The sequence below is a fragment of the Triturus cristatus genome, chromosome 5_2 (assembly GCF_964204655.1).
Source record: "Triturus cristatus chromosome 5_2, aTriCri1.1, whole genome shotgun sequence".
NCBI classification, from domain to species: domain Eukaryota; kingdom Metazoa; phylum Chordata; class Amphibia; order Caudata; family Salamandridae; genus Triturus; species Triturus cristatus.
Genome location: NC_140588.1, coordinates 782,382,753 through 782,526,931, shown reverse-complemented (window position 1 = coordinate 782,526,931; position 144,179 = coordinate 782,382,753).

The window sequence follows — 144,179 nt, the reverse complement described above, 5'->3', positions numbered from 1 at the left end:
AGAAGCCTGGCCGCCTCCACTCGCCGAGAGCCCCGCTCTACCTGAGTCGCTCTGGACCCATCGAGTCTGGCCGTCCCGCTTCCCTGTCACCTGCCTGCTACTGGAGCGCGCTTGGTGCCCTTTTGCCCTCCCGCCGGATTTCTAGTGGGGAAGTGAAATCCAGCCTCGGACGGCCGCCCGTACGTCGTAACGTATCCGGCCGCCCCGCTTCACCTCCCAGCCTGAGACTGACCGTGCCGCCCTCCGCAGTGACCTCCCGCACAGTCCGTGTCGGAGGCCCTGGGCCGCACCTGTCTACCGAGAGCCGCCCGCTGAATTCTTGATCCGGAAGACCCACGAGGTGCAGAACCTGCATCTCTCCTGAAGACTCGTCCAAGCACATCGCACGTTCCCAGGTACAGTGAACTCTCTATCGGACTCGGGGTCCGCAACGTTCTGATTTCCCCGTATCACTGTACCCTGGGTGCACTGCGCATCATCGTGACTGGACCGACTCAACCGAGCCCTGTGAAGCGCTCGTGATCGAATAAGTTACCAAAGACAAGAACAGTGCCTAATTATCATCTTGTGGCTTCCATTTCGCAACCGTTATTGATGGTCTTGTACATGCCTGCGTAACAAAGAATCTTTTATATAAAGCATCCGTATTTTTGATACAACTTACGCCTGGTGTCCGTTTGTGGGGGATCATTGTGGTTTACTGTGTGTGATCATAAATGCTTAACTGACTAGCGCCCTGAAGTTTAGCCCTGACTGCTCGCGCCACACTACCTATAGGGTGAGCAGGGGTTGTTCTGAAGGGGTAACTCTCTCGCCCTGAATAGAAGAAGGGACCACTGCTTGTCACAAGTACCTACCTGTGCCAACCAGGGGTTCCCCATTCTAACAGGGGCTAAGTGGGATTTTGCTGTACCGGTGAGCACAGCATTCCCATAGTCTAGTCTAGATAGCACCAGTGATTGGGTGGCTTTCTTGGGGTCCTTGGGTGGAATGAAGGGTTTTATTTTGTTGAGTAGCTTTAGATTGAGAAAGGCACTCTTTGTGGAGTTCTTAATGTGTTTGGCCATGGTAAATTTTGGGTCGAGGGTGATTCCAAGTGATTTTACAGAGTTAGCCATGGTGAGATTACCATTGAGAGACTCGATTGCTTTTAGCCATTCTACGATTTGAGGATTTTCTTCTTTGTTGGAGATGAGGAGGATATCAGTTTTGTCTTGGTCGAGTTTGAGGTGGTTTGAAAGCTTGGCTCAATGATTAGAGCGGCAGACCCTGATGCAGAGGTCTAGCCCGGGACCAGGGTTCAATTCCCCACCTCGGCGGGTCTTGGGCTCAAAAATTCCACGGACATGGTAATTCTCGCCTTGGTGCCTATTCCAATCATGGAGTCCCACTATGCAACTCTGGGCAATAGCTTGCTTAATCTCCACAACGGCCCCCACAACGCTAAGGATGCCTGGCCTCCACCTTGGGGGTGCCCAGGAGTGGACGCCTCACAGGGAAAGCCAGGATGGGTTCCACAGCGGTATTCGTACAAGCGCCTTGAGACCCTTGCGGATGAGTAGTGCGCTATACAAGTATCAATTTACATTTTGTTGATAGCCAGTGTTGGACTTCTCTGAGAGTGTTGTTGAATCTCTGAATGTCGTCAATGGGGGACGTTTCCAGGTAGATCAGGGTGTCATCTGCATATAGGTGGAAGAGGATGTTGGCTTTTTTGAGTAGGGTGGTGAGGGGTTCCATGTATATGTTGAACAGTTGAGGGGAGAGCACTGAGCCTTGGGGGACACCTCTGCTGATGGGGTGTAGGTCCGACATAAAGGTTTTGATTTTTATCCTTTGGTAGCGGTTGTGTAGGAAGGAGGAGAACCAGTGTAGGACCACCTCATCAGCACCTACTCTATCTTGAGAGCCTTGATGAGTAGCTTGTGATCGAGCGTGTCAAAGGCTGCCGAAAGGTCCAGTAGGATGAGTAGGCAGCATTGGTCAGTGTCTAGAGAGTTGTGGATGTCGTCCACGATGTTAAGGATCGTGGTCTCGGTGCTACAGCCTTTTCTAAAGCCCGATTGGTGGGGGTCTAGCAGGTTGATGTTGTCCACGTGCTGAGTCAGTTGTAGGAGAACGCATTTTTCGAGGATTTTGGATAGTAGTGGGAGATTAGAAACGGGTCTGAATTTGTTCAGATCGTTGGTGTAAAAACCCAAATCATAAATAAAAGGCATTGTCATTTACAATGCCAATAGTGCAAACTCGTGTGAATGCATGACCTATTGCATTGCAAATGCTTTTATAAATGTATTTCCTGTCTCCTGCTCTTCGTACACTCTACGTTCAACATGGAGCTTTCTCATACTATAGCTTCATAACCCAGATGAGTTACCCTACTTTCGGTTGAATTGTAGCACGCTATTTGAAACATTTCGGCCCACAAAACGGTGTCTCCCAGAGCTGAAAAGCGGAATAACCTGGTCACAATGTGGACTGCTCCCCCCCCACTCCCAACCAGCGCCTACAGTGTTTATTTTCCTATAGCTGCAGGTCTGCTTTCACATGAGGAATGTTCAGCCACCCCCAATCGGTGACGCCAACAGTGTTTATCATATAGCTGCACTTCCACTTTCACATGAGGAACGGGACGTAAATCGTTGTTTTCAAAACCATACTACAGCATGTAGCTTTTAATGGATACATTAAACAATATTACATCCAAGTAATGGGGCAGCTTCAGACAATGCAATAAATGTTTCTGCGAATGCTATTGCATTGTGCAAGGTCCACCTATATCAATAACACGTTGAGAGACTTTTATGACCTGCTACAGGATTTGTCAAATACATTGTACTGGTAATCCTTTGCAGGACCGACTGGCTTCGATCAGCTGCAAATACATTGTACTGGTAATCTTTTGCTGCATGACCCACAGACTCCGATCAGCTGGAGACAGTTCATTCATATTCATTAGCTATTGGCGTAAAAGCAAAACAACACAGGAACCATCATTTTACGCTCACTGAGAGGCACATTTCCAATTCTCCTGCTGGCAAAGTAACTAGGAGTAAATAATCAGTTTAAATAACCCCATAACTGAAGGATAGTGTGAAACCTGTTTCAAGCAACTTTTGGAAACAAAGGATTGAAATTGCTTTTTTAGGTCAAGATTCAGCGTAATGAGGGAATATCGGCACTTCTCTGAAGCAAACAGGTTCTCTGGGACATAGAGTACCTGCACTTTTCTATTTCAAGCACTGGAAAAAAAACAAATGGGGACACACTCCCATTCACCTACACACCCCTCCTTCCTCTCTACTGGGCATGCGCAGCTAGTCCCTTACAACAATGTTGCCTTCACCTAATCCCACAATCAGACTAGCCTCAGGCATGCCTGGACTGAGTTAGAATGGTGAATTAATCCAACCATTCAAAATGTGGGAAAAGAGTTTGCTTTTACTAGTAAATGAAAACAGAACGCAATACTTGTGGGGAGAGATGCAGGTATGGAAGACTTGTGGCTAGTATATGTATTCAATGCATATTTTTGCAGTCTATCTTTTCACTTGGGATCCAACATAGGGTCCTCGGAGCATGCAGTATATATGGGGGTCTTTTTCTGAGGGCCTCTGCCAATTGGGTGCGGGCATCCTTTGGGCAGTGCATGGCAACTGCGTGGGTGGAGCTCTTCTTGTGGCATGGGCACAGCCAAAGACTTGGACACCCTGCTTTGTTTTTTATGTTTCAAGAACAAGTTTATTGAAGAAAGCAAAGTGGACAGAAATACTTTGTACAGTTAAAACATCAACTATATGAAGATATGAATATTACATATGTTATATGAAAACTATATATAAAATATATTTAAGAAATATAGGGGCATATGCATCAACATTGGCATTTGCTATTCCTTATTAGCGAAAAATAAGGATTCGCTAATAAGGAATAGCAAAAGGCTATGCATATAGGAATCCCTATTCAAATAGCGATTCCTTAACTTTCCTTAATTGCTACTAGCAAATTGCGAGTAGCAATTAAGGAATGCCGTCCCAATCATTCCTATGGGCCTCCAGGCCCATAGGAATGAATTGGAGATTGCATGAGCAAATTGCGAGTACCAGTAGGGTCTCGCAAATTGCTCATGCAATTTCAAGGGTGCAAGGGTGTCAAAATGACACCCTATTGCACCCCTGAAATTGATATGTGCACATATGTTGCACACACACATGCTCTAAGGGCATGTGTGTGCGCAACATGAAACTTTGAAAAATGCACTAAAGTGCATTTTTCAAACTTTTAGCAAATTACCATGCAGTTCATCTTCATGGTAATTTGCTCCCCCTATTAGCGAATTCGCTAATTTTTTAACTTTCATGCATTGCATTTAAGGAATCCCAAATTGAGATTCCTTAAATTAAGGAATCTCAATTTGGGATTCCTTAAATGCTATCGCTATTTAAGGAATCGCTATTTAAGGATTCCTTAAATAGCGATTTTTGCTTTTGGGTTGATGCATTGGGATTGGGTATTTTTAACTCAATACCGGGAGCTATTAGCGATTCGGTATTTTACCGACTGGATTTTGGCTTGATGCATGAGGCTGATAAAGATTTGGTTTTTGGAATACTTAAATATAATAGGGAGTGAGAGGAAAACTAAATATATTAAGAATATACAATCACATACAAAATTATAAAGATAATATGCTAAACAGAATCATTGATAACATAAGGGAAGTCAGGGAGGCTGAGCTACTTCTTGTTGTAAGGGAATGTGAGCAAATGATTTTTTTGCACAAACATCAAAAAATTGTGTGACTGGAGACCATAGTTGTAGAAGTTTTTTAGCCAGAGATTGAGGATAAACAAAGGTTGTGTCTAATCTATGATTATGACAGACATCATACCACCAAGTTAAATACAATAATTTAGTTGTATCCTTCCAATTCGTTGTTATCTGTTGGAAGGCAACAGCTAGCAATAGGTCTATGATTTGCATTTGCGATTGTTTCATATTCCAATCATAGGATAAGCCCCCATGTTGATGGGGGAAAAGGGAGCCATGGTATGAAATATAATGTTAATTTGAGTCCACACCTGTTTCCAAAATGTAAGTGCATATGGACATGTAAATAGCAGATGTTTTAAATCAGCATGTTCATGAGAGCATGTCCAGCAGGTGGTAGAGATTTCAAAATGTATTTTTTGTAAGTGTGTGGGTGTGAAGAGAAGTCTATTATAAATGAAAAAGAGAGTGTGTGTGGTGTTGGCGGCCCTAGAAGATTTTCTGATTTGGTCCATAAATTATTCGATAAGGAAATGGACCAAACTATGTTGAAGTCAGTTACCAAAGAAAGTTCTGTTTCGGTTTTATCCCTGTTGATGGGAGGTTGTGTTAAGCGGGAATAAATACGGGAGGCTTTGGGATTTAAACAGAGAAAATTATACCAAGTAGAGTCAGTCAGGGAAGATGAAGGAGTTATAGATTGAAAATGAGTATAGGCTTCCACTACTGTGGATCATAAAACTGAAAATGTATGTTGAAATGTGATAGGTACTTGAAAAAGAGAGCATATCTTTGAAAATGGGATAAGTTTGCCCTGATCAAATAGCTGATACACACAAATTAAACCTTTATTTCTCCACATTTTCCAGTAAAGGGGCTTACTGTTGACAAGTATAAATTTGTTGTGCCAGATTGTAGAGGCGAAGAAGGTGTCAAGATCATGCGGCGCAGAAGGGAGGAGAGTGTCCTAAGTCTTACGGGAGAATTTAATTACCATTGTGGAAGCATTTTGTGGTTTGCGTGTGAAAAAGAGGTATTCATGAAATGAGAAGGATGATATGAATGAAGCCTCAAGATCAACCCATAATGGGGAATCTGCGGATGGATCAGACACCCATTTCAACAGCTGCTTCAGTTGGAAAGCTTTATGATATTTAGAAAAATCAGGAAAGTTTACTCTACCTTCCGGTTTTTGCAATGACATTCTTGATTCCATAAAAACAAAAGGAGGATTGATTTAATTTTATGAAAAAACTTAACTGGTATGGATGTTGGTATATTAGATATTACATAAAGTATGATAGGGGTAAGCATCATTTTAATGGGGTCTAGGCGGCCCCACCAGGATGCCTAAAGGGGATGCCATCTTGTAGTAAGTGTTTTTAATTTATCTAGGCACTTATCAAAATTTAGGGAAATGGAAGTCTTAATAGAAGGAGAAAACCATAACCCAAGTATTGATGTGTTGAGTATTCCATATGAACTTAGAAGACGCAAAATCATCTTTAAATGTATATTTAGTTAAAGGGAGGATTTCACATTTTTTGTTATTTAACTTATAACCAGATACCAACTTATAGGATTTAACCTCTTCCACAAAAGCTGGAAGTGAGGACTGTGGATGAGAGAGCACAGTAGTATATCATCTGCATATGCTGCTAATTTAATTTGTTGACTTTTAGAGACGAACCCTGTTATGGAGTTATTTTGTTGAATTTTACATAAAAAAGGTTCTAGTACTAAATTAAAAAGAAAAGGAGATAAAGAGAAGCCCTGACAAACTCCTCTATATAGGGTAAAATAGGGGGAAATCAGACCATTAGCAGAAATGGCAGCTTTGGGTTCAGACTAAAGTAAAGCAATTAGAGAGACAATTATTGGGCCATATCCAAACCATATAAGAGTGTGAAAAAGAAAAGGCCAGTATACGCTATCAAAAGCTTTCTCTACATCTAAGGCAATCACTGCTAGAGGATCTGAATAATGTGAAGTTTTTGATAAAATATCAAAAAACAAGCGTGTGTTATCGGTAATATTACGTCCCTTGACAAAACTTGACTGCTCTTTACCGAGTATCAACGGAAGGTGTGATTCTAGTCGAAGGGCTAATGCTTTTGAGATAATGTTATAATCCACATTGACTAGGGATATGGGCCTGTAGTTTTTACAATAGCGTAGATCTTTACCTTCTTTTGGGATGAGACATACTAAGGCCTCTAAGAAGGAACCTGAGGATTTACTTGATGTGATGAAAGAAGAAATAAGAGTGTGTATGTGTGAAAGTAGAATTTGGGCAAAATGTAAATAAAATTCAACCGTAAAACCGTTGAAGTGTTGCTGAATCGTAGAGAGATAATGGGTGGTATCTGAATCTGAGAGTATGTTCTCTGGTGTGTATAAAGACTTATAAAACTGTACAAATTTGTGTAAAATTTCAGAATCTTTAGGTTTTGGTACTTGGTTTTCATCTACAATGGATTCAATTTGAAGCCTATTTTGCTTAATCTTGAGGTAGTTTGCTGACAATTTCCCAGATTTGTTCTGGCCTCCGTAAAACTTCGCACTTGTTTTTAGTAAATATAAGGAAGAGTTTTCGGTGGAGACTTTATGAAATTTATTTGAGCTTTTCTAAAATCTAATAAACAGTCCTGTGACTTGAGTGTAAAAGGAGTCTTCTAGCCTTTTAATTTTAGTGAGAAGTTCATTATTCAGAAATCGAGAAATTTTACGTTTGCTGGACACATATCTGATAATAAAGTCACGTGCAGTGGCTTTGAAAGTATCCAAAATTGTATTAAAATAAAGGTTATCTGTTTGATTTCTTCGAAAATATTCTTTGAAAAAGGAGACAAAAGAGACAGTGAAATTTGAATCTAAAAGTAAGGAATTATTAAAATGACATCGTTTAGGTAATACAGGTCGATGCAAGATATCCATTTGGACCGAAACCAGAGCGTGGTCAGAGATAGGTATGGGGCCTATGTCAGCTGAGCGAAGGGATTGAGAAATATTGTGTGAAATGAAGAAATGATCAATTCTGGATTGAGTTTGGTGTGGCGGGGAGAAAAAGGTATATTCCCGTGATAAGGGGTTACAAAGTAGGCCTGGGCCGTAAATTCCGTTCCGCTCGCGGAATTTGGGTAATTTCACGTTCCGCGGGGAATGGGGCATTGCCAAAAATGTGGCGCTTTGCGGAATTTTTTGCTTGTTTGCGCTTTGAAAATGCGTGTTCGCGAGATATTTCCCCCGAGCACGCAAACAGCTTTCGCGAACAGGAAAAAAGCATTGCGAGCGGGTGGAACAAGCAATTCCGCGTGTTCACGGAACTCTGTGTGCTCGTGGAGATTTTTTATGATTTCGCAGAGCTTTGGGTAGCGCGACTACGAAAATTCCGCCCACCCCTATTACAAACAAAATACACAAGATGAAGGACGGAATGTTGCACATTGGCAAAACATTCACCCCCAGTCACAGATCTGGGTTTAATCCATCGTTATTTTGCTCAACATGCCACGTCACCCCAGTTCAGACATGGCCATATGCAAATCAGTCTTGACCCTGTGCCTCATGGCAACAGTCCAGCCCGAACTGCCAAGCTATGTCTTCCCTGGACCGGAATCAAGCATCCTAGGACCGGTTTCGGGGTTTCACTCCTCTTCAGCCAGGATAGCTTGACTCCAGTGGCGTAGTGAGCACGGGACCCACATCTGGGCATACCCTTCCCACATAGGGCGAACAGCAAAACACACAAGATAATGGACGGAACGTTGCACATTGGCAAAACATTCACCCCCAGTCACAGATCTGGGTTTATTCCATCGATATTTTGCTCACCACGCCACCCTAGTTCAGACATGGCCATATGCAAATCAGTCTTGACCCTGTGCCTCATGGGAACAGTCCAGCCCGAACTGCCAAGCCATGTCTTCCCTGGACCGGAATCAAGCATCCTAGGACCGGTTTCGGGGTTTCACCAATCTTTAGCTAGGATAGCTTGACTCCAGTGGCGTAGTGAGCACGGGACCCACGTCTGGGCATACTCTTCCCACATAGGGCGAACAGCAAAACACACAAGATGATGGATGGAATGTTGCACATTGGCAAAACTTTCACCACCAGTCACAGATCTGGGTTTAATCCATCGTTATTTTGATCACCACGCCAACCCAGTTCAGACATGGCCATATGCAAATCAGTCTTGACCCTGTGCGTCATGGGAACAGTCCAGTCCGAACTGCTAAGCCATGTCTTCTCTTGACCGGAGTCAAGCATCCTAGGACCGGTTTCGGGGTTTCACCCCTCTTCCGCCAGGATAGCTTGACTCCAGTAGCGTAGTGAGCACCGGACCCACGTCTGGGCATACCCTTCCCACATAGGGCGAACAGCAAAACACACAAAATAATGGACGGAACGTTGCACATTGGCAAAACATTCACCCCCAGTCACAGATCTGGGTTTAATCCATCATTATTTTGCTTACCACACCACCCCAGTTCAGACATGGCCATATGCAAATCAGTCTTGACCCTGTGCCTCATGTGAACAGTCCAGCCCGAACTGCCAAGCCATGTCTTCCCTGGACCGGAATCAAGCATCCTGGGACCGGTTTCGGGCTTCAGCCAAGATAGCTTGACTCCAGTGGCGTAGTGAGCACGGGACCCACGTCTGGCCATACCCTTCCCACATAGGGTCAACCGCAAAACACACAAGATGATGGACGGCATGTTGCACATTGGAAAACATTCACCCCCAGTCACAGATCTGGGTTTAATCCATCGTTATTTTGCTCACCACGCCACCCCAGTTCAGACATGGCCATATGCAAATCAGTCTTGACCCTGTGGCTCATGGGAACAGTCCAGCCCAAACTGCCAACCCATGTCTTCCCTGGACCGGAATCAAGCATCCTAGGACCGGTTTCGGGGTTTCACTCCTCTTCAGCCAGGATAGCTTGACTCCAGTGGCGTAATGAGCCCGGGACCCACGTCTGGGCATATCCTTCCCACATAGGGCGAACAGCAAAACACACAAGATGATGGATGGAATGTTGCACATTGGCAAAACATTCACCCCCAGTCACAGATCTGGGTTTAATCCATCGTTATTTTGCCCACCACGCCACCCCAGTTCAGACATGGCCATATGCAAATCAGTCGTGACCCTGTGCCTCATGGGAACAGTCCAGCCCGAACTACCAAGCCACGTCTTCCCTGGACCGGATTCAAGCATTCTAGGACCGGTTTCAGGGTTTCACCCCTCTTCAGCCAGGATAGCTTGACTCCAGTGGCGTAGTGAGCACAGGACCCACGTCTGGGCATACCCTTCCCACATAGGGCGAACAGCAAAACACACAAGATGATGGACGGAATGTTGCACATTGGCAAAACATTCATCCCCAGTCACAGATCTGGGTTTAATCCATCGTTATTTTGCTCACCACGCCACCCCAGTTCAGACATGGCCATATGCAAATCAGTTTTGACCCTGTGCCTCATGGGAACAGTCCACCCCGAACTGCCAAGCCATGTCTTCCCTGGACCGGAATCAAGCATCCTAGGATCGGTTTTGGGGTTTCACCCCTCATCAGCCAGGATAGCTTGACTCCAGTGGCGTAGTGAGCATGGGACCCACGTCTGGGCATACCCTTTCCACAAAGGGCGAACAGCAAAACACACAAAACATTCACCCCCAGTCGGGCTGGACTGTACCCATGAGGCACAGGGTCAAGACTGATTTGCATATGGCTGGGTTCAAACTGGAACGAAATGGTGAGCCAAAAAACGATGGATTTAGGCCCAGATCTCTGTACTGGGGTGAATGTATGACATTGTTCTGCATTCTATCCATCAACTGTTGTTTTGCATTTGTCACCCTGAGTGGGAAGGGTATGCCCAGATGTGGGTCCCGTGCTCTCCATGCCACTGGATTCTAGCTATCCTGGCTGAAGAGGGTTGAAACCCTGAAACCGGTCCTAAGATGCTTGTTCCCAGTCCAGGGAGGTCCTGGCTTGGCAGTTTGGGCTGGACTGTACCCATGAGGCACAGGGTCAAGACTGATTTGCATATTGCTGGGTTCAAACTGGAACGGCATGGTGAGCAAAACAACGATGGATATAGGAGATTTGGGACCAAAAAGGAGCATCGCCGTTAGTAGGGGCTTATATTAAATATATAGATTAGAGTCTTTCCTATCATTAAATTAGTAAAAAGCAATCTACCTTCACGGTCTGATTCCTGAGAAATAAGTTTAACATTCAAAGCTTTATGACATAATGTTATGACCCCATTCCTTTTACCATCCCCAGGTGAGAAGAAAATATCACCCACCCAATTCTTCTTGAGTTTCAAAGATTCGTTCTCCACAAGGTGTGACTCCTGTAATAAGGCTATGTTAACATCTAATTTAGATAGATATGACAAAACTCTCTGTCTCTTAATGGGAGAATTTAAGCCTCTGACATTCCATGTAACAATTATTAAAAACATAAGCTAATTATACACAATGAGAAGTTGACTAAACCAGTAGTAACATGTATAATATCAAATATAAAACTTGCAATAAGTACGAAAGTAATACTAATGAAAACCAATGATCAAGAAGGAAAGAAGAAAAAAGAACAAGAAGAGGAAAGTTGATATAAAGAAATATTCTGTGTAAAAGGTTTAAGGACAGACAACAAGATAGTCATAGAAAAAAGAAAGTTTAATATTAGAGATAATGGAAGAAAAAAGACTGCACCTACATAAAGTCCAAAACATATAAGAGGTGAGGGGGATGAGGCCACATGGAACGATGACACATCCAGACTCCTTGAGGTGAGGCAGGGAAGACTTCAAGACAGATGACATGCAAGACGCAAAACAAAATCAGACAATACGAAGATGGAACCTGAAAAGAGAAAAATTGGTTAAAACTATCTAAGTATTTTCCTAAACTAGAACATCTTCAAAAATCTCAAATCCAAATTAACATAGATATTAGAGAACTTGAAATCTCAGAAAAAATAATGCATATTATTTAGAGCGAGCTATAGATGTGTCCATAGTTTTTATACTGCACGAATTGAGGAAACATTTTAGCCTGGATGGGTCCTCATAAGTGGCAGTGTTGTTATTGAAAGTTACTTTGAATAGGCAGGGATGGAATAGGCCAAACCTTGCCCCAATAGATCGGAGAGCTGGTCTCATGGCGAGGAATTCTTTGCGTCTGTCTGCTGTGGATTTTGCAAAATTTTGTGAAAAGAAGAGATGATTACCAGATGATGTAATTCGTTTTGTGAATCTGACTGCTGATAATACCTTGAGTAAATCGGTGTATTCAAGAAAATACAATATAACTCCTCTCGGTTTCCTCATGCTGGAAGATGCTGCATGTGGAGGTCCCAATCTATGAGCCCGCTGGATGTTCAGAGTAGTGCCTTCTGGTACATTCAAAATTGTTGGTAAAAACGATTTGAAGAAATTGAGAGAATCAGACTCCTCCGGTAAACCATATATTCGAAGATTATTTCTCCTACTCCTGTTTTCAAGGTTTTCAAGCTGCATCTGCAGAGATGTGACTTGGACCTAAAGAGCCTCTACTTTAAAACAGAACGAGTTTAGAGATTCCATGTTATGTTCAACTTTGGTGATTCTCTCCTCCATCTTTGTCCATCCATCTGTAAGGACACGTTGTTTGGAGTTTGTCTCTTCTACGAAGGGGCGGAGAGCACACATTTTTTTCTAAGAGAAGGTCCATAGAGATGGTCGAGGTCTGCTTTGGTGGAGAAGGAGCATCTTTGTTCAATCGTTTGGTTGACACTTTATTAGCTGTAGAAGAAGTGTCGATGCTGGATGAAGAAGCACCTTTGAGTGATGAATTTAAAGAGTCCTCCATGGAAGCCAGAAAAGCACGGGAGTTGGAATGAACTAAAAATCTGCGAGTTGTATTTGTCAGCAGAGAGCTTGTCTTCTTCAATCTGCCCATATGATGAGGCAGTCAGACCCAGGATATAGAACCTTTAAGGTGAGTAGCAAGAGAACAATCCCTAAGGCTGGTTAATGCACAGCTGTGTAGTTTCAGATAAAGATGTACAGAAGAAATGGTATTCAATTTAAGATGAGTAAAAAGCACAAGTAAAGCTTGCCTAAAATTGTTGTGTAAATAGAACAACTATTTCCTCAATGGCATAGTCCTTAGTAATGACACTTAATGGAAAGCACTGAAGAAAGTATATTATATTAAGTCATTCAAAACTCCAGAGTGGCAAAGTAATCATGCCAGACCGCCCGTGCAGGCATTACGAGCTGTGAGGGAAAATCATGGGACATCCGCTCATTTCAATGACACATAATGAAAAGCACTGAAGAAAGTATATTATGGCTCAAAGACATTGAAGACTCCAAAGTGGCAAAGTAATCATGCCAAACTGCCCACGCATGTATTACGAGCTGTGGGGGAAACTCGCAGGAAAACCGCTCATTTTAATGTGCTTTTAAGATGGCGGTCTTCGTATCGGTGGTGCCACTCGTGAGGGTAATGAGGGAGCGTTTGGCTTTCAGAGCTACGAGCAGCAAATAACTTACGCTCCCATCTTCTGAAGAGGTTCCGATGCTTACAGGTCTGTTTTTATCTACCTGTTGGCATGGAGAACACCGTAGTGTCCCTCAGTCCCCGCCTCACTCCGAAGAGAGTCACAGAGACGCCGCCATTTTCCCTGGGCTCTAGCCATGCCCCCTGGACACCGCGCTTTAATAAGCATATTTCTCTACTTTCCTCTGCTTGGAAGTCGCCCTTGGTTGCCTTATATGAGTGTTGGTTAGCCAGGAAGCGTAATATTACAATATACCTTCTGCGGCAGTCTCTGATGAATTCCATTTTCCTTGATTTTAAATACAATAACGATTTCTATGTGTGTTCAAACCAAGACATCAGCAGGGAATGCAGCTAAGGGGATGCAAGGACTGAGATATGCTGGTCTGTGAGGAAGGTGGTGCAAGCAACAGAGATATGTGAGGAAAGAAGAACTGAAGAGAGGAAAGACGAGTATCAATTAAAGTTATTTACCTAGCACTCTTCCTAAACTTGCGGATGCTTGGCACTTTAAACGACAGACATTCTTTTTACCTGCCGCCATCAACAGTTCTTCCTGTGGCCTTTGAAAATTGAAAGGCAAGTCAACCGGGCTTTGGTCCGATCCGACTATGCAAGCTGCAAGTAGTGCTTTAGCTCACTGAGCTATTAAGGGCACAGGGTTTCGACTGAAGACAACAGTGAAGGAGAGAGCGAAAGGAGCAAGCAACAGAGTAACTGGAACAGACTGCGGCTCCTGCAATCAATAAGTAGTCTTGGAGAGAGGACTTCTTGTCAGGCACTCTGACTCCACTTCCGGCCATTCCCTCCGCCCACACCCCACTGCCTGTGTGTAATTCCAAATTCTAAGTCCTCGATTAAGTGCTGCTAGCTGCTTCTCTGGTCCCATCAGTAATTCCACATTCTAAGTCCTCTAGGCAGTGCTGCTTGCTGCTTCTCTGGTCCCAGTGGTAATTCCTCATTCGTAGCCCTTTACACTGTGCTGCAGGTGCTTGTCTTGTCCCAGTTGTAATTTCTCATTCTTAGTCCTCTAGCCAGTGCTGCTTGCTGCTTCTCTGGTCCGAGTGTTAATTCCTCATTCTTAGTCCTCTCAACAGTGCTGCAGGTGCTTCTCTTGTCCAATTGGTAATCCCTCATTCGAAGTCCTCTAGGCAATGCTGCAGCTGTTTCTCTAGTCCGAGTGGTAATTCCTCATTCTTAGTCCTCTAGACAGTACTGCAGCTCCATCTCTGTTGATTCATGCACTACATTCTAAACCAAAACACATAAATAAAATGCATTGTCAATGCCAATACCTCTAACTCTGACAAATGCGAAACTTATTGCATTGCAAATGCTAATATTATTTTGCACCAACCTATAATACTTATTGGTAACTTACTCCAAAATTATATATTTTTTAATCAGAGATGTTAACAGCAGTTTGTAATTTAATTTAAATATCCCCTCAATCCTAGCACTTCATTTGACACCCAGATAAGTAACTGTGCTCACTACACCAGGAATTGGAATGTATGAGTCAAAGTTCAGCAATACTTGAGTTTTCGCTATATTCAGTTCGTAACCAGATACTACCCCAAACTTAACATTCTCCTTTCCCATAGGCCTGGATAGAAAAAAATCTTTGCATCAGCATTAAAAAGTGAAATTGGCCTAAATGACCCCATCTCATTTGGCGGCTTATATTTTATTTTAAAAAATTGTTGTCATAGTTATTCTCCAAGTATCCAGAACTTTACCAGCTTTGTCTATTTCCTGGATTATATTGACCAGTGTCTGAGGTATAACATCTTTAAATACTTTATAAAATTCCAGAGGGATTGCATCATCGCCTGCTGCCTTTCCTGGAGGCAGGGAAGTAATAGCCAACTCTAACTCTCCAGCCGTTATACTTCTATTTAGCAACTCTGCCTGTGATTCTTCTATTACAAGCAGCTTGCCCCCAGTTACATATGCCATTACTTCTGCAATGCCTCAAGGATTGACTATATAATTTATTATAGAAAATTTAAAATGTCTTGATAATTGCCTGCGGAAGAGTATGAACTATACCATCATTACCTTTAATGCTCCGTATCTGGCTTCTAGCCTCCCTATCAGAAATCTGATGGGCCAATACTTGGCTGACCTGGTCACCGTGTTCATACTGAAGGGCCTTTTTTTGGCATAAGTAGCTGCAATTTTATCCTTAATATGTTGTCCAAGTTTGGATCACTTATTAATATGTTGCATATGCAAAGCATGCTCACCAATGTGCCCTGTTTTAATTGCTGCAACATGCAATATTTCTAGCTGTAGTATCTCCTGGGTCAGCGTTTGAGTGCTCATTTGAGTCTCCCAAATCTGTGCATGAATAAATTGTGCAGTAATCCCCCTAATATAAGCCGTAAGTGTGTCTCAAACTACGAAGGCTATGCAGTCCCTAGATGTATCTCCAGAAAACCGCTTAAGGAGTCCTTCACCATCTTTCAATACTCTAGGTTGCAAAGGAGATGTCTTGGAAATGAGAACTGGTGCTGGGGTCACCTACCCCTGTTAGATTAATAACAAAAATAATAGGATTATGGTCTGATGACACTTCTAAACAGATCTCCATCTCTACATCCCCCCACCCCCAAAAACCCATCTAACATATATCATATCATTTCAGGAATAGTGGTTGTGGGGGGGTGAATTACACGGATAGCCTGGTACTTTCGGAAACAGAGCCCGCCAGGCATCTGTGAGCCCATGCAAACGGGCTAATTCAATAATAGAGGCTTGGTCTTTCCCATTCATGAAGGAGCCATGTGATTAGATGTATCTATTGCATAATTCATCAATTGCCTGTCTCTCCCTGGTATCAGGCACTGCTTTTAGTTCTCTATATTCCAAACTCCTATTTACTAAGACAGCTACCTCTTGGATGGAGGCTATCTGTGTCGTACTTATTAATATATTATACCCTAATTGTTTGCATAGGTGTCTGTCTTTCTAAGCCAGATGCCTCTCTTTAAGTGCCAAAATATGTGGTTTATATAGCTTGAGCCCTTCTCTTAGTAATTTTCACTTTGAAGGGGAATTAAGGCGGGACACGTTCCAACATTTGAATCTATTCCTAGTCATTATGTTTTAATCCTCTACTCCCAATCGACCCAACCTGTCGTTACGTATGCATACTCTGTGTCTTCCATTACTTATGTTAATGTTTTCTGATTTGACTGAATGTCTTCCCCCATGCCCCCTAACTCTCACAAAACACCAAAGCTAATTTTTTTGCAGCACTCTTTGCTTATGCATCCCTCCCATCCCAACCCCTCCCTGCCGCAAGGCCCAACCCCATTTCTGGCTAGGAGACCCTACCCCATCATGGGCTGTGGGTGGATGTCACATAATTCTCACCAACTACTGGCCCATCACTCATCTGCCATTCATTGGCAAGATCATTAAAAAAGCAGTCTATGTTCAACTCCAGGAACCCATCAGTGATAACCATTTCCTGCAAAACTATCACTCTGGCTTTAAACCACGCTATAGCACAGAGACCACTATCTTACTCATTATAGATGATGCCCTCCTGATCATTATGAAGATGACCCATGACTCTTGATATTGCAGGACCTCTCTGCTGCATTTGGACAATTTGACCATCCCACCCTCATATGCACCCTGGGGTCTCGAAAGGGATTCATAGGCAATATTCCTCACTGGTTCTCCTCTTATTATTCCAAAATCCACCAGTTAGCACAACTCATCCAGGGCCCAAAGCAATATGATCACATATCCCCATCCTAAAAGAACTCCATTTGCTAGCCTTTGAACACTGCACAATCTTCAAAACCAACTACATTATTTACAAAGCCATCACAACCAGCACCCCTGCCTATCTTGCCGACAACCTCACCATATCTTGTGGTTTTCGACACACCCTCAGTCAGGACACCATCTGACTACAGACCAACTATACATTCAGGATCTAGAAGAACATCCCTGTATCCATCATGACTGTGGGACCCGTGCTCACTACGCCACTGGAGTCAAGCTATCCTGGCTGATGACGGCTGATAGCCAGAAACCGGTCCTAGGATGCTTGATTCCGGTCCAGGGAAGACATGGCTTGGCAGTTCGGGTTGGACTGTTCCCATGAGGCACAGGGTCAAGACTGATTTGCATATGGCCATGTCTAAACTGGGGTGGTGTAGTGGGCAAAAGAACGATGGATTTAACCCAGATCTCTTGACTGGGGGAGAATGTTTGCATTGTCAGCATTCCGTCCATCATTTGTTTGTTGTAACGCTTTTCGCCCTAAGTGGGATGGGTATTCCCAGATGTGGGACCCGTGCTCACTACGCCACTGGAGTCAAGCTATCCTGGCTGATGACGGCTGATAGCCAGAAACCGGTCCTAGGATGCTTGATTCCGGTCCAGGGAAGACATGGCTTGGCAGTTCGGGCTGGACTGTTCCCATGAGGCACAGGGTCAAGACTGATTTGCATATGGCCATGTCTTAACTGGGGTGGTGTAGTGGGCAAAAGAACGATGGATTTAACCCAGATCTCTTGACTGGGGGAGAATGTTTGCATTGTCAGCATTCCGTCCATCATTTGTTTGTTGTAACGCTTTTCACCCTAAGTGGGATGGGTATTCCCAGACATGGGACCCGTGCTCACTACGCCACTGGAGTCAAGCTATCCTGGCTGATGACGGCTGATAGCCAGAAACCGGTCCTAGGATGCTTGATTCCGGTCCAGGGAAGACATGGCTTGGCAGTTCGGGCTGGACTGTTCCCATGAGGCACAGGGTCAAGACTGATTTGCATATGGCCATGTCTAAACTGGGGTGGTGTAGTGGGCAAAAGAACGATGGATTTAACCCAGATCTCCTGACTGGGGGAGAATGTTTGCATTGTCAGAATTCCGTCCATCATTTGTTTGTTGTAACGCTTTTCGCCCTAAGTGGGATGGGTATTCCCAGACGTGGGACCCGTGCTCACTACGCCACTGGAGTCAAGCTATCCTGGCTGATGACGGCTGATAGCCAGAAACCGGTCCTAGGATGCTTGATTCCGGTCCAGGGAAGCCATGGCTTGGCAGTTCGGGCTGGACTGTTCCCATGAGGCACAGGGTCAAGACTGATTTGCATATGGCCATGTCTAAACTGGGGTGGTGTAGTGGGCAAAAGAACGATGGATTTAACCCAGATCTCTTGACTGGGGGAGAATGTTTGCATTGTCAGCATTCCGTCCATCATTTGTTTGTTGTAACGCTTTTTGCCCTAAGTGGGATGGGTATTCCCAGACGTGGAACCCGTGCTCACTGCGCCACTGGAGTCAAGCTATCCTGGCTGATGACGGCTGATAGCCAGAAACCGGTCCTAGGATGCTTGATTCCGGTCCAGGGAAGACATGGCTTGGCAGTTTGGGCTGGACTGTTCTCATGAGGCACAGGGTCAAGACTAATTTGCATATGGCCATGTATAAACTGGGGTGGTGTAGTGGGCAAAAGAACGATGGATTTAACCCAGATCTCTTGACTGGGGGAGAATGTTTGCATTGTCAGCATTCCGTCCATCATTTGTTTGTTGTAACGTGTGTCCTTAAGTAAGCAGAAAATAAACTGTAATTACTGCAATAGCCTCCTCTTTCCCACTTTGTCTGTCTTTGCACCGAAGTGGCAAGGAGAGCCTTAGCCCCGCAATAGTCTTGCTAATGCTTTCTGTCCCTCCCTGAGCCACCGCCTTAGGTTTTTATCTTCAGCTTCCACTTATCCTCTGTTTGCCAACTAGATCCTACTAGAAGTGAGAGCTGCCAGAGGATGCAGTAAAGCGATGGCTTTATGTATAAGGCGGCTGGGTGGAGTTAGATCCTGTAAGTACTTTTTGCATGAAGGCGACTTTAGATGCGGCTTGTGGTCTCCAGTGGAGGACACTCATCAGGGAATATCCTTATGATTATATGATTTGCTAAAAAGTCCTGTTAAAAAAAGAGGAAAAAAACTGCTGATGTTTGTAGGAGTGGGTGTGAGGTCTGTGTCAATCTTAGAACAAAGTAATATATCTGGTGATCCACCAAAGGGAAATAGCTTATTACATTTTAGCTAGTAAGTTAGTGCAATTAACAATTACGATTTCACAGAGCATTTGATACACCAACAAGTTTAACACTGGGGATATCAATCCTTTTCGAGAATATGACACGTTGCACAGCTAACCTAAAATAGGTAGCCCTCTTAAACAGTTTTATTTCAGATGGTTTCTGTATCCAAGAAACTTGGTCTGTTAGAGATTGTCATCTGATAATTATTATGTAATTAGCTGCCCTCAAAGAATCCAGGCAGGGAGAGCTTGTGGGGGAATAGCAATTTTACTAATTACGAATCATTCATAGTCTTATGGCTTCTTCGCCCACTCTTCTAACTTAGTGTAATGTCTGAAAATTACTAGAAATGGAGCCAAGCTAGAAAGTTGTTTATTGCTTTTGGTCAATATATACATCCCCCAGGTTCTAAGAATTTTTCATTGACAAAATCATTATTCATCTCTCAAATTGCTGAGTTGGAAAAAGGGCAATTTATAATTATGTTAGGTGATTTTAATGCCAAAGTGTAGAAATATGCAACTCAGATCTATGCAAATACAGTAAGGGAGGAAGAATTAAATCTTCCTTTAGCCTTATTTCCTGTTAATAATAAAGCGAATAAATGTGGTAATAAGGGTTCATTGTTAATCAATTATGCTATTGCATCATATTCAACCCGTGGTTCATTATATGGCATGAATATAATTGACGATTCCCTCAGTGATCATAAAATATTTTGTTTTAGAATAGATTTTTCAGTAGAAGGAGTATTGTCTTGGAACGTGAAGGGAGTTCTGATACATTTCAATAAAACCAATGGAAGAATGCTTTGGAAAACAAAAAAGATAGCACATTTCTGAGAAGGGCTAAAAACTGCATTTGGTGGTATGTATGAATGTCAACAAACCATTCTGAAAAGTATACATTTTATATGAAGTACTTTTTGATGTGAAGGCCTTTAGTGTGCAAAACCCCCAAATTAAGTCTATCGTGAAGAATTGCGCAAAACTGTGTAATCTAGCTAGGGAAATAAATAGTTTAGTCAGTCGATTTTTTTTTATTTCTCTCCAATGAGAGGGAAATAAATTAGTCTCCTAAGGAGGTGAAAAGCTGGCAAAAAAAACTGCTTCTAAAGTGTGATGCAGATCGAAAATGTATTGAACTCCAAGAGGCTCCAACTTTTGAAAATACAAGAAGGTTCTCAAAGATTCTTGCAGATTCTAGTAAATAAGGACTTATATTAACAAGATTTGGATTGTGGAGTGGGCTATAACCTATCAAAGCAGTAAGACCCTAATTCCACTGATGCAACCTTTACCTTATTATCTGAACATCCTGTCACTGAAATTGAATGTAAATGTCAGTGTTGGACCTGGCCCTTTTTGCAGGTGTATCCCCAAACCTTTTGCATTTTGCCTCCTATTCTTCTGACCCTCTTTTTGCTAGCTTTAGACCTCTGAGCACTTTACCACTGCTAATCAGTGCTAAAGTGCATATGCTCTCTGTCTAAATTGTATTGCTGATTGGTTAACCATGATTGGGATATTTGATTTACTGGTAAGTCCCTAATAAGGTGCACTAGACGTGCCCAGGGTCTGTAAATCAAATGCTACTGGTGGGCCTGCAGCACTGATTGTGCCACCTACATGAGTAGACCTGTAAAGTTGTCTCAGGCCTGCCATTATAGTGCCTGTGAGTGCAGTTTTAAACTGCCATGTCGACCTGGCAAGTACACCAACTTACCAGGCCCTAACCTTCCCTTTTACTACCTGTAAGGCACCCCTAAGGTAGGCACAATGCACGCCAATGGGCAGGGTGCAGTGTATGTGAAAGGTAGGACATGTACTGGTGTTTTTTCACATGTCCGATTTGTGAAATACTGCCAATTTCAGTTTTCACTGTTGCAAGGACTAGCTCTCCCGTAGGCTATCATTGGAAGTGCCTTGTAACATTTTACAAGTGTAACTTTCAATTGGGAACAGCTAGAGATTTGGAGTTTGGACTCTGAGCTCAGAATTTGAAAACACATCTTTTAGTAAAGATGTTTTTTAAATTGTGTGTTCGGAAATGTCCGTTTGAGAAAGCGGGCATTTTTTCATCCAATCATCCTATTCCTCTGCTTTCCTGTGGAATCAACATCTGATTTAGACTGACAGTTGGCTGTTTGTGCATTGTGCATTTACTCTAGACAATCACACAAAGGGATTTGAGGTATGCCCTGCATATCCTGATGGCCCATCACCAGGCTGATGGGCCTTCCTGAGCTAGAGGAATGGAAAGAGCTGTCACCTGCCCCTGAATAGGGCTGTACCTTGCCTCTCACAATGTTGTCTCTGTACACCCCCCCCCCCCCCCCGAAGTATGTCTGGAGTCAAGACCAGGCAGGACAAGAATGTGTGCACAACAAAGATAATCCTTTGAAGAATACCTACTTCAAAGGCCAAAAGATGTATCAGTATTGGACCTAAAACCCCAGACTTTTAGAACACTGCTGGACTAAGAAGACCTTGCCAAGAAGAAGAACTGAAGAGTTGCCAGTAAAAGTACTGCCCCTTTGCTCTGTGTTGCCTTGCTGAGTTGGCATGCAGTTGCTGATTCTGTCTGTGGGCAGTGGAAAGGACTGGGCTTTTACTTTGCCTTGATATCTTGTTCAAGAAGATTCTCTAAGGGCTTGATGTAGAGCTTGCCTCCTGTCAAGAAGTCTCAGGGTCGCAAATACTCCACTTACAGCTACCATGACATCCACAGCTTGGAGTTCTGACCTGCTATTGGTGTCACTGCCAGTTCTGGACCCTTGGAGGTTGTTTTGCTGCTGAAAACCATCAAAAATGTTTCATCGCTCTTCCAGTACCTGTTATTATTGCAACGCAGCACCGCCGTGCAGGAGAAATTTCCATGCACCAACACCACATGGCCAAAGAAATCAATGCAGCGCCTACCCGTGGCCCAAAGAGCTGCCACACACTGAGTACAGGACATTGTGCCTCCAAAGTCTGAGACCCCCCTTACTCTGATGCAGGCCCTGCTGTGTGGAATCGATGCATTGTGAGACCGCAGTTGAAGAAATCAACGCTGCGCCTGTTTGCTGCCACCTCATCGACCTCCAGCGCATCCGTATTCCCATGAATCGCTCCTGTGTGACAAGTTTCTGATGCACCACCAGCAGACCAGAACCGTCTGGGATTTTGACACATTGCTTTCACCTACAGTCCAGATTCGACACAACACTTCTCCTGCATGCAGCAGAACTGATGCATTGCCTCCCCGTGGACTCAGAAACCAACACATCAATGTGTTTTTCAATGCTTCCCTTCTTCTGCGGGTGTTTTGCTTTGTGGATTTTATCGCATTTGAGTTACTTTGTGTAAAAATGACGTATCCATAGAGTTCTGTGGACAAAATAGCTTGAAACCTTTTAAAAGTCATATTTTGAGTTGCGTGAAACTGGTGTGGTGTGGTGTGGTGTCCAAGAGTGATGCGCAAATTTGGTTTCATCCCCGTGTCATATGCCGATGACACGCAGCTCCTCTTCCCCTTTAAAACCCTCACCACGGAATTAAGGAGTTCCTTTTCCGCAGGCATGAAGGCTGTAGGACAATGGATGTCTACCAACTACCTACAGTGCAATGTCATCAAAACTGAGATTATGCTGTTCGGAGAAGCTAAAATATTGTGGACTCCTGATTGGTGGCCACTTGATCTTGGCACAGTCCCAGAGCCCAAACAGGTTGTTAAAAACCTGGGGATCCGCCTTGACCAGGATCTGTCGCTAAAACAACATACAAACTTCGTTGCAGGCGTATGTTTTCATACTATCAGCCTGCTACGCAAGGTCTTCCCCTTGCTGCCGGACTCTTTCAGAAAAACCTTAGTGCAGGCCCTTGTTCTGAGTCGGATCGACTATTGCAATGGCCTGCTTCTCTCTGCCAATGAGGGAGTGTTGGCTAGACTCCAGGTAATACAAAACACGGCGGCTCGCCTGGTCCTTAATGCCCCTCCAAGAACAGCATCTAAGCCACTCTTAGAGAAACTACACTGGCTCTCAATCCGTCAAAGGACAACATTTAAAATATGCTGTCTGATCCACAAGAGCATAAATGGACAAAGTCCCTCCTACCTGGAAAAGAAATTCATCCCTTATATTCCTTCCAGGTCGCTCAGATCCAGTAATGGACATCTGCTGGTAGTGCCACGCGCCAAGAAGGCTAGACACGAAGGCAAAGCTCTATCAGTGGTGGGACCCAGATTGTGGAATAGTCTCCCTCTAATTCTTCGACTATGTCCTGAACACCTGAAATTCAGAAAACAACTTAAGACCCTGCTGTTTAAAAATGAGATCTAGTTTCAGCCCTCTCTATTGCTGCAATAAATGATGGATAATCCGACCCAAAAGCGCAGAGATACTCCAGTTGGAGTCGATTCAAGCGCTATATAAACCCACAAATAAATAAATAAATACATTTGTAGTGTTCTTACTGTGTTACTGTGGGCTGTGTACAAATACTTAACACATTGCCTCTGAGATAAGGCTGACTTCTTGTGCCAGGGTACCACGGGGGTGAGCAGGGGTTATCTGGGTGTGTAATTCCCTTATCCTGACTAGAAGGAAGGGTCCCTACTCGGACTGGGTGCAAGTCACTGCCAATTTAGAGACTCCCACTTCTAACAGTCGTCCTTATTCTGATCAGATTAAGGGTTTTATCATTAGAGCTAGATCTTCAGATGTGAGGCACCGTATGAAATCCCTATCACCACAAGAAAAAAGGAATCAAAACTTCAGTCGTATTTTTATCACTTTTATTTAAATACTTCTGGTTACATGGAGAAATACCAAATTCTTGGAGTATTTTTGTTACTTTGCATAAAAAAAGGATTCTTTTGTTTGCCAAATAGTTGTTTTGGTCTTTGCATGCAAAGTATGAGCAAATAGTATCCTTGAGCATATCTGAAGTGGGGTGACTGATAATTCAATAATCCCAATTGAACAGGCGGGTTTTAAGCCAAATACCTCAAATCTAGATATTATTCCCAAGCTCCAAATAATTATTGGAAGGTATGTTTCCACACAAAGTATGTTTGTCTATGTAGCATTTCTAGATTTTCCTAGCTCCTTTGACCTTGTAGACAGACCCACCCTGCAGGAAAAGTATAAAAGTATGGGTGTTCCTTGAACTTTATTGAGGTTAATTATTGCTTTGCATACATCCACTTGGTGTCGGGTTTTAATCGATAGTAACGAAGGCTTTCGTCTAGAAGTCCAATAAAATATGTATTGCAGGGATGCATATTAGCACCATTCTTGTTTTGCTCTGTATATGTATATATATATATATGATTAACTATTGGTATTACTATTCCCGAGGGTGGTGCACCAAGTGTAGGAAAAGAGAATATTGTGTGTTTATAGAATGCAGACCATACTGTAATATTGGATCTCACTCCAAGGGGCCTTCAAAAACATTTGGATCGCTTCCACCAGTGTGCTGAAAGTCATTACTCAAAGGTAGAAACAGTGAATAGTAAAATACTTATCTTTAAGGGTAATAGATCCCAGAGGAAAATTAAATATAAATGGATGCTTAGTTATGAACTATTGGAAATTGTAAAAATGTATCCTTATTTTGGGAAATGTTTCTCTTCCATAAAAATGATAAAGAGCGCATTCAACATTTATATCACTTCCTAATGGCGTCAGATCATTCTGTAATGGACACAGGCATTAGCACTGTATTTTGGCCCACCAGGCATTTCACTTTATGCGTCATAATATTTTTAAACCACTCTTTATTAGATTTGGTGTATTTTCCATTGAAAAAGCTTGCTGATTCTTACTGTTTCCTGAACAAGAAATGTAATGAAGGATTTATAAAGTGCTACACAGACCCGAGGGTATCTAGGCGCTGGATAGACACGCAGGCACTGAGGTCGATTAGTAAGGTAAGTTAGTAAAGCCAGGTATTTAAGCGCTTCCTGAACTGTAACAGGTTAGTTTAATTTTTGAGAGGTAGGCAGGGAGTTCCAGAGTTTGGCGGTGGTATATGCAAAGTTTTTGCCTCCCCACTTTACTTTACGCATCTTGGGGACAATCAGGTTGCCACTGTCTGAGGATCTCAGTGATCTGGCCGGGATGTAGGGCTTGAGGAGTTGCGACAATTGCCTGGGGCCTTTGCCGTGTGTAGCCTTGGACGCAATACATAGAGCATTGAACTGAATGCGTTTGGTGATAGGTAGCCAAGGAAGCTAAAAATGGAATGTTTTAAAATGTTTACATATTTTAAAAGCTTCTTACATATAAAGTATGAAGTAAATATGTCTGTATGTGGATCTCTTTGTAGATCCAAAGCTTAAACAATAACAACTGATTTGTACACCCCCCAGATTATTGCTTACAGCTGTGAATGTGTACATTATTAATGTGTTGGCAATAAATATTCCCAAACTGCTGTTGAAATAATGAATGTGCTGAAACCAAGATTACAAAACACAAGGAAGCATTTTTCGTCGACGCAATTTTCTCATACAAAAATGCAATTTGAAGAGCCAGAACAATTGTTCTGATGTCCTGTCCCATGTGCATCTTGGTGGCAAACACCCTCACCAAAAGTAACCCTAGCTGTTTCTCAAGCTCCACCACTATCAAAATAATGTTCCCAGCTCCTCTCATAATATCTCAACCATCCTTGTGTAACGTAACTGGTGCTCATATAAAGCGCTTCAGGTCGAGTTCACGCTATATAAATCTGCAAACAAAAAAATCGTGTCCCTAGCTCTTTCCTCTGCTGCGGCCATGTTTCTCCAGCTCTGCTCATCAGCAGCTTGTTACTGTCAGCGCCACTCAACATGGCTGTTCCCTACTGTCTTTAGGCTGCTGCACCTACCCGGGTTACTTATATTCCTTCACCAAAACACTTTCGCAGTGTCTGCCAGCCTGTCAGCAGCTTCATGCCGCCGCTGCTCATTTCTTCATAAGTCGCATAAAGCAAGTTTCTCGTGATTAAACACACATGAATGATGCTGCTGGAAAGTATCACATGCATTTAAGGGCATCGTACACTTGGAGATTTAATTCGATGTCTATCCCCACATATACATTTTTTATTTAGAAAAATATCTTATCGGTGTTCCACTGCACTGCAGTAAACAATGGGTTTATACAAACAGAAAACGAACTTTCATTTCTGATTAAGCCTTCCAGGGAGAACAGAGTTCGAGTTAGCTCTGATTAATACATATAAATAAAAGAGCGAATGTACAAAAACAATTTAATTTAATTCTGGATTAATCCTTCTAGGGAGCACAGGGTGTGAGCCAGCATTGATGAATACATCAGCTAAATGTATTACAGGTACTCATGTACAGTGGCACTATGAATGGAACTTAACATATTGACAGATTTCTCGGACGTTGGTGAGAGTAGAGTACAGATTGTTCCATATGGCCTGCCGCCAAAGGGCCGGTATCATGATCAATACCTGCAGCTGAATAATTGAGAGGGAGGGGGGGCAAGCCAAACCGAGACCAAATTTGTGAGTGTTAAAGGCCGCTTTATTGAAACAGGTGCTTATCACATTAAAAACACTGGCAACTGCCTTACAAAACTAACACCTCACTATACATCAGATAACTGACCCCCTGATACCTCCCCACCCCTACAATCCCCTCGGCAGTTCCCCCACCCCACCATTAACATAACAACAACCTTACACAGTATTGCAGATAAAAATTCCTGCCCTCCAATGAAACCCAAATCTCCTACCTGCCCTTCTGCAACAGTAACTAACCAACGTATACTCTAAAACGTAGCCTACCTGCCTACCCTTTCCCTGCCCCTGATCCTAAACTTCCAACACTTAACCAAAAACTTCTGCCGACCCTGGCCAACTTTGACAACCCCGCCAGCACCTGTTCCAAGCGACAAATTCACAAAATTGCTTCCCCTATGCACCTGAGTTCAACAAACCTCGCCTGAGCTATAAAATATAAATCCCAAAGGAAAAACCCCCAACCAAAATCTCCATAAAGAGGGATGGGAGGGTGGGCAAAAACTGCATTACGCCCTTCCCAGCCACCAGGTCACCAAACCTAAAATGATGGCTGGGAGTGGCGTAAGGACGACTTTATACTTTGGGCTACATCGGGCTATTTTACAAAGGAGCCCAAAAATCACACAACATGGCTGCTAATTGGCCAGCCCCAGCCCCTCCCAATCTGCCCAGGTGGCAGACCTCACGGGCTTCGGCTGCCCCCCAAACATCTCTTGGGAGGGAAGGGGGCAAACCGAGACCAAATTTGTGTGTGTAAAAGGCCGCTTTACAGGTGCAATTCACATTAAAAACACTGGCAACTGCCTTACAAAACTAAAACCTCACTATACATCAAATAACTGACCCCCTGGTCCCCCCTACCCCTACGATCCCCTCGGCAGTTCCTGCACCCCGCCATTAACATAATAACAACCTTACACAGTATTGCAGCAAAAAATTCCTGCCCTCCAATGAAACCCACATCTCCTACCTGCCTTTCTGCAACTGTAACTAACCAACGTATACTCTAAAACTGAGCCTACCTGCCTACCCTTTCCCTGCCCCTGCTCCCAAACATCCAACACTTAACCAAAAACTTTTGCCAACCCTGGCCAACTGTTAACGGAGAGGGGGGAGCGCAGGATACTCCGCCTCCCTTTACTTTTTTCTGCCCCCCCTACCTCCTAGGAACCACTGTCCCAGTGTTTCTGAACATTCAAAGTCCTCGCTAGAGCTTCTCTGATTTCTAAGAGGTACAGGTACATCCCTAGCCAAGAAAGGTGCACACCATCCACTCTATAAAACTCAGCCATGTCGAAATGTATCCCCTTATGTGTAATCCTGACAAAGTCCAACTCCCTACAAAAACGCACCATTTCTGTGTTCAACTTCCTACTGGCTCTGTCGACAGCTCCTGGTTTGACTGCACCTCGCCACACCCTGCGGGGAACGAACCCCATTCATATAACTAAACAACCAGATCACTGTTCCTTGATAAGGGCCAGATCCTTTTGCATACTCCTTATTAACACTATCCCTTTTTCTTTGACCAAATCGTTTTTGCCTAAATGAAAAACCAAAATATCCGGACACCTACCTGCCCTCAACAAACCATTCAAGCTGTGAAGAAGCTCCTTCCAAAGCATGCCCACTTTCCCCTTCAACACACATTAAAATGTTTTTTATTAAAACCTACATTTTCTCCAAAATAACTCCTGGGGTCTTGGATCTGGGCCCACTTGACAAAAGAATGCCCCACAATCCAAATAGTCATCTCCCTGGAAAAGGGGCCAGCTACTGAACCTGTAAAGAGAAACTGTGAGAGCTTAAGTAGTCATACTAACCACTTTAGCCACCCTTTTGCGGTGCTCAAATACCTCCTATAACAGTCTGATGACCAGCGCCTGAGCTGCATAATGTCCCCTCACCCCCACCCCCTGTTACTTGCTTCAGATGCCGCTCCAATCCTAAAAGAATGTGTCCCGAACCTGGCCCCATCCATTCCTAAAACTTTCAATGCTTTCTGAAACCTCCCTCCATTTCGCCTCCTACATGCAGGGGCAAGTGCACTGAGGAGAAAAAGACTGCAGCTACACCCATTTGCCCACACCCCTCTGGTCCGTTGTTGACTCCCGCAGCCAAATACAAATCTTGTCCCTCCTGGGTACCACATCCTCACCATAACTGTGGAAAATAGACATGACTCAAATTCATCCGTGCACACCTGCGGCAGTACCTGTAAGAACCTACCCAACAGATGCCAAGACACTGGTTTCCTGGCCCAACCTTCCTGCATCCGTGTGCCTAGCTCCCCCGCTGATGGTGCATATCCCCATAAAAGCTAGCCCACAAAAGCTATACCTGCCAACTTCCCTGTGATCGTAACTCGAGAGAGACCTCTGCCGATCATGTCTAATATGAATTGCATAACATCTTCTCTTCTTTGCTCTAACATGGAACGCTGCTGGGCTCCCGATAGCAAGAAGTCTTCCCATGCTAAACTGTACGCAACCCTCGTAGATGTTCCCAATGATCCTAACACCATTTGTAGCATCATATGTTGCCTACTACCACAACTGCTGGGGCATAGGTGTTGAGGTCCTGTCGGAGTCCTTGGCTAGCCATTGGAATCTCCACCACTGTGAAGGAGACAAAGCATCTGCTACTTCATTGTCCACTCCTGGCACATGCAAAGCTCTGAATGTTATGTCATGGCGCAAACAACCCAATACAAACACTCTCAATAGCTTCAAAACCTGGTCGTCTCTGATTGACTGGCAGTTCACAATCTCCACCACTGCCATGTTGTCAATTCTAAAAGTCACTCTCCTATGTGCCAGCTGGTCTCCCCATAATGTCACCGCATCTGAAAAGATTTGTATTTCCCATACTAGGTCCTCCTCCCTTGCCAATGGAATGCCATTAAAATCCTGTAAGAATACTCCCCACATTCTCAGGGCCTCCCTCACAACCGCTGAAAGTCTCACATGGTGGTGTGGTGGTCTCTGTCCGGTCAGTGTCCTACCAAGCCTTCTACAAAAAGTCCTCCCTACTCTCACCACTCTGCAGGCAAAATTCAGATGCCCCAGCAGCACTTGGATATCTTTGACCGTGACCTTGTCTCGAGCTAGCATTATTTCAAGCAGCTCCAACATCCTTAATCTTTTCTTTTCTGGTAAGCGCATTGTCCTGGAATCAATTTCTATTCACAAAAAGGAAAGAGCCGCGCTGGGCCCCATTGTCTTCTCGGGTGCCAAAGGAACCCCTAACTCCCTCATCAGCTCTTTGAAGCTTTCCAGAGCCACCCGGCACTCCGTAGAGCTTGAGGTGCCCACAAAAAAGAAATCATCCAGATAATGTGTCACCAATTTGTGACCCGTGCGCTTTGGAAACAGCCACTGGAGAAGTGTGCTAAAGCACTTAAATAATGCGCAAGACATAGAACAGCCCATCGGTAATGCTTCGTCCACATACCATCTTCCATTAAAATGGATACCCAGAAGATCCCAGTCATCTGGATGGACTGGAAGCAAACGAAAGCCGATTTTATGTCGCATTTTGCCATTTCTGCAGTAGCGCCCGCCGTCACCCCTAGTGACATGGCCACGTCAACTGACGAATATGAAAGAGTAGCCTCCTTCTCGTTGATAAAATCACTTACTGAGCTCCCTTCTGGCCATGACAAATTTTGAATCAGATGGAACTGTCTGTGTTACTTCTTTGGAACCACTCCAATCGGAGAAACAATCAAATTTTTCAAAGTCCAATCCATGAAGGGGTCTGCCATCCTTCCCTCGCGCACTTCCTTGTCTAATATCTCCTGCACTATCTTAGGAAGTTCTTTTGCTGATTGCAAATCCTCCACCCATTTTCTGCATCTTGGTCCCCCATACTCTAATCCAAACCCCCATTTGAAACCCTCTCTCAGCATAACTGCAGCCTTCTGGTTGTCATACACCTGTAAGGCTGCCTCTACTTTGTCCACTTTAACCGGTGTAAGAGCCCTTTGGCCCAGCCCCCTTTTCCCCTTGTGCTGCTGTGAAGTGCTGTGACTGCTGTCCCCCTGTGCTACCTCTCCCTTGTTGCCACTGGTGGCCACCCTGTTGGTATCCCGAGCCCCCCCCCCCAGCAGTTGACCAAAGCATGCCTACCCCTGCATTTTGAGCACTCGTGTTTAAATTGACAAAATTCACAAGTGCAGAATCCCTTGTTAAAATCCCAGCAGGACCCCCCCAGGCTTGTCTGTCCTCTACCCGTTCCTCCCACCCCACCCCAGGTGGGCTTTCCCTGAAAGGGCCGGTAAACTAACGTGAGACCACTGGCCGTGAAAATGGTTTTACCCACCCTAGAAGCCCCCATCCTGTGTTGCCACTGGTCCGTGTCCAACTCCCCCCACTTTGCTTCAGAATCCCAGGCCATACGGGCCCTAAATTGCTTGTCGTACTGCACCCACGCGTATCCTCCCCCCCTGTTATCTGGACCTTCCGGATTACATCCAGGTATTTGAAAAGGGCCACACAGCGTTCCAGGTACTTCTCGCAGTAAACACTCACAAAAAATTAAGAATGCCCCTGTCCAATTTTCTATCGTGAGTGGCATAAGTGGCCTCTTGGCCAACTCATATTCCTCCTCCTTTGAACCCTCTTTCGTGTGCACCTCCCTATGCAACAGCTTCAGCACTTCAACATACTCGCCCTTCCAAATGCGTTCTTTCGTTATCACCATCAAATGTGCACCCAGCGGCTTAATTACCCGCATGTACGGTAATTTCTTAAGTTTTAGCTCCTTACTTTCAAATTTATCTTTGCACTCTGGTAGGGTTTCTGTTAGAAATGGGGGTCTCTAGTTGGCTGAGGTAGGTACCTTAGTCCAAATAGGGACCTCTGCTTCTAAGTCAGGGAAAGGAAGGGCACCTTCTCAGATAGCCCCTGCTCACCCCCTCGGTAGCTTGGCACGAGCAGTCAGGCTTATCTCCAAGGCAAATGTGTAAAGTATTTGCATCCACACTCTCAGTAATCAGTAATTCTGATCCTGCTGCAATTCGGTCAGCTCAGGTAGATCCCCCAGTTCAGCTATTTGCTTCCCCTTAGTCTCCAGGGCATCCCCCTTAAGGTTTGCCTCTTCCTAGACCGTGGGAACTTTGGGGGCCAGTTTCCTGCGCCCCCTGCCTCTTCTCTTTAGGCAGGTACTTGGGCTACTGTTTCAGGCTCGAGGTCCTCTTGAACACCTTTACTGACTGCCATAGACCGAGTGGTCACACAAGCCCCCTCAGGCAGTCCCAACATCTCCAAATGTGGCTGGCGCTCCACCTCCTTCCAGGGGGAACTCTCCAGGTCATTCCCCAGCAGATAGTCTACAGGCATGGACGGACTTACAACGACCTTCAAGGAACCTGAGACCCCCCACTCAAAGGGAACTAGCGCCACCTTGCAGAGGCGCACTGAGTTGTCTGCTGCAACTACAGGGTGAAGTACATTGGGAATTACCTGCTCCTCAGACACCCACTGACACCTGACAGATGTCAAACTGGCTTCTGTGTCTCTCAGAGCCTCCACCCTCCTTCCATTGATGGTCACCCACTGCCTGTACTTCTTAGTATTCTCAGGCAGAGAGGCTTCCTGGACCATCTCTCGGTCTCCTAAGGAGACCAGGGTCATAACTGCTTTCTCCTCCCCATTCCAAGGACTCAATTCCTCCCCCAGCGCTACACTCACTTAACCCCGTATTGGCGCACCAGTGGGTGCAGGTGGTTTCTAGGGGCATTTAGGGGCAATGTGACCCACTTCTTCACAGAAGTAACAAGTAGGAGGACCTCTGTGGTCCCGCTTGACCTTAGGGGACCAGGTCCTCTTAGCCTTGGGGGACTGAGACCCTTTCACCTGGGAACTACTTTGGGGCCCTTTAGAGAACTCCTTGTGGTTACCATTGTCCTCCCCCACCTTCTGCGGAGGACCCTGTACACCTTTGGTAGTATTACCTCCAATCCCCTTGTGGACCCTGGGGTTGGTCCAGCGGTCTGCCTCTTCAGCAAGCTTACCCGGATCAGTCAGCTTACTGTCCAAATGATGCTGGCGCAGCTCTGGAACACACAGACTACTCAAGTGCTCCCAACTAATTAAATCGCATAAGCCCTTAAAATCAGTTACCTTGCTGCCCTTCATCCAACCATGCAGTGCACGCGTGTACGCATTCACACACTCCACCCAAGTAATGGATTCCAGTTTCTTGAAGTTCCTGAATTTCTGCCGGTACTGTTCAGGAGTGAGCCCACACCTGCGGCATAAAGCCTCCTTCATATTGGAGTAGGTCAGGGTTCCCGCCCTCTCTAAAGGGGGTGAAACATCCCTCCCAGAAGCCTCAAAGTGTTTCTATAGGCTCGCCCCCCAATGCTTCTCAGGCACCTCATTCATTCTCAGTGCGATCTCATATGCCGTGAACCACGCATAAATATCATCACCCCTTTGGTGATCTCGCACTAAGTCTTGGGGAATGTACACCTTACCCGCTGGCACTGGTTGTGTGCTGCCACCAATCGAACTAAACTCTGCCTGTTTAGCCTTAATATCCAGTTCCCTCATGCTTAACTCATAAGCTAAGAGAATCTTCTTCTCCTCCAAGGCGAGAGCTTTCCTTCTCTCCTCTGCTCGCTTTTCACTTTCTATGAGCAGCTTCTTCTCTTCTGCTTGAGCTTTGAGTGAATTTGCAAATACACGTTCAAATCCCCAACCTCTGACCACCAATGTTAGAACTGGGGGTCTCTAGTTGGCTGAGGTAGGTACCTTAGTCCAAATAGGGACCCTTGTTTTTAAGTCAGGGAAAGGAAGGACACCTTCTCAGATAGCCCCTGCTAACCACCTCGGTAGCTTGGCACGAGCAGCCAGGCTTATCTCCAAGGCAAATGTGTAAAGTATTTGCATCCACACTCTCAGTAACCCAGTGATAACACCACAAATGGACTCCACACGAGTTTCATAAAGAAAGCAATTATATGTTTATAAAAAAGATATACGATGAGACCACACGATAAATACCCAACATATGCGTATTTGTAATATTTCACCTTGCTGGTTATTAGGCCAGCAAGCCCTTGTAGGTTCTTGCAGTATTAAAATTTTGGACCGACGATTGGTGGCCTCCAATTTTAGGCCCGTGCCCCCCTCCCAAGACGTCAGCCCGACATCTAGGGATAGTGTTTGACAACAAACTCTCTATGTCAGACCATATCAATAGCATTGTGCGCTCCAGCTTCGGGCTTATGCGCAACCTCAAGAAAATGTTCAAATGGATGCCTCTTCCCTCCCGTCTGCCTTTGATCCAGGGACTAATTATTAGCCGCCTGGACTATGGTAATGCACTTTTTGCATCCATTAATGAAAATCTTTTGAACAAGCTCCAGGTCCTGCAAAATACTGCTGCTAGGATGGTCCTCGATCTCCCCTCTCGTACTTCCTCGGCCCCCAGTTTGAGGTCGTTACATTGGCTTCCTATAAAAAAGTGCATCGAATTTAAACATTGCTGCTTGGATCACAAAACTTTAAACGGAAAAGGCCCTCTATATCTTGCCAACAAGCTCATAGCCTATCATTCGGCTAGAACGCTCAGATCATCCTGCAAGCACCTACTCTCCGTCCCCAAAGTACGAACTGTTAGAAACGGTGACAGATCCTTTTCTAAAATAGCCCCGTTGATCTGGAACACTCTCCCTCTTCCTATGAGGCTTGGACCAAACCATTTGAAATTCCGCAAACTTCTGAAAACCTGGCTATTCTAACACTATCTGACTACCTGTTCATCATTGGAGTTTCTGCAGGCGCTTTGAAACCTACGGGTGATTTATGCGCCTTATGAATGCCAATACAAATACAAAATACAAATAATGAGCAATTCTCGATGATCCAATTCAGTCCTCAAGCAATGCTATGCAGTTCGTAATGCAAGAATCAGGCACTTCTTTATGTAAAAATATTGCAGTTTGTAATGCAACAATCAGGCAGTTCGTAATGCAAAAATAATGCAATTCGAAATGCAACAATCAGGCAGTTCGTAATGCAAAAATAATGTACTCTGGCACCGATCGAGGTGCTCTGGACAGTCTCTATGCCACTCTTACTGACTCGCGGTCAGCTACTGCCAAAATATGCCCCCAACACTGTTATGATGGAAAACAAAGTGCAGCTCCACACTCCGGCCCCGGTACTGCCACTCCTCGGCAAGTACGTGCCGCGATACGGACTTGAGCCGAGGCTCGCGCTGCAATGATGGGAAAGGCCGAGAGCGTTTTTCTCGTAGCCCGCACCCCACCGCAGGTGGCAACCCTTACACGCTCGCTGAGCATACCTGGGGGGTACGATCTCACTCTCCTCTCCTCACGGCTTGGGCCTCTGATGCGACTACGTTGATCTTGGGCACTGGAACTCGGACCCCGACGGTGATGGTTCGAGGTCTCTCCTTGGCAAAGGCAGGCTCGGGCCGGAGGCGGTGAATTCTCACAACTCCTCTGGGGATGCCGGTCCGGGCCGATGGCAATGACAATCGCAGCGCTTCTGGTCACGCTATCGATCGAAGCAGAGAACAAGACTGCTCCGGGACACACAGTCACGGGGCAATTTCTCACGAAGGTCTCAGTCTGCAACAGGGCACATGCACACAGCGTCGCTGAGACTCACTTTAGCTCCGGGTGCACACGATCACAGGGCAATCCTCATGAAGGTCTCAGGCTGCACGAAGCACACGCACACAGCGTCGCTGAGACTCAATTGGACTCCGGGTGCACACGAACACTGGGCAATCCTCATGAAGGTCTCAGGCTGCACGAAGCACACGCACACAGCGTCGCTGAGACTCACTTGGACTCCGGGTGAACCCGATCACATGGCAATCCTCACAAAGGTCTCAGGCTGCACGAAGCACACGCACACAGCGTAGATGAGACTCACTTGGACTCTGGGTGCACACGATCACGGGGCAGTTCTTACGAAGGTCTCAGGCTGCAAAAAGCACAAGCACACAGCGTCGCTGAGACACACTTGGAAACTTTTATGTTCCTCAGTTTCCACAACAGGGCGCCATCTCTTATCAGGCCCTTGGAGACACGTTACTTCGGGACACAGCACACAGCAAAGTCCTTTCAAGCAGGGGGACACAGCACACAGCAAAGTCCCTTAGCTTCTCCTTAGTTAAATCAGAAAACTGAACTCACAGCAAGGGTCAGTCCTTCTCTTCAGTCTCTTCAGCTGTGCTACCTTGGCAGAGGTTCCTCTTAACCACAAAGTAGTTTCTTTTCTTTTCAGTCTTGATCAGTCTAAAATCCAGCGGTTTCAGCTCTCATAGTTATACCCCTAAATGTCTTTGAAGTCTTTGTGTTCAGGGGGCACTGACGTCTGTCCAAACCAGTTCTGGGTGTCTCCCTGCCAGTGACACCTTCTTTTTTTGATAGTGGGGATCTGGATCCTCAATCACTCGGCAGAAGATGGAGCCATTGTTTTATGGCAGCAGCCCAGGCCTCTTCACCACCAGGGGCTAATCCTCCCCCCTACACTCCAGATGCAGGTCAACCGTGGCTGTCTCACCTACTCCTCCCCTGGGTTAAGACATTTCCCAGATCCTATCACATTGAAATCCAGACAGTCAATCCACAACTAGGCAGAGACACACAGAATTGTTAGAACAAAAAAAACCAGCTACTTCTAAAAGTGTGGTTTCTAAACACACAATTCGAAAACCACCTTCACAAAAAGATGTGTTATTAAATTGTGAGTTCAGGCACACTAAACTTCACCTCTCCATCTAAAACCTATGGGAAGATAGACTGGAAACATATTACACAGTCTCCCCCATTCTGTCCTATGGGCAAGATGGCCTTGCAACAGTGAAAAATGAATTTGGCGGTTTTTCACTGTCAGGACATGGTAGACACCTTAGTACATGTCCTACCTTTCACATACATTGCACCCTGCCCAGGGGGCACTTTGGGCCTACCATAGGGGTGTCTGATGTGCATAAAAAGGGAACGGTAAGGCCTGGCAAGTGGGTGCACTTTTCATGCCAACAAGGCAGTTAGCAAAGTGTGTGCAGGCACAGCAGGGGCAGACTTGAGTTCTCTCTTTAGGGCTACTTGTGTGGGTGGCACAATTAGTGCTGCAGGCCCACTAGTAGCATTTGCATTACCAGCCCTGGCACACATAGTGCACTTTACTAGGCACTTTACTAGTAAGGCAAACATACCAATCATGAACAACCAATTACCATTACACTTTACACAGGGAGCACTTGCACTTTGACACTGGACAGCAGTGGCAAAGTGGCCAAAGCATCTAAGCCAGTAAAACAAAATCTATCACAGCATCAGAAATAGAGGTGGTAGAGGAAAAAAGTCAGGGGTAATCATGCCAAGAAATGCCAGGTCTAACAGTTTCCTCCCCTTTTTCTGACATACCCGGGTTTTTCTTATCCTCCGTTTGTGGTGTGTCTGTCTTATCCATATCCCCAGTACCCACACCTCTATCCAATAAATATTTGCCCTTCCTTAGTGTACCCGCCTACCCCTCTCTGTCCTCCCCAACCCCTACCGAGATAATTTTTGGTTTTCCCCCAATACCTCGTGCTTTACCTGGCTCTAAGGAAGGTGCCCGTAATGCTGCAGTCTGCCTTGCCCTGTGGGTCATATTCCATGCCACCTTGGTTCTCTTTTCCACAGGTCCCACCGCCTGATGTGTAACCTGATACTACCACAGACATTACTCTGCCCCCCGTGTCCCCGTCACCTTCTCTTAATTCGCCCTCTTCTAAGCTTTCTTCATCATAGTCTAATTCCTCCTGCTCACTAACCTCCTTTTCTTGACCCCAATTCCTTCCTTGCGGAGGAGCCGACCGCACCCACCGGTATTCCCTAGCACCCTTCGATGGCATACTCCTGTGTCCTTGTCGCTCAGTTGACCTTGGAGGCCTATCGGGTGTTGGGGCCATCGAGACTGCTCAGGGCCTACTTCTGCCAGCCATGACACGATCCCCTGTTAGTACTGGGCAGCCGCACGAGGCCCCGCCCTCCCTTCTCCTCGGCGCCTCTAAGCCACTTCCAGCTCTGCCAAGTCTGATCCCTGATGTTGCTCCCTTACCTAAAATAAAAAGGGTTGTACTGATGTGCTGGGTCTGATAGACCCTGCCCCAACATCCCTTACCCTCCTCTTACTAACCCCCAACATACTCTCTGTCCAGCTATGCCCCACTTTAAGCAAATCCTCAACTTCCTGATCGCTACTTCCCCCATCCTCTCCGTCGCTCCATCCAGGCCTGCCGTTACACTGGCCTGGGGGCCCCTTGGCCCTGCCCCCAAACCAGCAGGGGCACTATCTCCCTAACTGTGCCCTTCGATATACCCCTTTGGACCCCCCTTCCCTTGTCCACCCCCAAGCCTCCAACCCCACCGACCCACCTTGTGCCATATAGGCGTCTATTTGCTCCCTCCTGCTCAATCCTCTCACCTCCTCCTTCCAGGAGGAAAAGATATCAAGGCCCTGCCATGCTGGACCCCCCCAGCCGGCTCCAACATCCCAGGTGCCCCCTCATCCCCCCTCCTACTCCAAAACTGCTAGCATCCCATCCCCTCCCAACTCAGCCTCACCGTCTTCATCCATAAAGAATGCCTCCACCCTCCTCCAGATGGCTGCTCTGCCCCTGCAGGCTCCATCTGGGCTCCAGCTCTTTCCCAGACCCCCCCCCATCGACAGCCCAAATCCTGCCTGCTCCTCTTGCTCCCCCAGCCCAACCCCACTTCCGTGCTCAAAGTGAAACAGGCGCCCCTCCTCCATGGACCGGGGGCCTGACAGCCCCGGCAGTCGGCTCTACGGGGTCTCCCTACTTTCAGATGGCAACCCTCTCTTCCCCTCCCTCGCCGCATCCTCCCTCCACCCGCACTCCAACATACTAACTGCTATGGGCTCATTCTGGCCCATCCCTTGAGCCGGCAGGACTCTGGCGTGGCCGGGGAGCACGCAACATGCTCTTCTGGCGGGCCCCGCCCCCGCATCTTCCCTAGAGCCTCTGCGAGAATGCGAGGCTCCAGCTCGGCAACTAAGGGCAAGGCCACAGTCCCCGCCGAAGACCCGGCAGAAGACCCAGACTTCCGCTTGGCCACTTTCAATGGGGCCGCTCTCCTGGTATATGAGCGGCCCCGCCCACTCACCTCAGTGATGCGAGCCCGCTTCGGGGATGTGCATGACACGACAGCGGCTGCCACCCCAGCGAAAGCGCGCCATGGGGGCGTGATCCTCCCACACCCTCCGGGTACTATTCTAGTATATAAACAGTCACCTAAGAAACCCTCGCCTATCTCCTACTGCTGATAACTATCCTCAAACTAATTACCTAAATCACCACAAACACGCACAACGTTACGTGCTTCCCAGCCACCAGGTCACTAAACCTGAAATTATGGCTGGGAGTGGCGTAGGGACCCCTTTATACTTTGGGCTACATTGGGCTATTTTACAACGGAGCCCAAAAAGCACACATCATGCCCGCTAATTATCCGGCGCCACCCCCGTCCCAATATGCCCGGAGGGCAGACCTCACAGGCTTTGGCTGCCCCCCAAGCCCGCCTTTTGTTTCAATGGGTACCTCTGTGTCCAGGGAACAGGAGATTGAAGTGTATATGTGTGTTAATGCTGCTGCAAAGTGTTGTATTGTACTGATAACTGGGAACGTGACACTACCCTGAGTTGAGGCAAATTTAAGAAGTGCTTCAACTCTGGCGCTTGTCATGTTTTGAACTTGGTGCTTCGTTTTGAAGATTCTGCATTTCTATGATTATGGGATGAACTACAAGCAGGATTTCTTTACTAAGACTGAATTTGGTGTGATAATTCTTCTAGTTAGAAGTTAAGTTAGGTTCTCTCAGGACTAAGAACCTTATGGAGCGGCGTATCAGTGCTTGATATTTTTTCTTAGAACCTTATCCTTGCTTGCTTATGGAATTTAATGAGCTGAAGTGAGCCCATTTGCTTCTATATAGTTTTCCAAAAGGAATTCATTCAATGAAATTGCAAACTAACAATTTGATGAAGAGGACATGATATTAAAGGCCTCAACCTTTGTTGAAAATCAGACTCTAACTCAGGTTTGATTCCTCAAATCCAAATATTTTTGTCTTTGGAAATTTAGAGTTATTTTTTCTCAGTGTTATACATTTGTACTGTATGATCAGTATTTGATAATATTGAGTGCATTTTCCTGAAACGTTAGTGTAAAGTTAATTGCTTTAGGCTTGTCAAAGAGAATGGCTAATTGGGTTTATTTTTGACCTATCCCTAAAGGTATTGTACTCAGTACCTGAGCATTTGAGCAGCCGCGGACCGTGCAGGTAGCAGCGGTGGGGCCGGGAAAGGGGGGATTTTGAGGGACAATGCAGCGGGAAAATTAAATAAATAATTAATTTTCCCTTTGCATCGTCCCTTGAAATCCCCCTTACCAGTCCCCACTGCTGTTACCTGCACGGACCGCGCTGCATTTGAGAGGACCAGCCACCTATAAGCTTGAATCTCGCAAATATTTTCCATTTTATTCTAAGAGGTATGTAATGATTTCAGCTTATGGATGAATAGTCTTGTATCAGAAAATGGCCAGGATCTCGTAGAGGTGGCGCAGTGGTAAGGAACACTAATATGCCGGGGGTGCCACTGCGACACACCCGAGCATATTAGGAGAAGCCCTTTCACCGCCCTTTCAAGACGGTGAGCCCGAGATGAAAAGGGTGGCAGAGAGGGAACTAAGCGGGCCCTAACAGAGCCCCCTTCTGCTTCTGGGCCTGGTGGTGAATGCAGGGGGGGGCACATATTGTGCCCCCCTGGATTTGCACCCCAAATCCACTCCATCCTAACTAATAATTCATTATCTAACAATGCCTATGAAACATTTAAATTTATTCAAACTGTAATTGTTTGAGTGCTTGCTACGTGAATGTGGACCCTTGTTCCAGTTGAGGTAATCCATTGCAACTGCTAAATTTCATCCTAAAATCTCTGTCTGATCACACTACGCCAGCATCGACATTGACTAATAAGGCTCCAAAATGTTATCAATTGCATTGCCGTTATATGATGAATATATTTATATTCCACGGTATATTTCAATTTTTCACAGATGTCTGTATTTCATAATTCCACTCCAGATTTTGTTTTCCATGCTGAAATCACATCGTGCTCAAAGGGCTCTTCAACAGGCAATGAAAATTAAAGGGTTTCTGAAAAATGAAGGGAAATTCCAAACATTACTCAGAGATTCTAAACTGTGAAACAAGTGAAGAAATATTTTTGTCTTTGTTAAATGGCACATATGACTTGATCCAAGCAGGTTCTGAGCTTTCTTTTCATTTCTAAAGCAGCACACTGAACAAACAAATTAGTGAAGATACTTAACAACCAAAGACTGTGATAAGGTGAGAATGTTGTGTTAAAAGTGATGGCTGTTGAGTGCACATTTATGTTTTGTGATTATGTTGAAAGACATGAGTTCATGTTTGAAACTTCACCATTACCGACTGATGATTACGTAGCAATAAGAGCAGTATCAAACAAAAGGGCTTTAAGATTGAGTCTGAAGACAGGTTCTGAAGGGCTGCAGCGCTGACTGAGCGGCTATGTGTTCCACAATTTGGAGGCCAGGTACGTGAAAGAGCACCTGCCTCGTCTGGCTTTATGTCTGCGTGGAACATACAGTAACTTGAGGTTGTTCGACCTCAGAACTCTAGACTGGAAGTAAGTCCTAAGTCTTCTCCTAAGATATAAAGGGCCTTTGTGAGTGTAGGTTCTAAAGACCAGCGTAGGTGTCTTAAATTGGATTCTCTTAATGGTGATCCTCCCTCAATTCCTGTACATCATTCAAAATACCCCCTTCCACTATCCCCAGAGTTGGTTTAAAGAAATCGATGCCATGAGTACTCGGTTCCTGTGAGGAGGTGGGAGGCCACGTATAGCTCTCGCTCGATGCCGCATCCCATCCTTCGATGGAGGCATGGGCAATACGGACCTTTACTATCTAGCCACCCGGTTGCTTGTCCTTCACAACTGGTTCACCGGAGAATGGGCTGACCCAGCCTACAGAGCCGAACTTCGAGACATGGACTTCCCTCGAATCCAGGCCATCATGTATGGATGCCCTATCCCTAGAACACTCCCAACAGTGGCCCGGGTGGTCTTCCTGGCCTGGCGCTCAGCCCTGCATCATACACAATGGGACTCCAAATGCCACTGTGACAGGGTGTGGGGCTGGCTGAAGTGGCAGTATTGCAGGGCTTTAAGTATTGGGACTACATTGGCATCTCACAACTGGGTGACGTGTGGGTGGGAGACCACATAAAGATCTTTCCGGACCTGCAAAAATGCTTTGCCCTACACGCCTCACAATTTTACAGATACCTATAGATGTGACATACCCTGTATACACACATATCAACAGGCACCACACTCCCCGAATTTAGCTCACTGGAGGCACAGGTCATGATGGGAAATCTAGGGAAGGGCAGAATATCATGTATATATCATACCCTCACAAACAATGGCCCTACAACACTTGACTCACTTAAACTTCGATGGGAAGGATGGTTGGGCCCCCTGGAGAATATGGATTGGTAGGATGCCCTTATGGCCCCCAATGGCGGGATGCCCTTATGGCCCCCAAGACTATCACTGCCCCTGCCAGGCTTCGACTCATCCAAATTTACTATCTCCACATCGCATACCTCGCCCCAGAGCGACTACATAGAGCGGGGCAATGTGCCTTGTACGAATGCGCACGATGAAGGCTGCAGCCAGCAGTCTTCTACTACATGGTTTGGTCCTGCCCCCGCCTCATAAAACACTGGGACAAGATAGAATCTGAACTCATATATATCATAGGTTGGCAGGTGCCTCCCGACCCCATGCTTCTCCACCTGGGCGTTATGGATGTTCTAGACGGGTCCCGGGCATATAAATTATTCTTGGGGACGGCCATCCTGATGGCCAAACACAATATAGTCATGGCCTGGATGCAGTCTGACCCCCCCCCACAATAGCTAAATGGCGCAGAGGAGTGAACTGGTGTGCTGCTCAAGAGAAACCCTTGTTTGAGGCGAGGGGCTGCCCAGCCAAACACCTAAAGATATGGGGGTAATGGATGGACTAACTGGGATAATGGGATCCAGGAGGTTAGCTCCTTACTTTCGATGGGCTGCTTGTTTTACCATGTGATGTGCTTGATCGCTATGAATATTGTATAACATCATTATTGACATACTTGCAATGTCATATATATGAACCTGTGTACTGTGCTGTTTCTGCTAAACTTTTCTTTGTTCTCTCAAAATCATTAAAATTGAGTATCAAAAACAAAGTGTGGATTCTCTTAATAATAGGATGTCAGTAAAGATGCAGCAAGTGGGGAGAGACTGGTGAACATGGGGATCTTCAAGATGAGAGATGCAGAAGAAATCTGGACAATTTGGAGCCGTTGAATAAGGGAAGTCGGTAGGGCTAAGTAAACACTATTGGCATAATCCAGTTTTGCCGTAACCAGAGCATGGACAACCTTTTTTCAGGCATCCACCAGAATGAAGTGGAGCATCCTTCTCAGGGATCTGAGGGTGGCAAAGCAAGAAGTGGAAGGGGACCTAATCTGAGGCACAAAGGTAAGATGAGTGTCGAAGTTTACCCCAAGGTTTCTGGCCATCAGAGTTGGGGCCGGGGCAGTCCCCAGTTCAGGTGGCCACCAGTGACTGGCATCGGGGAAGGACTTAACGCCCAAAAAAAGGATCTCGTTTTTTTTCTGAGTTCAGCTGAAGATAGCTTCCTTCCCTCCAAGCCACCACACCTTTCAGGCACAGTTTGTAGGAACTCAGAGATGCTGGCATGTTTTCATGAAGGCTAAAAAGAGCTGGGTGTCACCAGCATAAGAGACCACCCGCACCCCAAGGACTCAACCAGTTTAGCCGCCTTCTCCCAATAGATATTAAAAAGAGTGGTTCTAAGGACCGAGCCCTGTGGGACACGTCAGACCTGAAGTTCTGGAAGAGGAGGTAAAATGAGGAAGGAAGACTGCTTGGGAGCGATCAGACAGGGAGAATTGCAGCCAATGCAGAGCCTCGCCTCTGACACCAATTCTTTTGTTTCTGTCAAGTAAGATGACATGAGAGACAGTGTCAAAGGCAAAAAACCAATCCAGCAGCATAAGGAAAACAGGAGAGCTCTGACCGAGTTTTCCTTGATAAATTCAGATACCGCAAGTAGGGCAGACTTGGTACTGTAACCTGAGTGGAAACTAGATTGGGAGTATTACTCCTAAAATGCTTATTGTTGCTGCTACCTTTTTACTACTTTTTATGTCTGATTTTAATATTTAATGTTATTGGTTAATATTAGCTGCTATCTATGGATTCAGTTTAGTTGTACTGCCACTTTAGCTATGATCAAATTACTGTCTTTTCCTGCGGTCTCACTTATTTTAAATGGAAAATGTGATTGTACATTTTTTAATTAGATCGATTTTAATATTGTTTGTTATCATGTGTATTTTTTATGATCTGTCTTCGGAAGGTGGAATAAAGAAATTGAATTGAATTGATTGGGAGTCAGGCTAAGAAAATTAGATTTAAAAAAAATGTGACAACTGTTTTTTGACCCCTTTCTCTAAAGGTTTAGCTACCACAGGGAGAAGAGAAATAGGCCTAAAGTTACTGAGAACCTTAGAGTCCGCTGACGGCTTCTTTAGCAGAGGGAGCAATAACGCTTGTTTCCGGTAAAGTAGAACCATGCCCAATTCTAGGGATTTATTCATCAGGATATTGAGGACAGGATTAACCACATCAGTGGCTAGATTTAGGAAAGCTGGAGGACAGGGGTCTAGTGGTGATCCAGATTTGCACCTTGCCAATCCCAACGCTGAGTCAGTCAAGGAAAGTGGTTCAAACCTCATAAGCAGAGAGCCTGCAAGTGTGAGAACAGGAGTGACTTTGTCAGATGAGGATGGAGCAGTGAATAGGTCATAAGGGTTTTGAACTTTCTCATGAAAGAAATTAGAGAGATCTTGACAAAGTTCCATCGAGGGAGTGAGAATATTTTCATTAGCCGTAGGGGAAAGGACATTTTTGACAATTTTAAAAAGTCCATGCGACTTATTATCTGCCTAGGAAATGGAAGCCACAATTAAATATTTCTGCACATTCTGGATAGAGGAATTATAACCTTTCAATGCGGATAGTTAAGATTACTTTTTTACGCTGTCATAAGCCATCCTTCAGTGGCATTCAAGTCTTTTACAGAGTGATTTTTCAGCCTTAAGGGTCGATCTGCTGGAGGAGTTTCTTCTTATGGGGGTGATAGTATCTAAAGCAGAGATTATTGAAGCTGGAGACATCTGATTCCAATACTCCATTGTAGATATAAGAAGTAGACAGCAAGGCCTGCGTAGAAGATTAAATTGATCGGACCAAGAAAGCTAAAGTGCTGGTCTGATCTTGACCTGGCCGGTAGATGAAAAGATAAGATCAAGTGTGTGCCCAGCCAATTGAGTGGGTTCCCTGACGAATTGCTCCAGATTAAAACCTTCTAATGAGGACACAAATTGTTGCACAGGTTGATTATTGAGATCATCAACATGAAGATTGATATTCCCAAGAACCACAACATTTGCATGTAGAGGGCATAGTTGGCCAATGATGAAGGACAGACCTTCAATGATATTATTAGGCAGCAGTTTGGAGATGAAACATAAGTAGGAGGAGAGGTGTATAATAGCAAGCCCTCCACCATTGTTTCCTACACAAACAAGATGTTTGATTGAAAAATTAGGAGGGATGGTTAGCCGACAACCAATCCTTAAGCCAAGTTTCTGTTAGGAACAGCAGATCCAAGGCATTTTCAGTGTGTAAGTTATAGATATCCAAAGCATGTCTAAGTAAGGAATGGGCAGTAAATAATGCAGACAGAGAAAGTAAGTCGAGGAGTAGATGAGGTTACAGCTTCTGGCAACAAGCAAGTAGGTAAATCACCACCCTCAACAGTGAGGGGGAGCAGAATTGGAGAAACCATCTAGGGACCCTTGATAAAGGTTTAAAGACTCAGGATGTAGAGTTACAAGCTGGTCCATCTGTTGAATATATGTTTTTTGCTTTTTGGCAACGGACAGACAACTTGCATTGCCCAACATATCAGCTCTCACTTGGTTTTATCCATAGATTGAAAGCTCTCCACCAACTTGATCCTTTAATCCCAACTCCTACATATATACACATAACAGGTATGGAAGTAGAGACGCATGCATGTGCTCAGAAGCGGAAACCTGAACATATCCAAACAAATTGGCTATTTCAGTCACTTACTCACTCCCCTACTCACTCACCTTCTTACATGCAGTCACTCTCACATACTCATGCAGAATCAGGCATTCAGATACTCGCTCACACATACAAGTGAGTGAGTGAGTTAGTTGAGCCGTTGAGGTGATATACATATGCATACAAACTCAAACATTTAGTCCCATTCATACTAGACTCCAACACACAACAAGACACTCACACACATTAATTATACAGTGAACAAGTGCATGAAAGAAGAGAGTAAGAAGAATGAGGTGCATGAGATGAATGTCAGGTGACACAAGCATTTATCCACGATCATAAACACACTCATTCACGCCAGACACACTATTCTACATTCATCCTCACCCAGTGTAAAAGTGCATGAGTGAGTGACCCACAATTTCTTACACAGTAACATAAAGATATTCACATATTCAATTGAACAGACTTTTGTACAAATCTACGTGTGTATACTGCCACCTTTTAAAAAATAGCAAAAGAGGCATAATGGTGTAAATGGTAATCATGGATCTGGTCACGCAGCCTACTAACACATTGAGAAAACTAATAATGGGTGTGAATTTTGACATTTAGTAAAATTAATAATGTGACAAACTAGGGCGTTAAGTAACCTATTATTAGGACATTAAGAAAACGAATAAAGAGTGTAAATTGAATTGTTGTGTAAAATAATAATAATACCTAGGTCATTTAGTAACTTTGAGTGCGTATTCATTTGAACATTGTGGAAACTGATAATGTGACATAGTGGACAATCAGTTGTGAACTGAATATATTGGATAAAGTACTTTCTGCTGTAAATTATAAGGATATTGAAAGTAATCAAGAACTTCCATGATCGAATGAAGGAAGAACACCGAAGGTCGAGTTCCCTTATAAGGTCATGGACCTCTGAGATGACTTACAGTATCGTTCTAATGTATGGCAGATTGTATTTTATTTGCTATAATGCATGGTCACACCATGACGCTTCCCAAAAACCGGCTAACTCGTTGGTGTCTTGCTATTTCTTTTTCAATGGAGACATAAAGAATAAAAGCTGAATCTGAATTGCAAAATGAAACACTTGAAAAAGCAGTTAGTAATGGCTGTAAAAAGATATTAGGATTAGTTTAATGTCAGTCATAGTAAATAATGCAGTCGCATAGATTGTGTTGAAACATACAGTGTTTATATCTTTCCTGTATTGATCTATAGCATGGGGAAAAATAGATATGTTGCCACAGATATATCCAGTGGATTGCTTTACACTTTAGAAAGACATATCAGAAAGAGGCAGTTCCGATTTGCATTGTTTAAACAGCATTTGGTTTATGACCTGCCTTCCTCCTTGACTGCTTATGCTGGCAGTAGGCATGGTGATGCCGGAACTGACCTCTAATAATATATTACAGTTGAGCAGTTACATCATAGGTTTATTACTAGATGTGTCACATCTCGTCTGTAATAAAGAAATTAGAAACTGGCTTTTAAAGAGAGATTGCAGGCTCTTGTATTATATTATCAGATGACATACTATTGCGTAGTGGTGATGGAGTAAATATGTAATGTGGAATGGCAAGGAGGGATTATTGTGAGCAGTATGGACTTCATACAAGCTTGTGACATAGGCAAATTACAAAAGAGCATTAGGAAATCTAGTAATTGGTTATTATTGATGGATTTACAGACATTAGAAATGCATGCTAGTTCGAACATTATGAAAACTCAGTGTAATATGTGTGCTACAGACATATACTAAACATGGCCGGCAACCAGCTGTTAGGCTTGTTGTATTTGTCTGGTACTCACAGCACATGGCTGCTGGATATGCTCTAGATATGTGAAACAATGTACAGAAGAGTGCAAGACAAGTTTACTATGCCATGTGCTAGGGGAGCCTTGCACAATGTTTTTGTAAATCACTATTCGAAGAAACTTCACTGACTCTCTATGTTTCAACATGTTACACCCTAAAAGCATCATGATTTGGGCATTCTGAGGGAAAGGTTATTAGACCTATCCATGCACCATTTCTTCTATAAATTACATAGAGCTCGAGTGAAGTGAACAAGGACCAATGTGTCTTTGTTGTAAGCGAAGGGATCTCAGGTATGTAAGACACTAAATGAATCAGTATTCAAAATAAAATCCACCTTCCCTGGCTCTGGAAACACTTACAAAACATACTTTTCATGAACTAAATTCTATTTGCATGAGTATCGTGGTTTATCTCTTTTCAGCGATGCATACTTAAAGATGGCTTAGCCCAGTTGTTAGACCTGGCCCTTTTTGCAGGGTAATCCCCAAAATGTATGCCTTCTTCCTCCTATTTTCTAACCCTCTTTTTGTTTACTTTAGGACTCAGGGCACTGTACCAATGTTAAACAGTGCTAATGTGCATGTGCTCTCCCCCCTAAACCATGATATGATTGGTTCACACCTGTTTGGCATACTTAATTTACTTGTAGGTCACTTGTAAAGTGGTATCCCATTTACTTAGGGCCTGTAAATTAAATGCTACTAGTGTGCCTTCAGCACATATTGCGCCACCCTCAGAAGTAGCCTCTCAAACCTGTCTCCAGCCTGTCACATCAGTGCCTGTGTGCACTGTTTACTCCCAGATTGACTTGGGATTTAAAGTTACTTGCCAAGCCTAAAAGTCCTCTTTTACTACATATACGTCTCCCCTAAGGTAGGCCACAGGTAGAACTATGGGCAGGACATGTGACTTTATTGTGTGGCATGTCCTGGCAGTGAAACACAGCCTATTTGGTAGGGGTGGGCAGTAAACTCTGCTCCACCGGCAGAGTTCAAAGAGTTTTGTCACTCCGCACTCCGCTTGGAGGGCGGAGTTTGGCAAAAACTCCTCCTATACTGCATAGCAGAGTTTACCGGCACCCACCACTAATGTGGACACATCAGAAACTTTATCGCACATCAGACATCACTGAGTCTGAATTCCCTGCTGAGGTGCCCAAAGTAAGAGCCCCGGAGTGAGTGCATGTAGAACCGGAGCCAAGGCTTAACTAGCCCCCATGAGTCACATCCTTCCCATTTGATTGCAGTCCAAATCATGAGGTAATGCTCCGGCCCTCTCCGCTGCGTACTCTCCTCCTCCTCTCCCCTCCCGACCCTGCCCCCCTCCTCTCTGGCTCAGCACTGCTGCTGGTGAAGTCACCATTTCAATATGGTAGGGCTGCAGCGAGGAGGCTGCGATGTAACCAAAACAGCCCCCGGCCAAGTTCCAGATAGACTGGTGACCTGACACGGCGAGTTTCCCATGGAGATGGGTTAACAGACAAGGAAACAGAGCCGCGTCCGAGAGGGCCCAAGCAGCTGTCTGCCAGATTAGAGAAAACAAGTGCAATGCCTGTCACTGATTTTCTGAGTTTGATCAGAATATGGGACAAGAAGAAAAAAAGAATACGAAAAAAACATCCAGGCGTTTCAAGAACACACGGAAGAGAACTTGCAGAGGGGTGGGGCAGGGGTGTCAGCGGGTGGGCTCTCACTTCTGAGTACCCGAGAGTATGAATGACTGTACATCTGCAGTTGAACGCAGATTTAAGAACCAATGGGCGGATGCATGGTCGAAAATGTGTTTGTAGGGAGGTAGGCGGATGTATGGATGGAGGGGTGGATGGAACAGGCATTAGGATGGGTGTATGAGTATGTACATATATTTGACTGATGGATGGATGGGAAAGTAGGTCGATATATTTGGCAGATGGATGAATAGGTAGATGTGTTGGTGAGTAGGTAGATTAAAGCATGGATATGTGAAATAACATGGAAACTGGAACACTGTACACTGAACAATAACTGGGTGCTTTTTGAATAAAGGAGAGCTGTTGGAACAGCTATGCACTGCTATCTCTTCGAATGACTTTCAGAACATGCCTTCGCTTTCACACTAGCAGGACATCCCGACATTCTCCTTCACCAGCTGTGCTGGATCTTAGGAGAGGTGCCATACATGTTAGTGTTTTTCTATGAAACCAGGTTTTAGCACTGCAACAAACTGTCCGATCATTGGCAGAGCATTTAATTTATCTCAACCTCAGTTCCCCACACCCCCTACTCTCCCAAACAATCAGGCACATTTAGAAAGCACTTCTCTCTATAAAATGAAGCATTGGCTGTATAATTTTTTATTCAAATCTCACTCACAGCACTGATCATAAATAAGCTATTTTATTCTTATCCAGTTGCACCTTATTTCTGCGTTATTTCAGCTTCCCTCCCCGTGCTGTTTATACAAATAGAGAGGTGAGTGGAGAGTCCTGCCTGGACTGGGAGGAGAGCTGGGATTTTTTTTACTGCAGTTTAGTTGTGTGTGCATCTGAGCCAAGTGTGCCATCAGCAGAGGGCTGGGTTGCTGCGGTGTCCTGACGGTTATCCACAGAGAGCGGGCGAGAGATGGGTCCAGCATGCCTGGGGACCCACCAAAGGCTGGCAGATCACGTGAAGAGGCCTTTCCAAGCTTGCACAGTTTACAAATCCAAGGAGCGGAGGCCAGAGCCTGCTGCACTGAAAGGAGAGCTCTAGTTACTGCCATTCAGCAGCAGTGATGCCGGAGCACTGGGAATAATGGAGCATGGGCAGGAATGAGCTCTACCCCCAGTGAAAGGAGCGCCCATGCCTTTGTAGCCCCCCAGACCTGGGGATTGCAGGAGAGTTCTGGAAGGAGACAAAGGTGGCTCATACCCCAGCTGCCACTCTGTAGTTCCAACAAGGTGGGTGCCTGTGATTTTTAGACTTATTTCCTTTTTTGTTACTCAGCAGCTCGGATGTCAGGACGGGGAGAGAGGGCACTCGAGCGGCAGCCAGTATGATGCTGGAGAAGTTCTTGTGATTAGGGGTGGGTGAGTGGAGCAACTCTGCTGTCTCGTGGAAATCTGCGAAATTCCACTGAGTTTTTATGCAACTCTACAGATTTCTGCATAGTGCAACTCCACAAGCACTGCCACCACTATTTGGTTTCCCACTGCTGTGAGGCCTATTCCTCTCAGAGGCTGGTGTTGGGAATTCCCTTAAAGGAACTTAAGTGGTAATTCCTGATCTGAAAGGAGTAGTGTTGCTATGTTTGGCATGATAAGAATAGTAGTGACAAATCATGTTTACTGTTGTAGATGGATTTTTGACTGCTATTTTAGAAATGTCACTTTTAGAAAGTGAGCATTTTTCTATGCTTATAATGATGGAGCAGGGTTTTTACTTTAAACCCAAATACCTGTTTCATTTTCGCATGTTATGTGACTAGCGAAGCAGACAATGGAGATGTTTGTATGTTGTAACTAACAGACTCGTAGAAGTTGAAACAAAGTCTACCGAGTAGTTTTGTAAAGGAGGGGTAGACGAGAGAGACAGGAGACAGGAGCAGGAGCTGCTGCAGCGACTGCTGACGTCAGAAAGACCGCGCTGTGATTGGACAGTGGGTTAGAACGGTGGAAGCACAGTGATTGGTGTGCTAGTGTACGCCGCGCAAGGATTGGGAGACACAGAGGGTGACGTAGACGCTCCAGGATTGGTGCGTTGGTGTGAGTCGCGCTGGGATTTGTGGACTGAGTTAGTGACGTAGACGCTCCAGGATTGGTGCGTTAGTGTAAGTCGCGCTGCAATTGGACAGGAGATCGTACAGTTGTAGAAAGACAAAAGGGTTGCGGAAAAATAAGAAAATGTATTACCACGCTGAGGAAAAGAAAAAGAAATCCTTGTTTAGTAAGGTTAAGAACTGGTTTGACAAGGATAAAGATATTGTGACTAGGGAAGGACAGTTACTTCCCCCGATAAGAACCCCCGCATCCTTCATGGTTGCAAAATATGGGTATCATACCTGTATTTGGTTAGATAACTGGGTGAAGTATACAAAAGAGGATGGGGTTTTAGCTTTCCCGGAACATGGCTCATTTAATCTGGCCATACTGAGAAACTTACGGGAGCGGATGATGTGTCTAGAGCCTCGGCCTAGGCCAACGCAATTTGAGGCATTAACTGAATGGGAAGATGAAATGCATGAGCGAGAAAATCAGAGGAGTGGAGGGAATTACCGGTATATGTTTGGGCGGAAGTATGATCGCGAAACCCATCATGACCGGATGAGACGATGGCGTGATGCCAGTATGACCGAAGGATTATATCCTGTAAGAACAGCAGAGGAGACGGAAGTGTGAAAGTGTACAGAGAAAGAACATAATGTAGAAACAAGGAGGTATGGGGCGAATGAGTCTGATGACGATGTCCTAGAGGACATGCTCTACAAAAGACCACCCCCGTATAGACGAGAACCAGAGGTAGGAACAGCAGTTACCCCAATGAGAGACACCCTGCGGATTATAAAGACAGAGGTTATGACCCCTGAATTGAAAAGCTGTAGTTCTCTGGCAGAAAGAGAGAGAGAGAGAGAAAGAGAGAGAGAAAGAGAAAGAGAGAGAGAAAGAGAAAGAGAGAGAGAAAGGGAGAATGAAGTTGAGGATGAAAAGACCAGAGAACTAGCAAGAACTGCCTTTGAATTGACAGAGAAAATCAGAGAACTGACTAAAAATCTTGAGGCAGTTACAGTGCCTGTGACAATAGGTCCGGTTATGACGATTTCCGACAAGCAGAGGACTGGTGAAAGTGGTTTGACAGTGCCATATGTGGGCAATAGATTGATTGTTCCTCCAGAGCAGGCAGAAATGAGAACGGGAGAAAATCAGTGGAGAACAAGAGAAAATCAGTGGAGACATACCATATGTGGAAGAGAGTTGAATGTGCCGACTAACTCAGGTTTGAACTCTGGATGTGTGGAGGGGAACAGAGGATCGATCTTAGAACCACAAAGAGTGACAGAACCAGGGGGTGCAGAAAAATCCATGGGAATAACTGCTGAAGATTTGAATGATTGGCTGAAGGCTTTGCAGAGGAAAGAAAAAGAATCCCAGGGACTTGATGTAGCTAGACTACGTATGGAAATGGAGGAGCTGATTGTAGGAACAATCCCTACAGAAACGCTGAAAAATTATCAGGAAGGGGAGATTCTGTTCTTATGTAAAAGTATCACATGGAGAGCAAAGAACATACATGACAGGTTGAAAGGAACAGCCAGTGAAATGGGGATTGACATGGACAAGGTAAAAGCTTTACAAAAGCCTTACCGAGTGGATTTTACAGATAAGGACATTGAGAATTTGAACAATGCAGGCCGAACAGGACAGATTAAGGAGATGATTGCTTTGCTGAGAAAATGGGGAGATGTGGAGAGATGGAAAGATAGATGGTATAGAAAGCGAGAGGATACAGCAGACAGAACTTACTCGACATTCCCTCTGAAAGAAAAGGAGAAAGCAGTGACAGCCTACCCCATGAGGGAGATTCCAGGAGGTGGGTACGTACATGTCCCATGGACCAGACAGGATATTTTATCATTTACAAATGATTTCCCTCGACTAAGGGAGAAGCCCGTTGAGTGGTATAGACAGGTCGACAGATGTGTGAAGTTGTCAAAAGTGCTGTGGATCAGCCTGAATAGTCTGTTTGATATAATTGTACCAGCAGACCTGTGGGCAGAATGTAAAATAGTCATAGACTGGCCCACTAAGGAATACCCAAGAGATCCAAAGACAGGAGCTCCAGATCCGGAGGTCATGAAAAAGTATGAGCAGGTTATGGCCTTCTTGAAAAATAAGGTACCCCCCCAAGAAAACAGACTGGGTTTAAATAGATCGAACACATCAAGAAGTGAAAGAATCAGTCCATGCTTACTATGAAAGACTAATACTGGATTTCAAACAGTTCAGTGGAGATGAACATCTGGTTGACAAGGACCTGAGCCATTTTGTATATAGATTTGTATATGGCTTGCGACCTGAAATCAGTGAAATGATAAGGCAGCATACCGTAGACTGGCAGAGCAAAAAGATTGATGAAATCCTGAGACATGCAAAATACTTCAGTGATGAGATTGAGGCAAAGCAAAGGAAACTGAAAGAAAAGGCAATGTGGGCACAGGTGAAAGTTGCAGAAAGACAGGAAGCTCAGTTGGTTGAACAAGCAAATAACCCAGGAAATAAACCCAGGTTTGGTCCAGGAAAAGGGAAAGGAAATATTGAGGAAGCAAAGAAGAAATTCCCTTGCCACAACTGTGGAAAATTAGGGCACTGGAAATCCGAGTGTAAGAATCCACGGTCTACTAATTATGACAATCCATCATTGAATTCACAGGTGCAGAGTGAGGGGTGTGGTCAGCATCAGCAACAGCAGAAGGCTGTTAAGCAGCAGAATCAGGTGCCAAAACCACCCTTGCCACAAAGAAGAGGATCCCAGAAGTACAGCCAAGATTCGGGGTTCTACGATGAAGAGCAGGTAAAAAAGCCAAAACGCGCAAGCGCTGTATCTCAATATTGGATGAAAAATGAGGGAAGTGATTCTGAGGGAGACTTCTGACGGTGCCGAAGAGAGGAAGAGGAGTGCGTACTTGGCGCAACTCTAGAAATAGACCAGGCAGGACCTTTTGTAGATGGAAAAATCAATGGTGAAAGTGTTACTTTTCTAGTTGACACAGGAGCTACGAGATCAACTGTCAGGTCAGCTGATATAAAGAATCTTCCTCTCTCGGATGAAGCATTCCAAGTTGTTGGTGTGTACAACACGCAGATTAAAACTCATCTTACTGAACCAGTAAGGGTTAGAATAGGGAAATTCTCAGACATGCACCGATTTGTGGTGTGTGACACTAGTCCTGTGAACTTGCTAGGCAGGGATCTGCTGTGCAAGATGAATTGCACTATTTTCTGTACTCCAGATGGAATAACCTTTGAAACACCAGATGAGGATGTCCTATACAGAATGACCATGGATAACAGGGAATGTGAGGCTTTGGGAACATATGCTGTGTTTAATCCAGATGCATTACCCCCAGAATTGAAACAGACAGTGAAAGCAGCAGTTTGGGATTTTACTGGAGAAGATGTGGGCCTGATGAGAAATGTAGACCCAGTAAAAATTACTGTAAAAGAAGGAGTGGTTTACCCAAACATTCCACAATACAGACTGACACCTGAAATAATTGAAGGAATAACACCCATTATTGAGAAAATGATTCAGCAGGGGGTGTTAAGAGAAATATTGAGCAGCCCATGTAATTCACCAATAATGGGACTGAAGAAACCTAATGGAAAGTTCAGAATAGTACAGGATTTGAGAAAAATTAACAAGATTGTTGTGTCATGCTGTCCCATTGTGCCAAATCCATCAGTGATTTTGTATCAGATTCCCCATGATGCAGAATGGTATACAGTAATTGATTTGTGTCATGCTTTGTTTTCAATTCCGTTGCATCATGACAGCCAGCCAATATTTTCATTTAGATTTGGAGAGCGAATTTTGGCATGGTGCCGAATTCCACAAGGGTATACAGAGAGCCCTTCGATATTTAATCAATTGCTCAAGAAATCTCTGGAGAGTCTAACAATGCCTGAAAATTCAGTTTTGGTCCAGTACATTGATGACCTGCTTGTGGCATCAAAAACACGTGAAGCCTGTGAAGTAGACACCATTGCTTTACTGAATCACTTGGCAGATGGAGGATTAAAGGTATCTCCAGCCAAATTGCAATTCTGCAAGAAAGAAGTCCAGTATCTGGGACATAATATTGAGAAAGGCTTGAGGAAAGTGACCATTGACAGGATTAAAATCATCAGGGGAATGAGGGCCCCAATGACACAAAGAGAAGTAAGAATGTTTCTGGGAATGGTTGGCTATTGTCGTCAGTGGATAAGTAACTTTTCCTTGATTGCCAAGCCATTAATTAAATTGACCAAAAGTGAGGTGAAAGACCCATTGGGACTAAACCCAGAAGAAATGGCAGCATTTAAAGAGTTAAAGAACAGGCTGTGTGAAGCTCCTGTCCTGGGAATGCCAGATTATGAAAAATAATTTGAGCTGTACTGTAGTGAAAGAAATGGATGTGCACTTTCAGTGTTAATCCAGAAACATGGACGTCTGAGAAGGCCAATTGCCTACTTCTCATCAACACTTGACCCAGTAGCTGTGGGTTTACCAGGTTGCCTGAAAGCAGTAGCTGCTACATGTAGAAGTCTGGAACAAAGTGAGGGAATCATAATGGGATATCCTGTACGGGTATTTGTACCTCATGATCTGGCAATCCTTTTAACAAGGAGCCGGACACAGTTCATGTCTCATAGTCGGCTGACTAAATATGAGAAAGTCATTCTTGGTGCAACCAATGTGAGCCTGGAGAGATGTGTGAATGTGAATCCAGCGACACTGTTGCCTGATGCTGAATGTGTGGAAGTGAGAAATGAAGTTGATCATGACTGCCTGGATGTGCTTGATTACTGTACAAAACCAAGGCCAGACATAAGAGATCTGCCACTGCCTGAGTGATCATGTGTTGTTTGTGGATGGATCTTGCTTGAGAACGGATGAAGGAACACTGAGTGCTGCATATGCTGTGTGTACAGTTTCAGGAGTGGTGGAAGCATCACCTTTGAAAGGAGTTAAATCCGCTCAGGTGGCAGAATTGGTGGCACTAACAAAAGCCTGCAAGATTGGAAGAAATGTGAGAGTGACAGCCAGTATGGCTTAAGAGTTGTCCATGATTTTGGCCAGCAATGGCTACAAAGAGGTTTCCTGACCTCAAGTGGAACTCCCATAAAGAATGCTGAAGTGGTTGGAAAATTGCTAGAGGCGATACAGCTGCCTAAAGAACTAGCAATTGTAAAATGTGCTGCTCATGGTCAAGGTGATGATTTTGTCACCGTTGGGAACAAATTTGCCAATGACATAGCACAATACTGTGCAAGAAACAATCATTCCATTAATCGGAGTAAAGAAAGAGAAATGTCTTCTTGTTCCTTAATGTTTACTAATGAAGTGGGAACATGAGAGGAAGTGAAACAGCTGCAGGATGAGGAGGAGATGAGGAAATGAAAGATTGGGTGAAAGCAGGTTGTGCACCAAGGGAAAAGGACCATGTGTGGGTCTATAGGGATGGAAGACCAGTCATGCCAAATAGCATGCTGTCAACAATGGCAAGGATGTATCATGGCCAAGGACACCTGGGGAGGGATGCTATGATAAGAGCCTTTAAGCAGACCTGGTATAGTCCAAAATTCAGGCTGATAGCAGAGAGTCTCTGTCAGAGATGTCTGATATGTCAGCAATTCAATCCTGGAAAGAAAACGGTGGTGAGCCTAGGAACAATAGGCAGGGAGGGAGGACCCTTCACAAGAATGCAGATAGACTTCATTGAAATGCCCCAAGTCAATAGATTAAGGTATGTCCTGGTGGTGGTCTGTTTGTTCTCCAGGTGGGTGGAGGCCTATCCAACAAGAAGAAATGATGGGATAACAGTGGCCAAGCTACTGTTAAGAGAGTTCATCCCAAGGTATGGGTTCCCAGTGACCATTGAATCAGACAGAGGAGGACATTTTTGAAATCATGGGTTTGATCTGTGAAGCATTGAGTGTACAGCAGAAGCTACATTGTGCTTACCGACCAGAGGCTTCTGGTGTGGTTGAACAAATGAATGGTACCATCAAAAACAGAATTGGAAAAATGTGCCTAGCCACAGGAATGAAATGGCCTGATGTCTTGCCTCTAGTCTTGATGACCATTAGGTCTACTCCAGACAGAACAACAAGTTTGAGTCCACATGAAATTATCATGGGACGTGCTATGAGACATGCATTTGTACCAGTCAACAAGCTGATGACTATAACTGATGACATGATTTTGGATTACTGTAAAGGCCTGGCTGACGCAGTTCATTCTGTGTTTCACCAGGTTGGAGAAGACGCCACAACACTTGAAAAGAAACCAGCCCATGATCTGAGCCCAGGGGACTGGGTAAGGATAAAAGTCCACAGAAGAAGGAATTACCTGGTTCCAAGGTGGGGAAGGCCAAGACAAGTCATTCTGACCACAACGACTGCTGTGAAGTGTGCTGGAGTGAAAAATTGGATACATGCAAGTCACACACTGAGAGTTCCAAATCCAAGAGACGGCACTGGAAAGGAATACTTTGAAGAATCAGATTCCAGTGATGATGCAGACAGTGAGGCAGTAAGAAGGAAAAAGAATCCTGAAAGGGGGGAAAGTGAGTCAAGAGAAATTTTCATCCCACCAGAAGAGGTTCTGAAGAGAACATTGCAAACCGCGGAAGCGAGTTCGGATTCTGAAGAAGTGCCTGAAGCTCCAACTAACAGTGACAAACACAAAAAGAAAGAAAGGAAAGAAAAGAACATTCCAACAGAAGAGACACCTGAATCAAATGAGGAAATTGGACAAGTTCCACCTGAGATAAATATTGAAGAAGAAGGGACAGACAAAGAAAGAGAGGGACAGATTGTGGAAAAACCCAGAGGAGGTGTAGGGAACATCGACAACAAGCTAGGTGAAGGGACAAGTAGACAGCAAGAAGATTGCGTGTCGGAGACCCGAGGAGGGACAGAAGTAGGGAAATCTCAATTGGTGGAAAAAGAGACTGTTGGAGAAAAGGAAGTTGTTGGAGAAAAGAAAACTGTCAATGAACAAGAGGCAACTGAGACAGAATCTGATGAAAGTGACAATAAGGTACATGGAGGACGAGTTCTGAGAAAGAGAACTTGGATTGGAGAAAGAAACAATAAAGAAGGAAGACAAAAGAGAAATGCTAAAGGAGATCTTTGGCCCAACAAGATAAAGAAACTGAGGTATCGACTGACACGAGTTAACTCTTCGAAAGCTGAACAAGTGAACGAAGTGTCTAGCCAAAACCCAATGAAAGAAGAGGAAACAAAGATATCTGAAGGAACTAAAAGAATCAGAAAACCAAACCAGAAGTATAGGTCACCAGAATGGACGTATGTGGCACTGCCTGAACAAGGAAAAGAGGCAGACGGTCAAGGAAGTCCAGAGGAGGCTTTACTGAAAGTGGTTGAAGAAGAAGAAGCAGTGGGAATCCTGAGAGTTATCTTGTCCGACATTGGAGAAGAGACGGATGTTCAGGACCTGATACAGTTTGATGATGATGAAGAAACAGTGAAAAGTGATGAAAATCCAAATTGAATAAATCCAAAGAAAATTATTTGGAGAAGAAAAGAAAAGAAGTAATATTAAAACTAATAGATTGTAATAATCTGTTGGGTACTTGCTACCCTAATGTTCGGTAGTGGAGTAGAAGAGGCTAAGTCAAAAGACACAGTCAAATTAGCAAAATGGCTAACACTAACAATAATCAAAGTAGATGTACCTTTCTGAAAAGATGGTGCAAGATGTGCTGCTGCTGTACAGGATTATTAATGCTGCTTTGGAGCGTGCTTGCTCTACTAATTTCTTTTAGAGTAACTATAGACACTTTAGAAGGACATACTGAGAACAGGAGTAATATAGGGAAGAGTTCACAGAAGATAGTTCCAACTAGAACTAGCAATGTACATATACATAAGGATAGGTCAATTAATGATTTTTCTAGCAATGTTTTTTCAAAATTGTTGTATGAATACGTAAAGACAATGGAAGTAAGGGATTGCTACGTTTGCATGCAATTACCTGCCTCTATTTCGGAAGGAGTGACTTATCATCATCTTCCGGCTACGTATGGAATTTCATGTAGTGTATTGATTAGTATATTTTATCAGTTAGGGAAATTAGATTACAATATGTCTTATGTAGATAATATTCTTGGGCAATTGCCTATGAATAAAGAACTGAATCCTGCAAAAGAAGCTAACACTTTAGGTGAGATTTTTTTAGAAACTAGAGAATTAACCTTAGAATATGTTTTTAGAAACAATTTAACTTGCAGTTTGAAAGGAGAAGAAAATAATTCTCTAGACATGGTTGAGAGAAGAAGGTTGAACATGCACAAGAAAGCAGAAGGGCATAAAATGAGTGAAACAATGTGGGATATTGAGAAGGAGAAGGAATTGAAAAACGGAGCCAGTCCAACTATGGCTATAGATGCACCACAGAAAGGCAAACTATGCATTACCAGGAAGAGATCCCAGTATGATTATTATTTCATAGGGACTAGTGAGTGCCATGATACATACTTTATTGCAACCGGATGGGGATTTAGAGGAGGTGAAGATCCTGTTTTTCCGGGAGTGTATTATATTTGTGGGAACAAGGCTTATTACCGTTTGCCTGACCATTGGTTTGGCACATGTTATGTTGGCCTGGTCTTTCCAAAGATTTTTCACATGGATAGAGTAGACGATGCTGAACATACTAATCCGTTAACACGCTATAGAAGAGAAACATGGACAGAAATTGTAGGAGATATTTTTGGAGCTTTAATTCCAGCAGTGGGAATTTCTTTGAATGCATTTGGCATTCGGAAGCTGTCAACAGTGGTGGATCGTTTGTCAACAAGCACCGCTGGAGGCTTTCTTTTGGTAAATACTGAAATGGTTGCTTTACGCGCTATGGCGATGAAAAATCGACTTGCCCTTGACATTCTATTGGCAAAAGAGGGTGGAGTCTGTGGAATGCTGAAAGTTCAACATTGTTGCACTTACATTCCTGACGAAAGCAAAGATCTAAAGGTCTATATCAAAAATATTACTGATTTGCATGAAGAATTAGTACCACTGGAAGCTGAAAGTATCTGGACTAAAATGGCTAATAAGATGATTGCTATTAAGGATTTTGTAGCTAAAATAGGTAGTACCATTTTTGGTAAGATATTATTTCCATTGACGTGTGTAATTGTTGCACTATTAATTCTTAGATTAGGGTGTATGTGTTGTAGATACAGAAGAAATTAAAAGAAAATAACACAAGAAAATGTTAAAAAGAGACAAAAGAAACCAGAAAGAGATCCACAAGAAATAGAATTAGAAGAATTGAGGGAAAGCATGTATAGAGAAACCAAGAGAGAAGATGATATGGAAACAAGGGTTTAAAGATAAACAAGAAGACATTTTGAATTTCTACAAAAGGGGAATTTACATTGATTTTTGGGTTTTTGATTTTTGTGGTGATAAGATAAGATTGATGGAGCAGGGTTTTTACTTTAAAACCAAATATCTGTTTCATTTTTGCATGTTATAATTAAAAGTACTACCGATTAATTATTAATCACGAAAGGTTTGTCGAGTCTTGTCTAATCAACCTTATTAACAGAAGAATTATACCTGGGAATGCTATTGTATGGCTAAAATAATAAGTGAACTAAGTTGGTGAGCAAACTGACAGAAATAGATGTTGCTTATGTGATGTTATTGTGTTTTGCGCTTATAATTAATATGCATTAATGGCTTTTGATGTCGCAAATGGCTAGATAAATACATACACATAAGGGTATTAGCAGGGGAATAACACTGTATAATCATTTCCGTGCAGTAATTATGTTTTGTGTTTCTTTTTACTTTAGTTGACCATTGTGGCCTGCTAGAAAATGGCTACCACCCGCAGCCTGTATTTGAGTAGATGGAAAATTTGCAAGGAGGCTTTGTGCTGACTGTGACCTTGCCCTCCTGTCAAACTGAAAAGCCATGATCATGACGACAAATCCGGGAGAGATGCCAAATGCCCCTGAACATGAAATTTGTTGCCAAGCCAAATACTGACTTTATGAACTTGTAATGATCCCACGAATGGGATACAATTTATCCAAAAGAGACATCCGTAGAAGTAACGGATTAGTTATGGACTCCTTATTTCTATTCATTATTTGAGACAATCAATGTGTGTGAAAAAGTACTGATGTATCCCAATGTACCAAAAGAACATAATTTCCGCCATTCGTCCGTTTTGTACGATATGATTGCAACATTTTGGAATGTAATTTTAGTATAAATATTGGTAGACTAGAGAGGTCTAGTGCCACTTCTTCCCGAACTGATGATCCGAGGTCCCGATGCTGACGGAGAGGACGGTGACTCTACATGACGGCTAGAAACTTTAATTATTTTGCTGAGGACCGGTTCTGACTTAGGATCTGACTTTTAGCCAGAATAGGTAAATACGAGAGAAATGAATTTGCATTTAATTGGCTTTTCTTAAAAATTTTAGATAAACATTATTCTGTTTGAATCACTGTGTCGGGTGGTTATTTTATTGTCATGTTTATTGAATTTATTTGCTTATTGTAAAATGTTTTACCAGATCTATAGCAACTAGTTGATGCCATTGACCTCAGGGTACATGCAGATTGGTTAGGTATCGAAAGTGTTTCCCCTTATACATGGTACGGATAGAGTGGTAGGATGAATGTTGGTGTAATGGGCCCCACCAGCGTGTGATGTGTGTGTGCGTGTGTGACTGTGAGATCACTCCGTCCGTGGAAGTAGAGGGGATTCGGAAGCTCCGATCTGCACCAATAACTCTATGTGCTTTGCAGCTCAACTGCAATCCATGCCTGAGCCTAGTTGACAGCTACAACTTTTGCATACTTTCCAGACAGCCACACCACAGGAAGAGCTGGGTGTGACTAGAGAAGCATCTGCTTCCATCTTCATACTGATAGTATTCCTGGGCTGGGAGTGAGGGTGGCGGGCACACTTATATTTGTATATGCTGTGTTCTGCCCTCACCCAAAGGGCTCATTGACCCCCTTCTGTACATCTGGAGGCAGGGCTGGTGTTGAAGGGCAGTGTTATGCACTTGTAAGATTTCGTTTGAAGTGGCCCCTAGATCAAAGACATTTTGAGTATAAGTACAAGAGCTCTGACCCCATGACTTTTTAGCACTTTTGGAACTAGGACTGAACCTCTGTCAGAAGGATCGCTGCACTGCACAAAGTACTCATTTGGACTGCTCTTCTGTTGTTACCCTGCTGCCTACTACTAGCAAGGTGGCCAATGGACTCACTGGATTGTTTTGCTGACACCGGAGCCCATTCTACTCATGTACTGCAGTGCTGCTAGGAGAGATTGTTAGTGGAACTGCTAGTTTTTATTGTACTGGTCTGCTGGTCTACTGCAGTCCCCTTGGTGCCACCAGAAGTGTTCCCCTGGAATTTCCTGACTCAATGAGGGCCCGTACTATGACTGCCAGAGCTCCCCTTTCTTGGAGCATTCTTGATGGCCAGCAGGTGCTGACATGAGTTGAGTCCCATGCTCATGCCCAGTCCCTAGCACCGCTCTGTGCCATTTCCCTCTCTCTGCACGCGAGAAAGAGTGAAGCGCCTCTGGCGGTAACCATAGCGCTGGATTCAGTGCACCGGGCCTGCCTCTTAGATGGATTGCCGCTGTTCTGTTGGAACCCATATCATGGGGCCCTGTTGGCCCCGCATACGTGCTGTATCCTGTACCGCCCGACGAGAAACCCCTCAATGCAGTCCTTTCTTCCAAGTAGATGTGCAATCGGGATACCGTAAAAATTGGCGCTGACTTGCCTCCCCAGCCAAAGGAGCCTGAGCAGCAGGCTTTACAGGGAGCGTCATTGACCCCCGCAGTCTTAGTTCAGGGTACAGTGGCTACCCTGCTTTGCCATCAGAATGGCAGGGATGACCTGGGGGCAGATTTATAAGCTCCTTGCAACAACTTTACACCGCCGTTGCGTCACTTCTGTGACGCAGCAGCATCGTAAACAATGCACCACATTGCAACATATTTACAACGTGACGCATCTAGGGATACGCATAATGTTGTAAAACCGCGCTACATTATACCTGCGTCAGGTATAATGTATGCAGGGTGGGCATTCCGACATGAGAAAGCCTCGTAAAAACCTTACACCTGCTTGAAGCAGGCGTAAGGAGTGACGCAGCATGTTAGGAACAGGCATACCAAACCATTGCTGGAGTTGCATTGCGACACGACCCCAGCAATGCGCTGCCCTTACGACAAAAGATGCGTCACACATCTGTCTATCCTTGCGCCAAGGTGCGCCGCATTGTAAATGCGATGCAACCATGGTGGCGCAAGGGTTTTTACAGGACGCAAATGAACTGACGCATCTCTGCTAATATGCAGAGATACGCCAGTTCTCGTAAATATGCCCCTAGGTTTTGCCTGGCGGGGCAAATACTTACCGGAGGCCACTAGGACGTAACTTGGATTTTCGTACAAACTTGTCCTAATTACTCCATAATGCCCAGTAGGCACACAGGTACTCCTGTACCATATAACCAAGCATAGGAGTGAAGGTGTGCTGCATGCTGCGGGATTGTGGGAATATTATGTGACCTACGCATTATGGTGATGTTTGGTATTTCATGTGTTGTGGTTTCATAACCTTCTGGTTTACATGCCCTAAATGTTAATGCATGTTGCTTTCATTCTTGCCTTGTCAGGATAATGAGTATTATTGCAGTATTTGCATAATATGCACAAGTGTTTATGATTCATGTCGTCTTGGTCTATGTAGTTTATGTTTTTTGAAGAATATGTACTATGTTTCTAGATAATCCTCTGTGGAGTTCCTTTTGTGGTGTATGCATTGTGCTACTGGTGTGAGTGTGTCACATAAATGCTTTACACATCGCCTCTGGGGATAAGCCTGACTAGTCTTGCTAAGCTGTCAAGGGGGTGAACATGGCTTATCTTCTGTGTGTAACTCCCTTGCCCTGACTAGAGTGGTGGGCTGTGCCCTACAAAACCAGAAACCCCATTTCTAACACCCGTCACAAACTGTAGATTTGTGGCCTCTTTTTGACGCCATTCAATCCCATACACACTCGGGTGGCTTTCTCTGTCAGTATGAGTACAGCAGGGTGTGATTAGGTAATCGTAAATGTACGGCTCTTTGCTTTTTTAGACATGTTTCTCGCTAGAAATATACCACAATCTTGTTCTTGCGGTATGAATCATTGGCTGCTGCAGTAATTCTCCCAGCCTATTCTATTTAATGTATTCAAAAAAAATCTATAGACCGTGTGTCTCATTCAAGTCGAGCAGCGAAAGTCAGTCCACTGCAAATGGACCTCAGGCAAACCAGAAGGGACACGGATAACGATGCACGTGCGCAAGTTGCCACATCACGGGAACTCGTCAGAAGCAGTCGAAGCGTCTGCACCGAATGTGTTAAAATAAGTAACAATCTGAACTGGAGAAGCCAGTCCTTCGGGGAGCGCTGACCGCCACGAGCTCCCACTCGGGGGATGGCCTAAGGGGTGTTGGGAGGTCAGTGTTATTTCCTGGCACCTCGAACTGCTGCAGAGAAGCAGCTGCTTCAACGCCTGGAGTTTTGGACCGCAGCCACCGGTGGCTTATCAGCACAGCGATCTGACAGCGATCCTCCGCGCTGAGGCGCAGATTCTAATCTGCCGCAGTCGGGTTTCAATCTTTCTGCGATCGCGCGGCGAGCCTGCGCGCGCTGAGTGTGCAGAGACATTATTAGATTATTAAATCAATGACACCGAGGTTATTAGTCGCCCTCATCCGCATTACCTGACACTGTAATGATCTTCTATTTTTACTTCCATCCTGCTAATATCCCAGAGGCAGGGGAATTATGACCAGAAAATTAATTCCATTAAATTTAGATAAGAAGTAAAAGTGCAAGAACTAATGTTTAAGAGAAACTGTGACTCTCAGTAGGGTTGTTTCATAAAGGCTTGGAGTCAAAAGCTGTTAAAAAGCATTACAGTTCTTCTATTCATCAAAAAGAGATGATGTGATTAGATTTGTGTAGACAGAGGCATTTGCATAACTGCTGGCACATTTGTATGTTGCAGTGTCATCCCCTGAATACACTTCAGGGCCCTCCACTGGCATTCTTACTGGACTCCCTGAGTGTGAATTCAAAGTTCGGGCACTTCCTAATTGCATCATTCATTCTATCCAGGAGATGTATGAACATTGATGACTGATAGAGCTGCAGGTAGCTCTAGAAAAACCCGTTTTGAACCCCACTACGGCTAAAAGCTGTTGTTAAGAGTGTATTTCATTGAAATCGAGGCCTTCAGATTCAAGGCCTCCGTAGGTTTGAGGTTGTACAACAGAATATCAGGACCCATTTCACATTATTTTGTGTGTACCTAACATCAACTCAGGTGAAAGGCATGTTCCACCTAATGCAAATGGCAGCTTCTGAATCATCGACTCAGGGGGGCCTATCCACAAAGGCATTTTGGAGTACAAAAGTACTACTCTGCAGTACTCTTTTATGTACTCTTGTATGCCTTTGTTAATTAGGCCCCAAACCTCTAAAATGGTTATATTCAGAGATTATTCCTCTGCTATTAGTATATAGTGAAAGGTCTGGGCCCTCTTCGCGCTTTTACTAAAAATGAGTTGGACTTCCAGGAACTATTTACAAAGGCTTGTAAGAGTACATGAAAGACTACATTCCATACCCAAAGTCAAAGTCAAAGTCAAAAATTTGCTTTATTCGGTTAAAATTTTAAAACCATCAAAGCACAAGACAATATTTCATGGTACGGGTAGGTGCGATTACAAAAATTTTAACACAAAAAATAAATACTATACATTTTGGCACTAAATACAATAAAAGTATGTCTTTCAATTAATTCAACCATATTACAAATCTATAAAATCATTTCTCCTCCAACATTCCATCTTCAACAGTTTATTAAAAACAATACTCATAAGAAATAAGGGGAATTACTGAGTGGGCTAAACCCTATTTCTACACCTAATGGCCCCTACGATGAAGCTAGCAACCCCAAAACAAACCAGAGGAGACTCCAGCATTTGTAAATAGGCCAACGCAGGCCTTACTTGCTCAAATTGACGATTCTTAAGAATCGGAAGGATGTATTTTTAGCGCTGAGAAGAGTAAAATTTACAAAAAAATACCATGTGCAACATATTTTGTTCAGAAATGTTGTCACAAGGGCAAGGCCCCAAAGTTCCCTCTTTGAAAAAACCTTTGGGGTAGGCCAATAGCCAGGGAAGCATACCATGTTTAAACCTTATTTACAAAAACAGGTGGAATGGTTTGTTAATATAGGTTAAGTAAGGCTGGATCTCACAACCTAAACTTAACATGACAAACCGCCTAACTGCCGGCTTCCTCAATTCACCTCCTTCTCACAGCAGCATCGCTCTGTTAAAAAATTGGGTCTTAAAGGCCTTTATTTTCACTTTATTCAGCGCACAAGGACTGTCATTCCATACCCATAAATGCCTTTGGCCCCAGGATATGTGCATGCATTCTGCATTTGTATAGCAGCACTGTCACTCCTAGGGGTCTCTGGGCGCTGAAGGTGCCGATTTTCAGCTGAAAAGCCAAGTCTTCAGTTTCTTTCTGAAGTCTGCCAGGGAGGGTGCTGTGCGGAGGTGGAGGGGCAGGATGTTCAAGGCCTTGGCAGCCATCTAGGAATAATGAGTGCCCCCTGCTGCGGCTGTAATGGCAAGAGAAGCAGAGCACAGGTGTTTTGTGTGCCAGTGAAAGTTTAGTCTATGGTTGCTGCATGCTGATTCCTGGTTGTATAGAGCTTCGTATGTGTGCGTGAATATCTTGAACTATCATCTCTTCTGAATGGTTAGCCAGTGGATGTTTCTGAGGTGAGGAATAATGTGGGTGCATTGAGGAGGTCAAGGATGAGTCTGACTGCAGTGTTCTGGCTGGTCTCCATTCTTTAGAGGAGCTAGGTGAAAATTCTGACGTAAAGGGCATTGCCATAGTCGACGTGGCTGGTGACGAGGGCCTGTGTGATGGTCTTTCTGGTGCTAATTGGGATCCATCTGAAGATTTTGCGGAGCATGTGAAGGTTGTAAAGCATGCAACGGTGACTGTGTTGACTTGTTATTTCATGATCAGTTGGCTGTCAAGGATGATGCCGAGGTTGGGTGCGTGGTCTGTCGGTGTGGGTGTTGGTCTGAGTTCTGGTGGCCACCATCTGTGGTCCCCTGTAGAGGTGTTCTTCCCAAAAATCAGTGCTTCTGTTTTGTCAGAGTTGAGTTTGAGGCAGCTGTCTCTCATCCATTTGGCTACGTTGGTCATGGCGTTGCAGAAGTTGGTTTTGGCATTGGAGGGGTCCTCAGTGAGAGAGAGGATGAGTTGTGTGTCGTCAGTATAGGGGGAGATTATGTTGAGTCCATGGGATCTGACAACGTCTGCGAGGAGGGTCATTTAGATGCTGAACAGAGTGGAGCTGAGGGATGATCCTTGGGGAATGTCGCATTTGATGTTCCTGAGTGCAAAGTTAAAGGGAGGTAGACGGATGCCCTGTGTGCATATTGAAAGGAAAGAAGTGAACCTCTTGAAGGTGTTTTGCTGTATGCCGGTGTTGTAGATTCTGTCAATTAGAATGTGGTGGGAGACGGTGTCGAACTCAGCCGAGAGGTCGAGGAGGATCAGTGCCGCAGTCGAGGACGGTTCTGATGTTGTCCGTGGCAGCAATCAGTGCAGTTCCAGTACTGTGGTTGGCACAGAATCCTGGTTGTGAGGCGTCAAGTAGATGTTTTAGTTCCAGGTATTTGGTGAGCTGTTGGTTGATGGCTTTCATGAGTACTTTGACTGGTTTGGGGAGCAGGGAGATCAGTCAGTAATTTTTTAGGTTGCTGGGGTCAGCAGAGGGCTTTTTCATGTGGGGTCTGCCCTCTGTGTGTTTCCATCCATCTGGGAAGGTTGCTATGGAGATGGAGGTGTTGAGGATGCTTGTGATTTCTGTGCTGATTGGGTTGATTCTGAGGTTGAAGAGGTGGTGGGGGCAGGGTTCGATTGGTACCCTGGAGTGGATGACTGACATAATGGCTGTGGCAGTTTGAGTGGTGATCTGAGACCAGGTGGTAATCGTTCAGATGGTGTTCACTGATTGATTGATGTTGTTGAGGCTGTGAGTGGTGGGTTGGGTGTCAAAGTTGTTGTACATAGTGGCAATCTAGCCGTGGAAGCAGCCTGAGAGGGTGTTGCAGAGTTCTTGGGAGGGGCGGATGGTGTTCTCTGTGGCTGTGGGTTGGAAAACTCCTTGACAATTTTGAAGAGTTCTTTCATGTGATTGGCCACATTGTCAATGTGGTTGGTGATTGCTGATGACTTGGCTTCTTTTAAGCAAAAGTGGTAGTTGATGAGGATTACTTTGTGAGTGGCCCTGTCGAAGGGGTCCTTAATGATGCGCCATCACTTCTCGAGTTGGTAGCAGGTGTGATTGGTGGTTCTGAGCTCTGGGGTATACCATCTGGCTTGTTAAGAAGTTTCGTTGGCTTTAGCTGGTTCAGCGGAGTGACTCTGTTCCAGGCGGTGAAGTTTTGAAAGGCCTGTTCAAGGTCTGCTTGGTTTTGTGTTGTGTGGTGCTGAGGGCTTGTGTCCTTTGGGTCTTGCTTACATTTCCCCAGCTTCAGTGGGTGGTGCTGCGGTTCTTGGAGATGGTGTGCTGGGCATCAAAGATGGTAAAGTGGATGATGGCGTGGTCGGTGCAGGTGAGTTCTGTGAGGTGGGGGAATTTGATTCTGCCACTGGAGGTAAAGATGGCATTAAATGTGTGTTGGGCTTTTGTGTGGGTTCGGAGACCAGTTGGGTGAGGCTGCTTTTGTTGAGGTTCTCCAGTAAGGAGATGGAGTTGGCGTTGTTGAGATCATTGACATGGAAATTGAGATAGTCATGTAGAATGGAGGGAATTGATGCCTTGGGGGTTGATGCTGTTGGAGACGGCCTCGCAGAAGACCAGTCTTGATCCTGGAGGTCTGTAGGCGAGGGTGCTTCTTATTGTGGTCTTGAGGTGTTCCATGAGAGGCGTTGCATGCACTCTTATGCCCACAGATGAAGCATAAGACATCTGAAAATGTGCATGCACGAAGGATCAATGTCAGGAAGCCTTCCTGTCCACCTCATATAGTTTGCTTTCTCTGCCCATCGGCAATCAGGTGACTAGTTTTTCAGTTGGGTGTGGAATAGAGGACTTCAGGTCTAATGGGCACAATAGGTCACATGCAGAACATTCAGATAGTCTTATAGGCCTATAAAGCAGGGCTTGTGCTCCCTCTGCTTTTCCTATCAAATACAGTTCTGCTTGCTTCTTATTCTGGATCAACTGCTTAATTCAGTGGTCGAATCTAAATTCCTATAGTAATTTATGTGAAGTGACCCACCCTCTCACTCCTTATTTCTGCTCACTTCTGAGTCCAACCCAGCTTTCCTCCCACTCTTACGTCTCTTTGGCTATATTTTTTCTCCAATTGTAAGGAGTTTGAGTTTGGTTAACTTCTGTGTGTGGCATCAAAGGTCAGCTTTGTACCACCTCCACTTCTTTGCGACATGGTTTCTGCATATCATTGTTTACACTGACAGTAAGAGCTAGTATAAATGAACAATTTCCGTTACTTTATTTGCCTTTGCACATTTGCCTCCTTGATTTCAGATTCCTTCTCTGCACTGTCTGTGCCTGTTAGATTTGGGGGTCTCTACTTGGCATAGGTAGGGACCTGTGACAAATAGGGACCCTTGCGTCTAGTCAGGATAAGGGGCTACTCTCCTAAAATAACCCCTGCTCACCCCCCTTGGTAGCTCGGCACGAGCAGGCAGGCTTATCTCAGAGTCAGTGTGTAAAGCATTTGTGAACACATACAGTAATTCAGTGGTAACACTACAAATGGACACCACACTGGTTGTATTACAAAATAAAGTATTTTTATATAGACTTAACACAAGACCATACGACAAAAATCCACAATGCTGTACTCAAAAATAGTCTCTTAAATGTTATTTAGCTCAGTTCTCTCAAGTTGTAAATGCGACACTTTACTCTCAATGTACCTTAGATGCGTAGTGCAAAGAAAACAAAAGGGTTGCAGGGAAGGTGATGCGTCAGTTCCTTACACGCAGGGGAGTGGATGCGTCGGTTCCTTACTGCTGCGCAGTGGAGTTGATGCTCGCTTCCTTACTGTGTGGGGAGTTGATGCGTCGGTTTCTTACTGCTCTCCAGTGTGATGTGAGACGCTCGTTCCTCGATGCGATACTCTTCTCCGGTGCGATGCAACAAAATGGCGTCTTAGTTGCAATGCGACAAAGTTGGTGTGATGCGACACGCCAGACGGCCGTGCGGCAACTCGATGATCTTTGGAGCCGCGACAGGCCCTGTGACGCGCTTCTCTGGTGATGCGACGATGACCTCTGTGGCAGAGTCCCGCTTCTCCGGTGATGCGCCACGCTTCGGCGATGCGATGATGACAGCGGCGGTTTGCTTCCTCAGCGATGATAGCGGCTGCGGCAGCAACACGCTTCTCGTTGTTGCGTTGCGCTTCCAGCTCCCAGCGACACACAGTCTCTCAGAAGGCCCAACACAACAGCAGGCACTTCAGTTCCCAGCAAGGGAATTCAGGTGGGAGCTGGTTGGTGAAGTCTTGTATCCTTGAGACTTCAGGCAAGAGGCAAGCTCTAGTTCAAGCCCTTGGATATTCTTCTTCAAGTTAATAGAAAAGTACACTCAGTCCTTTTCTCCTCTCTTTGGCAATGAAGCAACCACTGCAGGCCAACTCCCAAACACACAGCACAGGGATAGTCTCCTCCTTCAGCTTCCTGGTTCTTCTCCTCAGTAAAGGTTTGTCTTGATTCCCAGAAGTGATCTAAAGTTCTTGGGTCTGGGTCCCAATATTTATACTCCTTTTCCCTTTGTTCTCTGAAGGCAGAGAGGCCTTTGCCTAGTCCAAACCAGTTCTGGTCAGTCCTGGAGCACTTTGTTGACATGTCTCCTTCTTTCCTTTCGCAGTGCAGGGCAGGGACATCAGACACACCACAGGAGGTGGAGCCAGCATTGTGGAAGGAAGGCCCAGCCCTATTCAGGTCCCAGGGGCAACTCCTCCCTCCCATCTAGATGCAGATCTCTCTATTCACCACTGGGCTGACCCACCCTGTCTCCTGGAATCCCCCAGCCCTGTCACTCAAACTCCAGACAAGGAATACATAACCTAGCAGAGGCAGGTTTGGATGGTTACACAAGAAAATGCCTACTTTCTAAAAGTGGCATTTTCAAACACAGACTGTTTAAACCAACTTCACTAAAAGATGTATTTTATCATTCTGAGTTCAGGCATACTAAACTCGAATTTCTACCATGTTCCCTGGGTCAGTTAGGATTATAAAATGTAATAACCAAACTGCCCATTCTGGCCTATGGAGAAAGGTAGCCTTGCAATAGTGAAAAACAAAAATGGCTGTAATTCACTATTAGGACATGCCACTCACACCAGGGCATGTCCTACCTTTTACATATATTTCACCCTGCCCTTGGGCCTACCATAGGGGTGACTGATATGTATAAAAGGGAAGGTTTAGGGACTGGTAAGTGGGTGCACTTGCCCAGTCAGCATGGCAGTACCAGACTGCACACAGGCTCTGCAATGGCAGACCTGAGACACACTTTACAAGCTGCTCCGGTGGGTGGCACAATCAGTCCTGCAAGCCCACCAGCAGCATTAGTTACAAGCCCTGGGCACACGCAGTGCACTGTACTAGGGTCTGACAAGTAAACCAATCAAGCCAATCATGGAGTCACTAATCCATATATCAATTTACCATAGGAAGCACTTGAACTGTGATACTAAACAGCAGTGGCACAGTGCCCAAAGCATCTATAACCAGCAAAAACACATGAGGCAACAGTAACAAATGGAAGGGAGGCCCACGCCAATGGTGCCAGGTCTAACACATGTCCCTTCCAGCTGAAATGTGGGGAGAACTACCCTACCTCCTGAGAGTTCTCATCACTAAGGCAGAAAAATATGGACAGGCCATCAGCATTGGCGTGTTCTGTACCAGAACGGTGTTCCACCGTGAAATCCATTCCCTGTAGGGAAGTGTACCACCTCAACAGCTTTGGATTATTACCCCTCATCTGCATCTGAACCCGGAAGTAAGTCCCAAACAAGTATGGTCTCAACTTCTTCAGTGCCCAGACCACAGCAAATGCCTCACGCTCAATTGCATTCCACCTCTGTTCCCATGTAAGTAACCTCCTGCTGATGAAGGCTACAGGTTGATCTAGGCACTCTTCATTAATCTGTGATAGAACAGCCCCCACACCATGCTCTGAAGCATCTGTTGGCACAATAAACTCTTTTGAGAAGTTGGGTGCCAGGAGCACGGGCGCCGTGCACATGGCAGTCTTCAGGGCATCAAAAGCTCTCTGACAGGTGTCAGTCCAAATCACTCTCTTGGGCTGCTTCCTGGAAGTCAGCTCTGTCAAGGGTGCAATAATGCTGCCATACCCCTTGACAAACCTCCTGTAATACCCGGTGAGTCCTAAAAAGGCTCTCACGTCTGTCTGGGTCTTGGGAGGTTCCCAAGCCAGGATGGTTTCAATCTTGGGCTGTAGGGGCGCCACCTGGCCGCTCCCAACCTGGTGTCCCAAGTACACCACGGAACCCTGCCTGAACTGGCACTTACTCGCCTTGATCGTGAGACCTGCTCTCCGCAGCACCATCAACACTTCCCAGAGATGGCGCAGATGTTCTTCCCAACTGGCACTGAACACTGCAATGTCATCCAAGTAGGCGGCACTGAACTCATCCAGTCCAACCAACACTTGGTTGACCAACCTCTGAAAGGTGGCTTGGGCATTCTTCATCCCAAAGGGCATAACCCGGAATTGGTAGTGCCCATCTGGTGTGGAGAATGCTGACCTCTCTCTTGCACCATCAGTCAAGGCGATCTGCCAGTACCCAGATGTTAAGTCAAATGTGCTGAGGTACCTGGCAGCCCCTAACCAATCGATGGGCTCATCAGCTCTGGGGATGGGGTGCGCATCAGTCCTGGTGACTGAACTGAGCCCTCAGTAGTCCACACAGAACCGCAGTTCTGGTGTGACACCCGGTGCGGCAGCCTTTGGGACCAAGATCACTGGGCTGGCCCAAGGACTGTTGGAGGACTCAATCACCCCCAACGCAAGCATCTTGGAGACCTCCTCCTTGATGCAAGCTCTCACCCGGTCAGTCACTCTGTAAGTTTTGTGCTTGACAGGAGGACTGTCCCCGGTGTCTACATCATGGACACACCAATCAGTGACACTGGGAATCAGGGAGAACAGGTCAGAAAACTGTCCCAGCAACTGGTGATAGTCATTCTGTTGCTCAGGGGTCAAGGTGGTAGAGAGGTTTACTCCATCCACTGACCCTTCTTGCTCTGTTGCAGACAGGAGGTCAGGAAGAGGCTCAGTCTCCTCCTCCATTCTGTTGCTAGGAGCATGCCCACTTCCGACCTTTCTAAGTGGGGCTTCAGGCGGTTGACATGCAGGACCCGCAAGGGTTTCCTGGGAGACCGCAAGTCCACCAAGTAGGTAACCGGACTCTTGCGCTCCACCACCTCAAATGGTCCAGTCCACTTATCGTGGAGCGCACAGGGCTCCACGGAGGCCATGACCCACACTCTCCGACCAGGCTGAAACTCTACCAGAGTGGCATTCTGGTCGTACCACCGCTTCATATCCTCCTGGCTGGCTTCCAGATTCGCCTCAGCGAGTTTTCTAAATGCCTAGTTTGGTTCCTGAAGGCCAGCATGTAGCTATATACATCCTGATGAGGTTTCCTGGGAGATTACTCCCAGCCTTCCTTGACCAAACTCAAAGGTCCTCTCACTGGGTGTCCATAAAGAAGATCAAAGAGAGTGAACCCTAGAGATTTCTGTGGCACCTCACGGTATGCAAAGAGAAGGCATGGTAAGAGGATCTCCCATTTATGCCTCATAGGTTCCTCAAGACCCATTATCATGCCTTTTAGGGTTCGGTTGAACCTTTCAACCAACCCATTTCCTTGGGGTAGGTAAGGAGTGGTGAACTTGTAGGTTACACCACACTCCTACCACAGGGATGTCATATACTTAGAAATGAAGTTGGTGCCTCGGTCAGACACCACCTCTCTAGGGAATCCTACTCATGAGAAAATTTCCATCAGTGCCCGTCCCACCACGGGGCCGTCACTGTCCTCAGAGGTATGGCTTCCAGGTACCGGGTGGCATGGTCCACCAAGACCAGGATGAACCTGTTGCCCATGACTGTCTTGGGGTCCATTGGCCCGACAATGTCAATACCCACCTGTTCAAAGGGGGTGCTGACCACAGGGAATGGCTGGAAAGGAGCCTTGTGCTTCCTCCCGCTCTTTCCACTTGCCTGGCAAGTCTGACAGGTCCTGCAATGAGTGTATGAACTCTTGCGCATTTGGGGCCAATAAAAATGGGTGACAAGCCTTTCAAAGGTCTTGTCCTGTCCCAAATGTCCTGCTAATGGCACATCATGAGCCAGCCCCAGTAGGAAGGCTCTGATGCGCTGGGGTACCACCAGCACACGTGCTGACCCAGGCTAAGCAACCTTAGGCTCACTATACAGGAGACCATTCTCCCAGTAGATCCAATGTGATCCAGACTGATCACCTGCTGCCTGGTTTGCAGCCTGCTGCCGCAAACCCACAAGAAAAGGGCACTTGTTCTGCTCCTCATAGAACTCCTTCCTGCTGCCAATGGGTCAGCTCAGGCAGGTCTCCCAGTTCCGCAATCTCTTCCCCGGTAGGCTCCAGGGCATCCCCCTCAGGGTCCGCCTCCTCCTGGGCCGTGGGAATCTCAGGGGCCAGTTTCCCATGCCCCCTGCCTCTTCTCTTAAAGGCAGGCACCTGGGCCATTTTCTCAGGCCCAAGGTCATCTTGAATACCCTCACTGGCTGTCATAGACTGAGTGGTCACGCAGGCCCACTCAGGCAAACCCAACATCTCCAAATGAGCTTTCCGCTCCACCTTAGCCCAAGGGGAGCTCTCCAGATCATTACCTAACAGACATTCAACAGGCATGGCTGGCCTCACAGCTACTTGAAGAGTCCCTAGGACCCCCTTGGTCCCTTGGGGATTACTTTGGGGCCCTTTCTGGAACTCCCTCTGTTTACCCTTCTCCCCCCCACTCTTCTGCTAGGGACCCTGCCCACCTTTGGCGAAGTCTCCCACATGACCCTTCTGGACCCGGGTGCTCACCCAACAGTCCGCCGCCTCAGCAAGCTTCCTAGGGTTAGTTAGCTTGCTATGAATAAGATGCTGGCGCAGCTCTGGAAAACAGTTATTAGACAAGTGCTCCCATGCTAACAAATCATAGAGCGCTTCAAACTTATCCACTTTGCTACCCTTCACCCAGCCATCCAATGCTCTGCAAAAGAAAGACACATATTCCACCCAAGTGGTAGACTCCAGTTTTCGGCAATTTCTAAACCTTGGCCTGCATAACTCTGGGGTCAAACCAAATCTGGACATTAGAGTCTCCTTCATGTGGGTATAGGACATCTGCTCCTCTGTAGGCAAATCCAACAGAGTGTCCCTCCCATCACTAACAAAGCGGCTCCACAACCCCGCTCCCCAATGCTTCTCAGGGACCCGGTGGGCCAACATTGCAGCTTCATAAGCCCTAAGCCATTGACCAATATCCTCATTCTTGTGGAAATCTTACACTACATCTTTGGGGATGTAAACTCTTGCTTCTACCTGCACTGGCGGTATGCTGCCACCAGAGGGAGGAACCTCTAAAGTTTTGGCCTTGAGTTCCAATGCCCTCAATCCTCTATCATGCTCAAAATGCAAGCTCTTTTCCTCTAAGGCTAACTTCTTCATTTCTATTTCCAGCTCAAACTCTATTTTCTTGCTCTCTAGGTCTTCCTGCCCATTCATTTTGAACCTAGCCAGCTCCAACTTTTGCATCCTCTCCTTTGCTCTGTCCTCCAGCTCTCCTGGGGACAATCCTTTGGAAGAAACTCTGCTGCCCGCCCTTGAAGGTGATTTCCCTCCAGCTAGGCCCACTGGCCTCTCAAGTTGCTCATTTAAATCCTCTGCCTTCACTGTTGGCTCTTCAGGATGCTCAGGGGCATTCGTAGATTCCACCCAGGCCCTCAGCGTCTTTTGGAATTCTTCCTTCTTGATGAGGCCCTCCACAGAGATTTTAAATTTCTTGCACAAAGCTTTGAGATTAGGCACAGTGTAAGTATCAATTCTCTCTTCTTCCAACACAATGTCTACAGATACTATGGATGCTGACTTGCTCATGGTAGCAAAAAGACTGGCAGTTCTCAGGAATCAAAAATAGAAAAGAAGTTTCAAGGAAAAATTCTCTCAAAGTATGTGGTTGCGCTATGGTCTGCACTTACTAGTAGTGTACACCAATCACTGTATATGAATCACAAATGCAAGTCCAAATCCTCGCCGCTGACCACCAATGTTTGATTTGATTTGGGGGTCTCTAGTTGGCATAGGTAGGGACCTGTGACAAATAGGGACCCTTACATCTAGTCAGGGTAAGGGGCTACACTCCTAAAATAACCCCTGCTCACCCCTTGGTAGCTTGGCACGAGCAGGCAGGCTTATCTCAGAGGCAGTGTGTAAAGCATTTGTGAACACATACAGTAATATAGTGACAACACTACAAATGGACACCACACTGGTTGTATTATAAAAATAGGTATTTTTATATAGACTTAACACAAGGTCAGACGACAAAAATCCACAATACTGTACTCTAAAATAGTCTCTTAAATGTAATAAAATAGCTCAGTTCTCTCAAGTTGTAAATGCAACACTTTACTTTCAATGTACCTTGGATGTGTAGCGCAAAGAAAACAAAAGGGTTGCAGGGAAGATGATGCGTCTGTTCCTTACACGCAGGGGAGTGGATGCGTCGGTTCCTTACTGCTGCGCAGTGGAGTTCATGCTCGCTTCCTTACTGTGTGGGGAGTTGATGCGTCGGTTTCTTACTGCTCTCCAGTGTGATGTGACACGCTGGCAACACGATGCGATACTCTTCTCCGGTGCGATGCGACAAAATGGCGTCTTGGTTGCAATGCGACAACGTTGGTGTGATGCGACACGCCAGACAGCCGTGCGGCAACTCGATGATCTTTGGAGCCGCGACAGGCCCTGTGTCGCGCTTCTCTGGTGATGCGACTATGACCTCTGTGGCAGCGTCCTGCTTCTCCGGTGATGCGCCACGGTTCGGCGATGCGATGATGACAGCGGCAGCGGCGGCTCGCTTCCCCAGTGATGCGATGATGGCTGTGGCGGCGACACGCTTTTCGTTGTTGTGTCGCGCTTCCAGCTCCCAGCGACACAGTCTCTCAGAAGGCCCATCACAACCGCAGGCACTTCAGTTCCCAGCAAGGGAATTCAGGGGGGAGCTGGTTGGTGAAGTCTTGTATCCCTGAGACTTCAAGCTCTTGGAGATTCTTCTTCAAGTTGATAGAAAGCACACTCAGTTCTTTTCTCCTCTCTTTGGCAATGAAGCAACCACTGCAGGCCAACCCCCAAACACACAGCACAGGGGTAGTCTCCTCCTTCAGCTTCCTGGTTCTTCTCCTCAGCAAATGCTCGTCCTGATTCCCAGAAGTGATCTAAAGTTCATGGGTCTGGGTCCCAATATTTCTACTCCTTTTTCCTTTGTTCTCTGAAGGCAGAGAGGCCTTTGCCAAGTCCAAATCAGTTCTGGTCAGTCCTGGAGCACTTTGTTGACATTTCTCCTTCTTTCCTTTCAGAGTGCAGGGCAGGAACATCAGACACATCACAGGAAATGGAGCCAGCATTGTGGAGGGAAGGCTCAGCCCTATTCAGGTCGCAGGTGCAACTCCTCCCTCCCATCTAGATGCAGATCTCTCTATTCACCACTAGGCTGACCCACCCTGGAATCCCCCAGCCCTGTCACTCAAACTCCTGACAAGGAATACACAACCTAGCAGAGGCAGGTTTGGATGGTTAGACAAGAAAATGCCTACTTTCTAAAAGTAATACATCCAAGGGCGCTGATGCGCGCCCCACCTGCTGCACTGCAAACATGGGGAACCTTCCCAATATTTTTGTATCCATTTCTTCAACATTATCCAAATTAATCAAGTGTAATCAGGAAAAATCCATCATGATCATTTGTTTTTAAACATTTTCCAATTTTCAAAATGGTGCCTGCCCGCCAATGGTGCCAGGTCTAACACTGCCCCAATGCTCTTCAGATTTCAATACTCTGTTCCACTGAAATTCACCAGTTATAGTTATAGTTATCTCAAGTAACTATAACTCGTGCCCTAATGTAACTATAATTTGTGCCCCAGCCACACAGTTTTCTCAATGTAATTTAAAATGCTGCAGTGATGTTATCAATGATGTCATGGAAGATGTCATGAGTGATGTAACATGTGGGGTAATTGCATGGCGAGGGCAAGAGTTATAGTTACCTTATGGCACAAGTTATAGTTAATTGAGATAACTGTAAGTGGTGAATTTCAATGTTTTTTAAAGTTTAAAAAGTTACATTGTTACTAAATATTTCACCTAACTATAACGTTACTTTAACTTTTGTTTTTTTCTATGAATTTCTAGGGTTTTCTTCAATGTAAAGTGATATTCAATTACCATACATAAATCCAGAGCCCACCACGCACGGCCAAGCACCCCAAATGTAGTCAAACCCATGCTTCACAGGACCTTCAGTCATGCCCATTGCGGGTTGGCCACAGGTTCTGACCCTGGGGACCCAATCCCCAAGGGCCTTTTTCCAAAGGACAGGGGGACCACATGGCCCCCTCCCCAAGCTTCATTAGGCCCTGGCGACTGCAATTACCAGGGACTTCTGTACTTTAAAGGGGAGGGGTCTACATTGCCACAAATGTGGGGGGGGGCTGCTCACCCCCTCCCCTTTTTCTAAAGTATTGGTTTCAAGGGATGGGGTGCCTGGGGCCGAGTGAAGGAGGCCAGTCCCCCCTCAGCTCTATTTCTATACTGTGATTCAGCTGGAGTCCCACAGGATCACAGCTTTAAAAAAAGATATATATTTTGGCCCAACAGAGGGTCCTTCTGGGACTCCCCCCAACAAGTGCTAGGGGTGCAGGGTACCCCTACCCTGCCCCTTTATAACCTTTTTCTTTTTATTTCACGACAGGGGATTAAGTCTAGAGTCCTGGAATGGCTGCCTGCAGCAATTTGTCATACATATATATATATATATATATATTCTTTTCTTTTTTTTTCTTTTTTTCTTTTTTTTTTTTATTCAATTCAGTGAGGCAAAAATGCTAAACAAATTTCATAATACACAGAGAACAGCCTTAGGTTAGGAGCATATACAAACATACAGTCATATACAACAAAAACAGTCCTTGACTTTACAGACGTTAACCTGCAGCTGATCATCAAAATAAATTCCTATACCCACTTTGCGATCGGCTCCCATACTGCTACCCCGAGTTTCTTTCTTGCCCTACCTTTTAATTTATACAGGGCCATTTCCAAATTATACAATGATATATGCTTAGCCCTCCAATTATCAAATTAGGGGGGTTCTGAATCTAACCACTGAGATGTTATACATAGCCTCAACACTGCCATACATATCAACTTAAAACCTCTGTGTGAAGCCATCTTACTCCCCGCATCCGTACCATGTTCTATTCCAAACAAAACCAAATGTGCGGTCAAGGAGATCGAGATACCCAAAGATTCTAAAATAAAACGTTCAATATCCAATAAAAGTTGGGAGAGCGATGGACAAGAGAAAAACATATGTATTGAGTCTGCAGCATATAACCCACATCTAGCACAACTCGTCCCCCTTCCAGCCTTCCACTTAGTAATCTTTGCTGGCGTATAATATAAATTAAACGCAGCCATATACGCTTGACTTCTTAAGCTGCCAGAAAGCAAAATGGCATAAGCAGTCCTCCAAGCCAACTGAAGATCAATATTGGTCAATGTTAATTTCCCCTCCCACATTGCCTCAAACTTGTGGATATCATCAGGCTCCTTCAACATAAATTCTTTATATAATTGACCAATTTTAGATTTACACTTTATCAACTCCAAGATCCGAATCTGGGACACTTGACAATTCCCCCTCACAATTTCGGCCTGAAGGAAACTTCTGAGTTGCAGATATTTAAAAAAATCCGCCCTACCAACCCCAAATTTCTCTTGTAGCGTTAAAAAAGTAAGAATATTGCCAGTTTCAAATAGATCCCCTATTACTCTTATACCTTGCAGTGACCACCTCCTCATAACTGAATCATGACATACAGTGGAAGGCAAACCATACGAGTCAAAAGGTGTGCACCATATGATAGTGGGCATATCTAATTGTTTCCTGAGCCTCCTCCATACTGCATATGCTGCCTGTATAATCTTAAACCTAGACTTTTTATAGTAGCTAGGCTCTAGCACTTTAACCAACAATCCTCGAGCCGAGTCACCAAGACACCATTCATAAATTGAGGGGGAAAAGGCAGCCTCCAATACCTCAGTATTCCCACATAGCAAAACCCCCATAAATTGGAGCAGTGAAACACAATAATAAGCGTAAAAATTAGGGATAGCGAGACCTCCCCGCTCTACCGGCAAATATAACCATTTCATCGCCCTTCTAGAGCGCCGATACCCCCAGAGGAACTGTGAGCACATACGCTCCATTCTCTTAAAAAAAATATTAGGAAACATAATTGGAATCGCCCGAAACAGATATAAAAATTTCGGAAAAATGGACATTTTTAATACATTCCCCCTTCCATAAATAGATAGATGGAGCCTATTTAGGCGCTCCAAGGTGTTACTTACTGATATGATCAGTGGATCAACATTGATCCTTGGTATCTCTTGAATTTTAACAGAGATAAGCACCCCTAGATACATTGCCTCCTTGGATATATCCATCCCTAATGGTAAACCAGCCTCCGTGTGTAACACCTGTATCTTGTCCAGATTCAATTTATAGCCTGATACTACACCGAAGTCTCTGGTAGAAACCACAATTCTTTCCATGGCTTTACCCATATCAGCAGACAACACCGCCAGATCATCCGCATAGGCCAAAACTTTCACTGAATACAAGTGTGCTTTAACCGGACAAATTTCATAATCAGCCTCCAACCTGTTTATAAGAGGATCTATATATAGAGCAAACAGAAGTGGGGAACAGGGGCACCCCTGCCTCGTGCCCCTGCTAACCATAAACCTCTGAGACTCTTCTCCCCCTAATCGTACTATCGCATTCGGCATACAATACATAGACTGTATTGCTCTTATAAAGTTCTCAGGAAAAGACTTCCACCTCATCACTGCCCACAAAAACTCCCAGGAGACCCTGTCGAATGCCTTTTCGGCATCCAACAGGGCCACCCCAGCAGGAGCCCCCGTTGCCTGCGCCCAATCGAAAACCGAAATAAGCCGCCTAACGTGGTCCGTAGTACCTCTCCCGGCTATAAATCCGTGTTGCCGTAATGAGACTAAGGGAGTGATAACCGACCCCAATCTCTTTGCTAAACATTTAGAGTATATTTTGTTGTCGGCATTTATAAGGGAGATTGGGCGATATGAAGAATGCTCACAAGGATCCTTTCCCTTCTTCTTAAAAATTATTATTACTGTTTCCGACCAGGAGGCTGGGGGAAGCCCCCTAAATGCAGCCTCAACAACCGAAGTAAATAACCCAGCTAAGCTCTTCCTAAACTTGGTATAAAACTCCAACGGGATTGAGTCAGACCCCATCGCCTTCCCTGAGGCTAATGAAAGCATAGCCGTCTCAATCTCCTCCCAAGAAATCCCTTCTACCAATTCCTCTTTATCCCCCTGTTCTAACTCGAGAGGGCTCATTTCCTCTAAATATTGCTGTATTCCTCTAACCGGTTCTGCTGTATATAGTTTCCCATAATACTTTTTAAACGAATCAAGAATTAGGGAGGGAGTCTCTAATACATTCCCATCTCTTTCCTTAATCTTTAATATCCTAGAATAGACCTCCTTTTGTCTAAGCCTTTTAGCCAAGACACTCCCAACCTTTTCCCCATATTCATAAAACTCCCTTCTGTGAGCTTGGTATTTAGCAGCTGCATCATCGGCATATCCTTGATATATAATTGAGCGAAACGCAGCTACTTCCGCTTGAGCCTCGGTCACCCTCCCAGCTAATTTTATCTCAGCAGCTAGTTTATGCTCCAGCAGCGAGAGGGCCGCCAAGTCGTTTAAACATTTCAAACGGTCCTCCTTCCGCTTCCTAGCTGCAAACCTTATTGTCTCGCCTCTTATACCCGCTTTAAAAGCATCCCACAAAATCTCGGTCCTAGCAGATCCAATATTCAACTGAATAAAGTCAGGGATCCATTTTTCCATCCAACTGCAATAGTCATGATTCATCAGTAACTTCCTATCAAAAGTCCATTTCCTTCCTTTGACATTTAACCCACCGCATTCAAACTCTAATACTACTGGGCTATGATCTGAAATTATCTTGGGGGGAACGTTTATAGAGGCACTCGATAGTATAACATCAGAAACCAAAAATAGATCGAGTCTTGCCATCTTCTTGTGTGGGGCAGAAAAATACGTGAACCCATCTTGCCCTGTTTTTAGTTCCTCCCAAACATCATATAGACCTTGATCTTGAACCAATGCCTGCAGGCTCCTAAAAGCTCTATGTTTCCTGCCCTTATAGACTTTGGCTGTCCTTATATTCAGTTGCGAATACATATGTATATTTAGATCCCCACAAACCAACATAGGCTGAGGATAGCTAGACAACTCTGTATTAATTACCTGAAAAAAATCTGGGTCATCTTCATTTGGTGCATATATTGAACACAGTGTCATTACTTGCCGTGAGATTGCTACCTCCATTAAAACCCACCTCCCAAATTTATCCGCTTTATATTTTTTAACCTCCAACAATCCCCTTTTAGCCAAAATTGCAACCCCCTTTTGATTAACTGCCTGCGATGTACATGCCAACAATTCAAGCCCCAGAGAGCCGAGCCAGGCCCTATTAGACCATGCTATATGTGTTTCTTGTAAGAAGAGCAGATCCCATGAGCTTTTATACACAATTCTGGCTAATACTCGTCTTTTCTTAACATCATTTAGACCACAGATATTTAATGAGCAACAAGTTAATTTCATCTTTCAAACAAAAGAGAGAATTCTTACGAAAAAAAGACACACTTATATCGAATAGCTTACACTGCTTATATTTGATACAATCAACATTTTCCAAGGACAGTATGCTGTCTTTTACCTCCTGCCCCACTGAATTGATTACCACCCAACCCCTAACCCCCTTTCCACACCCCCCACCACCAGCTAAATCCACCCCACCCCACCCTGAACCTCCCTCAGCAGGCATTGGGAAACAGGTCCCTATTGATGGTAAGCCTGTGCTTGGCCCCACCTCCTACACCCCCCCCCCCGTACTCCAACAACCAAAAAGAATAATAAGGCAAACTATAAAGAAGCATTTAGCATATTTCGACACATAACTATAACTGCATAGCTACATCGCTACATTGCTACATCGCTACATCACTATAAGCATCATAACCAGTAATCCTCAATTTGCCTAGCTAATCACATTGACTGGAGATATTCATTAGCCTTAACTTCTGATGTAAAAAACTGACTGTGGCCACCCTTAATAACTTTTAGTTTAGCTGGATTCTGTAAGAAAGCCTGGGCCCCCTTTGCTTGAAAACCCGGTATAAGCTGTCTTAACCTCCAGCGACGCTCCACAGTGTCATGGCAGTAATCTGGCCGAACAAAAAACTCACACCCCCCGGCATTTCTTCTCTTATTCGGACGGGCCAGATCATATAACTCCTCCCTTGCCCTGAAATTATTCAGACATATCAGGATAGCCCTAGGGAATTCTACCTGACCCTTCTGGACGAATGGAAATCTGTGAGCCCTTTGAACCTCTTTTTGCCACTCCCAATGCCCCAGCTCCGGGAAAGCCTCTGTTAGTAACCCCACCATAAACTTTAGCGTGTCTGATCCCTCCTTTCCCTCTGGTATCCCAAGCACCCTCAAGTTATTACGCCTGGACCTATTTTCAAGGTCAGATCTTCCAGCGTGTGTCCTCGCGCTGCGCTTTAAGAGACTCCGTTAGTTCTTTCTGGGCACATAGTTCATCCTCGAGTGTAGAGATCCTTGCCTCTGCCTCGGTCATCCTTGTGGACACATCCACGCATGTCTTTGCGACTCGTCTTACAGCATTTTGCAGCCTTTTACACGCATTCTGAGTACGTAGCAAGCCGGTCTGAGTCTCTGCCCTATGAGTCATAATTAGATCATAGATAGTCGCTAAGGTAATTTCTCCAGGGGTTGGCTCCTCCATCCTTTGTTGACCTTGTGGAGGCACAGCTGGATTACCGGGTGGGCATGACAGAATAGAACTCGGGGAGCTCTGCTCATCCCACATAAATGAAACCCCAGATACTCTCAAGGCCCCTCCACTGTCAGTCTCCTCACCACTCCTCAGGGGCTCTGCCGGGTCTCCTCCAATCTCCTCTTCTCCCCCCAGACTAGCCCCTTCCAGCCACTCTTGAACCACGCTGTCCACTGAGGATCTATCGGACAAAGAAAAGAAGTCCTCCGTAGTAGATACTTTATCCAGTGCCTCCACTAGACCTGATGGAGGCTCAAGAGAGTTAGCTCTTAATGACTTTGCTACGTTTGCACCCTCCACGAATGGTACTGCTAGGATTTTCTCCTTCTCCTTCTGGCTATGCAGTTGCTGCGTCTGATGTTGCGCCTGACGCATTTCTGAGCTCTGAATCTGTCCTAACCCTTCTTGGACTACATCTCCCAGAATTCCTCTGTCTGAGGAGCTTTTGTTCTGATCCGGATTCAAACTCATTTGCTGCTGCTGAGCTCCCTGCTGGCCCTCTTCAGTAAGCTCAGGGTTTACAGGATTGCCCACTTTCTGTCTAGCCTTAAACATTGCGGGGATTTGCGAGGAAACACTCGGCTGAGACTCTATCTGTGTCTCTCCTCCCGCCTCCTTCTGAGTGTATGGCGCTTTCCCAGTCTTACCGGCCCCATTCGGTTTTGCAGTCGTCTGCCGTGTTCTCACAGGTGTACCGGTCATATTCCCAGCACCTCTCTGCCGACTCTTTCCAACCATGGCTCCGACAGCAGTAAGTAAACGCCAGCGCCAGCGCCTGCACCAATATCCAGTAACCCCCGGCTCTAGGCGTGTACTCGCTAAGAATCTCCAGAGCATTCACCCTTAGACAATTTCCGCGTCAAACGGCCCCTTAACTCCTTCGCGGGAGCTCCGAATCGCCGTGGGTAGACTAAGGAGGAGAAAGGATAAGAAGGGCGTGAGACGAGAGACAGGAGACGGGAGACGGGAGACGGGAGGCACCGCTTCGCCGCTTTTGAGCCACACCACACTGCCACGCGAAGGTAACTGTGAAGGTAACTGCTACCGGCTCGCATTCACTTCAAGAATCAGATTATTTCCGCACGTCGTGGTCACAGCCAGAGACAGGGCACGGGAGAGTGTATGAGGTGGGAAGCACTCGCCTAACCGGCCATAACAGCGGCCGCCATCTTGCCTATATATATATATATTCACTGAAAAAACCATAGGTTTCACACAAGTTATAGTTAGCGGACATTTTACTGATAAAAAACCATTGAAATTCCCCCGTTATAGTTAGTGCAGGCAACTATAACTCACGCGACCGCAATCCTCTGCTGATGCTAATAATGTATTTAGACACTTATTTGCCCATGTCTTCTTCCATTAAATTTTAGCTATACATATATTACAATTTTTTTTCATAAAGACACATATGTCATCAGCAGAGGATTGCGGTCGCGTGAGTTATAGTTGCCTGCACTAACTATAACGGGGGAATTTCAATGGTTTTTTATCAGTAAAATGTCCGCTAACTATAACTTGTGTGAAACCTATGGTTTTTTCAGTGAATTTGCAAGGTTTTTTAAATGCTAATTCCTAACTATAACGTGTGTGAAACCTATGGTTTTTTCAGTGAATTTGTACGGTTTTTTAAATGCTAAGTTACTTTACGCCGTTCGTGGCTTGCGCGCCCACTTTACGCAGTTCGTTCCGTGCGCGCACAGTGAGCACGTGGTGCGCTTCGCGCACCGCGCGCCCACTTTACGCAGTTAGTGCCGTGCACGCACGGTGGGCACACGGTGCGCTACGCGCACCGCGTGGCCACGTTACGCTAAATGGGCCATGTACGCACGATGCGCTTCGCGCACCGTCCGCACACGGAGGCCGTATTAGGCGCATCGTTGTTAAAGGTTATCTCGAGATTGTCTTGATATGACGTATGCCATGCACAAAAGGTGCCCTTCGGGCACGTTTGGCACACGGGGTGTGGAAACCGTGGATATTGTTTTTTTTTTGTTTTTTTTTACCGTACGCGTACGGTAAGCGTAATCGGCGATTTTTCGAAAATAAAAAAATTTACATTTTTTTCCTTTTGGGTCCTTTGGGGACACCATAACAATGACTGGGTGGTTGGAAGCTGTATATCAAGCCGCTTTTACTGTTTTCGGACTTTGTTTTTCCTCCACTCCCCTCAGAGTGCGAGAGAGAAAATGGCAGCCGACACTTCTTGGTTTCGACCGATTCGAATGTTTACTAAGATCTAACAGCCAATCAGAATCGCGCTCGCCCACGTCACCGTACGCGTACGGTAAGCTTACCGTAAGCGCACGGTAAGCGCACCGTAAGCTGGCTCAGATATATATATTGATTTAAATGCTATTTTCTCAGGAACTACTGAACAGATTTACACCAGACCTACAAAAGGCACTTCCTTGACCTGAGGACTACCTCTCTGCCAAATTTCAAGTAACTGTTCAGCCGTTCGGGCTGTAGCTGTGTCTAAAGGTCCTATGGAAAAATGCATGGGAAAAACGTGTTTTGGGACCCCCCTTTTTTCTCAGCCCTCGCTTGACGAATCCCCCCGAGACTTTCAGGGTAGGAGCGGAGCGTAGCGCCCCACCTATTTTGAAAATTTCGCGAGGATTCGTCGACCGGCGCCAAAGTTATTCCAATTAGAATGTTGCGGATTTCCTATGGAAACGTGGTCCTAACTATAACTATCTACTGGCGACCGCCAGTAGATAATATATATATATATATATATATATATAAATATAGATAGATAGATAGATAGATAAATGTATAGACAAAGGCCCCAGGCCGAAACGCATTGGTCTTTATCCCCATTTTGCACATGCACTTTGCTGAAATCTAAACTTTAAAAAGAACAACAAAGTTTCTACATGAACTAAGGACCTGTTTTGCTTCTGTGACCTGCTCAGTGCTGTCTTCCTGTGCCCTTGAGGAATGGCGTGTGATGCGAAGGAATGGTGATGCGGGACATTAGTATCCAATATATATATATATATATATATTGTATATATTTTATTTTCAATCTATTCACATACACCTCGGGTTTGTAGAAATTTCTTAACTAAAATTTTGGAACAAAAAAGTATACATTTGCACTAAGCACTTTAACAATTTTTTCACTTGTACAATTCCACATGCATTTATCGAGTCAAGCGTTGGCAGACACAGCTCTATAATACTGCATTGAATCTACTGCAACGTCTACAATAACTAATCTATTGAGACTCTATAATAGGGTATTTATACCTGGATGTTGCATCTGACAAATTTCAGTATATGTTTTCTTTTAACAAATCAGCGATATTTATTGGTTAACTTTAATCTTATTTATTGAAATGAGGTTGTTTTTTTAATCATGTCTGATCGCTAGGAGACAACATCTATATACTTTCCATCTATGTATATATATCAATTGGTTTTATATGTAATTTAGCATTGTAAAACAATTTTTAACATTGGCTATTTTGCACATTTATGTAGTAACAATGTGAAACCAGTAAACATTTTAAGGTTTCGTCTGTGTCTATAACCCAACTGAATTTTTGCGTGCATGTCACTTTAAGTTAAAAGTAAAAAAATGCAATTTAAGGCACCGTGAGATGTATGAGCGCGTCATGTGATCAAGGTCCTTCTGGGATCGAAACGCGCCATGCCGACTGTGTTTGCCGTGGCTGAACAAATCTTGGATGGCAACACAATTCCTGTGGTCTGCACTCTGGTTTTTGACAGCGAAAACGACGACAGTTTACGGAGACAAGGCGATATATATATATATATATGCAGAGAAGAACCTGAGTTGCTGGATATTGATCCAGAGATTAACAGGTACGGTCCACTATAGTGTTTAAAAATGTAATTAATTAGCATCCACGGAAACAGGTTGCAACTTCTTTTATAAGTTTATTTGCATATCACCAAAATAAGCAGACAAGTGTCCGCCCCAGACGCGTTGCGATCGTAAAAACGATCTTGTTCACTGAAAAAACCATAGGTTTCACACATGTTATAGTTAGCTGGACATTTCACTCGTAAAAAACCATTGAAATTCCCCCGTTATAGTTAGTTCAGCTAACTATAACTCGCGCGACCGCAATCCACTGCTGATGACGTCACATATTACATCACTGTATTCACTAAGATACTGTTAATGAGTCAGTTATACAATTAATTTTACAAAAAAAACCATCCATTTAGACACTTATTTACCCATTTATTCTTCCATTAACCTTTAGATATACGTATATAAAAAATATTCATTTTTCAGAAAGACACATTCACTGGATGATGTCATCAGTGATGTCATCAGTGATGTCATTTGAGATGTCATCAGTGATGTCATGAGTGATGTCACTGACCATGTCATGAGTGATGTAATATGTGACGTCATCAGCAGTGGATTGCGGTCGCGCGAGTTATAGTTAGCTGAACTAACTATAACGGGGGAATTTCAATGGTTTTTTACGAGTGAAATGTCCAGCTAACTATAACATGTGTGAAACCTATGGTTTTTTCAGTGAATTTGCAAGGTTTTTTAAATGCTAATTCCTAACTATAAGGTGTGTGAAACCTATGGTTTTTAAAGTGAATTTGCAAGGTTTTTTAAATGCTAATTTCTAACTATAACGTGCGTGAAACCTATGTTTTTTTAGTGAATTTGTAAGGTTTTTTAAATGCTAATTTATGTATGTATTATTATATTTTTTATATATTTATTTTACAATAAACTACCTATGTATATAGTTATAGATTGACTGTATCCTGTATTATGGAATGGCTCATTTTTTTTTTTTTTATTTGGATAAAGTTGAACAGCATAGTTAATATCTTCTATACATTTTTAAGGGTTTTTCACCATGCACGCACAGTGCGCGCACCCCGCGATTTTTAAAAAAAAAATCAAATGTTTTTTTCATCCTTCGGGGTCCTTCAGGGACCCCCTGACAAAGGCTAGGGGATCAGGAACTCTCTACCCTGCCCCCTTTTCACGTTCTCCACCTTTCTTTTTCACTGCCACACACAAAATGGCGTCCGACACTTCCTGATTTCGACCGATTTGAATGTTGACTGATATCTAACCACCAATCAGAATTACGCTCGCGCACATTTGGTGCGCGCACGGTGCGCGCATATAGATATTTATGTACTTTTAACTGCAATTTTCTCAGGAACTACTGAACAGATTGACACCATATATGCAAAAGGCACATGCCTGACCTGAGGACTACCTTTTTTCCAAATTTCAAGTAATTCTGTTCAGCCGTCCGGGCTGTACCTTCGACTAAAGGTCCTATGGGAAAATGCATGGGGAAAACGCGTTTTGGGACCCCCCTTTTTTCTCAGCCCCCGCTTGACGAATCACCCCGAGACTTTCAGGGTAGGAGCTGAGTGGAGCGCCCCATTAGTTTTGAAAATTTCACGAAGATAAGTCAACCGGCGCCAAAGTTATTCAAAATAGAATTTTCAGATTTCCTATGGGAACTCGGTCCTAACTATAACTATCTACTGGCGACCGCCAGTAGATAATATATATATATTCTCTCAACACTAACAGATACCAACTGACGTTCACATTTACCACTAGTGCAACTAATATTGTATTTCTGGATGTCGAAGTATACATACTGAATGGCAAATTTTGTACCAAAATGCACAGAAAACCCACGGCCAGCAACAGCATCCTTCATGCTAACAGTGGACATCCAGCTAAACTCAAATGGAGTATCCCCTATGGGGAAATGTTAAGAGCTAGAAGGAATTGCTCAGAAGTCTCAGATTTCAGCCAACAAATAGATGAAATGAGTCAACGTTTTTTACAACGAGGGTATCCTTTGGATGTAATCCTCACTGCAAAAAATAGGGTTAAAAACAAAAACAGAGATGAATTACTCCAACCTAACTTAGCAAGCCATAACAAAGAGGACATTGCTACAACAACGAGACTCATAGTTGATTTCAACAATCAAAGTAATGAATTCCAAAAAACAACATCTAAATACTGGGAAGTACTGCTGCTTGATGAAACCCTTAAGAAAATTCTGCCTCCCCGACCGAGAATCACTTATCGAAAAACTGCTTCTCTGGGAGACATTCTCACACACAGCCACTTTGAAATAAAACTGCCAACTACCACATCATGGTTAACCACACCGGGATTCTGGAAGTGTTCAAAATGTAAGGCGTGTGAACAGGGTAAAAACATCACTTCTTATTATTTACAGAATGGCCACAATGAAAAAATCAAAGACCACATCACATGTGAATCTAAATATGTAATCTACAGATTGGAATGTCCATGTCAAAAATATTATATAGGCAGCACAATCAATAAACTTAAACTCCGCATCCTGCAACATCCGCGTGCAATCAAGAATAAGGACTTTACATATCCTATGGCCAAACATTTTTTTGAATTCCACTCCAGTGACAGTAATCAACTTAAATACTCTGGCATTCAAATTGTCAAACAGAAAGAAAGGGGTGGAAACCGAATTCTTGAGTTAAGAAGAGCAGAGTCGAGAATGATTTTACTAATGGGTACAGAAAACCCATTAGGACACAACTTGGATGCCGAATTGCATGTGCACCTTTGAGACATTTGAACTGACTATTCATGATGGGCTCCTTCTTGCCCCCCTTTGTTTTTGTACATAATCTCCACTGTTGATCTAAAACTGTAAATCGTCATCTGTCTTCACTACATCTCTCCCCATTTATCCTTCTTATTACTGCTGATATAGGACATGCGAATTTTAATTTGTAATAGTTGGAATCTGTCTTTAGATGACTTTAGGTTGGTAGCATTATGAATTTTTGACAACTAATTGACTTTGTTATTTGATACCAATTCATACTTTATGAGGATCTTACCCAGGAAGTCATAAGTGAGTGGTTAACAATTATGATATAATCACTGACCCTGTTGATATTCATTATTTAGCAGGATCTTATTATTAACAATTGTCAAATTCTAACTGATTTACCCATTGTCCAAAGGTACTTTACCGTTATTGTGACTTATCTCTTATCCCAATTGTTACATATCACTTGTAATAATCTTTAGAAATCACCTAGATTATCAGCAGCCACCATGGAGGATAAACTATTGTAGTTCTTTTTGATCTAAACTTATATTTACCTCGAAATGATATAACCTGATCGACGATGCAATTTACGTCCAGTATGTTTTCACTTTCTATCATTTTTTGTAAATGTTTTCTTTAAAAGACACTCTGGACATTAAGACTCTATGGTCCAGTTGAAGGCTGAGTGCCGAAACGCGTCGACCGTCTCTTTTTGTGCGTGTTCCTAGATGTGTACCTGCTAAATAAACACTAATTGAGTGTTCTCTTTGATGCGAGGAACCCCAGGACTGAGGGTGAAGCGAGAGAAAAGTTTTGCCATATATATATATATATATATATATATATATATATATATATATATATATATATATATATATATATCAATAAACAAATTGCAAGAAAGCTGTTTTCAGGGGCACTCAACAGTTCGCCTGTCCTCCGACTATATCTTCTCCTCACCCCCTGGTTCAGAATAAAGTGTATGCCGACGCGTTTCGAGGAAAGATCCTCTTCTTCTTGGGCTTGAACTATATGTTCCAAGATGCTTTGTGGAAATGACACGTTATAAGTACGGCCCACTAAGAGGCCACACAATCAATTAAAGCATCAACAAGCGAGTCCGTGCTGTTCATTGCGCTTGTAAGCCCAAGAAGAAGAGGATCTTTCCTCGAAACGCGTCGGCATACACTTTATTCTGAACCAGGGGGTGAGGAGAAGATATAGTCGGAGGACAGGCGAACTGTTGAGTGCCCCTGAAAACAGCTTTCTGGCAATTTGTTTATTGATAGCTATATATATATATATATATATATATATATATATATATATATATATAAATATATAATCCAAGATCCTCCTTACGGTGTCCTCAATCTATTGAGGGGTGGCGCGAGACCGGCGGAGCAGAACCGGCAATTAATATGTCCCAACAACGAAGTACCACTCGCGCTCTCAGACAGCAAATAACGTAGAGACAGCGGACTTCATTCCAAATGAAAATGGGGGTTTATTTTAGTCATAAACCCGCCATGATGCGTTTCGCCACCATCGTGGCTTGTTCACACAGCGTTCGAAATGCAAGAGACACCATTACATACTATTGCCTGTCGTAGTCATTGAGAGAGGACTTACACATCCGGATGCATAGTAGATGAAAACAACGGATACATGTTAAGCGCCATCTTAACAAATGCAGATCTAAATATTAACGCATGTATACTAGTTTACATTCCTGCCATGTAGTGCGCTTGTTAGTATTACGTGGTTACCTTTTCTCAAATCAGTTGTGTCAATAAAGTTTCTTGCAAAACGAAAATACCATAGAAACATTGCGTGCATATCATTGCAAATTCAAAAGATGGTAGTTATCCCATATTTGTGCTTTTGTCATACAAATCGTGTACAATACCAATCGTTGCACTTATATATCAAAAAACAATTTATGCACTTTTGATACAAATTTATCAACAATAACTCCCTTGTTAGTGGGTAATAGCCATGTCAGCGTATTGTCATAATACAAGGTCAAAACACTGAAATGTGTCCTTCATCTCTTGATGCACACTTAAAAAAATACGATGTTTTGCAGCCGCCATCTTGCCACATGTTGCGATAGCTACTTGGAACGGCATGTTTTTCCTTGTTGTATCCTATATTTCTATTGTTAACTAGGTCAGCATTTCGCTAATAGTATCATCAATTATACCCATATTGGTGGGTGGTCACAGACTTGAGGTCCAATCTAATCTGATTTTTTTGGAGGCTCTCGCTGCAAGGTGTCATCTTCACCCCCTTATCTCACCTTATCGTGTATATTAATGTAAAATAACAATTCAATCTTATCTCACACAAAGACGTTGGATGATCTGAAGAAAAGGGTAGGGATCTCTAATTTGGTCACCCACATATACCCTTCCTTTTCTTCCTGTTGGAAAGATAATAAAAACATATTTACATTAGTCCTCCTGACAAAATTCCAATAAGTAAAGAAACATATTCATTCATTGTGGAGGTGTATCGCCATTTCCTCATCAAGGTTATGGCCATTAGGAAACAGAGTGCACATACCTATTATGTGCCTTGATTCTCGCTGTCTAAGTCTTAAAACTCTGTTCCCTCCTCTAGCTCTGGGTAGGATCTGTTCGATGGCAAAGTATGTGAGTTTTGAATAGTCTGAAAAATGATGACTGGCAAAATGACGGGCAATCGAATACTGTTTGTCCTTATTTATGATTGCCCGCATATGCTCAAGCACTCGTTTTTTTGCCATATGTATGGTACTACCAACGTACCGAAGTTTACATGGACACTCTAACACATAAATAACAAAAGTGCTGGTGCATGTCAAAAATTGAGAGATAGTGATCATGGTATTAGTGCTGGTGTTCAGATACTCTTTGACCAATTTACTATTTCCACAGGCTTTACAATGGCCACATGGAAAAAAGCCTTGTAAATCAATACCTCTTGTCTCAATGTTAGAGTTAAGATCACTGTGTACCAGAGTGTCCCTGAAACTACGTCCTTTCCTATACGTAATCATTGGTTGTGCTGGTAAACTCTTACCTATAATGGCATAATTTCTCAAAATCTCCCAGTGGCGTTGTACAATCTTGCGTATTTGGGTGGAGTGTCCACTAAATGTCATGATCATCCTAGTTGTCTCCTCCTCTTCGCTTTTGGTGGTTATAGTATCTGGAGTCATCAAAGTACTAGATCTTTCAACTGACTTGATTCTTTCTATTGCTCTTTTAAGAACCCATGATGGATAATCCTCTTGCTTTAAATCTTTCTATGATTGTTATTTCTTCTTTCTGATAGTCTGTTATTAGACTGCAATTTCTTTTTGCCCTAAGTAGTTATCCATATGGAATACTCCATTTCAAATTGTCCGGATGACTACTTAGGGCATGAAGCAAAGTATTGCCGGCAGTACTTTTACGATATAAAATCGTATGTACAGTGTTGTTTTTCACCTGGACACATGTGTCCAGAGATTCAACCTGATCTTTGCTGATTGTACTCATTAGAGTGATATTCTTGTTATTATGGTTTAGTTTATAAATGAACAGTTCAGCTTCTCTTTCTTCTCCTTGCCATACTGCAAAAATATCATCGATATATCTAAGCCACAATTTAACTTTTGTAAATGATTCCTGTAAGTCAGTTCTTGCTTGGATATCTTCCTCCCACGCCCCCATGAACAAATTTGCAAAACTGGGTGCAAAACAAGTACCCATCGCGGTACCATGTTCTTGTTTATATATCATGCCATTGAACATAAAGTAATTATTCATAAGACAGAATCTAATCATCTCCAAAATCATACCTGTATGTTCTAGCAGGCCAATGTTCCTACGTTTAAGAAATTCTGCGCACGATTGGATCCCTTGTTCGTGATCTATTATAGTGTACAATGAGTTCACATCCAAAGTTATAAGAATGTAATCCTCTTGCCACACTAAATTGGCAATTTTATTGAGAAAATCTTTTGTGTCTCTTACGTAGGAGGGAAGAGTAAAAACAAATTCTCGTAAAAAATGATCAACATATCGTGAGATATTTTCAAGGTAACTATCTCTAGATGAGATGATTGGCCTACCTGGGGGATTTTCCTTATTCTTGTGAATTTTGGGGAGCAAATACATTATTGGTAAAATGGGACAATCCCTTTTCAAAAAACAAAATTCCTCCCACTCCAACAAGCCTTGATCCTTCCATTCATTGAGTAGTTCCCACACTTTGCTGATACTGTTGTTGTACTCAACCCGTGTTGTACTGATATAGGTCTTACCATCATTAAGTTGTCTCAGGGCCTCATTAATGTACATGTCTTTAGGTAAAATAACGATATTCCCACCTTTGTCCGCAGGTCTTATTATGATACTTTCATCAGTCGCTAGATCATTTATTGCTTTTTTCTGGGTAGCAGTTAAGTTATATTTAAACTTTTTCATTTTCTTCTCCCAATTGTTTTTTCTGAATTTTAACATATCAGCACTTACTAGCTCTTGGAACGTATCAATATTATCATGGCCCATTCTAGGTACAAAGGTGGATTGGGGTTTGAAATTGCTACATGCTGCCTTATCATGTTTTACTTCCAATTCATTCAAGATGAGTAGGGAGTATGGGCTCATACCTATTTCATCTGGATTGTTTTGGAGCTCATGGAGGATTATCATTGTATCTATGTCGCCAATAGATAATTCCTCTTCCTGCGTGTTACGTGTTTTATGATGTATCTCTCTACTTTTAGTTGGTTTTAATTTGTGCCACTTTTTTAATTTCATTTTCCTGCAAAATTTGAACACATCAATTTTACTTTCAGTATAATTCATTGCGGTGCGCGCATATAGATATTTATGTACTTTTAACTGCAATTTTCTCAGGAAGACTGAACAGATTGACACCATATATGCAAAAGGCACATGCCTGACCTGAGGACGACCTTTTTTCTAAATTTCAAGTAATTCTGTTCAGCCGTCCGGGCTGTACCTTCGACTAAAGGTCCTATGGGAAAATGCATGGGGAAAACGTGTTTTGGGACCCCCCTTTTTTCTCAGCCCCCGCTTGACGAATCACCCTGAGACTTTGCGGAGCGCCCCATTTGAAAATTTCACGAAGATAAGTCAACCGGCGCCAAAGTTATTCAAAATAGAATTTTCAGATTTCCTATGGGAACTCGGTCCTAACTATAACTATCTACTGGCGACCGCCAGTAGATAATATATATATATATATATATATATATATATATCACTGATAAAACCATAGGGCCCAATTCACAGAACTAACTTAAGACAAAATCCTAAACTTACTACCATTTTGGTATTCACAGAAGGCACTTACTCATTTTGGTATTCACAGAAGGTACTTACTCATTTCGGTATTCACAGAAGTTAGGAGTCCTAACTTTAGGACTCCTAAATGCCTTCTGTGAATACCGAAAGTCTTAAAATTAGGATTTTTCGCAGATTAGTAGTAGTATAGTTAGGACTCCTAACTTTAGGACTCCTAAATGCCTTCTGTGAATATCGAAAGTCTTAAAATTAGGATTTTTCTCAATTTAGTAGTTCTAAATTTAGACTTAGGACTACTAAATTGAGAAAAATCCTAATTTTAAGACTTTCGGTATTCACAGAAGGCATTTAGGAGTCCTAAAGTTAGGAGTCCTAACTATTCTACTACTAAACTGAGAAAAATCCTAATTTTAAGGCTTTCGGTAGTCACAGAAGGCATTTAGGAGTCCTAAAGTTAGGAGTCCTAAACTTAGGACTACTAAATTGAGAAAAATCCTAATTTTAAGAATTTCGGTATTCACAGAAGGCATTTAGGAGTCCTAAAGTTAGGAGTCCTAACTATACTACTACTAAACTGAGAAAAATCCTAATTTTAAGACTTTCGGTATTCACAGAAGGCATTTAGGAGTCCTAAAGTTAGGACTCCTAACTTCTGTGAATACCGAAATGAGTAAGTGCCTTCTGTGAATACCAAAATGAGTAAGTGCCTTCTGTGAATACCAAAATGGTAGTAAGTTTAGGATTTTGTCTTAAGTTAGTTCTGTGAATCGGGCCCATAGGTTTCAGGGGCGTTATAGTTAGCTGGACATTTCCCTCGTACAAAACCCTAGAAATTCCCCCATTATAGTTAGTTCAGCTAACTATAACACGCGCCCCCGCAATGCACTGCTGATGACGTCACATATTACATCACTCATGACATGGTCAGTGACATCACTGATGACATCACTGATGACATCTGAAATGACATCACTGATGACGTCATCCATGTGATAAATTAGTGCATCTTCTCACACCCTTTGATATACTCAATCAAAATTTCAGACGTCCATTCTCAAAACCATAGATACTCCAATACCAATAACTACATACCCACTCATTGACTCTTAGATCTACACACATATCCACTCACTCACCTGTACAGTCACTCATACTTACAGTCACTCAGTACAGGACTATCATATGCATTTATACACCTACAGAGACACTCACACACCACCAATCATCCATAGAGGTATTCTCACACCTAGTCAGTCATGAAAATAATTAATCACACTCCCATTTAGTCACCTATGCAGTTATACACACACAAGTTCACTTACTCATAAAAATAGTACCACATTCTTACGCTCTTATACAATCACTGATACAAGCACACACTCATCCATACAGCCACTCTCACAATCACACACTCTCACATATACCCACTTATATACTCTTACACACATATATACTGCCTTTCACATATGTAGTTAGTCACACATGTACCACTGAGATATACATTCAATCCCTAACACACCCATACATACACTCACCCAACCATACAGTCCATTACAGATGCACTCTTAAAACCATGCACCCTTAGAATCACCCACTCACACATGTATGCACAGAGTCACACACACCCCACACACACAAACACTCAGGCACCCATACAGATACTCAGACAACCAATCAATAACCCATAGAGACACTCATATAGCTATTCACAAAACCATGCAGCCGCTTATACACCAACAGACAGACAGATACAGACATTCACACAGTTTAGTCACTAGTCTGCAGTAAGATACGTTTAATGACTCACTTATAGAGTCAGTCACGCACCTACTAAATCATCCATTCACACACTTATACACCCACTCATTCTTCCATAGGTTTTTCCCTATATATATATTAAACATATTTAAAATTTACAGAAACACACACTCACTGGATGATGTCATCAGTGATGTCATCAGTGATGTCACTGACCATGTCATGAGTGATGTAATATGTGACGTCATCAGCAGTGCATTGCGGGGGCGCGAGTTATAGTTAGCTGAACTAACTATAACAGGGGAATTTCTAGGGTTGTATACGAGGGAAATGTCCAGCTAACTATAACGCCCCTGAAACCTATGTTTTTTTCAGTGAATTTCTAAGGATTTTTAAATGCTAATTCCTAACTATAACGCCCCTGAAACCTTTGGTTTTTTCAGTGAATTTCAAAGGTTTTTTACATGTCAATTCCTAACTATAACGAGCATGAAACCTATGGTTTTTTCAGTGAATTTCAAAGGTTTTTTTAAATGCTAATTCCTATCTATAACTTATCTCTGAAGATATCATGTTTAATGATTTTCATTGTATTTCTATATTTTTCAATTTCAGTGTGTCAATTTCATTAAATATGTTTTTTTAACACTATTTTTTTAACATATTTTTTCATTTAAATCTTTTCAAAATTAAAAAATATTATTTGTTTTTATTTGGTTTTTCAAACATATTTTTTAAAATTTTTAAAAATATTTTTTTAACTATATGTTCAAAACTTTATTGTATATTTTCTTTTCCATGTTTTTTGGATCCGCGCACCCAACACGTTAGGAACCGCTCACCCAACGCGAGAGAATCCGTGCACCAAACGCTTAACGTTTAAAAAAAAAAAGGGGGCCCCAGGGGGTCCTTCTGGGACCCCCTAAGCAGATCTAGATGGTCAGAGTATTTCCACTCTGCCCCCTTTATATGTTTTACACACTTATTCCCCTTGCTTCTTCAGCCTCGCTTCTACCGAGGCAGAAAATGGCCGCCAACAGTTCCTGGTTTCGAATGTAGACAGACACTCGACAGCCAATTAGCATTCAGCGCGTGATCGTCAGGGTGCGTGCTCGGTTCGGGGAGGGTGCACTTACGGTGCGGGTAGGGTGCGCGGATCCTCCCCGCCCATAGATATCACTAACTTTTTTACCCTAATTTTCTCAGGAACTACTGAACAGATACACACCATTTATGCAAAAGGAACGAGTCTGAACTGAGGACTACCTCTTTGCCAAATTTGGTGTAATTCCGTTCAGCAGTTCGGCCTGTAGCTGTGACAACAGATCCTATGAAAAATTGCATGGGGAAAACGTGTTTTGGGAACCCCCTTTTTTCTCGGTCCCCGCTTGACGAATCACCACGAAACTTTCAGGGTAGGAGCGGAGCGGAGCTGGCCAAACGTTTCCAACATTTCGCGAAGATTCGTCAATCGGCGCCAGACTTATTGGGAATAGAATGTGGCGCATTTCCTATGGGAAATAGGTCCTAACTATAACTATCTACTGGCGACCGCCAGTAGATAATATATATTCACTGAAAAAACCATAGGTTTCAGGGGTGTTATAGTTAGCTGGACTTTTCACTTGTACAAAACCATTGAAATTCCCCCGTTATAGTTAGTTCAGCTAACTATAACTCGAGCGCCCACAATGCACTGCTGATGACGTCACATATTACATCACTCATGACATGGTCAGTGACATCACTCATGACATCACTGATGACATCTCAAATGACATCACTGATGACATCATCCAGTGAATGTGTGTTTTTCTGAAAATTAAATATGTTTTATATATGTATATCTCAAGGTCAATGGAAGAATAAATGGGTATATAAGTGTCTAAATGGATGATTTGTTTTTGAAAAATTGATTGTGTAACTGACTGATTAAGTGTATCATAGTGAATACATGGCTTAGTGAGTAATGTTTAAATATGTAAATATCTGTATCAGTCTCTCACTTTGTGTATAAGTGGCTGCATGGGTTGGTAAGTAGCTACATGGGTGTCTATATAGGTTATTAGTTGATTTTTTGAGTATCAGTCTGAGTGTCTGCATGGTTCGGTGGGGGGTATTACATAGTGCATAGGTGCATGAATGAGTGACTCACTGTTTGTATGTGTTGAAGACAGCATGTGTGCAGGACTGTATGGGTGGATGAGTGTGTGTATGGGTGTGTTAGTGAGTGAATGACTGTCTCAATAGTGTCTTTATGAGTAACTATATATGTTTTAAACTAGTATATGTGACTATTGGTGTATATAAGTGAGTATATGTGAGAGTGAGAGATTGAAAGAGTTCCTGTATGAATAAGTATGTGTTTCTATAAGTGATTGTTTAAAAGACTAAGTATGTGTAAGTTTCCCAAGAAGTAAGTGTGGTGGTGTGTGTATAACTGTATATGCAAATAAATGTATGTTTGATTCTTTATTAGCATGAGTGACTATGTGTGTGAATAACTCTATGGATGAGTGGCATTGTGTAACAGGATGTATAGGTGTATGAGTACATATGATGAGTGAGTACATGTATGAGTGACTGTATAGGACTGTTGGTGAATGAGTGGATGTGTATGTGGATCTTAGAATTACTGAAGAGATTGTTGTAACTGGTATTGGTATGTCCATTGTTTTGAAAATTTTAGTCTCTATTTTTGAATGTGTGTATCAAAGGTTATATTAGGGTGAGAGGAGGTCTGCCACTCTATCACAAGGATGATGTCATCAGTGATGTCATTTGATATGTCATCAGTGATGTCATGAGTGATGTCACTGACCATGTCATGAGTGATGTAATATGTGACGTAATCAGCAGTGCATTGCGGGCGCGCGAGTTATAGTTAGCTGAACTAACTATAACAGGGGAATTTCAATGGTTTTGTACAAGTGAAAAGTCCAGCTAACTATAACACCACTGAAACCTATGGTTTTTTCAGTGAATTTCAAAGGTTTTTTAAATGCTGATTTCTAACTATGCCTACAAAGATAGGACATGTGAAGAAAGAAGAAAAAACGCACAGAAAGAAAAAAACAGAAGTGCAGAAAGAAGCAACAGAAGTCCTCAAAGACGAAGAAAAGTGCAGGAAGAAGGATAACGTGCAGAAAGAACAAAAAGAAGAGCAGAAAGAATCCTTGTTACAAAATCATCCTGTACCCTCAACTTTTTCAGACGGATACTGGTGGTAACTGAGTCTGACTAACCAGTCCTAGAGCCAGTGCTATGTTAAAAGACACTTAGAATACAGTGAAAACACCTACATACACTAGGGAACATTATGCGTTGGGGTCCCCCTGTGATTAGCATGACCTCCTCTGTAAGCCCCTAGTATATAATAGGGCAGGGGGATTAAAACTACCTCTTAAAACAGGCCACAGGGCGTTTTTGCACACGTTAACTCAGGCCCCGTCCTCTCCCTTCACCACTGTGTAAACAGGCCCTGTGTCCGTTTTTAGTTGGGAGATTAAGTTCATTTGAATCCTGAGGGTCCCTAGGGTCCAACTAGCCCACTAGGTACCTCCAGTAAGTGCCACAGAGCTGCATTGCAGAGAGGTGTAAAAAGTGGCAAGGCCTGGACCACCTCGCTGCAATGCAGCTCAGTGGCGCTTACTGGAATCACTTGGTGGGCTAGTTAGCCCCCAGGGGCCCTCAGTATTGAAGGCAAATTATATCCCCAATTTAAAACGTGCCATAGTCCGTGTTTGCACACGTCACCTCAGGCCCTGTCCCCTCCCTTCACCACTGTGTAAACGCGCCCTGTGGCTGTTCTAAGTTGAGAGATTAAGTCCCCTTGAATCCTAAGGGTCCCTAGGGTCAAACTAGACCACTAGGTACCTCCAGTAAGCGCCACAGAGCTGCGTTGCAGAGAGGTTTAAAAAGGGGCTTGGCCTCAGAACACCTGTCTGCAGCGCAGCTCCCTGGCGCATACTGGAGATGCCTGTTGGGCTAGTTGGCCCTCAGGGACCCTCAGTATTGAAGAGGAATTAATTCCCCAACTTACAACTCACCAGGGGGCGCGTTTGCAGAGTGCTGCAAAGAGGGGGTGTGGCCTCCGGCAGGATGCCAGTCTTTTATTTATTTTAATTTTTTAAGAAGGGGGGCTGTGTGGTTCACCTTCTTATTCTAATTTATTGGCCCTGATGACCCCATCCCCCAGGGCCTGCCTCATAATTATATTTTTTTGACCCCAATCCCCAGGGCCGGCTACTGTTTTTTATTATTTTTAAAAAATATATATTTATAGACACACCTAGGACATGCTGGACAAACCGTACGTACCTATCACCATGACGATTTGCGTGATATTCATTAAAAGGCGACTATGCATACAATGAATTCACGTGGAATGTATTTACACCACTACTGAAGCTCTGACATGTCTGATGCCCTACCGTGCCTAATCCCGGTAGACACCCTTGTCGTTTATTTATACAAACATGGGTAGCTATTGATGGGCACATTTAATACACATGCACACCAAGCCATTCAAAGGGGATTCGACAAAAATTAGACCAAAACTATGCAAGAAACCCCCCTCACAATTAATAAAACACACATCCACTGCCGGATGTGTAATACTTTTTATTTTACTCTCTGGAAAGGGGACGAACATCACTTGAGAGTCACAGCGCGCTCCTGGCAGAGCCCAATGCTGTGTTACACCCACCATTGCCTGCCGAGTGCCACACACCTCTGTGTTGTATTCCACCAGCTAGTGCATATGTGTGAGAAGTTGGCCTGGTATATGATGCTCACTAGTTAAAGTGATCACCTTGTACCATGCCAAGCAACCCTTATGGTGTGGTTGTAAGTCAACCTTTTCGGACTAGCTGCCCTAGTGGTAGCGTAGGCTAAGCAGTCTTTGAGGCTAAACTCGTGAAGCGTGTTAAGCCAGCTGTTTTACCAAATGTAACCCCCTTTTATACCAATGAAAGGACACCACACAGATATATATTCAAAATATATATGTATTTATTTCTCAAAGTAACCCCTAGTCTCTTTATGAGCACAGGAGCACAAATCGTCAAACAAGATTACAGTAGAATATACAGAAGTTGCACTTTATATGGATAGGCCCTGGTGGCCACTCAAACCATATACTAAAATAGTGGTATAAGTACCACGAACAGAAAAGGGAAAAGGCCTAGGGCCTCTAGAATCGCTGGGCCTACAAGGAGCTAACGTCAGTTAGTGACCAGGAGGTCCACGGGTGGCGTGTGCAGAGCAAATAGTCACACGCGTGCTCCCATAGGTTTCAATGGGTGCGTAAAAAGTACAAAGTTACTGCAAAGAGGATCTTCCGGATGGACTAGGAACTCAAGATTTGGAACACAGGCACTAGAGATGTAATACTACACTTGGGCACAGGTGTGCCAGCTTTACCTCACCCACAGGAAGCGGGTGCATAGGCCTCGAAGTGCGTCGGGTTTCTTCTATCTGTTCCGTGGAGCCTGAAGACAAAGATGCTGCAGGCGGTCGGTCCGGGAGAGATGCAGTGGATCCAAGAGTGGATCGGAGATGTTGAAGACCTGTAAGCAGAGGGGACAGTGTTCACAGTCACTAGCCAGTGACCGGCGTGGCACCAGGTGGGTACCAGGCAATGTCGGGTGCAAACAGGGAGAAAGGTGTAGCTTGTCTCTGCAGCCACGTGGTCCCTGGAGGTCGACGACGTCCAGGAGTCGAGTCACGAGCTGTCCCACGCAGGCTCTCGGTGTCGGCGACTTGATCGAAGCAAACAAGCCTTGGCAAAAGCAATTGTTGTAGGAAAAGGAAATAAGCTGATGGTTCTGACCAGCAAGGTCAGAAGGACTGCTCCTTTGGAGGGGAGCAAGGGCCAGTCTGGAGCAACCAGACCAGCAGTGTATTTCTTGAAGTTCGTCGCCAAGATGGCTACTAGCCAGCGGGCCAGCAACCGGTTAGGCGCGTCGAGTGGCAAAATGCAGAAGGGCCCCACGCAGATCGTGGAGATGCTGGAGGGCTCACCTTTGGTGCAGATGCTGCTCGGGTGTTGGGCTTCTCAGATCCCAAAGCACAACTTGGAGGAAGCCTCGGTTGTTGCACTTGTCAGCTTGTCGTAGTCGTTCCAAGATGGCCGGCTCCACGTGTCTCGGTGCCTCCACGGGTCTCCTCTTTTCAGGGACTGTGGATCGGGCGGTGAGAGGTCTGGAGGTCCAGGTCTTGTCAGTCTCTGGGCTCGGGCTCCGGCGGGAGGCGGCGGCAAAGCAGACATTGATTCACTGGATGGTGCTTGCGTTAGCAAGGTGGTCACTCCCTGACCACAGGGGAGATTGGCTTCAGTCCTCTGTGCAGCAGAGCGTCGAAGTTCCCGTCTTCTTCTTAGTATTAAGTTGATTCCAGGATGTCTGAAGTCTTAGGACACAGCTTTTACCTTTAAGCGGATTCTAGGGGCCGGACTACCTGCTAGGTCCCTCCCTATGGGTGGGACCAGGAAGGGGGGTGGTTACACCCCCAATCCTTTGTCCAGCTCGCCCCAGGCCCGGGACTGGTGTGCCCCAGGACCGGTTTGAACTGGCATATGCACCGAGGCTCCTTGTGAGCCACAGGCATGTCTGGTTTCTTTCAAGCCCTACCTGACCAATACACAAAATCCTGTCTGGGGTGGTGCACGCACCTCCCCTGGCAGGAAACCCTTTGTCCACACCTCCCAAGCTGGAAGGACTCCCAGCAGCAGGAGGGCAGACTTGTGTCTGTGGTGGCAGCATCCATTTTGTGGAGCTGAGGCTATGTCTGATTTTACCCGGGTTTCAGGTACTGTACATGTCGTGTCCCTCTAGAAGGGTGGAATGCTAACCCCGTCGCCAGAATTGGCGAGGGGTTAGTATTCCAATTCGTATGACACCTTACTCGACATGTTTTGATAAAGCCAAACCAAAGATAGCATTTAACCGCGAGGTTCATAATGCACTTAAGAGTATATGGTATGACGATATCTGGAAACAGTAGAAGGAAGTTGTTCCGACCACTGCAGACAGGCTCAGCTCATGTCAGAGCACCATCTCACATGGAACCAAGCACTCTGCCTTCAGGACTGTTAAGGCCTGCCATAGGAGTGACTTATAGGTTACCAGGTGTCCCATTTAAGGTTAGGTATAGGTATACTACACCTAAGTAAGAGGTGATTACACCAACTTACCCCAGCTGAGTGATCAGCCAGTTGTGTCAAATTGTTAGGCCAAGCCTGGGGTGGCATAATACATGCTTCAGCCCCTGGCAGGCCTTGGGTACACCAATGCCCTGGGTACCTAGTGTATACTGGTACAGGGGCTGACAGGGTGATCCACTTCCAATTGGTTATGCACCTAGGGTGCATAGTTTTAATTTAGTAGAGAGAACAGCAGGCTGGGGGTCTGATTGGCAGGCCCACAGCCTCAATATGTCAAAAACCAGTGAAGCAAAAAGCAAAAATTTGGGGTGACCATAGGATAGCAGACCCTACTCTCCTACAATATGCTATGACACTCTCTAGCCCATGTGCACTGTAACACCACCCCGTGAATATGTCATGCCACACTTGTCTTCGCACGGGTTATATTGCCCCATCTAACGTGCCTTCCTTGATGCCTATGTTATAACGCACAGTGCTATGCCATACATATTACAATCTGGGGTCCATATCTTTGTCACAGTGCATATGCAACGTTACACTCCCCAGCACATATTTTATATTACAACTTTAGAGACTAGTTAGGTTACACAATACTGCCCTGTGCATATTACACTCCAAGGCGCATATCGCATAGCACGCGCTAGTGCCTGTGCTATCTCGCGCTCTCCAATGAATCTGTCATTGCGCACAATGTATTGCATATTATATTTCACGCCCGGTTCATCTTATATCACACTTTTTGGTGCATAGTTTATACCATACACTATATCTAGTTTTCATTTTCAATCGTGCCCTCAGAACTATGTTCTATATAACACTGTGTTCACCTACCCTTTTCACGGGCATTACATTTTGCGATAGGCGGTGGAGGGTCAGGGGGTGTTTCTGCCAAGTGACCCCAGAGTCACAGTCAAAAACGTCCTCTTCTTCCTAAATAAAAGTGAGATTATGCTGCATACTTGTTCATATTTTAAGTAGTTCGCACAGACACACGTTTTAAAAACAATAAAGTTCCTAATACCCGCCTTCTCTGAACAGTTAGCTTGCTGCCCCATCCCCCTCCTCCCTATCCTCTGTTGTGTGAAGCCATGGACTAGCCTCCTCCCTCCTGCCATGCATGGTCTGATGTGCTGCCACTGCCCTCAATTTAGTATGATGTACCAGTCCACTCCTCCTGCCCTCCATTGCCCAATTCTATGCCCCATCATTGACCTCCTGCTTAAACTCTGTGCTTAGCTTGCTGCCCCTATTCTCCTTCCCCCTGCCCTCCGATGTTTTTGTGCATGCCCCTGCTCCATCCTTTTTGCCCACCATGTTCCATGGACCGGCCACTCCTATCTACTCTAAGTGTTCTGTTGAGCTGCCACTCCCCTCCCACCTGCCTAGCATTGTCAGATGACTGTAACCTGTCCCTGCCACCTCCACCCTGCCTGTCCACATGCCATGCTCCTATCCTCTTCCTCCTGTCCTACATGGGCCATTGTACTGCCACACCCTTCTGCCCTCCCTGGTCTGTTGTGCTGCAACTGCTCCTCCTGCCTGCCCCGTGCGGTCTGTTGTGAGGCCCCTTCCCCTGAACTTTCTTGTCTGTGCACAGGTCCTGACCCTCCTTTCTATCCTCCATCGTCCTTTGTGCATGCCCCTGCACCCTCCTTCTTGCCCATCATAGCCATTGTGCTGCCACTCACCCTCCCACTTGCCATGCATGGTCTTCTGTGCTGCCATGGCCCCTCCCACCTTCCCTGTGTGGTCAGTTAGCTGCTCCTGACCCCCTCCCACCTTCCCTCCATGGTCTGTGTGTATGCCATCACAGTCTCACTGTTGCTCTTCACGGTGTGTCTTGCTTCTAGTGCCCATCCTGCCTGACCTCCATGGCTATTTTGCTGCTCCTGCCCTGCCCCCTTGCCCCCAGCCCTCTGTTTACATGTGCAGACCCCTACTCCCTCCCTCCTGGCTTGTCTGTTCCATTGTAATGCCCCTGATCCATTCCTCCTGCCCTTTATGGTCTGTTATGCTGCAGCTTTCTCTCCTGTCTGTCCATTATGGTCAGCTAGCTACCATTGCCTCTTGCCCCTCTGTTCTCTGTTGTCCATGTGCATGGTCCTGTCCCCTCCCTCTTGCTTTCTATGGATTGTTGTGCTGCACTCCCGTCCCGCATGCCCTGTGTGGTGTATTGTGCTGCTGCAAACCCTGATGCCTGCCCTGCAGGGTCAGTTTGGTGCACCTCTCCATGTCCCTCCTGTCCTCTGTTATCCAAGTCCATGTCCCTACCCCATGTCCTTCCATGATCCAATGTACCATACTTGCGAACATTTTGAACTTGGTAAGAGGGAGATTTTTTAAAAAAAACTGGGGTATTGATTTTCCCCTTTGAGTTACATTGAAAAAGAGGAGATTGTAGACAGGAGACAGATCAAATAAAGCCCATTTGAGCTTAAAAACATTGGACGTTTCCTGGCTCAATCGGGTCTGTTGGCATGTATGGGTGTACTACCATTGCCTCTTCCTTCTGCCCACAATGGTCTATTACATTGCCACAGCCTCTCTTGCAAGTCCTGTATTGTTGGTTTGTTGCCCCTGCCCCCCTTTCCACTGCCCTCCATAGTCTGTTGTGCTGCCACGGCCCTTCCTGCCTGCTCAGTGTGGTTAAATTGTTGCCTTTGCACCCTCCTACCTGCCTTCAATTTTCAGAGTCCGTGCCCCTGGCCTCTGCCTCTCAACAGTATCCTAATGAACAACTAGATTGCTAACATTCTATATTTATTACAAAAGTGTGGAACGCCTGACGTCATCTTGATGTAATCAAAACTGTAATACCTAGAGCATTTCCTTTAGAAATTACATATATGAGAGGGTCTTATTGGCATCAAAATTATGGTTAGTGCTCTAAAAGACTAAAATAAGGACATATTTTCTGAGTTTTCAAATAGCGACAAAGCACTTTTAAATTATTTGTATCTTTATGTTTTTTTATCCAGTTGACCACTTGATTAAATGTTGCACTTAGGGGAGAGGATGTGGTGTTACTTCCAGAACTGCAGACTTTGCAACTGGGGAACCAGGTTGGAGTTTCTGCTTCAGCTCGACATTCTGTGATTCTGGTCAAATCACTTAGTCTCCCCATGTCTACAACCAAAATGAATTTGTTCTTGTGTGATGTAACCAATGCTCATGTAAAGCACTCCAATACCTGACAAGTCTGCACTATATAACACTGCAAAAACACAAAATAATAAGTGTTTTGTACACTTCTGTCATTGGGCTATATTTGGGCTACATCTGGGTGATTTTGGGCTACATTTGGGCTCTTTTGTCTCCGGTGGCCATCTTGGGAGATTGATTTGTTATGAAGTTTCCTAATTTCCTCATGTACTGCAGTCTCCTCAGTAGGAAATGCTTTCAGTTTTTTACTTTGATTCCATCATGAAGGTATTCAGATATGTCACACATTTGCCATAAATTCTGAAAGTTAGCACTCTAGTTGCTCAATAGATCACTGTAGTAAAACTACTGTTCACCATGGAAGTCTGCTCCTGGTATTAAAAGTGCATGTTTCAGTCTGCATGTCAGAATTTTTTAATGAAATAGAAGAGGATTTGAGAAGTTACTCAAAATGTGCCCTCCTTTTCTTTCTTCAGCATTAATCATAATTTCTATGGCAAAAGGAATCCCCTCATTGTGTTCCTTTTTAAATTAAATGTTTTAAGTGTTACCAGTTTATTCCAATCAAGATGGCTTCAGGTGTGCCATACTTTTGTCATAATGAAGACAGTACGCGCTCTAGTTGTTTTTAAGAACACTTTGGGACATTCTGTCATTGGGCTATACTTGGGCTACATCTGGGTGATATTTGGGCTACATTTGGGCTCTTTTGTCTCTGGTGGCCATCTTGGGAGACTTATTTGTTATGAAGTTTCCTAATTTCCTCATTTACTGCAGTCTCCTCAGTAGGAAATACTTTCAGTTTTTTACTTTGATTCCATCAAGAAGGCATTCAGATGTGTCACACATTTGCCATAAATTCAGAATGTTATTGCTGGAGCAGGGTTTTCTATTGAAAATTAATTGAGATTTAAACTCCAGTTTGCGTTATATGTCGTGATTAAAATTACTGATTTATAATTATAAAAATACTAACTTTGTTGGTGTCTTTATTAATCAACATTACTAATGAGAGAAAATTACACGCGGGAATGCATATATGTTGCGTTATTAATACGTGAACTAAATTGGTGAGCAAATTAATTGAATGAGTGTCGCAAAAGTGCTATATGTTTCGTGTTTGCGCTTTAAAATAAAGTGCTCTAATGCTTCTTTGCGTTGCAAAAGGCTAGATAATTACATACACATAAGGGTATTAGTAGGAATTCACACTGTATAATCATTGCGATGTGGTAACGTTGTTTTGTGTTTCTTTTAATTAAGATGGTCCGTTCTGGCCTAAAACAAGATGGCCGCTATTTGCAGCAGGCACTCGAGTGACTGAGATTTGACAAGAGGCCTTGCTGAACATGGTTGAAAATCACCTGACCACAGCCTCTGTCTGGATTAAAAGTTTCCGTGAGGACAGCAGCTCCGGGCTTGCTGCCAAGTGCCCTTGGAGGAGAACAAAGCCACAATGAACTTTGATAGTGTACGGTGGCTCCGCTATGGTTCCAAGGAAGAGCATTCATAAATGTATCGATTGCCTAACTCGAGTTTCCTTCTTCCGTGTTTTTATTTTTGTGATTTTTCTGAGCGGAGGTTTTCCAAATGTTGCTCAGACAACATCCTTTCCTGCTCGCTCTGCTCAGCGGCTCAACGGATGTTCAGTGTTTATTTGTTACTTTTATTTTGCTAGTTTTGTTATAAATAATGATAGACTAGGGAGGGTCTAAGGCCACTTCTTCCTGAACCTATGTTCGTGAGGATCAATGCTGATCGTGAGGACGGCGACTCGGGAGACTTTACTGAGAGACCTGTCCTGACCCAATTTAGCTAGAATAGGTAACTATGAGAATAATGATTTTGCTATTGATTGACTTTCATTTGAACTAATTTAGATAAACAACCATTTGTTTGAATTCCAGTGTCGGGTGGTTATTCTTTGTCATTTATTGAGTTTCAGATGTATTTCCTATGTTTAAAATCATGACTCAGGACAATTTCTTTATGGTCGCATTGACCTCGCTTTAGATGCAGATTGGTTTAGGTTTCTCTCATATATTCAGTGTGGATAGAGTAATCGAATGAATGTTAGTGTGATGGGCCCTAGCGTATGATGAGTGTATGTGCGTGCGACTGTGGATTTACTCTGTCCGTGGAAGTAGGGAGATTTTATATGCGCCGATCTGCAGCAGTTTCCTGGTAGCAGAGGATGGTTAGATTGTCTTGATCTGATAGATTGCTTGTATATAGGATTTTGATTTATTGATTTATTGATTGATGTTGGTATATGTACTAATACTATATGTTGAAGTCGTCGTTTTGAGTTCTATGTAGTGTGTACGGCTTCTGGAACGCGGGAGCTGGTGGCGGTTCCGTAGTAGGGCAGAGGGAAGTGAGTGCTGGTCTTGGGAAAGACGGGATTGTTGGCCCTGTACGTATGCGGGGAAAAACGTGTGACAATTGAAGTTGCGCGTCACATTGTCTGGGTTCGGAATCAGTGACATCGTCGTGTGTTACTATTAGGGACATATTTTCGGTATAAAAGGAGTGTGTATGGTAGCGAAGGTTATCTGTGAAACTCTGGTCTTAAGTCCCAGGGATCCGTAAGGTTCGCCGTTAAAGCTTATCGCTGGAGGAGTAATAGGTATTCTCTGAGCTTGTCTGAAGGACTGGGCAGAGGTAAGCGCTGCTTGGTTAACGCGTGTTATAATTCTGTAGTGGGACAGACTGTTCGCTGTTCTCGGGAAAGGCAGGATTCTGTGTGCATGTGCTACATTTTCTGGTGTGAAAGTGCGTGAATGTATGAGCATTTAATTGATTGTCAGACTTTTAGGAGCAGTCCTAGAGGAAACAGTTATTGGATGCATGTTAGAAGGGCAGAGTAGAGGGATGTGCTACTGTGTCAACGAAAGTAATAATTCCGTGGTAGAGCAGAGGTAAGCGCTGTTCTAGAGAGAAGCGGGATTCTTGTGAGAGAGTTTTCTTTACTATTCTGTGGTTAGCGAACCGGACAATGGAGATGTTTATATGTTGTAACTAATAGATTTTGTAGAATCTGAAACGAAGTCTACTGAGAAGGCTTTGTAAAGGAGGGGTAGACGAGTGACAGGAGACAGAGCAGAAGCGTCTGCAGCGACTGCTGACGTCATACAGACCGCGCTGTGATTGGGCAGTGGATCAGAACAGTGCTCGCGCTAGGATTGGTGCATTGGTGTGAGCCGCGCAGGGATTGGAAGGAGTACAGGGGTACGTAGACACTCCAGGATTGGTGTGTTGGTGTGAGTCGCGCTGTTATTGGACTAAAGATCGTACAGTTGCGGAAAGGACTAGAGGGTTGTAGTAAGCGCGAAAATGTATTATCAACCGGAGGGAAAGAAAAAGAAATCCTTGTTCGGTAAAATTAAAAGGTGGTTCGACAAGGATAAGAACATAATAACTAGAGAAGGTGAATTGCTACCTCCGACAAGAACTCCTGCATCCTTCATGGTTGCGAAATATGGGTATCATACCTGTATATGGTTAGACAACTGGGCTAAGTATACTAAAAAAGATGGTGTCTTAGCGTTCCCGGAACATGGTTCATTTAATCTGGCCGTGTTGAGAAATTTACGGGAAAAGATGATGTGTCTAGAGCCTAGACCAAAGCCGACACAGTTCGAGGCGTTGGTGGAATGGGAAGATGAGGTGCATGAGCGAGAAAAGCAGAGGAGTGGAGGCAATTATAGGTATATGTTCGGGAGGAAATATGATCGTGAGACTCATCATGATCGAATGAGGAGATGGCGAGATGCTAGTATGTCAGAGGGATTATATCCTATGAGAACTGTTGAAGCGGAAGGGAGGAAAGGTGTAGGAAAAGTGCCTGATACAGAAGTAAGAAGGTATGGGCCTAATGATTATGAGGATGAGGTCTTGGATGACATGATTTACAAGAGACCACCTCCATATAGACCAGAACCAGAAGAGAGCACGCCAGTTGCTACTCCGATAAGAGATACTTTGCGAATTGTTAAAACTGAGGTTGTGACACCTGATCTGAAAAGTGGTAGCTCTTTCACGGAAAGGGAGAGAGAGAGAGCGAGAGAGAGAGAATCGAATCGGTGATGAGAAAACAAGGGAATTAGCCAGAACCACATCTGAGCTGACTGAGAAAATTAGAGAGCTGACGAAAAATCTTGAAGCTGGTACAATGCCTGTAACAATTGGTCCGGTTGTGCCTATTTTTGATAAACAAAGAATGGGTGAAAATAGTTTGACAGTTCCCTATGTAGGAAATGGTTTGGTCGGTTCTTGCACTTTGGAGGAATCCAGAATGAGGACGGGTGAAAATAATTTGAGGCAGTCAAGACATGACACATGTAGTGGAGGATCAGATGTGCAGCCTAATTCAGGATTGAATACTGGTTGTTTGGGAGGAACGATTTTGGAACCACAGAGAATGACAGAACAAGTGGGTGCAGTGAAAAAGTCTACTGAAATAACAGCTGAAGATTTGAATGATTGGTTGAAAGTTCTTCAAAAGAAGGATAAAGATTCACAGGCAATTGATGTAGCCAGGTTGCGCATAGAATTAGAGGAGCTTATTGCAGGAACAATTCCTACAGAAATATTAAAAAACCATCATGATGGAGAGTTGCTATTTATGTGCAAGAGTATCACCTGGAGGGCTAAGAGTACACATGACAGGTTAAAGGCAATAGCGAGTGAACAAGGAGTTGACATGGATAAGGTGAAAGCTTTGCAGAAACCTTACAGGGTGGATTTCACTGACAAGGAAATTGAGAATCTAAATGGTGTTGGTAGAACAGGGCAGATTAAGGAAATGATTGCCTTATTGCGAAAATGGGGTGATGTGGAAAAATGGAAGGATGGGTGGTACAAGAAAAGGGAAGATTCAGTGGACAGGACTTATTCAGCTTTTCCCATGAGAGAAAAAGAGAAAACAGTGGATGCTTATCCTATGAGAGAGATTCCTGGAGGAGGATATGTACATGTCCCATGGACTAGACAGGATATTTTGTCATTTACAAATGACTTCCCTCGATTGAGAGAAAAGCCCGTCGAGTGGTATAGGCAGGTAGACAGGTTCGTGAAATTGTCAAAAGTGCTGTGGATTGACCTGAATAGTCTGTTTGATATAATTGTTCCAGCAGACTTGTGGGCAGAGTGTAAAATAGTTGTAGATTGGCCTGCTAAGGAGTACCCATGAGATCCGAAAACGGGAGCACCAGATCCAGAGGTGATGAAGAAGTACGAGCAGGTTATAGTGTTCCTGAAAAATAAGGTACCCCCGAAAGAGACAGACTGGGTTAAGATAGATCGAACACATCAGGAAGCAAAAGAATCAGTTCATGCTTTTTACGAAAGGCTGATACTGGCTTTTAAACATTTCAGTGGAGATGAACACCTGGGTGACAAGGATTTGAGTCATTTTGTATACAGATTTGTATATGGCATGAGACCTGAAATAAGTGAAAGAATACGTGAGCATACAGTTGATTGGCAGAGTAAAAAGATTGATGAAATCTTGAGACATGCAAAGTACTTCAGTGATAAGTGGTAAGGAGTATTTTGAAGAGTCAGATTCCAGTGATGATGCAGAAACTGAACCAGTGAGAAGAAAAAAGAATCCTGAAAGGGGGTAAGGAGAAAGAGAGTCAGGTGATTCTTTTTTCTTTCCAAGAGAGGCTTCAAGAGAAACATTGAGAGTCTCAGAGGAGAGATCAGATTCTGTAAGAGTGCCTGAAGTTCCAACGAACAGTGGAGAAGAAAGAGGAGAAGAGAGCAATTCCACAGGGACTACACCTGAATCAGATGAGGAGGTTGAAAATCCACTTGAGATAACACCTGAAGAAGCAGGGTCAGTAGAAGATAGAGAGGGACAGATTGCGGAAGACCCCCGAGGAGGTGTAGGGCTCATTCCTGATAAGCTAGGTGAAGGGACAAGCAGACAGCAAGAAGATTGCGTGTTGGAGACCCGAGAAGGGACAGAATTAGGGAAATCTCAATCGGTGGTGGAAAAGACTATGGCACAAGAGAATTGTTCATGGACAAGAGGCAAATGAGACAGAATCAGATGAGAGTGAGAATGAGAAATCAGAGGGTCAAGTTCTGAGAAAGAGAACTTGGATCGGAGAAAGAAATAATAAAGAAGTGAGACCGAAGAGGAGTGTAAGGGGAGATCTTTGGCCTAACAGAATAAAGAGGCTAAGGTACAGACTGACACGAGCAAGTGAAAGTTCAAGTTCATCGAAAGCTGAACAGGTGAACGAGGTGTCGAGTCAGAATCAAGCAAAAGGTGAAAAACAAAAGGTCTCAAAAGAACCGGAGGAGATCAAGAGAATCAGAAAACCTAACCAGAAGTATAGGTCACCGGAATGGACGTACGTGGCTCTGTCTGAAGGCGAAGAGGCAGAGAGTCAAGGAAATCCAGAGGGGACCGTACGAGAAGTGGTTGAGGAGAAAACTGTTGGAATCCTGAAAGTTATCCTGACTGACATTGGAGAAGAGTCGGATGCACAAGATGTTGTTGAAGATCTGATACAATTTGATGTTGCTGAAGAAGAAGTGAAAAGTGATGAAAATCCAAACTGAGTAAACTGAAGGAGTCACCTGGAGGAAAGTGAAAAGGAAAAAATCTGAAATTAGCTGTTTGAAATAATCTAGTGTTCTAGTGTTTCAGTAGTGGAGTAGAAGAGGCTAAGTCAAAAGACACTGCCAAAGTAGTAAAATGGCTAACACAGAAAATAATCAAAGTAGATGTGCCTTTTTGAAAAGATGGTGTAGAATGTGCTGCTGCTGTACTGGATTATTAATGCTGTTATGGGGTGTACTAGCTTTACTAGTTACTTCTAGAGTTACAATAGACACTTTTGGAATACATGCTGAGAATGTGACTAACATAGAGAAGAGTTCACAGAAAGTAGTTCCGACTAGAAGTAGTAACATTTACATACATAAAGATAGATCAATTAATGATTTTTCTAGCAATGTTTTTTTAAAGTTGTTGTACGAATACGTAAAGACAATGCAGGTTAGGGATTGCTACGTCTGTATGCAATTACCTGCGTCCGTTTCAGAGGGTGTTACTTATCACCATTTACCAGCTACGTATGGGATTTCATGTAGTGTGCTAAGTAGTGTTTTTTATTTGTTAGGGAAAATAGATTATGAGATGTCAAACAAAGATAACATTTTTGGGCAATTGCCTATGGATAAGAAGCTGAATCCAGCTAAAGAAGCTAACATTTTTGGTGAGATTTTTATTGAGGCAGAAGAGTTAAAATTAGATTACATTTTTAGAAACAATTTAACTTGTAGTTTGAAAGAAGAGGAAAAGGCTTTCTTAGACTTGGTAGAGGAAAGGAGAGTGAGCATGCATGAGAAGGCAGGGAAATATAAAATGAGTGAGACAATATGGGACATTGAGATGGGAAAAGAGTTAAGGAATGGGGCCAGTCCAACTTTGGCTTTAGATGCACCACAGAAGGGTAAACTATGCATTACCAGAAGGAGATCCCAATATGATAGTCATTTTGTTGGGACTAGTGAGTGTCATGATACATACTTTATTGCAACAGGATGGGGTTTTAAAGGTGGTGAAGATCCAGTTTTCCCGGGAGTGTATTACATTTGTGGGAACAGGGCTTATTACAGGTTGCCTGACCATTGGTATGTCACATGTTATGTTGGCCTGGTCTTTCCAAAGATTTTTCATATAGATAGAATAGAGGACGTAGAACACATTAATCTACTAACACGTTTTAAGAGAGAAACTTGGTCAGAAATTGTAGGTGATATCTTTGGAGCTTTAATTCTAGCAGTGGGAATTTCCTTAAATGGATATGGAATTCGGAAACTGTCAACAGTGGTGGATCGCTTATCGACAAGTACCGCTGGAGGGTTTCTTTTGGTAAATACGGAGCTGATTGCCGTACAAGCCATGTCTATGCAAAATCAACTTGCCCTTGATATTCTATTGGCCAAGGAGGGTGGAGTTTGTGGAATGCTGAAAGTTCAACATTGTTGCACTTACATTCCTGACAAAAGCAGAGACCTAAAGGTCTATATCAAAAATATTACTGATTTGCATGAAGAATTAGTACCATTGGAAGCTGAAAGTATCTGGACTAAAATAGCTAATAAGCTACTAGCTGTTAAGAGTTTTATTGCTAAGATAGGTAGTACCATTATTGGTAAAGTATTATTCCCATTGACATGTGTGATTGTTGCCTTATTGATGCTTAGATTAGGGTGTTTGTGTTGTAAAAACAGGGAAGGGAAAAAGAGAATAATTAGTGGAAATTCTGCAAAGAAACAAAAGAGGTCAAAGAGAGACCCACAAGAAATAGAATTAGAAGAATTGAGGGAGAGTGTTTATTTAGAGTCGAAGAGGGATGATGAAAGAGAATCTGGTGTTTGATGTTGTGTCACAGAAGACATTTTCAATTTCTCCTAAAATTGGGACTAAATTTTTTTTGGGTTGGTTTTTTGTGGTGATATATATCACCAAAGGGGGGATTGCTGGAGCAGGGTTTTCTATTGAAAATTTATTGAGATTTAAGCTCCAGTTTACGTTATATGTCGTGATTGAAATTACTGATTTATAATTATAAAAATACTAACTTTGTTGGTGTCTTTATTAATCAACATTACTAATGAGAGAAAATTACACGCGGGAATGCATATATGTTGCTTTATTAATACGTGAACTAAATTGGTGAGCAAATTAATTGAATGAGTGTCACAAAAGTGCTATATGTTTCGTGTTTGCGCTTTAAAATAACGTGCTCTAATGCTTCTTTGCGTTGCAAAAGGCTAGATAATTACATACACATAAGGGTATTAGTAGGAATTAACACTGTATAATCATTGCGATGTGGTAACGTTGTTTTGTGTTTCTTTTAATTAAGATGGTCCGTTCTGGCCTAAAACAAGATGGCCGCTATTTGCAGCCTGCACTCGAGTGACTGAGATTTGACAAGAGGCCTTGCTGAACATGGTTGAAAATCACCTGACCACAGCCTCTGTCTGGATTAAAAGTTTCCGTGAGGACAGCAGCTCCGGGCTTGCTGCCAAGTGCCCTTGGAGGAGAACAAAGCCACAATGAACTTTGATAGTATACGGTGGCTCCGCTATGGTTCCAAGGAAGAGCATTCATAAATGTATCTATTGCCTAACTCGAGTTTCCTTCTTCCGTGTTTTTATTTTTGTGATTTTTCTGAGCGGAGGTTTTCCAAATGTTGCTAAGACAACATCCTTTCCTGCTCGCTCTGCTCAGCGGCTCAACGGACGTTCAGTGTTTATTTGTTACTTTTATTTTGCTAGTTTTGTTATAAATAATGATAGACTAGGGAGGGTCTAAGGCCACTTCTTCCTGAACCTATGTTCGTGAGGATCAATGCTGATCGTGAGGACGGCGACTCGGGAGACTTTACTGAGAGACCTGTCCTGACCCAATTTAGCTAGAATAGGTAACTATGAGAATAATGATTTTGCTATTGATTGACTTTCATTTGAACTAATTTAGATAAACAACCATTTGTTTGAATTCCAGTGTCGGGTGGTTATTCTTTGTCATTTATTGAGTTTCAGATGTATTTCCTATGTTTAAAATCATGACTCAGGACAATTTCTTTATGGTCGCATTGACCTCGCTTTAGATGCAGATTGGTTTAGGTTTCTCTCATATATTCAGTGTGGATAGAGTAATAGAATGAATGTTAGTGTGATGGGCCCTAGCGTATGATGAGTGTATGTGCGTGCGACTGTGGATTTACTCTGTCCGTGGAAGTAGGGAGGTTTTATATGCACCGATCTGCAGCAGTTTCCTGGTAGCAGTATGATGGTTAGATTATTGTCTTGATCTGATAGATTGCTTGTATATAGGATTTTGATTTATTGATTTATTGATTGATGTTGGTATATGTACTAATACTATATGTTGAAGTCGTCGTATTGAGTTCTATGTAGTGTGTACGGCTTCTGGAACGCGGGAGCTGGTGGCGGTTCCGTAGTAGGGCGGAGGGAAGTGAGTGCTGCTCTCGGGAAAGACGGGATTGTTGGCCCTGTACGTATGCGGGGAAAAACGTGTGACAATTGAAGTTGCGCGTCACATTGTCTGGGTTCGGAATCAGTGACATCGTCGTGTGTTACTATTAGGGACATATTTTCGGTATAAAAGGAGTGTGTATGGTAGCGAAGGTTATCTGTGAAACTCTGGTCTTAAGTCCCAGGGATCCGTAAGGTTCGCCGTTAAAGCTTATCGCTGGAGGATTAATAGGTATTCTCTGAGCTTGTCTGAAGGACTGGGCAGAGGTAAGCGCTGCTTGGTTAACACGTGTTATAATTCTGTAGTGGGACAGACTGTTCGCTGTTCTCGGGAAAGGCAGGATTCTGTGTGCATGTGCTACATTTTCTGGTGTGAAAGTGCGTGAATGTATGAGCATTCAATTGATTGTGAGACTTTTAGGAGCAGTCCTAGAGGAAACAGTTATTGGATGCATGTTAGAAGGGCAGAGTAGAGGGATGTGCTACTGTGTCAACGAAAGTAATAATTCCGTGGTAGAGCAGAGGTAAGCACTGTTCTAGAGAGAAGCGGGATTCTTGTGAGAGAGTTTTCTTTACTATTCTGTGGTTAGCGAACCGGACAATGGAGATGTTTATATGTTGTAACTAATAGATTTTGTAGAATATGAAACGAAGTCTACTGAGAAGGCTTTGTAAAGGAGGGGTAGACGAGTGACAAGAGACAGAGCAGAAGAGTCTGCAGCGACTGCTAACGTCATACAGACCGCGCTGTGATTGGGCAGTGGATCAGAACAGTGCTCGCGCTAGGATTGGTGCGTTGGTGTGAGCGGCGCAGGGATTGGAAGGAGTACAGGGTGATGTAGACACTCCAGGATTGGTGTGTTGGTGTGAGTCGCGCTGTTATTGGACTAAAGATCGTACAGTTGCGGAAAGGACTAGAGGGTTGTAGTAAGCGCGAAAATGTATTATCAACCGGAGGGAAAGAAAAATAAATCCTTGTTCGGTAAAATTAAAAGGTGGTTCGACAAGGATAAGAACATAATAACTAGAGAAGGTGAATTGCTACCTCCGACAAGAACTCCTGCATCCTTCATGGTTGCGAAATATGGATATCATACCTGTATATGGTTAGACAACTGGGCTAAGTATACTAAAAAAGATCGTGTCTTAGCGTTCCCGGAACATGGTTCATTTAATCTGGCCGTGTTGAGAAATTTACGGGAAAAGATATTGTGTCTAGAGCCTAGACCAAAGCCGACACAGTTCGAGGCGTTGGTGGAATGGGAAGATGAGGTGCATGAGCGAGAAAAGCAGAGGAGTGGAGGCAATTATAGGTATATGTTCGGTAGGAAATATGATCGTGAGACTCATCATGATCGAATGAGGAGATGGCGAGATGCTAGTATGTCAGAGGGATTATATCCTATGAGAACTGTTGAAGAAGCGGAAGGGAGGAAAGGTGTAGGAAAAGTGCCTGATACAGAAGTGAGAAGGTATGGGCTTAATGATTATGAGGATGAGGTCTTGGATGACATGATTTACAAGAGACCACCTCCATATAGACCAGAACCAGAAGAGAGCACGCCAGTTGCTACTCCTATAAGAGATACTTTGTGAATTGTTAAAACTGAGGTTGTGACACCTGATCTGAAAAGTGGTAGCTCTTTCACGGAAAGGGAGAGACTGAGAGAGCGAGAGAGAGAGAATCGAATTGGTGATGAGAAAACAAGGGAATTAGCCAGAACCACATCTGAGCTGACTGAGAAAATTAGAGAGCTGACGAAAAATCTTGAAGCTGTTACAGTGCCTGTAACAATTGGTCCAGTTGTGCCTATTTTTGATAAACAAAGAATGGGTGAAAATAGTTTGACAGTTCCCTATGTAGGAAATGGTTTGGTCGGTTCTTGCACTTTGGAGGAATCAAGAATGAGGACGGGTGAAAATAATTTGAGGCAGTCAAGACATGACACATATATTGGAGGATCAGATGTGCAGTCTAATTCAGGATTGAATACTGGTTGTTTGGGAGGAACGATTTTGGAACCACAGAGAATGACAGAACAAGTGGGTGCAGTGAAAAAGTCTACTGAAATAACAGCTGAAGATTTGAATGATTGGTTGAAAGTTCTTCAAAAGAAGGATAAAGATTCACAGGCAATTGATGTAGCCAGGTTGCTCAAAGAATTAGAGGAGCTTATTGCAGGAACAATTCCTACAGAAATATTAAAAAACCATCATGATGGAGAGTTGCTATTTATGTGCAAGAGTATCACCTGGAGGGCTAAGAGTACACATGACAGGTTAAAGGCAATAGCGAGTGAACAAGGAGTTGACATGGATAAGGTGAAAGCTTTGCAGAAACCTTACAGGGTGGATTTCACTGACAAGGATATTGAGAATCTAAATGGTGTTGGTAGAACAGGGCAGATTAAGGAAATGATTGCCTTATTGTGAAAATGGGGTGATGTGGAAAAATGGAAGGATAGGTGGTACAAGAAAAGGGAAGATTCAGTGGACAGGACTTACTCAGCTTTTCCCATGAGAGAAAAAGAGAAAACAGTGGATGCTTATCCTATGAGAGAGATTCCTGGAGGAGGATATGTACATGTCCCATGGACTAGACAGGATATTTTGTCATTTACAAATGACTTCCCTCGATTGAGAGAAAAGCCCGTCGAGTGGTATAGGCAGGTAGACAGGTTCGTGAAATTGTCAAAAGTGCTGTGGATTGACCTGAATAGTCTGTTTGATATAATTGTTCCAGCAGACTTGTGGGCAGAGTGTAAAATAGTTGTAGATTGGCCTGCTAAGGAGTACCCAAGAGATCCGAAAACGGGAGCACCTGATCCAGAGGTGATGAAGAAGTACGAGCAGGTTATAGTGTTCCTGAAAAATAAGGTACCCCCGAAAGAGACAGACTGGGTAAAGATAGATCGAACACATCAGGAAGCAAAAGAATCAGTTCATGCTTTTTACGAAAGGCTGATACTGGCTTTTAAACAGTTCAGTGGAGATGAACACCTGGGTGACAAGGATTTGAGTCATTTTGTATACAGATTTGTATATGGCCTGAGACCTGAAATAAGTGAAAGAATACGTGAGCATGCAGTTGATTGGCAGAGTAAAAAGATTGATGAAATCTTGAGACATGCAAAATACTTCAGTGATGAGATTGAGGCAAAACAGAGAAAGCTGAAAGAGAAAGCAATGTGGGCACAGGTGAAGGTTGCTGAAAGACAAGAAGCACAGATGGTGGAACAAGCGAATAATCAAGGAAATAGACCCAGATATGCAGGGAAAGGGAAAGGGAATCTAGAGGAGGCAAAGAAAAAGTTCCCTTGTCACAACTGTGGACAATTGGGGCATTGGAGATCCGAGTGTACCAATCCACCATTAGTGAGTAATGAGAATAAACCCTTAAATCAACAGGTGCAGAACGAGGGGTGTAATCAACAGCAGCCACAGCAGAAGGTTGTCAGGTAGCAGAGCCAAGAGCCAAAACCGCCCTTGCCGCAGAATAGAGGGTCCCAAAAGTATAACCAGGACTCAGGATTCTACAATGATGAGCAGGTAAACAAACTGAGACGTTCTAACCTGGTACAGCAGTACTGGTTAAAGAATGAGGGGAGTGAGTCTGAAGGGGACTATTGACGGTGCCGAAGAGAGGAGGAAGAGTGCATACTTGGTGCAACTCTAGAAATAGACCAGGCAGGACCATTTGTAGATGGGAAAATAAATGGGGAGAGTGTTACTTTTTTGGTAGACACAGGAGCGACGAGATCAACTGTCAGGTCAGCAGATATTAGAAATCTTCCTCTCTCGGACGAAGCAATCCAAATGGTTGGTGTAGCCAATACACAGATTAAGACTCATCTTACCGAACCAGTAAGGGTAAGAATAGGGAAATTTTCAGACATGCACAGGTTTGTAGTCTGTGACACTAGTCCAGTGAACTTGTTAGGTAGGGACCTATTGTGCAAGATGAACTGCACAATTTTCTGTACTCCGGATGGAATAGCTTTTGAGACACCAGATGAGGATGTTTTGTACCGGATGACTCTAGATAATAGAGAGAGTGAGATTGTTGGTACATATGCTGTGTTTAATCCAGATTATTTGCCTCAGGAGTTGAGACACACTGTGAAAACAGCGGTTTGGGATTTTACTGGAGAAGATGTGGGATTGATGAATAATGTAGATCCAGTGAAGATTTCAGTGAAAGAGGGGATTGTTTATCCTAATATCCCACAGTACAGATTGACACCAGAGATAATTGAAGGAATAACTCCTATAATTGACAAGATGATTCAACAGGGTGTTTTGAGAGAGTTACTGAGTAGCCCGTGTAATTCACCGATAATGGTGCTAAAAAAACCTAATGGAAAGTTCAGGATTGTACAAGATTTGAGAAAGGTTAACAAAATTGTGGTGGCATGTTGTCCCATTGTGCCAAATCCGTCAGTGATTTTGTATCAAATTCCTCATGATGCCGAGTGGTACACGGTGATTGATTTGTGTCATGCTTTCTTTTCAATTCCATTGCATCATGACAGTCAGCCGATTTTTGCATTTCGGTTTGGACAGCGTATTTTAGCATGGTGTCGTATCCCACAGGGGTATACAGAGAGTCCTTCGATATTCAATCAGTTGTTGAAAAAAATCATTGGAGAGTTTGATCATGCCTGAAAGCTCAGTACTAGTGCAGTACATCGATGACCTACTTGTGGCGTCGAAGACACGTGAAGCTTGTGAAGTAGATACCATAGCTTTACTGAATCATCTGGCAGATGGAGGGTTAAAGGTATCTCCAGCCAAATTGCAATTTTGCAAGAAAGAGGTGCATTATCTTGGACACAATATTGAGAAAGGTCTGAGAAAGGTGACCGATGACAGGATTAAAATTATCAGAGGTATGAGAGCCCCAATGACCCAGAGAGAAGTGAGGATGTTTTTGGGAATGGTGGGTTATTGTCGTCAGTGGATAAGTAATTTCTCCCTGATAGCAAAGCCACTGATTAAACTGACCAAAAGTGGAGTGAGAGACCCATTGGAATTGGATGCAGAACAAATGGCAGCATTTGAAGAGTTAAAAAGCAGAATGTGTGAAGCACCTGCTTTGGGAATGCCAGACTATGAGAAAGAGTTTGAGTTGTACTGCAGTGAGAGAAATGGATGTGCACTTTCAGTGTTAATTCAGAAACATGGACAACTGAGAAGGCCAATTGCGTACTTCTCATCAACACTTGATCCCGTAGCTGTGGGTTTGCCAGGTTGCCTGAAAGCGGTAGCTGATACATGCAGAAGCTTGGAACAGAGTGAGGGTATAATAATGGGATATCCTGTAAGGGCATTTGTACCTCATGATGTGGCAATTCTTTTGACAAGAAGCAGGACTCAATATATGTCACACAGTCAACTGACTAAATATGAGAAAATCATTCTGGGAGCATCAAACGTGACTCTCGAGAGATGTGTGAATGTGAATCCAGCGACTCTGTTGCCAGATGCTGACAATGTGAATGTGGGAGATGATGTTGATCATGATTGTTTGGATGTGCTTGATTACTGCACAAAACCTAGACCAGACATAAGAGATTTGCCATTGCCAGAGAGTGATCATGTGCTGTTTGTGGATGGATCATGTCTGAGAACCGATGATGGTGTGCTGAGTGCAGCCTATGCGGTGTGCAAGGTTTCAGAAGTTATGGAAGCTTCGTCTTTGAAAGGAGTAAGATCTGCTCAAGTGGCTGAATTGGTGGCATTGACGAAAGCTTGCAAGATTGGGAAGAATCTGAGAGTGACTGTGATGACTGATAGTCAGTATGGATTTGGAGTGGTTCATGATTTTGGCCAACGTTGGCTTCAGAGAGGTTTCTTGACGTCGAGTGGGACTCCAATAAAGAATGCTGAAGTGATTGGGAAATTGCTTGAAGCGATACAGCTGCCTAGAGAGCTAGCAGTTGTGAAGTGTGCTGCTCATGGACAAGGAGAGGATTTTGTTACTCTTGGTAATCGTTTTGCCAATGACATAGCACAGTATTGTGCAAAGAACAATAATTCGATTAACAAGGGACGAGAAAAGGAAATGTCTTTTTGTTCTGTGATGCTTACTAATGTCCTAGAAACGTGGGATGAAGTGAAACAGTTGCAGGATGGAGCAGGAGATGAGGAAATGAGAGATTGGATCAAGGCAGGTTGTGCCCCAAGAGAGACAGATCATGTTTGGATCTTTAGAGATGGTAGACCAGTCATGCCGAATAGCATGCTGTCGACAATGGCAAGGATGTACCATGGTCAGGGACATCTGGGAAGGGACGCAATGATTAGGTCATTCAAGCAAACCTGGTACAATGCAAAGTTCAGGTTAATTGCAGAGAGCATCTGTCAAAGATGTTTGATTTGTCAGCAGTTCAATACTGGGAAAAAGACAGTGGTGGGTCTAGGAACAATAGGCAGAGAAGGAGGTCCTTTTACCAGAATGCAAATAGATTTCATTGAAATGCCCCAAGTGAACAGATTGAGGTATGTTCTAGTGGTAGTCTGTTTGTTCTCAAGATGGGTGGAGGCCTATCCGACTAGGAGGAATGATAGAATAACAGTTGCAAAGTTACTGTTAAGAGAGTTGATTCCTAGGTACGGGTTCCCAGTGACAATTGAGTCAGACAGAGGTGGACACTTCTACAATGAGCTCATGGGTTTAATTTGTGAAGCATTGAGAATACAGCAGAAGCTACATTGTGCATACAGACCAGAGGCTTCTGGGGTTGTTGAACAGATGAATGGCACAATCAAAAACCGAATTGGTAAGATGTGTTTAGCCACTGGAATGAAATGGCCTGATGTCTTGCCTCTAGTGCTTATGACTATTAGGTCTACTCCAGATAGAACCACAGGGTTGAGTCCGCACGAAATATTAATGGGACGTGCGATGAGACATGCATTTGTGCCTGTCAACAAGTTGATGACAATAACTGATGACATGATTTTGGATTACTGTAAAGGCCTGGCTGACGCAGTTCATTCTGTGTTTCACCAGGTTGGAGAAGACGCTACCACACTTGAGAAGAAGCAAGCCCATGATCTGAGTCCAGGGGACTGGGTGAGGATTAAGGTGCACAGGAGAAGAAATTGCTTGGTTCCAAGGTGGGGAAGGCCAAGACAAGTCATTCTGACTATGACAACTGCAGTGAAGTGTGCTGGTGTGAAGAACTGGGTTCATGCGAGTCATACTCTGAGAGTTCCAAATCCTAAAGATGGGACTGGTAAGGAGTATTTTGAAGAGTCAGATTCCAGTGATGATGCAGAAATTGAACCAGTGAGAAGAAAAAAGAATCCTGAAAGGGGGGAAGGTGAAAGAGAGTCAGGTGATTCTTTTTTCTTTCCAAGAGAGGCTTCAAGAGAAACATTGAGAGTCTCAGAGGAGAGATCAGATTCTGTAAGAGTGCCTGAAGTTCCAATGAACAGTGGAGAAGAAAGAGGAGAAGAGAGCAATTCCACAGGGACTACACCTGAATTAGATGAGGAGGTTGAAAATCCACTTGAGATAACACCTGAAGAAGCAGGGTCAGTAGAAGATAGAGAGGGACAGATTGCGGAAGACCCCCGAGGAGGTGTAGGGGACATTCCTGATAAGCTAGGTGAAGGGACAAGCAGACAGCAAGAAGATTGCGTGTTGGAGACCCGAGGAGGGACAGAATTAGGGAAATCTCAATCGGTGGTGGAAAAGACTGTGGAGCAAAAGAGAATTGTTCATGGACAAGAGGCAAATGAGACAGAATCAGATGAGAGTGAGAATGAGAAATCAGAGGGTCAAGTTCTGAGAAAGAGAACTTGGATCGGAGAAAGAAATAATAAAGAAGTGAGACCGAAGAGGAGTGTAAGGGGAGATCTTTGGCCTAACAGAATAAAGAGGCTAAGGTACAGACTGACACGAGCAAGTGCAAGTTCAAGTTCATCGAAAGCTGAACAGGTGAACGAGGTGTCGAGTCAGAATCAAGCAAAAGGTGGAAAACAAAAGGTCTCAAAAGAACCGGAGGAGATCAAGAGAATCAGAAAACCTAACCAGAAGTATAGGTCACCGGAATGGACGTGCGTGGCTCTGTCTGAAGGCGAAGAGGCAGAGAGTCAAGGAAATCCAGAGGGGACCGTACGAGAAGTGGTTGAGGAGAAAACTGTTGGAATCCTGAAAGTTATCCTGACTGACATTGGAGAAGAGTCGGATGCACAGGATGTTGTTGAAGATCTGATACAATTTGATGTTGCTGAAGAAGAAGTGAAAAGTGATGAAAATCCAAACTGAGTAAACTGAAGGAGTCACCTGGAGGAAAGTGAAAAGGAAAAAATCTGAAATTAGCTGTTTGAAATAATCTAGTGTTCTAGTGTTTCAGTAGTGGAGTAGAAGAGGCTAAGTCAAAAGACACTGCCAAAGTAGTAAAATGGCTAACACAGAAAATAATCAAAGTAGATGTGCCTTTTTGAAAAGATGGTGTAGAATGTGCTGCTGCTGTACTGGATTATTAATGCTGTTATGGGGTGTACTAGCTTTACTAGTTACTTTTAGAGTTACAATAGACACTTTTGGAATACATGCTGAGAATGTGACTAACATAGAGAAGAGTTCACAGAAAGTAGTTCCGACTAGAAGTAGTAACATTTACATACATAAAGATAGATCAATTAATGATTTTTCTAGCAATGTTTTTTCAAAGTTGTTGTACGAATACGTAAAGACAATGGAGGTTAGGGATTGCTACGTCTGTATGCAATTACCTGCGTCCGTTTCAGAGGGTGTTACTTATCACCATTTACCAGCTACGTATGGGATTTCATGTAGTGTGCTAAGTAGTGTTTATTTGTTAGGGAAAATAGATTATGAGATGTCAAACAAAGATAACATTTTTGGACAATTGCCTATGGATAAGAAGCTGAATCCAGCTAAAGAAGCTAACATTTTTGGTGAGATTTTTATTGAGGCAGAAGAGTTAACATTAGATTACATTTTTAGAAACAATTTAACTTGCAGTTTGAAAGAAGAGGAAAAGGCTTTCTTAGACTTGGTAGAGGAAAGGAGAGTGAGCATGCATGAGAAGGCAGGGAAATATAAAATGAGTGAGACAATATGGGACATTGAGATGGGAAAAGAGTTAAGGAATGGGGCCAGTCCAACTTTGGCTTTAGATGCACCACAGAAGGGTAAACTATGCATTACCAGAAGGAGATCCCAATATGATAGTCATTTTGTTGGGACTAGTGAGTGTCATGATACATACTTTATTGCAACAGGATGGGGTTTTGAAGGTGGTGAAGATCCAATTTTCCCGGGAGTGTATTACATTTGTGGGAACAGGGCTTATTACAGGTTGCCTGACCATTGGTATGGCACATGTTATGTTGGCCTGGTCTTTCCAAAGATTTTTCATATAGATAGAATAGAGGACGTAGAACACATTAATCTACTAACACGTCTTAAGAGAGAAACTTGGTCAGAAATTGTAGGTGATATCTTTGGAGCTTTAATTCCAGCAGTGGGAATTTCCTTAAATGCATATGGAATTCGGAAACTGTCAACAGTGGTGGATCGCTTATCGACAAGTACCGCTGCAGGGTTTCTTTTGGTAAATACGGAGCTGATTGCCGTACGAGCCATGTCTATGCAAAATCGACTTGCCCTTGATATTCTATTAGCCAAGGAGGGTGGAGTTTGTGGAATGCTGAAAGTTCAACATTGTTGCACTTACATTCCTGACGAAAGCAGAGACCTAAAGGTCTATATCAAAAATATTACTGATTTGCATGAAGAATTAGTACCATTGGAAGCTGAAAGTATCTGGACTAAAATAGCTAATAAGCTACTAGCTGTTAAGAGTTTTATTGCTAAGATAGGTAGTACCATTATTGGTAAAGTATTATTCCCATTGACATGTGTGATTGTTGCCTTATTGATGCTTAGATTAGGGTGTTTGTGTTGTAAAACAGGGGAGGGAAAAAGAGAATAATTAGAGGAAATTCTGCAAAGAAACAAAAGAGGTCAAAGAGAGACCCACAAGAAATAGAATTAGAAGAATTGAGGGAGAGTGTTTATTTAGAGTCGAAGAGGGATGATGAAAGAGAATCTGGTGTTTGATGTTGTGTCACAGAAGACATTTTCAATTTCTCCTAAAATTGGGACTACATTTTTTTTGGGTTGGTTTTTTGTGGTGATATATATCACCAAAGGGGGGATTGCTGGAGCAGGGTTTTCTATTGAAAATTTATTGAGATTTAAACTTCAGTTTGCGTTATATGTCGTGATTAAAATTACTGATTTATAATTTTAAAAATACTAACTTTGTTGGTGTCTTTATTAATCAACATTACTAATGAGAGAAAATTACACGCGGGAAAGCATATATGTTGTTTTATTAATACGTGAACTAAATTGGTGAGCAAATTAATTGAATGAGTGTCGCAAAAGTGCTATATGTTTCGTGTTTGCGCTTTAAAATAACGTGCTCTAATGCTTCTTTGCGTTGCAAAAGGCTAGATAATTACATACACATAAGGGTATTAGTAGGAATTAACACTGTATAATCATTGCGATGTGGTAACGTTGTTTTGTGTTTCTTTTAATTAAGATGGTCCGTTCTGGCCTAAAACAAGATGGCAGCTATGTGCAGCCTGCACTCGAGTGACTGAGATTTGACAAGAGGCCTTGCTGAACATGGTTGAAAATCACCTGACCACAGCCTCTGTCTGGATTAAAAGTTTCCGTGAGGACAGCAGCTCCGGGCTTGCTGCCAAGTGCCCTTGGAGGAGAACAAAGCCACAATGAACTTTGATAGTATACGGTGGCTCCGCTATGGTTCCAAGGAAGAGCATTCATAAATGTATCGATTGCCTAACTCGAGTTTCCTTCTTCCGTGTTTTTATTTTTGTGATTTTTCTGAGCGGAGGTTTTCCAAATGTTGCTAAGACAACATCCTTTCCTGCTCGCTCTGCTCAGCGGCTCAACGGACGTTCAGTGTTTATTTGTTACTTTTATTTTGCTAGTTTTGTTATAAATAATGATAGACTAGGGAGGGTCTAAGGCCACTTCTTCCTGAACCTATGTTCGTGAGGATCAATGCTGATCGTGAGGACGGCGACTCGGGAGACTTTACTGAGAGACCTGTCCTGTCCCAATTTAGCTAGAATAGGTAACTATGAGAATAATGATTTTGCTATTGATTGACTTTCATTTGAACTAATTTAGATAAACAACCATTTGTTTGAATTCCAGTGTCGGGTGGTTATTCTTTGTCATTTATTGAGTTTCAGATGTATTTCCTATGTTTAAAATCATGACTCAGGACAATTTCTTTATGGTCGCATTGACCTCGCTTTAGATGCAGATTGGTTTAGGTTTCTCTCATATATTCAGTGTGGATAGAGTAATAGAATGAATGTTAGTGTGATGGGCCCTAGCGTATGATGAGTGTATGTACGTGCGACTGTGGATTTACTCTGTCCGTGGAAGTAGGGAGATTTTATATGCGCCGATCTGCAGCATTAGCACTCTTTTTGCTCATTAAATCCCTGTAGTAAAGCTACTGCTCACCAGGGAAAACTGGTGCTGGTATTGAAAGTGCATGTTTCAGTCTGAATTTTTTAATGAAATAGAAGAGGATTTGAGAAGTCACTCAAAATGTGCCCTAATTTTTCTTTCTGCAGCACTAATCATACTTTTTATGGAAAAATGAACCCCCTCATTTTGTTCCTTTTTAAATTAAATGTTTTAAGAGTTACCACTTTAATCCAAGCAAGATGGCTTCAGGTGTGCCATACGTTTATCATAAGTAGGACTGTTAGCGCTCTAGTTGTTCTTTGGAACACTCTGGGAAGCTGCAGTAGAACACAAAGGAATCAACTGACAGTCTCTGCCCTTGTTGGATGTACATGTTTTACTGAGAATGTCAGACTTCATTCTCACATGACTGAGAAAGATAATGTGAATTTACAGAAAATAGGCTCTCAGTTTAGCTTATAGATCACCTTCCAAACCTCTGTGGGAAAAGCATGAGAAAATATTTTTCTCTCAATCATGATATCCCAGCAGAAGGCTTTTTCACATGGTGAAATCACCTTAGAACATACCACAATTCCTAAAATGAGTATGGTACCATCAACAAATGATTTATACTTTAACTAAAGTCTTAAAACCTTCTATTAACTGCAATGCTTTTTAATGAGGTGCTATCATGTATATTGGTCCCAAGAGGGCTGCCAACACTTTTTGGATGAAGTGCTGACAGCCAATCAGATCTCAGGATGAGATGTGTGGTTAGGCTCCGCCCACATACATATATGATTTTACTTTTGATTTTCTCAGGAACTACTGAACAGATTGACACCAAACTTGCAAAAGGCACTTCCCTGACCTGGGGACTACCTCTCTGCCAAATTTCAAGTAATTTTGTTCAGCCGTTCGGGCTGTACCTTGGACTAAAGGTCCCTATGGAAAATTGCATGGGGAAAACGTGTTTTGGGACCCCCTTTTTTCTCAGCCCCCACTTGACGAATCCCCCCGAGACTTTCAGGGTAGGAGCGGAGCGGAGCGCCCCACCTATTTTGAGAATTTTGCGAGGATTCGTCAACCGGCGCCAAAGTTATTCCAAATAGAATGTTGCGGATTTCCTATGGAAACACGGTCCTAACTATAACTATATATATATATATATATATTTAAACCAGTCCTGTGCTGCAGGCATACGAAGACAGGCGCTGACACCGTGGGATGATGAATCAAAGAAATATTTATTTCCAAAGGATGCCCTGACGCGTTTCGACGGATACAACCGTCTTCTTCACTACATCCGGTCCCTCTATAGTGTCTACTTAAATACAAAAAGCAAGGCACCGTCCTCCATGGTTGTCACAGCAACACAATTCATAGACATAGAAAGTGTTTTTTCAGTTAAGTCTGTGTTACATGGCGACATTGACGCAACATTGATTAAAAATTGTAACAAAAGAACACTGTGCTTTCAATTAAATAAGAGGCATTATCTAAAACAGTTGAAACATTGTGGCATAATCACACCAAAACCTGCAAAGGCTGAAATGTTGCACTAGTGTGTGTGCGTATATGCAAATAAAGTTGTCGCATACAATTATGAGAATAATTACATTGCTGCAGGCTAACAATTAAATAGTTCGTCAAATAATATAGAATGCCATATTTGTAACATGTTCGTTAATTGAGCCCAAGTGGGCCGACATACAGAGTGTTCCAAAAAAATATATAAGAAGGGAAATTAGCAATTATGGGTGCCTTGAAGATAAAGAAGGATTATAACAAAAAGAGAGAACCAATGTGACGGATCGGAGTACAGGAGCGAGATACATACACAGCTAGTGGACATTCATAGTGATTATACTAAAGATGTACATTTAACGCTTCGTCAGCGTTCATACCATTAGGGATCTTACTATCCAGAAGTATAATATATCTGGATTCTAATCGTCTTAGAAGTAATTGTCGGTTCCCTCCCCTTATATTTTTGGGAATGCTGTCAATGACAAAATAGGATAGGTCATCTATTTTGCCATCATGCTGTGAGTTGATGTGCCTCGCTACCGGATATGACTGGTCATCATTTGTGATGGCCCTTAGATGTTGCAATATCCGGACATGTACGGGATGTATGGTACTTCCTACATATGTTTTGTTGCAGGTACAGCGAAGGACATATACAGCAAAATCAGTTTTGCAAGAAAAACTGCCCCTAATTTCAAAAGGAGTTTTTCTTAAAGGAAGAGAGACAGATCTAGTGTTCACTCCGTATTTACAGGCTTTACATTTAGAACATTTCTGAAAACCTCTCTGTGGTTTAAGCCACGTACCTCCCTTAGTGAATGTGGGTGCATTGATGACCAGTTCCTGTTGCATACTTTTGGCTCTTCTAAAGGTCAGTTGGGGAAAGTTTTGGCATGTGGGGCCTATTGTAGGGTCGCCGCGTACTGGAGGCCAGTGTCTGTAAAGAATCTTTCTCAGATTCATGTGGTAGGTGTTATACCCAGTGATAAGTCGAGGGGTATTCTCAGCTATCTTGTGTGTGGGTTTTTCACTGTCCCTGAAGATCAAATCTTCCCTTTGGAATTTATCACACTTGTGTTTTGCTGAGCTTAATGTTGTGGTGTCATAACCTCTGTTTTTTAGGCGTTGAAACAGACTGTCTGTGGAATTCTTAAGACTGCCTGGGGTACTACAGTTACGTTTCATCCTTAGGCATTCAGCATAAGGGATGCTGCTAATAAGATTACGTGGGTGAAAACTACTGGCATGAAAGATGGCATTGCCAGAGGTGGGTTTCCTGAATGTTCGTGATTGTATATGTTGATTTTCTATATACAATTCCAAGTCTAAAAAACAGATGGACTCCTTACTGGTGGCACTGGTAAACTTCAGGTTTAATGAGTTCTCATTAATATCAGACACAAAATCGATGGCACTCTGTTCGGTACCTTTCCATAAAATAAAAATGTCATCTATATATCTTTTGTATAGAATGACATTGTTCTGGAAAATAGTATCATGACTTTTCCTGAGTACCTGCTCCTCCCACCAGCCCATATGCAAATTAGCATAGCTGGGGGCGAAGCAGGTACCCATGGCGGTTCCCTGGACTTGTTTGTATAGAAGCCTGTCGAAAATGAATATATTGTTATCCAGACACCACTCAGCCATGTGTAAAAGCATGAGTGTATGGTGATGTAATCCTATGGGTCTGGTGCCTAAATAATGATTGAGTGCATTTAGGCCGTCTCTGTGTCTGATACTCGTGTACAAGCTTTGTACATCGAGAGTCATAAGTACATAATCATCATGCCAGGCTAGGTTGTAAATTTTTGCTAGGAAATCGCCCGTATCTTGAATATAGGCAGGAAGTTCTCTAACAAAAGGTTGCAAGAAATGGTCTATAAATCTGCTGGTGTTTTCAAATAGAGCAGTATAAGGGAGAGGGTCCCAGGGTATACAAACTATTTGTTATAAAAAGAACTAGCACAAGATCAATCACAGAAAAAAGCAAAAGAAATGCAAAGAAAACTTGCCAAAGTGTTATTTAATCACACTTTAGGAAGGTACACATTTACTAATAAATACAATAGACTTAGATCAAATAGTGCGGGGTGCCAAGGAAGGGAAAGAAGTGGATGGTGATTTGAGTGAGGAATGGGGGGTAAGTGACATATAAATTATAAACACGTCACAATTTAATTGCAAGGCAAAACAATTTCAAGCCAAAGCATCCAGGTCAAATTCATTGAAATGAATATCAGAATTATTTACAAAAACCATGTACAAGCAAAAGCACAGTGTCTATTACACTGTTGGCAGTACTGGCAAAGAAGTGTTGTCGACGTTTCGACCCCTGGACATAGGTAGGTAAGTCAGCTCCTTACTAACGGGGTCTTCTTCAGGACAGAGACAATGTGACAAGGGGAGTGGCACCTAAAAAACATATATATATAAATTAATGACAATTCGAAATCCCAAACTGGATTGATTCAAGGGGACTCCAATTAGGACAAGTAACCATATTTACCCAAGACAGGGATGTACAGGTGATCAGTATCTTCTTGGCGTCAAATGACGCAAGGGCTGAAAAGCTCCAGAGAGGGGGTAGAGTGAGTGGCACCTAAAGGGAAATTATAAGGTGTCTGAGTGGAGATCCACAAAAGCACATATAGGATTCAAAAGTTAATTCCACGAAGAGAACTTACTTAATTGTCAGTCTTGAAGGAATCGGGGAATGCAATATCTCCCGAATCAGACGCCATGGTGCATACTCAAAAGGCGACAAAGGAATTAATCGCAGGAAAATCCAGTCTCTAAAGGTAAAAACAAAGGAGTAATATAACTAAAGTCTTAAAAAACCTTAGCCTAGGGGAAGTACAGCTAAAAGAGCAAAGAAACCACGCCATGTCATCAGACGACATTGCTTTACAAGGTATGCTATTAATCGGCCCCTAACGAAAAGGGGTTCAGCAGAAATGAATAAAGTTAACCTAAGGTATCTGGTCAGCAAATTGAATGGGTAAAAACAGGTATGCTCAATCACAAAACCCACTGTGTGATGTTACACAAAGCCAGCGGAGGCTAGAAGGGATTAAAGCAATGACCAGCGAGAGGTAAATTGAATTACAAAATAGCCCGAATTAGCGAGGAGCGAGCAGCCGGACAAATGGAAAAAGTCTCGGTAACTGGGCATACAGTAGCAGGGGAGTGGGGGGGCGGGGGTTGTTAAACACTTTTAAACCCTTACCGTAGGACGCGGCAACACCGACTCGCCTCGTAATTATTCAGAAGTCACAGAGAACTGCACCGTTTGTGCATCTAAATAGGCAGACGCGCCGCGTGACGCTAGACGCGGCGCAGACGCTAGATGCCTGCAGTCTGAGATGAATTAGAAGAAAGACAACCGGAGTTGCTTTCTCAAGGCAATTTCCGCTAAAGTCAAAATTATGGTAAAACAGGGGGGAGAAGGACACATAATTGCTGATTTGATGTTCATGTGCATATCAGTAATAAAATACAGATTAGCCCCAGAGGTGGACAGTGTCAAAGCGAAACAATGGGGCATATACAGACTAACAAGTCTGGGTCTGATTAAAGACAACATCATATCACAACATGCATTGGTAAACAAATACACAATCGATTGTTATGTCAGTAAATTAGACAGCAGTAACTGAACCTTGCCAGGGAGGGTACAAGAGTAAACATAAAATCGACAGATGTTTAACATAGTCAGTAAAGTGAACACAGTTAGACTAAGTGTATAAATAGACACATAGGTTTTTTCTAGCCCCCGAACAATGTCATAGATAGTAAAAACGAGAAAGCCATGGTTCACCATAATAGACATTTGTAGGAAATTGAGGTAGTTGTCGAAAAACAACCGATATATACAAAAATCGATCATGGGCGAAATACACAAAGATGTACAGTGGGCGAGTGCACAGACCTAAAGGGGAAACCTCTAAGAGGTCTAACCCAGCATCAGGGTGATTTGCAGAAGGCTAAGAGGCCCAGGAAAACGGGGTACCTAGGTGTTTAGAATAGCTAGCTGGGCATTGCTAAGGTCCTGCTCATTCAGACCCAAGTTAATTGTATCAAAACGAATCATCCATTTGCACTCCCTCACCTCCCCTTGGCCCCAATCTGGTTTTTTCTAATACAATCCACTGCATTTGTTCTGGGCGGTGTCCCACCTGTTTGTAGTGTTCGACTAGAGGTGCCCCAATGACCTGACATCTTATTCTACTTTGGTGCTGTAATATTCTCACTTTAACCTTCTGTTGTGTCTGGCCAATGTACAGTTGGCCACACGGACAAAGAATCCCATAAATAACGTCAGTAGAGTTACAGTTGGTGTGGGAATCAAGTGTGACAACATGATGTTTGTATGCAAAAGTTTTAGCTTGAATCGTTGTCGGACAGGCCTTGCAGGATCCACATTTGAAATGGCCTATAATTGGTGGCAGGTTCCACAGTGACTGTATCGTTGGTTCCACTGGGTCTTCAAGAAAAGAATGAACAACATGATCTTTAATACTCATTCCTTTTTTGAAAGAATGCATGGGTAACGATGGTTGATCAATTTCAGTGGACACAAGGCTCCAGTGTTTATTTATTATCCTCTTCACTGCGTTGCTTCTAGTAGAGAAGGTAGTGACGCAAATCATTTTTTGATGATGGGCTGAGGCGGTAGGTTCTCTCGCCGTTAGTAAGGTTTCCCGTGGATTGAACCACGCCCTCTTCTGGGCCTTTTTCACCAGGCGCTTTGGGTATCCCCTTGAAATAAGTCTGATGCTCAGATCTTCAGATTCCATTAAGTAATCAGACCTCTTGGTGCAATTTCTACGGATTCGTAGGAATTGGCCAACCGGCAAGTTATCTCTTAAACCTCGTGGGTGGTGACTACTGTATCTTAGAAGTGAGTTCCGTTCAGTGGGTTTTCGGTACAAGGTCGTACAGAGCTTTTCATCTTCACTGAAAATTTTAAGATCCAGGAATGGTATCACCCGGGGGTCCGACTGAATAGTGAACTGAATGTCCCGATCACACTGGTTCAGCCATTCGTGAAATGCATTAAGTTGAGTTATATCGCCATTCCAGATTAGCAATATATCGTCGATATATCTCTTCCATAGTTATATTTTTCGAGAGAAGGGGTTGTTGTTATCGAAGATATGACGTTGTTCAAAATTGTCCATATACAATATCGCCAGATCTGGGGCAAATGCAGCTCCCATCGCTACTCCCTTCTTTTGGATGTAATAGTTTCCTTGAAAGTAGAAAAAATTATTTTTCATTGCAATAGCAAGAAGTGCAATGATGAAATCCGTGGGTACCCTCATTGGTGCTGGTCTGGAATTCAAAACTTCTCTCATCACATTTAAAGCTGGTTCCTGAGGGATACTAGTATAAAGTGATACGATGTCACAGGTGACAAGTAATTGTTCCGAGGGGTTGAAAGATTTTTGGTCAATGATAGTAATTACTTGCATGGTATCACGTAGGTAAGTTGTTGTTTGTTCAGCCAGTGGCTTTAGAAAGAAATCAATATATTTACAAAGAGGTTCTAGTAATGAACCACAACCGGACACAATGGGACGGCCGGGTGGGTGAAGGAGGTCCTTATGTATCTTAGGTAGGGTGTATATTGTTGGTAAGCGTGGATTCCTCTGATTGAGATAATCAAATTCCAAATTGCTTAGAAAGCCAGAGTCTAATGCCTCACTAGTGATGTGGTGTATTTCCTCCGCCAAATCCTTGGTGGGGTTAGACTTAAGTAAAGAATAGCTGACACCATCGTGAAGTTGTCTCATGATTTCAGACTTGTATGTCGTAGTGTCCTGAACAACTATTGCCCCACCCTTGTCGGCAGACTTAATGACAATGTCCTTATTGTTCTTGAGACTCAGAAGGGCCGCTTTCTCAACTTTGCTAGTATTAGGTATCGTATGCTTATAGGCTGACAGTAGGTTGTTGACATCACTTAGAACCATGCTCTCAAAAGCCAGAATTCTGTTACTCATTGTATGAGTGGGCGGTACGAACTTAGATGGAGGACGTAGTCCAGTGATAGATTTAGAGGGAGTATCATCGGAGTTCTTAAAGAAATATCTCAGACGGATCTTTCGAAAGAAACCATGGAGTTCGGTTTTCAGGTTGAAAGCATTAGGGTGGGCTGTAGGAACAAATGACAGCCCTTTGGAAAGAACCGATTGCTCCTCTGTATTCAAAGAGTATGTGGAAATATTGACTACTGGGTTGATATTAGAGTTCACCACCGATATACTTTGCGTCTCGTGGAGATCTCCCCGTGGTTCTCTGGTTGGAAACGGACCTGTTTGGGGATCGCCCCCCTGCCTCTGTCCCAGTTCGTGCTCCCTGGGTTCTGTTGGCCTCTCGATGGTCCTCTTGGCCAATTGCCCCGGCCCCGTGGTGGTCTCCATTGGCCTTCCCCTAAAAAAGGAAGATATCCTTGAGGGGGGTACCAATTATCCTTGTAGGTGTAGTCGTAGCCTTGGCCCGAGGCTTCCTGTTCGCTATCCGAGCTCACCGATGAGTTAGAGAAAGTGGTGTAGTTCCTTCTTCCCCTGAAGGCTCCTCTACCTCGCCCTACGAAACGGCCTGAATTATCTTGTTTATAATAATCCTCGTTGAGGTAAGGATAAGTGATCTTTTTGTCGTAAAATCTGATATCTTTGGAAAGTTTATCCAACTTTTTGTTCTGAGTTGTAGTCTCAAAGTCTTTTAAGGATTTGCCAAGATTTTCCAGGGCACTTTTTGCATTGATCAAAGTGGCATCACCCGCTATTTCCTGTTTTAGGGCAGCGATCTCTCTCGATAACACTTGAACCTGTTCTGCCGCTGTTTCCACCCCTAGTACCATCCAATGTCGTGAGGCATTATTGGCTATAAAACTAAAACCTTCTTTAAATTTAGGGATATCAACAAAGATTGCTGGTTCAATTTTAATCTGCAAACCAACAGGTATTATGTTAGCCTGAAGGTATTTGGTAAGTAAGTGACCGTGAAGTTTAGTACGAATTAACTTCTTTTCTAAACGTTCAAGTTTCGCAATTTTATCATTGAGTGTAAAGTCAATGTTAGGGGTGTCTGAAGAAAGGAATAGGTTCCTCGGATCTTGTAGCAGCTGGTTAATGTACTCCTCGGTATAGGAAAGGGTCTCACTCTCCACCATTTTAAGAAAGGGGAAGAGTCACATAAAATACCTCGCACTCGCACTCGCCCACTGTACATCTTTGTGTATTTCGCCCATGATCGATTTTTGTATATATCGGTTGTTTTTCGACAACTACCTCAATTTCCTACAAATGTCTATTATGGTGAACCATGGCTTTCTCGTTTTTACTATCTATGACATTGTTCGGGGGCCAGAAAAAACCTATGTGTCTATTTATACACTTAGTCTAACTGTGTTCACTTTACTGACTATGTTAAACATCTGTCGATTTTATGTTTACTCTTGTACCCTCCCTGGCAAGGTTCAGTTACTGCTGTCTAATTTACTGACATAACAATCGATTGTGTATTTGTTTACCAATGCATGTTGTGATATGATGTTGTCTTTAATCAGACCCAGACTTGTTAGTCTGTATATGCCCCATTGTTTCGCTTTGACACTGTCCACCTCTGGGGCTAATCTGTATTTTATTACTGATATGCACATGAACATCAAATCAGCAATTATGTGTCCTTCTCCCCCCTGTTTTACCATAATTTTGACTTTAGCGGAAATTGCCTTGAGAAAGCAACTCCGGTTGTCTTTCTTCTAATTCATCTCAGACTGCAGGCATCTAGCGTCTGCGCCGCGTCTAGCGTCACGCGGCGCGTCTGCCTATTTAGATGCACAAACGGTGCAGTTCTCTGTGACTTCTGAATAATTACGAGGCGAGTCGGTGTTGCCGCGTCCTACGGTAAGGGTTTAAAAGTGTTTAACAACCCCCGCCCCCCCACTCCCCTGCTACTGTATGCCCAGTTACCGAGACTTTTTCCATTTGTCCGGCTGCTCGCTGCTCGCTAATTCGGGCTATTTTGTAATTCAATTTACCTCTCGCTGGTCATTGCTTTAATCCCTTCTAGCCTCCGCTGGCTTTGTGTAACATCACACAGTGGGTTTTGTGATTGAGCATACCTGTTTTTACCCATTCAATTTGCTGACCAGATACCTTAGGTTAACTTTATTCATTTCTGCTGAACCCCTTTTCGTTAGGGGCCGATTAATAGCATACCTTGTAAAGCAATGTCGTCTGATGACATGGCGTGGTTTCTTTGCTCTTTTAGCTGTACTTCCCCTAGGCTAAGGTTTTTTAAGACTTTAGTTATATTACTCCTTTGTTTTTACCTTTAGAGACTGGATTTTCCTGCGATTAATTCCTTTGTCGCCTTTTGAGTATGCACCATGGCGTCTGATTCGGGAGATATTGCATTCCCCGATTCCTTCAAGACTGACAATTAAGTAAGTTCTCTTCGTGGAATTAACTTTTGAATCCTATATGTGCTTTTGTGGATCTCCACTCAGACACATTATAATTTCCCTTTAGGTGCCACTCACTCTACCCCCTCTCTGGAGCTTTTCAGCCCTTGCGTCATTTGACGCCAAGAAGATACTGATCACCTGTACATCCCTGTCTTGGGTAAATATGGTTACTTGTCCTATTTGGAGTCCCCTTGAATCAATCCAGTTTGGGATTTCGAATTGTCATTAATTTATATATATATGTTTTTTAGGTGCCACTCCCCTTGTCACATTGTCTCTGTCCTGAAGAAGACCCCGTTAGTAAGGAGCTGACTTACCTACCTATGTCCAGGGGTCGAAACGTCGACAACACTTCTTTGCCAGTACTGCCAACAGTGTAATAGACACTGTGCTTTTGCTTGTACATGGTTTTTGTAAATAATTCTGATATTCATTTCAATGAATTTGACCTGGATGCTTTGGCTTGAAATTGTTTTGCCTTGCAATTAAATTGTGACGTGTTTATAATTTATATGTCACTTACCCCCCATTCCTCACTCAAATCACCATCCACTTCTTTCCCTTCCTTGGCACCCCGCACTATTTGATCTAAGTCTATTGTATTTATTAGTAAATGTGTACCTTCCTAAAGTGTGATTAAATAACACTTTGGCAAGTTTTCTTTGCATTTCTTTTGCTTTTTTCTGTGATTGATCTTGTGCTAGTTCTTTTTATAACAAATAGTTTGTATACCCTGGGACCCTCTCCCTTATACTGCTCTATTACCCAGGTCCCAGTGATTTGTGGGTTTACCCTTTGTAATAACGGTGTTTTCAAATAGGCTGCCAATTGCAGATATAATCGGCCTGCCTGGGGGGGTCTGAGGGTCCTTGTGGATCTTGGGAAGGAGATATAATTGGGGCGTGACAGGATAATCATTTTAAAAAAAATCAAATTCCACTTTTGAAATGAGACCGCTACATCTCCAATCATATAAACACTTATGGTATTTCTCTTTTACACTGATTATGCCTGTAGTACTGATACGAGTATAACATTCTTTATCATGTAATTGAGATAGTGCCTCCTTATTGTACATTTCTATGGGCCAGAGAACCACGTTTCCCCCTTTATCGGAACAACGTACAACAATGTCAGTTCTGTCTTTGATTTTCTTCATGACTCTAGCATATTCAGTCCTGAAGTTGTGTTTCTTTTTGATAAAATCACTGCTGCTCATTATATTATATATATATATTTTACTTAAAAAACCATAGGTTTCACACATGTTATAGTTAGGTGTACATTTCACTCGTAAAAAACCAATGAAATTCCACATTATAGTTAGATCAGGTAACTATAACTTGCGCGTCACATACTACATCACTCATGACATGGTCAGTGACATCACTCTTCACATCAATGATGACATCTGAAATGACACATTTTGGATTGCGGTCGCGCAAGTTTTAGTTACCTGATCTAACTATAACGTGGAATTTCATTGGTTTTTTACGAGTGAAATGTACAGCTAACTATAATATGTGTGAAACCTATGGTTTTTTAAGTGAATTTTCAAGGTTTTTTAAATGCTAATTCCTAACTATAACGTCTGTGAAACCTATGGTTTTTTCAGTGAATTTGTACGGTTTTTAAATGCTAAGTTATGTATTTATTTTTTATTTTTTTTTCAGGTTTTTCACCGTGCGCACACCCTGCGCGCACGGTGCGCTTCGCGCACCGAGCGCCCAAGTTGCGCAGTTCATACCGTGCGCGCCTCGCCTTTTTTTACACAGTAACAATTTTTTTTTCTCCCTTGCGGGTCCTTCAATTTATTTAATAAATGTGATTGTTATTTCTTTTTTTTTTTATTATTTTTTTTTGCCGTTCGCATACGGTAAGCTTACCGTACGCACACTCCGCGATTTTTTAAAAAAAATTTTAAATGTATTTTTCGTACTTTTTGGTCCTTCGTGGACCCCCTGACAAACGCTAGGGGTTCTGCAACTCTCTTCGTTGCCCCCTTTTCACGTTATCCACCTTTGTTTTTCAGTGCGAGAGACAGAAAATGGCGGCCGACACTTTCTGATTTCGACCGATACGAATGTTTACAGTCATGTAACCACCAATCAGAATTGAGCTCGCGCACGGCACCGTACGCGTACGGTAAGCTTACCGTAAGCGCACGGAGCGCGCTTACAGATATATATATTGATTTAAATGCTATTTTCTCAGGACCTACTGAACAGATTTACACCAGACCTGCAAAAGGCACATCTCTGACCTGAGGACTACCTCTCTGCCAAATTTCAAGTAATTCTGTTCAGCCGTTCGGGCTGTAGCTCGGACTAAAGGTCCTATGGGAAAATGCATGGGGAAAACGCGTTTTGGGACCCCCTTTTTTCTCAGCCCCCGCTTGACGAATTATCCCGAGACTTTCAGGGTAGGAGCGGAGCGGAGCGCCCCACCTATTTTGAAAATTTCGCGAGGATTCGTCAACTGGCGCCAAAGTTATTCCAAATAGAATGTTGCGGATTTCCTATGGAAACACGGTCCTAACTATAACTATCTACTGGCAACCGCCAGTAGATAATACATACATATATATATATTAACGAACACCTTCACTTTTCCTGTGAAAGAACGAGCCACTCCGATTGCGATTGAAAAGAGATATATATATGTATATATATTCACTGGAAAAACCATAGTTTTCAGAGACGTTATAGTTAGAAATAAGCATTTAAAAAACCTTAGAAATTCACAGAAAAAAACATAGTTTTCAGGGGTGTTATAGTTAGCTGGCCATTTCACTCGTACAAAACCATAGAAATTCCTCCGTTATAGTTAGTTCAGCTAACTATAACTTGCGCGCCCGCAATGCACTGCTGATGATGTCACATATTGCATCATTCATGACATGGTCAGTGACATCACTGATGACATCACTGATGACATCTCAAATGACATCACTGATGACATCACTGATGACATCATCCAGTGAATGTGGTTTAGTTTTAAATTTAAATATGTATTATATATATACCAATCTGTATTGAAGATTGAGTGGATATATAACTGTCTGGATGGAGGATTTAGTAGATGTCTGACTGTCTGTTCAAGTGAGTAATTAAAAGTGTCTCACTTAATACATGGATTAGTAACTAAACTATGTGAATGCGTGCAGCACTGTCTCTGTTGTATAACATGCTGCATCAGTTGGTCATTAACTACATGAGTGAGTATATTAGTTATTGATTAGTTAGGTGAGTATTTATATGGGACACTGAGTTTGTGTGTGGTTGGATGGAGTGTGTGTAACTCTATGCATAGATGTGTGAATGGTTGATTGACTAGGTGTATAGGTTTAAGAGTGCATGTGGAAACAGTTGTTTTGGTGACTGAGTGTATTTATTTGTGTGTTGGTGAGCGAATATATGTTTT